At 45.7% G+C, this 141,286-nt stretch overlaps 4 protein-coding genes, 1 long non-coding RNA gene and 1 pseudogene across 16 annotated transcripts; 3 read left to right on the plus strand and 3 right to left on the minus strand.

Annotated features, from left to right (window-relative positions):
• Positions 1–580: 580 nt before the first annotated feature.
• ARL3 (ADP ribosylation factor like GTPase 3) lies at positions 581–32,805 on the minus strand. Its single transcript, XM_006064904.3, has 6 exons — positions 32,649–32,805; positions 26,738–26,881; positions 20,579–20,695; positions 11,485–11,535; positions 9,727–9,912; positions 581–850 (listed from the first exon to the last, which is right to left on the minus strand). Exons 1-6 carry the CDS (start codon positions 32,649–32,651, stop codon positions 803–805), a joined length of 549 nt encoding a protein of 182 aa, XP_006064966.1. The 5' UTR covers positions 32,652–32,805; the 3' UTR covers positions 581–802.
• LOC112581534 lies at positions 838–9,795 on the plus strand. Of its 2 annotated transcripts, XR_006547926.1 has the most exons (4): positions 838–2,441; positions 3,568–3,689; positions 8,721–8,946; positions 9,662–9,795. It is a non-coding gene; the product is annotated as an uncharacterized LOC112581534 (long non-coding RNA). The 2 variants fall into 2 exon arrangements; XR_003106099.2 differs by lacking the exons at positions 8,721–8,946; positions 9,662–9,795 and adding an exon at positions 5,385–5,517.
• Positions 32,806–32,917: 112 nt separating the features above from the next.
• On the plus strand, positions 32,918–51,501 carry SFXN2 (sideroflexin 2). 5 transcript variants are annotated; one of them, XM_044935058.2, is made up of 13 exons: positions 32,973–33,067; positions 38,822–38,986; positions 41,619–41,780; positions 41,961–42,131; positions 43,230–43,328; positions 44,036–44,111; positions 44,431–44,516; positions 45,789–45,849; positions 46,201–46,267; positions 46,851–46,900; positions 47,203–47,252; positions 49,235–49,282; positions 50,146–51,501. In XM_044935058.2, the coding sequence occupies exons 3-13, from the start codon at positions 41,620–41,622 to the stop codon at positions 50,243–50,245; spliced, it is 969 nt and encodes a 322-aa protein (XP_044790993.1). In that variant the 5' UTR covers positions 32,973–33,067; positions 38,822–38,986; position 41,619; the 3' UTR covers positions 50,246–51,501. The 5 variants fall into 5 exon arrangements, 4 of the variants coding, with proteins under 4 accessions (XP_044790994.1, XP_006064964.1, XP_044790993.1 ...); XM_044935059.2 differs by lacking the exon at positions 38,822–38,986 and having other exon boundaries at positions 32,918–33,067; positions 49,235–49,401; XM_006064902.4 differs by lacking the exon at positions 38,822–38,986 and having other exon boundaries at positions 32,918–33,067.
• Positions 51,502–57,496: 5,995 nt separating this feature from the next.
• WBP1L (WW domain binding protein 1 like) lies at positions 57,497–118,604 on the plus strand. 4 transcript variants are annotated; one of them, XM_025274156.3, is made up of 5 exons: positions 57,497–57,699; positions 78,704–78,751; positions 105,513–105,615; positions 113,755–113,916; positions 114,923–118,604. In XM_025274156.3, exons 1-5 carry the CDS (start codon positions 57,610–57,612, stop codon positions 115,669–115,671), a joined length of 1,152 nt encoding a protein of 383 aa, XP_025129941.2. In that variant the 5' UTR covers positions 57,497–57,609; the 3' UTR covers positions 115,672–118,604. The 4 variants fall into 4 exon arrangements, with proteins under 4 accessions (XP_025129941.2, XP_006064959.2, XP_006064961.2 ...); XM_006064897.4 differs by lacking the exon at positions 78,704–78,751 and having other exon boundaries at positions 57,499–57,699; XM_006064899.4 differs by lacking the exons at positions 57,497–57,699; positions 78,704–78,751 and adding an exon at positions 81,358–81,991.
• Positions 68,951–69,073, minus strand: LOC112581679 (annotated as a pseudogene).
• A 6,611-nt stretch (positions 118,605–125,215) lies between the features above and the next one.
• On the minus strand, positions 125,216–140,636 carry LOC102412624 (steroid 17-alpha-hydroxylase/17,20 lyase). 4 transcript variants are annotated; one of them, XM_044935061.2, is made up of 11 exons: positions 140,442–140,636; positions 137,505–137,601; positions 133,592–133,705; positions 130,913–131,556; positions 129,176–129,314; positions 128,741–128,970; positions 127,883–127,969; positions 127,276–127,491; positions 126,796–126,965; positions 126,173–126,276; positions 125,216–125,663 (listed from the first exon to the last, which is right to left on the minus strand). In XM_044935061.2, the coding sequence occupies exons 4-11, from the start codon at positions 131,207–131,209 to the stop codon at positions 125,377–125,379; spliced, it is 1,530 nt and encodes a 509-aa protein (XP_044790996.2). In that variant the 5' UTR covers positions 131,210–131,556; positions 133,592–133,705; positions 137,505–137,601; positions 140,442–140,636; the 3' UTR covers positions 125,216–125,376. The 4 variants fall into 4 exon arrangements, with proteins under 4 accessions (XP_044790996.2, XP_044790995.2, XP_044790997.2 ...); XM_044935060.2 differs by lacking the exon at positions 133,592–133,705; XM_044935062.2 differs by lacking the exon at positions 133,592–133,705 and having other exon boundaries at positions 130,913–131,603.
• Between the last annotated feature and the right edge of the window lie 650 nt (positions 140,637–141,286).

Consider the following 141,286-nt stretch of genomic DNA (forward strand, 5'->3'; position numbering starts at 1 on the left):
CCTCCATGTGAGGGCTTTTTAAGGACCTTGTAATTTTTCTGGAATTAAACCTCCCACCTCTCCTTACATTCCAGATGTCATTACAGTCAAAAGTGGTAAGAATTTGCTTCCCTGTGTGGCTGGCTGGGGGGTTGGGGACGGGCTATGTTTCTGTGGTGACTTGTCTGCAAGAAAGGCTTTTTTTCCCCCCTTTCCAAAGGGTGAGGATTACATAGTCTCTTACCTGCATGACAAGATGGTTTAATCATCTGCTGTTCCTCACCTCCCCCTCCTTTCCCTGGTCCCTGCAGCTTCCCACCCAGACAGGCTGCAGCCCTAGTAATGGGTGATGGTAGAAATCATTGACTAGCATGAGCAAACTATTTTGGCTTCAAAACCACGGGGGAAAGTAAGGACAGGTCAGGAAATAAATGACCACAGCCTAAGCTGTGGTCCTCTTCCTCTCTCCCCCACCGTTTTTTTTTTTTTTTTTGAAAGAAAAAAGCCCACTGGAATTGTCTAAACTGCAATGCAATCTCTTGCTCATTTAAAAGATCTCATTTTCTAATCATGTGCTTTGAGACATTTAATACTATTTCAATTATGCAGAAGAAATAATATAATTCCTTTATTTGAAAAATGATACTGAGCCTCAGAGATCAGTTAAATCTACGGCTGGAATGGGGATTCTTTTTAAATGGTGTTGCTCCTTCTCTTCATACAGCTGTAGCTGTACACAGATGGAAAAACATTTGGTCAGAAAGCAGCAAATTAGTGTTTTTCAGGACAGAATTCAGCTCCCGCATCTCCATTTGTCGAGATTTTATTTCTTCTTTGCGCTGACATTTTTGCAGACCCAGTTCATGCCGTCCTTTGAGGGAAATGGGTAGAGAGGCAGTGTTAGTTTTAAGTAAGGCACCACACACTCCAGCCCTCGAGGGGAAAGAGAGAGGATCCTGGGTCCTCCCTCCCCAGCCACGGGCTCAATGGCACTTGCCTGCCCCAGGGGCCCACCTGGGTGACCAGGGACAGTGACCTCCTAGGGAGGAGTGGGGAGGCCTCTGAGAGGTTGAAGGGAGACGGGAGGGGGAGTGTCAAGAGCCTGAACTTGAGATGGGTCCTCAGGAACTCCCTCTGAAAAAATAAACACATCTGCCTGGATCCCAGGCCTGACTGAGGAGCTATCAGGACAGATTCCAGCCATTTTTGGCTTTTTCTAAAAGCTGACCTTTGCTAGGGCATTAAATTCAATAATCAGCCACCCTTCTGGTGCCCCGGTGTGTTTACAGTGTGACAGTGTACACTTGGGCTAAATTAAATTTCTTTTTGGAAAAACAAACCGACTGCAGTGCGCTTTACTAGACACACACTGGGGCAATGTGTATTCATTTCTCTCTGTGCAGCACCAGGGAAGGTTTAAAGGGGCCTGGCCCGGTTCTTGCAGCTTTAAGCAGTACCAAGCAGAGGGACTGGGGAGAAGGTTCCCTTAAAGGCACAGTAACCTTGAACGTGTCCTCTCTTAGAAGGCTGGAGGAGGACAGAGGTAAAATCCACACAATGTCTACGTACAGCCACCTGGTAGGTGGCGTATCTTGTGGATCCCAGGCCCACCAGAGATGACCTCTTTTTCAACCCCCTTAGGAGCCATCCCTGAAAGCTCACTCTTTACCCAGAGTCTGTGTGACCCCAAGAGTTGCGCGGAATTCTCAGAAGCCCAGAATAAAACCGAAGGAGGCTCCTGCAAGGCACCCCCCCCATTTTCCCCTGCTTCTGTCACACACAGACGTCTCAGGGCATACATGACATTCACAGCCCTGCATTTCCTGTGACCAGGGAGCTAGTCGTTGAACCTGAACAGCTGAGACAGCTTAAAGTAATAAATATCAGCTGACACCCTTGGCCATTCTGAGCATTAATCCCATAAACAATACATCACGGCAAAACAACCAGCAGGCATCCTATCTCCTGGCTAATCTGACCATAACCTGAATTTACAGTGATTAAAACTCCGCCAGTTGCCATCAGAGCACTTGGTTGGGAGAAGCAGAATATCTGATGGCTGTCCCAGAGCAGACCTTAGAGGAGGCTGGCCATGGCCCACTGCACAAAACCTCACAACGGTGGACAGCACCTGGCAGCAGCAGGGACCGGGGTAGGGGGGATGGCGAGGTGAGAGAGGGTGGACTCCGATTACAACTGGGTCAGTGGCTTACTCTGAAAAGCTGAGGCCAATTTTAAGACCATTTTTATGAAAAGGACTAATTTAAAGAGAAGGATGTTTAATTTTAGGAGCTAATTGGTTTCCAGGAAAAAAAAAGATCACCTGCCAGGAGACAAAAAAGATTTTACAAATAAAAGAGAGATGAATAAGATAACCATCTTCTCTTTGCCTTCGAAGGTGAATAGCTCAGCACTTACGTGGCACTTTCCATCTGTAGGAACCCGCACAAACACCATCAAAGGTGCGTACCTCAATATTTCCTGATCTATAGAGACTTGCACTATTTTATCAAATCATCTTAGAGAAATCAAGAGCAGTGTTCCCACTGAATACTGTCTTCCCTCTTGTTTTACGGCTGATTACAGAGGGGGCTGGGCTTCTTTTATTGTATGTAACTCAACATGAATGCCCTCAAAGAGATAGGAAAAATATTTACTCAGCTGCAGGAACCCAAGGCAGAACGTGGAGGGTGAGGGGCAGCTTTCTACTAGGTATCTGTTATGGAGGCAGAGGGGATTTGAATGGGGAGCCCTGCTGAGGGGCAGTGTCCTCCAGATGTGTGTGAGAGCCCCAGTCCTGCCAGCAGAGGGCGCTCAGAGGTCGGGCCCCACCAGCTGACCTGCTGGCGGGCGGGGCGGGGCGGGGGCACGTTCCATAGCTGCTGCCTGCAACCTGGAGTGTGGGAAGCTGGGAAGACTTAACTCCGCTCTGGTTCAGGAAGGCTGCTCTGTCTAAAGTGTTTGGAGGCTGGGGGTTTGTGCCTTTCCTGTTACTGCCCAGAGGAGGACCTGAACTGGAGCTGGGAGGTGTCAGGGAGGCAACAGTCAACAAGGATATTACCTCGAAGGTGCCCACTGGCAAGGAAAGATTCCTGAGGGGAGGGTCCATGCCAGACTGGCTTGGGGTGGTGTTTACAGAACTTCGCATGATGGCTGGCCTGCCTGCCTGCTAAGTCACTTCAGTCCTGTCTGACTCTTTGCGACTCTATGGACCATAGCCTGTCAGGCTCCTCTGTCCATGGGATTCTCCAGGCAAGAATACTGGAATGGGTTGCCATGGTCCTCCTCCAGGGGATCTTCCCAACCCAGCAGCAGACACTTAATTGATCTCTTTTAATCCTTGTAACAACCCTCTGAAGTAGGTACTTAGGGATGAGGAAATAGTGGCACAGAAGAATGCGTGGCAGAGGCGGGCTGTGAACCCAGGCAATCTAGTTCCAGTGCCCGCGCGAGTGCACCACTGACCATTTCTCAATGACTGAGAGCAAGTGCCGGGGGAGGAGCTCTGCCTCAGGCTTAGGGAGAAGCTGCACTTACCCTCAAGTTGGCAGAGGGAGCAACTGCAGTTTTTTTTCTTATGACTTTCAGCTGAACACAGGGGCATGAGAAGGAACAGCCCCAGACAAGCACCCGGCGTGGCTCTGCTGCAGCTCTGAAGGTGCCAGAAGCTGTTTCTGGCCACTCACCTCTCAAGATTCCTAGGTTGCCAGGTACTGATACTTGTGGAATCCTACATTTTTATATCACAGCACGATCCCAGCATATTAACTCTCTGCAAGCCTGCCATCTCCAGCGGAATCTCTCTCTTTAGAGACAACATCATTGCAAGAGGAGGAACCTTAAATCAGCAGCCACATCACTCTGGCCTTAATTTAGCAAGGCTTTGATTTTCTTTCAAACAGATGACTGAGAAAAAGGTGATAGTTTACCTGAAGCAGGTTACTGCTCTGCTTCCAAAGAAGGAAATGAACTCGTAGGTTTGTTTAGGGGCTGAACCTTTACTGTCAACTGGTTTGACCAAATTTCTGCAAACTGGATCTTCCTCACAGGGCTGACAATCTTATAGTGTAGTCCTCCCTTTCTTCCTCCACTGCACCTCCCCCCGACCAACCTTGCTGAAACTGAATTTGAATTGATTGGCTTCAACTCAATACTAGAGACTAAGGAGAGACGCTGAACCTCAAATACTGAGCTTTCTCTGGCCTCTTGCAGAGGAAATAACTTCTACCATGTCATGGGATTATTCCCTACTAACCACTGGGAAAAATGGAAGGTGGCCCCTAACCACATGGATGGAAACCTACTTGATCACAGATCTCTCCATTTCGGGATTAAAGGCATGATGCCCTTTCTATGGGAAGAGTGCACCCCTCATACTCTGATCTCTCTGCAATGCATCCGTCACTGCTCAGTGGTAGGAAGGAAGGGAGCAGTGGCAGCCATGGTTGGGTGGGTCTGGTTGTTTAATGCCACGAGGACTACACCGTCACATTAGTAATTGCTCAGGCCCGTGCTGAGCAATGCAGCCTATTCCTTTGTGCCACTGGGCCCCCAGGGTCAAGGAGCAGCTGGAGGCAGCATACATAAAATACTGCTTGCTGTTAATACTTTTTCTGGTGACAAAAGGCACTGCCCCAGAGAGGTAGCAAAATTGCATGACCCAAGCTTGCTTTCCTCGTCTACAGAGAGGGTTGAAAATTTAAAAATAAACCTGAGGTCTGACTTGCAGATAAGCAGTTCCATACACCCTGGGAGTCAAAAATAACTGAACCAGGCCTAGAAAGAAGTTGTAAATGTTATTTTTTTTTAAAAAATATTGAAATTCTGTTGGCATATTAAAAAAAAAGTTTCCCTCGGATCAAGGAAAAAGAAACAAAAACAAGAACCTGGGCTAGTTTAGAGTTCATCTGTGAGGCACTCCGAAGGACAGCTCACACGGCAGGACTCAGATGGCTAGAGGCCGTTGCTAGAGGCCCTTTCTGTGAAGGAGAGAGCTCTGTGAGCCGGATTACGGCTCCTGCTCGGAGAAGGAAGACAGGGCATGCGGGAGCGATGTGAAAAGAAGGTATGGATGTGAGGTGGGGGCGTGGAGAGCGATACCCAGGAGAACCTTCTGCCAGCTTGAAGCTACTGGTGTAGGCCGATCTCTGTTATGACTAAGGTTAGAGCCCAGGTTGAAATTGCTGATCTCTGCTTTGAAAGGAAATTCTAAAGCAGTGTAATTTTAATTAAACACACACACACACAATGTTCTGGGGAGGCAATGTCTTCAAACACCTGAAACTACCACCGCCAGGGAGAGCTGTGGTTTGGGATTCACATTCAAGTCTGCAGGTGGAAGAGGGACTGATTTCTCTACACCTTTCTCTGACTCTCAGCCAGATCCTTTGTTCACTGTTTTCCAGACACCCAGGGAAAAGCAGAGAAGAGTCCCAGGGTTAGGTGTTGTTTACGAGAAGCCCTGGCAACCCTGGATGCAGACGGAGGCTGCCCCGTGTTTGCAAGGGGTTCTGCTGGAGGGGGCCGTGGCTTTTCCCTCCTGGACACAGTTCAGTCTCCCTTTGCCCTGCCTTCATGTGCTTGACATAACTGGGTCTCTCTGACCACTCCTCTGGATTATGGGGTTCTCTCCCTGGCAGAGTTTCCAAGACTGATGCTCTCCTTCAGCTTTTAGTGCCCCTTACCTGCCTCTGCTCTCAACAGCTTCCCCTGAAAACCTGCTTTAATTACCTGATGGGCTGCCTCCTCATCAACATCAGTCAGGCAAACAAAGACCGGTTCCCAACTCTCTAGAAACCTGCAGAAGCCAATTTCCATATCCAGAGCCAGGGACTGCCTGTCCTCCTTATAACGACTGCACATCAGTATTTGCCATCAGAATATCAGGTAAAACAAGAACCCGAAATCCACCTCAGGAATCACTAACTTCCACAATCTCGAATCATGTATTTAAGCTGCTTGGCTAAGGAGAAGTGAGTTCCCTGCCCGAGTAGTCTCCTCACCTAGCAGATCTGTTCCCCCGACTCACCCACTCCAGGGTTATTTATCAGCACAGGACAGGTTTCGCAAATGCATTTGATCAGGCATACACATAAACACAATGTAAAAAGACACTTGTTTTTAATTATCTGGAACAGCAACGGAAATTCCAGGTTTGTTTTTTTTTTGACTTCTGTATATTTTCTTTCAGGGTCATTAGGGCTGTGGTCCCATTTGCTCAACCCCTATCACGACTGAGCATTTTGGTAGCTCTCCCCATTGCTGACCAGCTTTCATGGGGGCCATGGGTGGGGAGGGAAGAATGAGAAGATGAGATAGGAAGTTAAGGAATTTTAAGTAACTTTTTCACAGAATCTCTGTCTGAAAGTAAAGTCTTTCATTTTTAGGAATACTTAAAGCCTTAATTAGTACGAGTCATTAAAAGGCCTGCTCTTGAACTAAGCAATGCAGGGAAAAGAATTCTACATAACTCTTTTTCAAATGAAAAACAAGAAATTGGCTGAGTGGGCAAGAGCTTAGGTCAAAGGTATTACCTAAGAGGGACATGGTCAATCAGTGCCTCACAGTGAATGTTGTTTCCACAGAAAACTCCACGACCTTTCTCCAGTCCCCAAAGGTTGCCATTAAAGGACAATAGACAGCAGATTCCCTTCTTAATTAACATTTTTATTAAATAACCCATTTCAAATAATGGTTAAATTCTCTAAATTTATATCATTCTATTAACCATAATCTAATCTCATTAACCTTGAAATCCCAGTCTTAACTACCCAATTCTATACACCATGGTACTATCTACTAAACTAATTAAGTGACCTTCAAACTATTTCTCCTCCATATCAGATCATTATTTTTCTTGCTCATGGTTCTTTGCTGGATCTCTCATGATCTCTCACTTCCTGTGAACCTAGTTGCTGAAGGTCCCTGATCTGGGAAGAATTTTCTAACAAAATCAAACCATACAGGACTGTCTGACTTGATTCCTGCCTGCCCCCACCCTCTGTCCAGTAGCTCAGGCCTCTTTCCCAGCCTGAAGATCCTGTGGCTTAAAGGGAACTCCCTTTCTATGGCAGATCGACAGTTGGGAGCAGGAAGTCCATTCTCATCTCTGCCTAGCCAGGGTGGGAGGGGTGTAGGCTGGGAAGACAATGACCACTGCGTCCTCCCACCTCCTCTGAGGAAGCCCCCTTGACCTGAATACAGATCCTCTAAAGACTGATTCAAGGGGACCCTAGTTCCTCCTTTTCATATCCCTAAGGCTGGCTGAAGAAACAAGAGCCTCACTGCTAGTTCCAGCTTTGCTTTTTCTTCCTTTTGACACTCTGGCCAAGGAAAAAAAGATCACACAGCTGTCAGTTCCCACTTTCTTAGGAGTATGCATACAAAATGTATTTCTTTTCTTAAGCTCCACCTTTAGAGTCCCCAAACTCAAGATCCTCTACTTTCTATATTTGGGCTCTAAACAATTTTAGAGAGGCATAGTCCTCTTGCTGAAGTGGTCTGTATAAACACAAGAAAGCTGTTTCTTTTCCTGGGCCTTTACCCTCACCAAAATAACCCTAGGCCCAATGAGCACCATCTTATGCACAATTGAGAGAAATACTTTAGGTAAAACTTGATTTTTGTTTAAAAGTAAAAAGCTAACTAAAATGATCAGAATTTACCTATGCAAAAACATCCTGGGTTGTAACAGACTTGTTGGACCAACTTGTAAATTAAGCTGAAAAATACCCAGTTAATTCAAAACCTGATCGACACATACAACCATATATATGTGACTGTAATTTTATAGGGGAGACCTAAGAAGAATAAAACTATTAATGATTGTTTCATTGCTGAGTGGGATTAGAGGAAATGAAAGAACTTTTTAGTTTTTAATTTTATGTAGTACTTTGACGGAGAAGGCAATGGCACCCCACTCCAGTACTCTTGCCTGGAAAATCCCACGGACAGAGAAGCCTGGTGGGCTGCAGTCCATGGTGTCGCTAAAAGTCGGACACGACTGAGCGACTTCACTTTCACTTTTCACTCTCATGCATTGGAGAAGGAAATGGCAACTCGTTCCAGTGTTCTTGCCTAGAGAATCCCAGGGATGGGGGAGCCTCGTGGGCTGCTGTTTATGGGGTCGCACAGAGTCAGACACAACTGAAGCGACTTAGCAGCAGCAGCAGTACTTTGATATGATTAACAATGAGAATATATTGCTGTACATATTTATTTTTGAACACACTGTGGGGCTTGTGGGATCTTAGTTCCCTGATCAGGGATCGAACCTGGGCCCCCTATACAGAGTCCTAACCACTGGACCGCCAGGTAATTCCCAAGAATATATTGCTTTATAACCACAATCTAGTAAAGAAGAAAGGAAATAGATGAGACTTAACACTTGCCGCCTCCCCAAACCTAAATCTCACAGAGACTCACAGAGCTCCAGCTTCCCTTTTGGGGACATAGCTGAAACCACCTGTGGCTACATCACACACACACACACACACACACACACACACACACACCCCCCAAGAGCTTCTGAGAGCAGGTATGGAAGGGTTTGGAGCAGGGGCGCTTGTCTTGTGCTAACTGGTCTGCCGTCAGATCCAGCGGCAAAGCACAGAGGGGCCCTGGCAGTTTGTGTAACACAAAGGGAAAAAAACAGGCAGCGCACAGATGGAACAAGTGAGATAACTCTAGGAAGTGATTATTTGCTGGAGATAAAAGCAATTACATTTGTCAAATATCTGCAGGGAAAGGGAAGAAGCGTGTTAGGAGGGAAATGGAAAGAGGCTGCCGGACAACGATGGAGGACCAAACCCAACACACCAAATCATAGAAAAGCAAACTGGCCACACCACCAGAGACACATGCCCTCCGGCAATGAGGGGAGACGCCGCCCCTCTCGGCGCTGTCCCCTCACGGCGCCCTGGGGTGGTCCTGTCCCGCTCTCACGGCGCTGTATCACCTCCCTGGCAGGTATACCAGATGTTGAAAATGAGGCGTACGGGGCATGCTGGGGGCTTCAGAATCAAGAAGTGGTCCTAGAGGGCTGACTCTAAGGGTTGACTGGCTTGAGGTTGCTTGGCAGGATGCATCAGAGCTGCAATTGTTGATCATTCTTTGAGGATACTGCCTCTCTGGTGTCTGGGTTACCATCGTGTTCTGTCCCAAGTTAATATCAAATGAAGGGGAGCCTGCTCTTCCGGTACACAGTTCCTCAGTATAAAGCGTAAGGCTTTTAGGCGGCAGAAGCCTCCCTGCGGGACACCAACACAAAGTAGCAGGAAATAGACACCAACCCTGAGGGTAGTGGAGACAGCCAACAGAAAAAAACGAAACACTTCTAGGATAAGTAGTGTGTGGTTGATGGCTCTGTTACCTTGACAGTGCCAGGTAACAGAGCACTGGTATTAGCATCCATAATAGCAGAGTCAACTCAAAACCCTCAGCCCAGTCATCAGAAAATCCTAGAGTTGGGAAAGCAGTTTTGAAATCTTCTGTTCAGAACTCCTCCCCAATGGGGCAGCTTGTTGCTTGTGTGGGGTGGTTTATCTCTGGATTTCCTGGACCAGTTAATGATATCAGATTGGTTGCTAAGTAGAAAAGAATCAGACGCCTCCAGGCCCTCCACATCCTGGAATGGTTCATCTGCCCATCAAAGGCTATTTGTTTCATATCTTTTTCTATCTAGATCCGTGCAACCAATGAGACAGGCTACCTTGGTTGCCAGGTGACCGAGCCCTCCGGTAACCTCACCTGAACGCCCTCTCCCGTGAGAGCTGAGCAAGACTGGATCTGCCAGAATCGGTCGCGGATGGTGTGCAGGTTCAGTCCTTCTGCAATTTCAGAGGCAGGGGCTGCTGTGAGCAGATCCTGCTTATTAGCAAAGATGAGCACGGGCACGCAACTTAGCTTTTCTTCCTCCAGTAATTCAGCTAGTTCCTGGATCATTTGGGGAATAGATGGGGAAGGGGGGGACGAAATCTATGATATTTAACCATGCACTTCTAATTGAAACTAAATAAAAGTTAAGCTGATCAACTAGTAACTTTCAAGGGCAGTGGTTCTCAAACTTGAGCGTGTGGAAGAATCCCCTGGCAGATTTCTGGGCCCACCCCAAAGATGCTGACTTTGGAAAGTCTAAGCCAGGGCCTAGGAATCTGCATGTACTCCTACTAATAAAGTAGTTCTGTTATAGGGGGATTCATAAATCATACTTAGAGAAACTCAAGGGAGAACAAAAGTTGTGGTTAGACATTTAAAACTTACCCAAGGTTATTATATGCAAATAACTTTCAATGCATATATATACACATATATATATGTATATATGTACAGATACATATATATTTTTTAAAAACTTTAATAAAAATGACAGTTGCTTTAGAGACTATAATTCTGGTTCATCAATCTCTATCTCCAAAACATGCATGCGCGTGCATTACATTTCCTCAAACCCACATCCTAAAGTAACTGTGTTAGTCTATCTGACAAGGTCTCTGAGTTTTAGGTGATTGTTTGGGATCTAAACTGTATGTTAATTCTGTCTGCAACAAGTCCAGGAGAAGGTATATACTTACCTAAAAGCCAGGACCCACCCCTTCCTCCCTCGACCCACACTTTGGCCACTTAAAACACTGGAGCTGTCAGAGAGAACTGGATGGTTTGACGGGCAGATCCCTGTCTGACACCTTTCAGCCCCAAGTTCATGTGTAGCGCTGGTTCACATGAGTGATGGTCCAGAAATCATCGAGGTATGGAAGGGAGAAGGGCTGTCTCCAGGCGAGTTCTCAAACTAATTTCCAGGGAAAAGGAACATGAACGTGGGGACTGCTACCTTTGGAAGGCCGTGTGTGGTAGTTTAGGTCACTGGCCAAGGGCTGTACTAAAATGTAAAAACATAAGCACGCTTCCCCAGAGACCTCCATGCTATTGCTCACTTAGTAGTCAGCCTGGGTAAAATGGTCTATATCCACTGCATCTCTATGTAAAATTGCATTTGCTAACTGTATCATGTAATCACGCTGACATGCACCCTGCCCTGGAAGCAATATTCAAAGTATACCTATCTCTTGGCTTGGGAAGAAGAGCAGCTTAGTCACGGCTTGCATATTTCTTCCCATACCTTCTAATTTGTCCAAGTTACCCTTGGATCAATTAAGTTGGTATTGAAAAAAAATGCACACAGAAATAGTAGGTGAACTGTCCTTTGGGTTCACTTCTCTGTGGCCTGGGAAGAAACCTGGAGAGCTTTTGGGCATGGTGGTAAGTTCCATTTGCTTATATCCTGTTTATTTAATTTGATTAAAACTAAAATAAACGAAAAATTGTTTAAAGAATTCTCAACTAATTTCTTTTTAGGCAAGTGGTATTTTGCCTGCTTGCCAGAATGACTGTCTTGTCTAAACTGCAGAGGTTAAACAAAAAATACTTTTCCTCATTCTTATACATTTACAAAGTTGATTAATGAATACCCAGTTGTTTGGGAAATATCTCAACAGAACAATTATTTACCTGACCTGTCTCTTCAAATCTTTTTCTGTCTGCGCTGTCAATTACATATATCTGTAAAGTGAAAGAAGAAGGTTATTTCAATGAGCAGATATGGAAAAAGACAGGGCAGTTTCCAGTGAAGGAGCAGATGATTCCTCATCGGCAGAGTTCATGTTAGCACAGCATACAGAAACTGAGCTGGTCACTCGTGTCAACAACGGACACAAAATAAACTGATTAATTCATTAAGATGCCCAGAAGATACCTCCGGCAAAGCTCCCAAGTAAGAAGGTGAGCCAAGCAGGATAAAAATAGCTGCATTTAATGGGAATTCACTAAGCATTCTTTATCCTAGATTTACGTTATTAATCCTCATTATCACTCCATGAGACAGATTTCATTTTTTTTAATATCTATTTTAATTCATTTGTCTATGCCAGGTCTACTTGTATTGTGAAATGCGGGATCTTTAGTTGCAACATGCAAACTCTTAGTTGCAGTGTTTGGGATCTAGTTCCTTGACTAGGGAATGAACCTGAGGCCCCTGCATTGGGAGCATGGAGTCTTAATTACTCAGCCAACCAGGGACGTCCCTAGATTTCATTTTTATCCCATTTTATACATAAATAAACTTAAGCCCAAAGAAGTTAAGTAACTTGGCCCAAGTCACATCTAGTACATGACAAAAAGGAGATTCAAACTCAGGCATACGTGACAGTAAAGTACCCAGTTTTTAAAAAAATTATTTATTTGGCTGTGCACATCTTAGTTGCGGAATTTTTAGTTGCAGCATGCAGCAGTGGGACCTAGCTCCCTGACCAGGGATCAAACCCCAGGCCCCTTGCATTGGGAGCATGGAGTCTTTGCGACTGGACCACCAGGGAAGTCCCCTCAGTTGTTCTTAAACACTCTGCTGTTCTGTGTCCCAAAACGGAAGGGACGGTGCTTGGAGGCATTTACAAATCCTGTAGTGCTTGAACGTCATCCTTCGGGAAGTACCATTTTGATTATGAACTGTTAGCTGTCTTCAGGTTCCAGTGATGTCCCTCCCATTCCCACCTTCAGAGGCTGGGAGGTTAAGATCAAATACTGGAAACAGCAGGTGTAGAGGCTTTGCCAGAGTAAGAGAAGTTTTGAGATTTACCGTAAATTACAAATCCCAAGCTTTCTCTCTCATCACTGTATTTTATTTATTGCATAAATAACATCGATATAACAATAAGGGAAATTAGGTAAGACCAAAAAAGAAAGAAAAATCACCTATAGTTACAGAACCCAAGAACATTCATTATTTTAATTTCCTATGAAAGTTCTCTTCTAATTCTTCTTCATATGGAAATTTAAGAAGAAAATTAGGTAGATAATTTTGTAGTCCTTTTTAAAATCAGTGTATTAAATGTTCTCCCAGTTGCTAATCTTAAAAATTATCAAAATTAGGAAGTTAGAATTGTTATTTAACGGCATAAGGGAAACATCCTTTTAAAATAACATATTCATTTAAAAACACAATGAAAAACAATCTTCAGCTCCCACCTTTAGGAGGCTTATAATTCTGTGCTACTCTGAAAACTTGCACTCTCTTGAAAGAAAAAAAAATTAAAATTCCTTTGCTTAAGTTATTGTTGTTTAGTCTCTAAGTCGTGCCCGACTCTTTGCAACCCCATGGACTGTAGCCTGCCGGGCTGCACTGCATTTAGAGTCGCTAGTGTTAAACATTATACCAGGGACCAGGTTCAGCCTTTTCTCTGAAGACTACCCCATGTTTCCAGTTGTGTTTCCTTCATGGAGAATCACAGGAAGAGGAAGGATGGATGTGTTTGGTCTCAGTACTTATTTGTAGTCTTATTATTGTTATTGTTAATATTACTCTGACTCAATGTCATTGCATACCACAGAGATACAAAATTTGATACTGTGTGATAACTCACTTTGCAGAACATGCCAGTAGCTTATTTTTCCACTGGTGTGTCTCATATTTTCAAAGTAGCACACACAGTATAAACACAGATGGAGAAAGAAGGAATGCAATGGGTGAACCTCAATACAAAAGATCTGATGAGAACTTCTTGGGAGTCTAGAGTGGATTAAAATGATATTCACTCAGGCAAGGGAAGAAGATGATGCCTAGGAGGGAGATCTGGGCTCAGATTACAAAGCAGGAAAACATGTGTTTGGGAGCAAACGGTGTGAGTAAGATGGTAACAGTAGAAGAGGCTGAGAATACAACTAAAGATACAGGTAATGGGAATTCACTGGTGGTCTAGTGGTTAGGATCCAAGGCTTTCACTGCCTGGGCCTAGGTTCAATATCTGGTCAGGGAACTGAATCTCACAAGATGTGTGGCGAGGCCAAAAAAAAAAAAAAAAAGATACAGTTAAGAAATCAGTGTTTGGAGCATCCCTGGTGGTCCAGTATCTAAGACTACACTTCCAAAGCAGGGGGTCGCGGTTCGATCCCTGGTCAGAGAACTAGATCCCACATGTTGCAACTAAGAGTTCGCATGCCAAAACTAAGACCTGATGCAGTTAAATAAATGCTGCTGCTAAGTCGCTTCAGTTGTGCCCGACTCTGTGCGACCCCATAGATGGCAGCCCACCAGGCTCCCCCATCCCTGGGATTCTCCAGGCAAGAACACTGGAGTGGGGTGCCATTGCCTTCTCCAAGTCAAATAAATAAATAAACTTAAAAAAAAAAATCAATGTTTGATAAGATTAAAAACAGATAGATGGGAGAGAATAAACAGAAACTGAAAGAGAGTTTTAACAGTAGACAAAGAAAGATGACCAGTCAAATACCAAAGAATTCAGAGGCTTAAAGTCAATAAGAAGGAAGTTTTAATTTTTAATTACTTGCTAAATTACTTGTTGGGCTTCCCTGATAGCTCAGTTGGTAAAGAATCCACCTGAAATGCAAGAGAACCCAGTTCAATTCCTGGGTTGGGAAGATTCCCTGGAGAAGGGAAAGGCTACCCATTCCAGTATTCTGGCCGGGAGAACTCCATGGACTGTATAGTTCATGGGGTTGCAAAGAGTCAGAAATGACTGAGCGACTTTCACTTTCAAATTACTTGCTATTTATGGCTTTGACATGAAATTTCACAAAAACATTTTCATTAAAAGATTCAAAAGGAGGATTTTCCTAAGCTGTACATAAATTCTCCCTATCATTTAGCATTTTTCTCACATAACTTTTATGAAATTTGAAAACTACCATACCATAATTCCAGGAGGAAGGCTATAAAACACTGCCCCATTTATTAAAAGGGCCAAGTGAAAAAGTCATAAGCACAAGCCAGTCTCTAGTGATCCCACAAATCTGTTTTTCTGTGGTGGCACATGCTTCTCCTGATAACCCCCTCCCCAGCGCCGCCCAGTTTCTTCATGCAAGTGTGTTTCTGGGCAATAGCTAAGGATAAGTGTTAGCTGTTCAGTCGTGTCCGACGCTTTGCGACCCTGTCGACAGAGGCTTCTTTGTCCCTGGGATTCTCCAGGCAAGAATACTGGAGTGGGTTGCCATTCCCTTTTCAGGGGATCTTCTCTGACCCAGGGATTGAATCCAGGTCTCCTGCACTTCAGGGAGATTCTTTACCTTCTGAGCCATCAGGGAAGCTCCCCGCTATGGTTAAGAAGAGCCTCTTTTTCTTCCTTTCTTTTTCTCATTAATAACATAGGTGTTAAAAAAAATAACATAGGTGTTAAGCTAGTCATGCAATATATATATTTAAATTTAATCCAAAAACAGATAATCAAAAAACACTCAGTATCAGAGAAAGTTAAATACAGTGCTTTTAACTGATCTTATAAAACACTATGGATCTTCAAAAATTGTCATAAACCTACTCTAAAACTTATAATCCATGGCACTCAGAATGAGAATGATGCTTTAAACAAAGCCAATTCACATCTTCATTGGCAACAACTTTGACATTTCTATTTGGTTGAGGGAAGATCACCTAGAGGAAAAGATTTTCTTCTGGATGGAAGTTCAGCCAACTCTGCATTATCTGGAGACTGATTATCCAGCATGTGCATGGAGGGCTCTGTGTTTCTCCTCTTGGTTCTGGGCCTCCTCCCTCCTGCTGCCACCTTTTGGCCAATTTATTGCTCCTAAGTATTCTTCCACCAGAGGGGTAGGCGGAGACAAGAAGAGACGACACTAAAAAGTGTGGCTTTTTTATTGATAGCCTGAGCAAAAGTCTAAAAGGAGGCTGAACCTGACTGACAAGGAAGTTTTCTGGATAATCTGCGGCTTTCAGTTATACGTGCTCTAGGAGTGCTGATGCTCAAAGTGTGAGCGCTGATATGATGGAGATAATACAAGAGACGGTTGTGGAGCTCCATCTCACCTGATGTCATTTGGATATGGAAATGATGACAAATTTTATAAACTACGTTGTGCTTAAACATAAGACTAATAATGATAAAGTAAATGGAGTTTGGTAGTAATATTAACATATACCTTGAAAAAAAGTGATGTGCTTTTAACCTATCAAAAGGCTGTTATTTCCTGGCATGAGAGAAAGGGAAGGCATCCTATACCCTCCCTTCTGTCATACCTCAGGGTTAATTTCTTAGTCGCTTCCCCCAAATTAATAAAGCTGAAGTCAGATGTTCTCAGTGTCATCATTCCTGAGAATAACTCTGTACTTTTAGGAGCTGCTCTGATTCTTTCAAACCTCTAGAGAAACATACAATGTTCGAAAGTGAGAGTTGGCACTCTTTCTGTAAGGGGTCAGGTAGTAAATATTTTCGGCTTTGTGGCCCATACAACCTTTTTCAACTATTGAACTTTGCTGTTGCAGTGCAAAAGCAACCATAAAAAGTATGTAAAAAAAAAAATGGACATGGCTGTGTTCTAAGAACTTTATTTATGGGCACTGAAATTTGAATTTCATATCATTTTCAAGTGTCATAAAATCTTATTCTTCTCTTGATTTTTTTTCCCAATAATTTAAAATGTGAAAACCATTCTTAGCTCACGAGCTATACAATAACAAGAGGCAGGCTGGATCACTTTGTCGACACCCGCTCTAAAGCAAGAATCTATTATGGCACTCTAGAAAGAATTGAAAAGAGTTAACCAGGCAACGAAATGTGTCAAGCCTCAACCCTGCTCTTCTAGGCAGCGTGGAGTCTAGGATAATAGGTCTTTTCAACCAACAGTGGAAGACTATTAAATACAGACAAACAACCAATATAACCCATCACCACTGCCACTCCAAGCTGCTACAAATCGAGCAGACAGGCTAAGAGTCACAGGGCCTTAGAATCTAACCCTGGGGACTCAGCTGCTCCTCAAGACTTGTTTAATCTCAAACAACACTGGAAAATAACAAAAGGTTTGACTCTGAATCCAAAATATTGTTGGATACAGTGCAGTATAGCTGGAGAAAGCTCCTGTAGGGTTATTCTGAACTGATTTTATGATAATTCCCAGATGCTCTCTCAGCTAATGGGGAGTGCAGAATCCAGGGTCATATCACAACTCCCTTGTAGTCCATCCTCAACGTGTTAGAATAATTTAAAGTTACCCTGACCTAGAAGTTTCTGAGACCTTTTCATGGAGCCTTACAGACATTAACGTCCTTATATACAGCTCTTATTTGGACATTTCTTTCAAAGTACCTAATGGAGCAGGTGAACAGATAGAACTGTGATTTCTCTCAATCACCTGCTGTTCCCGTACTCTTGACTCAAAAAAGCAAAAGAGAATCTATAGCTTTTTCTTCCCTCCAGTTTTGTTGTGATATTATTGGCACAGAGCACTCTTTAAGGTGTATGGTATAATGATTTGACTTGAATCTATAGCTTTTTTTTTACTAGCCTTATATCCTGCAAACTTGCTACAATCACTTAGTAGTTCCAGGAGTTTCCTTGTTGATTTTTGGGATTTGAAAGACTGAATGTTTAGTTTTTCTAACATGTAGTTTCGTATCACAATTTAAAGACTGATTTCTACATTTCAGGTATTTGTAAGTGAAATAATATGATGGCTTGTATTTGCTTTAAAATACTTAAAAAAATAAAGTGGTGGTAGGGGAGATGAAACAAGATTGTCAAAAGAGAAATTAAGGAAGCTGAATGATGGGGTTTCATTACATTACTTTTTGACCTCTACATATATTTGAAAATTTCTAAAATGATATTTCAAAGCCAGATACATTATTTGAGATTACAGAAGAAGTCTCCTTCTGTATTAAAGGGAAAATTTTTCTTTTCTCCCCAACATTTCTCTTCTGTTTTCCTAGAAGGTATATAATACATTTTGGTAGAATAGTTGGCTGAATAGATGGATAAATGGATGGATGGATATGTCTCATCTTCTTATCCATTTAAATCTTCAACTTGGCACCAGGAATATACTGGAACTTACCTTCACCACAGGCCAGAAATATGATGAGCCTTTGTGATGCCCATCTCAGTACCTCAACTGTGTCTACTGATTTGATGATAGTTCAATTTTATATTTTGGTATTATTTCCCATTTAAGAATTGTGATAAATAAATGAATTTACCATTTCTCATAAACCCTCTGTGAAGCAGATGCTCCATCCAGTTCACAGAATTAATAAGCCCCTGGACCTGACCACAATGATACAGAACCACAGAACCTGAGAGCTGAAAGGGAATTTAGAAGTTATAGACCTTCACATTCTACCTAATGTTGGAATCCATTTATAATGATGATCCATTTCATTTATTTGGTACTTTTCTAAACATTGGGGATACAACAGTTGGGGGAAAAAAAAGGCAAAGTTCCTGTCTTCATGGAGCTTACATTCCAGTGGGGGAGAAAGGTAATATATAAAGATGTGCCTGAGGTGAGGGACTATACCACAAGAAAATCTAAGGAAAAAGAATTCTACCATTGGAAACAGTGATGACAAAGGCCAGGAGGTGGGAGCATGCCTGTATTCTAGGAATGGCAAGGAGGCCAGTGTGGCTGGTGCCGGGTGAGAGGGGAAGAGAAGCCAGCAGCTGGGGGGCTTCGTGGGCCACTGCAAGAACTTTGGCTTCTACTCTGAGCTGGGAAGCATATGTTTTGATAGGATCACTACAGCTATGGTGTTGAGGAGAGACTTCGGGGAGGCAAGGCAGAACTTAAGAAACTGGTTAGAATGAAACTGCAGCAACCATTGCACGCTAGCAGTAGGGGTGGAGAGAAGTGGGCAGGTTCCAGAAACGTTCTGAAGGTAGAACTGACAGGTTTGGCTGACAGAGCAGAGGCGGGGAGTGAGAGGAGAAGGGGCCCAGGATAAGTCCAATGTTTGGGGATGAATGGGACTGCCATTCACTGAGAAGACTGGAGGAGAAGCAGGTTTGGGAACGGGTGGATGAAGATAGGAATTTGGCTTTCAACACACTGAGATTGAAGGGACTTACTAGTCACCAGTGTGCAGATGTCAAATAGTTAGCTGGCTGTATATGAAACTGAGTTGAGGGTTGGAGAGAACAGTTTGGGACTCACCAGCACGTAGGTGGTGATTCACAACTTGGAAGTGGATGAGGTCACCTAAGCTGAGACTTGGAGAAGAAAAGCACAGGCCTGAACTTGGGCGCTCCAACATTTGGAGGTTGGGAGATAAGGAGAAGACAGTGATGGGGATCGAGGAGGGGTAGCAGTGGGTGTCAGAGGATGAGATGGCTGCACGGCATCATCAATGAAATGGACGTGAACTTGGGCAAACTCCAGGAGGTGGTGAGGGACAGGGAGGCCTGGTGTGCTGCAGTCCATGGGGTCGAAAAGAGTCAGACACGACTGGGCAGCTGAACAACAACAAGAAGCCAGTGAGACGAGAAAAACCAAGACAAAATGGAATTCTGGAAGCCAAGGAAAGACAGCGCTTCAAGAAGAGCATTCCAGCTCTGTTCCATGGGCTGACAGTTCAAGTGAGATAAGTAATGAAACCTGAACGTGGGCCTCGGCACTAAGGATTCTCAGTGAGCCTGAATGGAGGGTTCCGATGCCTGCAGGGAGAGGAAGTGAAGACAGAGAGCACAGAAAACTCTTTCAAGGAGCTTGTTATAAAGAGAGGCTGAGGAATGGGACACTGTCTAGAGGGGGGATGTACAGGACGACGAGTTCTTTGTTTTAAACAAGAGCATCTACAGGATGTGTGCACGCTGATAGGAGTGAGCCGGTAGAAAGAGACCTGTTAGGAAGTAGTCTTACAGAGGGAAGCTGTCTGAGATGCAAGGCGAGTTCTATTGGCTCTGAAGATATCAATGTGTTTTGCAGCTTATTGTCCCTCATCATAATTAAATTCAAGCTTTCAGTCAGAGGTTAATGGAAATATTATGCAACATTTTTTCCTACCCAAGCTCACGAGAGGCCCTGGTTTTAGGGTATGACCATGAGAGTGAGTGGCTGAGGTGGGGTGGGTGACAAGCTCACTGGAGGGGAGCTGAAGGAGCTGAGACTGAAGTATCGGATAACTCATACATAGACAGTGAAATTTCCAAGAATCCTAAAACAGTAGTTCTAGAGAACTTGGCAGTGAGCGGGGAGCTCGACTCAGCCTCTGCCTGCGTGAATGCTGCCTGAGCTGGGAATCCCAGTGCGTGAGCAGCTTCTTCTACTTCTGGACAGTCATAATTATAGGAAATTTTGTCCTTATTCTGTGTTAAACCCTAACAATCCCCAAAGGGCTCCTTGACCGGTCCTCTAGAACTAGTCACAATGAAACTAACTGGAAACAGTTCTAAGCACTTTCTCTTCCAGGAAGGACATCTTCAGGTCTTTCAACCATTTCTCATACATCCTGGTTTCTAGGACCTTCACTATCTTGATTGCTCTCTTTGGGATATACCATGACTTACTGATTTTCTTGGAGTGACAGAGTCAGTGGCTCACTCTTCTGACTTTTCTGTTGTTCCAATCACTATGGTAATTAGTAAATACTTTATTTGCCAGGGTGGGTGTGGGCACAACACTGTTACTGAGCGACAGCAAAATAACTTACACAAAGCTCCACAATCTGTCTGCTATAAATTCATTGTGACAGAGAGCAATGTTGTGGCGATGGAATTATTGACAGGATAGATCATTACAGGGTAAATGTTAGTAAGACAGGGCAGAAGAGATTATGAACTGATGAATCTGAAGGAGTACTTACAAGAATATCAGTGTTTTCAAAATAATTCCTCCAGTATGGTCTGATTTTCCTCTGTCCGCCAATGTCCCAGACATTCAGTTTAAAACCTTGTGATTGTACACTTTTGATGTTAAAACCCTGAAACAAAAACACCAAGTTTTTTCAAAACGGAGGGGATATAGGTATACCTATGGTTGATTCATGTTGCGGTTTGACAGAAAACAACAAAATTCTGTAAAGCAATTATCCTTCAGTTACAAAAAACATACCAAGTTTTACTAGACTTCGAGATCACATTTCTGACAAAGGTACATTTACCAGCTATGTTATTTATTAATTCTGAGATACTCTGCAGGATAAGAAACAGATATTGAAAAAAGTTTGCTCTGATAGGGAATAAAAATGTATTTACACATGTTCCCATCACTCGGGGCGGAGTCGGTGCTCATGACATCATGCTGAGTGCACACACACGCATGCCACTACTGAGAATGAGAATTACTCAGATAATCAACCCAAACCACCTCCAATCCCCATCAGTCCTCAAGATGGTAACACTTAACAGGATATTACATGTAACTAACAAACAAAGCCGAATCTGCAGACTCAACAGAACAGAACTAATGCGAAATTTAAAGAGTCAAGAGCTACAGTGTGGAAGACTGGATTCTTCAAAAGCAACTCAAAATGAAAGAAATTTCCCTCATATGAACTGATCAGGAAAAGGAAGGAGCTGAACTCAGGACACGAAGGGGGAGGCTGGTTTGTAACTGGAGTAGTTACAAACTCCTCGTGCGGGTGGTGATGAAAACAAACAAAATGAACATATGAAACTGTTCTTTAATAGGTATCTCTGATGAACTTGAAAGGATTCATTTTCAGGACAGTGACGCCAGGTGGAACTTTGGAGCAGGTGAACCAATCAGGGGCAGACAGAATGGTGAGCTGGCAGTTGGGGTGCAGAGAAACAAACTAACAAGAACTTTGGGGTTTGAAGAGAAGGCATTTTATAAGCAAGAATAAAAAAAGAAAAAGAAAAAAAATCTTCTGGCAAGAACGACATAGTGAAATCAGGATTTGAAAAACCCGATCAACAGCTTGCTCCCATAGAAGTGACATTTCATCCAAAAGAGCTGGAGTTAGGTGGGTCTGGATATGCCGCCACAAACATTTGCCTCTCCTGGCAGCTTGCCAGCACCGAAGGACAAGGCACAGGCAAGGGTAGGGGAACATAGCCACCCAGTTTCCAGCAAGGATAGTCAGTCACTGGAGGACAACTGGGGATGATGCTGACTACATCGCCTTGAAAATGCCAATGACTGAGTAAATTAGAAGCTTTAGAACTCTTAAGGGAAGTGGTTTATGCTTATTGTAAAAGGTAGCTTCATTCTGACTCATTTTCAAAACCACTTTTATGCATTTAAAAATCCCACACTTAACTACGTTATTAAATGTCAGACCCAGTAACAGTGAATCCTTTCTGGAATGAGGGAATAAATAAGAGTAGATCCTGGAATTTGACCATATGTTAACTGCCTTAAAAGTCTGTAAGTCACCAAACCTAACAAATCTACTTGAAATTATTCTAAGGAAATAATAATGAATGGGTGCAAACATTTAGAGACACGTACTGTATTAGTACTGACATACAGAACAACGTAGAAAGATGTTATTATGAAGTGAAACAGATGATACAAAATAGTATACTCTTTTACTAATAGTAAAATAGTATGAGCCATTTTTCACTTTTTATTTTCAACATACCCACCATATATGGGGAAAGAAAAAGCCTAAAAGCATATAGTTTCAAATGTTAACAGTGGTTATGTCTGACTGGGCATTATAGGTGATATCTAGTTTCTTGATTTTACATATTTACATATTTTAAATTTACTACCATGAGCATCTATTATTTTTTCTAATATAAAACAAAAACACATCATAGGTGTGTTTTAGAAGACTAAATACAAAAATACATTTGTTCTAAATACAAAACCTTGGCGTAATATAGTAACAGATCAAATAGAACCTGAAAATTAGAACTGGAACTTGGGGTCCATAACTAGGACTTCATGTTCCTGCTCTCAGCGTTGACCTCCTCATTTCAGTGGTGCTCTTGAGAGAGACAGCCTCTCTCATACTTAAAAAAAATAAAAAACTTAGTTCTTCTTTTTCTGGCAGAAATCCTGACACACTAATAGGTGTTTTCAGCTTGTCTAGGCTAGACTACTGTAATTTGCTCCTCCTCAGGCTATACATTAAATTTGTTCAGAAGCTGTAAAATTGCTCATTTGGTAGCAGCTGAAATGACTTTTCTGTAAAGAGCTGCGAATCAGTAAGACTCGCTGGCCATCGAGTATACACACCAGCACAGCCATTCAAACATGACATCAAGCTCATCGCAGGACAGTGACAGAAAACGCTAAGCAACTCTGGTTTTGCTAAAACCTCTTGTTCAAACACTTCAAAGACTAAGAGGGATGTTATTAGTTAGGAAGCCCAAAGGCCTGGCCAAAGGTCAAGTGTTCTTAGGATTCCTTGTAGGAAAGGAGACCTAAAGAAGCCTACTAGGATTCTTCCAGGCAGGACTTGTCTGCAACATCCATGCTGGGAGTACCACCAGCCTTGGCTTTTGCTTGCTTAGCCTTAGGAAAGAGGAGGGTTGATGAGACTGGATTTTAAAATATGGGCAGGGACTTCCCTGGTGGTCCACTGGCTAAGATTCTGTGCTCCCAATGCAGAGGGCCTGGGTTTGTTCCCTGATCAGGGAACTAGATCCCACATAGTGCAACTAAGAACCAGAGCAGCTAAATAAATAATAAAAATAAAATAAGAAGTAAGCTTAAGAAAAGAAAACTACAGGCCAATATCACTGATGAACATAGATGCAAAAATCCTTAACAAAATTCTAGCAATCAGAATCCAACAACACATTAAAAAGATCATACACCATGACCAAGTGGGCTTTATCCCAGGGATGCAAGGATTCTTCAGTATCCGCAAATCAATCAATGTAATACACCACATTAACAAAATGAAAAATAAAAACCAAAAAAAAAAAAAAGAAAAAGAAAAAGAAAAACCATATGATTATCTCAATAGATGCAGAGAAAGCCTTTGACAAAATTCAACATCCATTTATGATAAAAACTCTCCAGAAAGCAGGAATAGAAGGAACATACCTCAACATAATAAAAGCTATATATGACAAACCCACAGCAAACATTATCCTCAATGGTGAAAAATTGAAAGCATTTCCTCTAAAGTCAGGAACAAGACAAGGGTGCCCACTTTCACCATTACTATTCAACATAGTTTTGGAAGTTTTGGCCACAGCAATCAGAGCAGAAAAAGAAATAAAAGGAATCCAAATTGGAAAAGAAGAAGTAAAACTCTCACTGTTTGCAGATGACATGATCCTTTACATAGAAAACCCTAAAGACTCCACCAGAAAATTACTAGAACTAATCAATGATTATAGTAAAGTTGCAGGATATAAAATCAACACACAGAAATCCCTTGCATTCCTAGGCACTAACAATGAGAAAACAGAAAGAGAAATTAAGGAAACAATTCCATTCACCATTGCAATGGAAAGAATAAAATACTTAGGAATATATCTACCTAAAGAAACTAAAGACCTATATATAGAAAACTATAAAACACTGGTGAAAGAAATCAAAGAGGACACTAATAGATGGAGAAATATACCATATTCATGGATCGGAAGAATCAATATAGTGAAAATGAGTATACTACCCAAAGCAATCTATAGATTCAATGCAATCCCTATCAAGCTACCAAAGGTATTCTTCACAGAGCTAGAACAAATAATTTCACAATTTGTATGGAAATACAAAAAACCTCGAATAGCCAAAGCGATCTTGAGAAAGAAGAATGGAACTGGAGGAATCAACCTACCTGACTTCAGGCTCTACTACAAAGCCACAGTCATCAAGACAGTATGGTACTGGCACAAAGACAGAAATATAGATCAATGGAACAAAATAGAAAGCCCAGAGATAAATCCACGCACATATGGACACCTTATCTTTGACAAAGGAGGCAAGAATATACAATGGATTAAAAACAATCTCTTTAACAAGTGGTGCTGGGAAAACTGGTCAACCACTTGTAAAAGAATGAAACTATAGCACTTTCTAACACCATACACAAAAATAAACTCAAAATGGATTAAAGATCTAAACGTAAGACCAGAAACTATAAAACTCCTAGAAGGAGAACATAGTTTTGCAAAACACTCTCCGACATCCATCACAGCAGGATCCTCTATGACCCACCTCCCAGAATATTGGAAATAAAAGCAAAAATAAACAAATGGGACCTAATTAAACTTAAAAGCTTCTGCACAACAAAGGAAACTATAAGCAAGGTAAAAAGACAGCCTTCAGAATGGGAGAAAATAATAGCAAATGAAGCAACTGACAAACAACTAATCTCAAAAATATACAAGCAACTCCTACAGCTCAATTACAGAAAAATAAATGACCCAATCAAAAAATGGGCCAAAGAACTAAATAGACATTTCTCCAAAGAAGACATACAGATGGCTAACAAACACATGAAAAGATGCTCAACATCACTCATTATCAGAGAAATGCAAATCAAAACCACTATGAGGTACCATTTCACACCAGTCAGAATGGCTGCGATCCAAAAGTCTACAAGCAATAAATGCTAGAGAGGGTGTGGACAAAAGGGAAACCTCTTACACTGTTGGTGGGAATGCAAACTAGTACAGCCACTATGGAGAACAGTGTGGAGATGCCTTAAAAAACTGGAAATAGAACTGCCTTATGATCCAGCAATCCCACTGCTGGGCATACACACTGAGGAAACCAGAAGGGAAAGAGACACGTGTACCCCAATGTTCATCGCAGCACTGTTTATAATAGCCAGGACATGGAAGCAACCTAGATGTCCATCAGCAGATGAATGGATAAGAAAGCTGTGGTACATATACACAATGGAGTATTACTCAGCCATTAAAAAGAATACATTTGAACCAGTACTAATAAGGTGGATGAAACTGGAGCCTATTATACAGAGTGAAGTAAGCCAGAAAGAAAAACACCAATACAGTATACTAACGCATTTATATGGAATTTAGAAAGATAGTAACAATAACCCTGTATACGAGACAGCAAAAGAGACACAGATGTATAGAACAGTCTTTTGGACTCTGTGGGAGAGGGAGAGGGTGGGATGATATGGGAGAATGGCATCGAAATACGTATAATATCATACATGAAATGAGTCACCAGTCCAGGTTTGATGCACGATACTGGACGCTTGGGGCTGGTGCACTGGGGCGACCCAGAGGGATGGTATGGGGAGGGAGGAGGGGGGAGGGTTCAGGATGGGGAACACATGTATACCTGTGGCGGATTCATTTCGATATTTGGCAAAACCAATACAATATTGTAAAGTTTAAAAATAAAATAAAATTTTAAAAAAAGAAGGAAATAAAAAAAAAAAAATTAAATTTTTTTAAAATAAAATTAAAAAATTGGGTTTTTTTCTTTTAAAAATTGACATACATTTATATTTATGAAGTCTGAAAAATATATACTAAAAGTGGTTTTTCTCAGGGTACTCTGTTTTTTTTTTTTTTTTCCCTTCATGTGCTCTCTGTATTTTCTACATGTATTGATTTCAAAATCAGAGAAGATAGGGCTATTTCTAAAAAGGAATCACTTAGATCTGAGGGAACTGATGTGTTTTGATATGTATAGAAATATACATCTAAATGATTTCTTTTCAAAAAATTGTTGTAAAATATACATAACATGAAATTTACCATTTTAACCTTTTTTAAGTTTGGTTTACTGTTGTGTAACCATCACTGCCATCCATCCATCATCTTGCAACTCTGACTCTCTATGTCCATTAGACAATAACTCCCCATCCCTCCCCATCTCCAGCTCCCTAATCACCACTGTTCTCTTTCCTGTCTCTATGAATTTGACTACTTTAACTATCTCATATAAATGGGATCTCTTGATATGTTTTTGAAATATGAGATTATTTTGAAATTGCACAGACTTTTCTCAGTAACAAAACTTACAAACGGACACAACTCTATTCCCCATTTTGTCTTTCACTTGCTATTAGCATCTTCCATGTGTCATGCAAGCATTGGGGCGAGGCAGAGCTCACCTGCGTCGGTGTGATGTGGCTGATGTCTTCAGATGCCAGCTGCTTCAGAAGAGTGGTCTTGCCAGCATTATCCAAGCCCAGGAGAAGGATTCTCACCTCCTGGTCTGGTGCACTTTTCAATTTGCGCAGAATTGAGAGTAAGCCCTTGAACAACCATGAAGAACAGAGATTATTTTGGGGGCATTGACTTTGATATTACTGGGTATCTGAACGTCTTCTCCTCGACAAGAGTTCTTGGTTGTGGAGAGCTTATTGTTACCCACTTTAACATCATTTATTCCATTTGCGTATATGTTTTTGGCAGAAGCACTTTAGTGAATTCAGCAACTTAATAAATAGCTTAGCTTATTCTTGTTGCTCTTATTAATCCAGCTTAGCAGTTACCCTAGATCTCCTGGGAGTGTGTACTTGTAACCAACTCATATTCCTGAAGCCCTTTATATACACTTAAGAGTACAGCACTCACCATGTCTGACTGTAGGAAACTGATTTTTGTATTTTTCTCCTTTATACTAGAGTGAAGTTTCTTGTGGGTAAGGACTACAGCTTTCATCTCCCACAATGCCTGGCACTTATTAGACACCATGATAGTTGCTGAACTAAACAGAATTACCCACCCAAGTTAATGCACGATTTCAAGGTACTAGTTCAAAAAGTCGCAGAAAATTGTACTTGGGCTTTTTAGAAAAAAGACTTTGTTTCAGTTCTTGTTTAAGCCTTCATCATTCAAAATACTCTATCATCTTCTAACTTTCACATGACCCTTACAGGATACCTGCACAGTACAGGTTTATCTATGTTCTTCAGATGAAGAATCGAATATTTAATACAACAGAGACATTGAGGAATTGAAAGGTCATATTGGAAGCAAAAAATATCAAAATTTAACCAGGATATTTTTGACTAGTAATCAAATATTTTCATTTCTCGTTTTTGTTATTATTCTTTTAATGGATGGAAATAAGTCATGTTGCTTTTTAGCTAAAAACATAAGGAAACTCTTATAAGATAGTTATTTGTTGTGTCTTGCAGCTGACAATCATTTTCCAGTGAGGCATAGTTACATCAAGAATCAAAGAACCCCAGAGTTTAAAGGGCATATAATCTAATCTCCCAGCCCAAGTGGAAATTCCTTCAAACTGAGTCTTAAAATGATATAAAATGGTTATGTTTTTATCCACTTTGCATCAGGAAATAACTCAAACCAGTCGGTTCACTAAGATCAAATGCTAATTCTGTGAAATAATTTTCATCAGTTGAGACTTTGGACAATGATATGCAAATATGCATAATTATAAAGAATTCCTTTCTGCTTCAGATACACTTTGTTTACCACTTCTAGTCTTGTAGTCACACTGATCACATTAATCTCTCCATGCCTCAATTTTTACCAGCAATAAAATGTAAGGTTTAGTTTAAGAGACAAATTCTATTCCACAAGATTTTGAGAATAGAGAATGAACAGATTTGAAACAAACAAAAAAAGATAAGCAAATTTTTTTTAATGGCATATTTTTTTCTTTCCATCTAATCCAGCCTTGAATTATTTGACACTATTCCTTTTTAAAACTCTATTTATGAGCAATCTCCCTAGCTTCTATTAGCTACATTGCAATCACTCATTTATAATACCACCTTTCAGAACAGTTAAAATTAGAATTCTGAGATCCTCAGGGGACTGGTGATATAAAAAGGCTAAGAACAGGGAAAATACATTGTACTATTCCTTCTGAGTTCCTGATTAGATGTCCTCATTACCCCTTCCAATAAAATTCTAAAATAGCTGGAACTTATCACATTGGTACATTAAACAACAGTATAAGAAAAGAAAGTTCTTCTCATGCATCATTTACTAGTGAAGAAATTGTGAAAAAAGGTATGTTTTCTATAAAATATTTTCAAGGTTCAAAGTGAATGTTTTATGTTTTTCCTCATGTGTCTTTTCCCAAAAAATCACTAAATACAAATACTGCTTTCTATAGGCTAAGAGCTTTTACACACTCATTATGTTTGAAATTGAATGATTAAAATAAAAATATAATTTCTATTCATCTTGAAAGGAGAGAAGCAAAGCATGGGTGAGAAAGAAAACATTCCAACTACAGCTAAGCGTTATTAATCTAATGGTATAAAAAAATAATCTCTCTACATTTCCAATGAGCAATTTTTCCTCATCAGGAGACAATAACTTCAAATGTTTCACTTTTAAATGAAATTACAGAGAAATGGAAAGTTCAGCTAATATTTTCTTCCAGCAAAATGACAAATGGCATCTCAAGAATGGTCTCAGCAAGACAAATGCAAATACAATAGGGCATCGTATTAACCCAACTCCTGAGGACAGGGGATCACAGGATTATCAGGGTTTGCTAAATAGGGAAGAGGGTATTTATAGATATCAGGGTTCTGCCTGAAAGGGACAAAGTAAGCTGATTTAAGAGATTGGACAAAAGTGCAGAATAAGTCTACTCTGTGCTTCTATTCATATATATCTATATTTTATTGTCAAACGAAAGGAAACACAGCCATTATAAGTCAATTTTATTACGGGGCTGAGTTTCGAGGTATTCAGTTCAGTCGCTCAGTCGTGTCCGACTCTGCGACCCCATGGACTGCAGCACGCCAGGCCTCCCTCTCCATTACCAACTCGAAATACAAGGAAATGAATTTTTAGTGTACTTTTGGTCAATATAATCTATTCATTCATTTATCTTAAACACCCATAATGTGCCCCAAGTGCAATGGCGAGCAACAGAGATAGGATCTCTGTGTAGGATGTGTACTCCCATGACATGAAATAAAGGCAATTTAAGAAAGAGGAACTTTAGTTAATTGGGTATTGTGGGTTATCAGCAATGTATCCACACAAGTTACCTGCACCCTGGTGGACAGAAGTGGTCTGACTCAGCCACGAAACGTTTGAACAGTTTTCTATAGGCAAATCATGAACAGATATGCTGTTGACGATGGATATTTTATCTGCCTCAGTTTAAACTCAGTGACTGGCAGAGGCCTGGTGTGCTGACCTAAAATGACACAAACTAGGTCATTCAAAGAAACTGGGATGATGGAGAGGGAGAGAGGAATGTGTTGGTACATGGAAAATATACGTGGCTGTGAGGAGCAGCTGAAACTTAAGTATTAAAATTAGTAAGCCAACTGGCAAGTACACACACTCCCCATAACTAGCTTAAATGGAACAGACTTCCATTTATTTTTACCTCACCAAAAAAACGTTGGTGCTGCCCAATGAGGCCTTGTTAATTTCGAGGAACTCCTATAGCTTTGTTAGGGAGAACTTCACCCAAATCTTATCTTCTTTCTCCTCATCTCTCTACTAAATAAATACAGTGTTCCCTGAGGAGCAAAATACTGGCATCTCCTCAGTTGGAGTGGGTTCTTACTTCATCAGAGTCTTAATGAAAAATACATTATGGGCTTTAGAGTTTCATAAACTAACATCCCGATGGGTAACCTCCAGCATAGTTTTATCTAGAAAATGGGAACAATACTTGTATCTCAAGAAAAATGCTATGAAGATTAAATCAGATGATGTATGAAGCATGCACACAGAGGGAACTCAAAACAGTTGTTGTGTTTATGTTTCTACTTTTCACCGACCATTTTTGACCAGAAAACATAATCTTGGGAACAATCTTCAAATGTCAAACATGCTTGATAAATATCACTAGCTTTATATATTCAGAAATTACTCCATAAATAATTCCTGAATGGAGGACTCATCTATTAAATAACAGTGATTAGTTATGCACAAAAATTACTGTCAATTTAGTATTTCACCAAGGACTTGGTATCCTAAGGCAGGGGTAAAACAGCTGACCTTCTAGGGGTTCAGAGAAATCAATAATGGGTTTTTGTTGCTGAATTCCAAATTTTAAAAGAATAAATATATATTAGTTATAGCTGAAGGATTAAGACAGTAAAAAAGCCTGGAACTCCTGTAGAGTTACTATGGGGACTCATGGGTATCAGATATGACATACTTAATCATACCATTGACCCTTTAAATTCCGTTTTCCACTTAGAGTTCTAAGAATAGCTCATACTTTTGGAGATAGAAAAAAAGTGTATTTTGGAAACCAGATGAAGACTCCTGAATAATTTGCCCTAATTCCTTATTGTTTATTGTAGAAAAAAAAAGAAAAAAAGAAAAACAAACTCTGTCTTGATCACTGAATACAACAGTTGTATACAATAATGTTGTATATACACTGTCAATTTGTTGTATACAGTGTCAATCTGTACCTGGAAACATAAACAGTGGTTAATATATTGTGGCTTGTAATTATAAATTAAACAATCATGAAATGACACAGTCCACTTCACTGATAAACAAACTGGGAAAAGTGAGCCAGCTCTCATGCGTTTCTCCTTTATGATGCCATCCCTTTCTCTGTTGGTTTGGCATGCCTTTTTCATTTCAATTCTAGTTATTTTCTGTGTAAATATCTTTGTTTGTACTCATTTGTTGAGAAAAACAGCCTTTAAATGGACAGCTCATGTATAAACGATTAATAAAAAGCAAACATGTAAAAATCTGTTTAGCCTGAGGTTAATAAAACTGCAGTGTAGAAAGTGTTGAAATGTGATTGGCAACTTCAGATCCAATAATGCTACTTCTTTAACAATGTGACAATGTTAAATCAATTCAAATAAATTTTTCCTATCAAAATTTACTCACTGGATAATCTAACCAAGTGTGTATGTGTTTTTTTTTCCTTCTGGACATCTAGCTTTTTCTTACTTCATAAATCAATAGAAGTGGTTCAACAGTTCTAAAAGTCAAAAAGGGATTGGAGTAGGGACAGGGAAGTAACTACAAGCTTGAGTGCTAGCTCTCTGCAGCTGGTAAATTTATCAGCCTGCTCCAAACACTCTAAAATAAATTTTTTCTTCCACTAGTTTTAAAACCACTCAATTTCATTTTAATACCCTCCAATTAAGTGCAGAGAAATCAATAAGGAACAGAGTGTCAAGCGTCAGATACGTCACATAATTTACATATTTGGGAAAGCTTTATTCTGGCCCGATAGGGAAAAGGCTAGCCCCAAATTGATGGCCACTCTCCCTTTTTAACCTACTCCAAACTGAGATTAAGGCCTTTGCTTCTGGTGTGGTCATATGCAAAGGAAGGTGGCAACAGGTCCGCAGTAAATACTAAGGATCGGGCAGCAAATCTGCCTCCAGCAACACGTATTGAACAGGAGACTGGCTATCACCAACAACCAGACCTCGCAGAACCCTCAGCAAATAAAAAACTCGGGACTGCAAAAGTACGCCCGCCACGCAGACACCGAGACGGCTTAAAATACACCAGGCATCCCTTCCAAGCGGCACCTCTTTGTGTCCGGGGATTTATACCCTTCCCCCCCAGAGGCCCTCACACCGCGAGGAACAGGAGAGCTAGGCTACCATCTCCCCTGGTACCGCCAGCGAGACCTCAAAGACAGCAGCGCTGGCCCTTCTCCCCGCTTCTAGCCGGGCACTGGTGAACCCCACTTTCCTGCGGCACTGGGAGGCCGATTCCTTGGAAAGATTTAATCCTGCGTGCAGAAGCTGCTCTCCACAGCTCCTCGGATCCGCCCTCATCCCAATCCCCAGAGTAATGATGGAGTCAGGGCTCCGTACCGCGACAACCCAACACCCTTCCAGCCCCTTCCCCTAGTTTCGGACAGGTTACAAGCTCCGCCTTCCTCCCCAGGCCCAGATTCCCTCCAGGGCCCACACTCGGGGCTCCCTGCCGCCCCCCGAAACCAATCCAGGACCCGGACATCAGGCTGAGCGCCAGTCTGTTCCCTCCTGTCTTTAAGCGCAGTGCCCTGCCTTGGGCCAGGGGAAGGGAGGCAGGTGACCGACCAGCTCCGGAGGGACCCAGGCCCCCCACACTCACCATCCTCCCGCCGAGTCCCTCCTCCTCCTCCTACTGCCTCCCCCGTTACCAGGGGCAACTGCGACGGCACCGCCCCCGACGTCCCTCGTACGCACGGCAGAGGAGCAAAGCGGCAGAACGGGGCGGGGTCCAGCTCCGCTTTCCCCAGTGTGCGCAAGCGCGCCAATGTGCCCTCCCACTGCGCAGGCGGGCTGCTGGAGCGGCCGGAGAAGGCGGCAGGCTGCAGAGACCTAGGGAATGGTGAAATCTCGCCCACGTGGCTGGCGGGGGCCACCCGGCTTGTGATTGGTCCAGAGGGAGGGCGTGAGGGCGGGGCGAGGGGAGGTTCCCGGGTTGAGGCCAGAAGGGCATCCTAGCCTGGCTGCCAAAGCGGGCTGATTTTGGAAGCGGCTGTGTTAGTCCGTTTCTCCCGGGTTCAGGTAAGGATCTTGAGAGGAGGCCTCCTGCAACATCTACCTGTGCCAGGTTTTATTTCCTACATCCCAGGAGGGAGTTTGCATTTCTGTCCTGACTCTGCCCAGGCGAGGCTGCGGCGCGGGCTGGGCTTCCACCTGCCAAAGCCACGTGGCAAGGGAAGGAACTACCTGTGGGTCTCTTTATGGCCTCCAGTACCTTCGTGTGCCAGGCTGAGGAGCGGGGGCGTCATGGGTTGCGCACCCTTCTCCACACATCCGTGTTAGAATCCGGGCTGGAGGAGTTCTGGTGGTGCGAGGCTTCTTACAGGAGGGCAAGAAGCTGCCTGAGGACTGGCCATGAGGGCTGGGATGAGCTGATGGCTTACGGGGGTGAAAGGCGATTGGGATGGATGGTTTTGCTGAACTAAGTTGGCAGGGGTCGGTGCGCCGTCTGCAGCCCTGAAGGAGGCAAAAATGGGTCTCCACTTCTAGGCAAGCAAGAGTGAAAGGGATTCTCGGTGCTATTTCCCACCCCTTCCCCGTGCAGAGGACAGGAAAGAGAGTTACCATATTTGTGCCAGGTCCTAGTCTAGACTCTGGAGACACAGCAGGGGACTAAATCTGCCCTCATGGAAATTACATCCTTCCTAGTGAGATGCTTTTCATACAAGATTTCATTTCATTCTCACAGCCCTAGAAATTGATTATTTTAAGGGTTAAGAGTGGGGACTTGAATCCAGTACTTTCTGACTCTTGAGGAATTATTATTTTTGGCCGCTCCATGCTTGGCATGTGGGGATCTTTGCTCCCCAACCAGGGATTGAACCTGTGCCCTTGCAGTGGAAGCAGAGTCTTAACCACTGGAATGCCTGGAAAGTCCCTGGGCTTGCCGCTGCTGCTAAGTCGCTTCAGTCGTGTCCAACTCTGTGCGACCCCGTAGACGGCAGCCCACTAGGCTCCCCCATCCCTGGGATTCTCCAGGCAAGAATACTGGAGTGGGTTGCCATTTCCTTCTCCAATGCATGAAAGTGAAAAGTGAAAGTGAAGTCGCTCAGTCGTGCCCGACTCTTAGCGACCCCATGGACTGCAGCCTACCAGGCTCCTCCGTCCATGGGATTTTCCAGGCAAGAGTACTGGAATGGGTTGCCATTGCCTGGGCTTAGCTATTGTTAATAGTTTCCTCCAGGTTTTGGCCTTTGCTGCTTTATGGCAACCCACTCCAGTATCTTGCCTGGAAAAGCCCATGGATGGAGGGGCCTGGTAGGCTGCAGTCCATGGGGTCGCTAGGAGTCGGACACGACTAAACCACTTCACTTTCACTTTTCACTTTCATGCATTGGAGAAGGAAATGGCAACCCACTCCAGTGTTCTTGCCTGGAGAATCCCAGGGACGGAGAGCCTAGTGGGCTGCCGTCTATGGGGTCGCACAGAGTCGGATACGACTGAAGCGACTTAGCAGCAGCAGCAGCTTTTAAGACCAGCAGGTTTTCAGCCTAGTTTAGATCGTTGGAATGAAGGCAGATTTTCCCTGAATGGTTCTTAACATTTTATGCATTCAAGTCAAGTTTCCACCTATCTCTAGCCTGGTGGTTCTTCTGTGAAAAAGGCAAAGCAGACTTCTCTTCCAAAATTGCCTGGAGCCTAACATCATGGCTGCCAGGGAGTCATTTAATTGTACATAGGCATGTATTACCAGGGCCTGCTGGTTTAATTATTAGTCTCAATCTCCAAGTTGAGCTAGGTAGCCTTGACAGCAGCCCTTGACCCATCTCAGTGGACTTTGTGTTTGAACTGCTTGAGTCTTTGACTGCCTTGATCTTCTTCTAATGGGAGTACCAGCGATGATGTTTTGTTTTTTCCCCAAGTAGGGGATTCAAATAGGAGATCTTGGGTGCTTCCCCCTCCCTTGCAAAAGGATACTCTAGAAGAGTTTGGAAAGCCTGTTTCCCAAACTCTGATACTATCTGCTTGAGAAAATCAGCTCTCCCTGGAAGGACAAGCATTGCTTAAGGAGAGGTAGTAGGTTACACAATTTTTAAAATATTTTCCCTTCTTCCCTCCTTTTCTCTCTTTCTCGAGACAAGCACCTTTTAGTGGATAAGAGGACCCGTCTAGGTGACTCTAAGCCTTGTGACTTTGTGGTCTCTCTCTCTCTTTTTTTTTTGTCCACTCTGCACTGCCCCCTCGGCAGTGAAGGGTGGAGTCCTAACCGCTGGACCGTCAAGGAATTCCTGTCTAAGCCTTATAACCTTGGGAAAATACGGCCCTAGCTGTTATCAGATTTTTGGATAAACAGGACTAGATCTGTTTCCTGCTCACATTTGTATCTGCCACAGTGCAGGACCATGTGTGCCATAAACACTCACCACGCTAGCTCAATGCATGGGAACCTCCTCGGCATCAGTTTCTTCATCTGTAAGCTGAGATGTTGGATCCCTAATGTTTTTGAGCTGTGACATTCTCTAACCCTGGAAGGAAAAGGAAAGGAAAGGGAAAGGGAAGTATTGGTTAGTCACCTGTTTGATTTCCACCTCTCCCCCATTCCCTGTAGCGGAACCCTGGATATCATAGTCACCTTTTTAGGAAGTATTAGATATGGCTTGTGTAGGAAGAGGGAGCTTAAATGCTGAAAACTCAGCAACCAGTAGGACTCAGTATAGGAGGGGTAGACAGTTTGCAGCTTCATGAAAGAAAGCCTGTTATTACTTTTGTAACCAAGGCAGGTTCTGAGTTTGACAAAAAAATGACAAGATTTCGGGGACATCCTTGATGCCCAGAGAACCCAAGAATAAGTTGGAATGCATTCCAGGCAGGCGGTAAGTGTTTTTAGAGGGCAGATGAGGACTATAGCATGCACCTTACAGTCTGTCAGGGGAGGCAGATTTTACACTAATAAACATCAAGAAAGTGACAATTACAAAAGCCCCACGTGCTGCAAACGAGAACAGGATACTATGGGATTATGTAACCGAGAGGCTTGAGTTTGCCCTGAAGGAATCACAGAACTGTCCCCTTTGGGGGCCAATGGAATGGGAAAAAATGTTAAGACATAGAATTTAGATTTTTTTCCTTTTATGTTTTACATAAGACAGGACAAGGATGTTCCCTGGTGATGAAGGCAAAGATTCTTGCATGACTTAGCAAATGATTACCCCTTCATGGTAGAAGTGCTTTCACTGTGGAAGAAAGAGGATTTTCCAATGTTGGATTGTTCAGTTGAGAGTGGAGAGGAATGGCCGAGAAGTGTGTGTGTTGTGTGGTGTGTGTGTGTGTGTGTGTTGAAGGGGAGGCATAGCACTGGGACTGTCTCCATCTGGTGCAACTGTGGGGCTCTGTAAGTCAAGGCTTACTGTTTTTCCTTCCTCTTAGAATAAAGGGAACTCTTTCCCCTTCCTGGCTTCAGCTGGGACTGGGTGAAATGCCTTTGGTCTTTGGACCAGCCCCGCTGCAGGAGCCACGTCAGCCTGTCCTTAAAGGACAGAGCCTGGAGCTTCTCCTGGGCTCTGGTAGGGTGTGAGAGGGGGCCGTCTCCCCACCTTAGCAAACAGTCTACAAGTTGATGTCTGCTCTCGCTCTACCTCATCTGTTGGCTGCTTCTGCCTGCTCCCTCTCTAGTTGTTCTCAGATTTTTGATGGGTTACCTCTTAAATATAGTGGTCTTCCTGGGTATTTCCTTGGATCACTGCTCTTCCCAGTCTGCATTTTCTCTTTGGAAAACTTCATCTTAACCCACCCCCATGTTGCTCCCTCACTGTTTTACTTCTAACCCTGATCTCCATTCTGGATTTTAAGCCTAAATATCCAATTGTCTGCTGACTGGGCCTCTTCTTTAGCAAATATGCGAATTGCTATGCTAGGCATTGAGGCAACGGTGGTGAGCCATGGGCACACTCCTGGCTTCAAGGAGCTTATGGCCTAGTGGGGGACGGTGGGCATTAATTCAGGTAAAACCACAGCGTATCACACATGGCATGGCTCTGAAGGACAAGTACAGAGCCAGGAGCTCATAGCAGTGCATGAGAGGGAGGAAGGACTCCTTCAGAGACTTCTCTGAGCAAAGGAGGTTTCAACCAAGATCTGAAGGATGGGTAGGTAGGTGCTTGTTATTAAGACTGTCTCTGCAGAGCAAAAGGCTACTTTTGGGGGAGGGCAGAGGAGTCCTTGAGATTATTTGCTAATGCACCTGCTTTTAAGGCTGCTATTTATTCTGAGGTGACTTTGCTGTAACTTCCCTTGCAGCTGTGATAACCCATGGGTCTTTACTGAGGTAATGTCTTGAGTGGAAGTTCCATTTCATTCTATTATATAATATAAAACATTTATTCTTTATTAGGTCTATGGCTTCCATCAGCCATATGTTTCCTTTCTCTAATATGAAATCCTGGCTTTGTTTGCTCGAGTCTGTGAGTACCTTGGATCTACATGATTGTATAACTCAAGAAGATAGTTTTTATTTTTTAATTATTTTCTTTTGGCCACACTGCGTGGCATGTGGGATCTTGGTTCTCCAACCAAGGATCGAACTCACACCCCCTGTAGTGGAAGTGTGAAGTCTTAAACTGAACCACCAGGGAAGTCCACCTAGCTTTTTTTTAAAAACATGTTAACCACTATCATTTTCATTTTATATACTTTGGCACTGAATTATTACAAAAATTACTTCTATATCTTAAAGTTTTCAGAATGAGAAAAACAAATGGCCAAAAACATATGAGTAGATGCTTAATCTCATTAAGAATCAAGAAAATACAATTTAGGAGCTACTCTGATGGTCCAGTGGTTTAGATTCTGTACTTCCACTGCAGGGGGCACAAATTTGGTTCCTAGTAAGGAAACTAAGATCCAACATGTTGCACAGTGCTGCCAAAAAAATTTTTTTTTAATAAATTTTAAAAAGAAATATAAATGAAAATGACAATATTGTTTCTGCCCATCATATTGGAAAGAAAGAAAATATTTATTTATCCATTTTGGTAAAAGTTTGACTACAGGAGGATTATCATATACAACTGGTTGAAAAATCAATTTGAATTATATTTATAAAGATTTCATTTAAAACATGTATGTCCTTTGATCCAGCAATTTCACTTCTAAAAATCTATCTTAAAGGAAAGGTTGTGGCACTTCCCGGATGGTCTAGTGGTTAAGACTACACCTCCAATGCAGGGGCGGAGATTTGATCCGTGGTCGGGAGCGAGCTCAGGGGTTTCCCAGGTGGCGCTAGTGGTAAAGAACCTGCCTGCCAGTGCAGGAGACATAAGAGATGTGGGTTTGATCCCTGGGTCGGGAAGACTCCCTGGAGGAGGGCATGGCAACCCACTCAGTATTCTTGCCTGGAAAATCCCACAGAGGAGCTTGGTGGGCTACAGGTCATGGGGTTGCAAAGAGTTGGACAAGACTGAAGCAACTTAGCACACACACCAGGGAACTAAGATCCCACATGATGTATAGTGCAGTCAAAAAAAAAGATATAGTTGCCATATACACAAAGTAATGTGTATAAGGATATTCTCAGCAGGGAAAAACTGAGAATAACCCAAATGTCTACCAAAGGATGAAATCAAGGCACATGGAATAGTATGTAATAATATAAAAGAGTGAGCTGGAGCTGTATATATAAAATGGAGAATTCTCTAAGATGTGAAGCAAAAAAAGTCAGTTGTGTATTAGTGCCAGTTAGTTTATTGCTCCTTAGCTCCAAATCTACCCTTCTTCATCGTGTCTTGTGATCCTGGACGTCGTAAACCTTTTTCCTTTGCCCTCTGATATGATTTTAAGCTCTACCAGTAGAGGGCGCTGGAGGAGCACCGATGAGGAACGGGTAGTCTCGGTGCCTGGGTGCTTGCCTCCTATCAAGTTTCAACAACACCCCACCTGGCAGCTTCCGGTTGAGTTCCCTCAGCATCCCGGTACGCAGCTTCCCAGAATCTCAGTGGCTTCCTGGTGAGTTTCATCAGCCCTCCGACTCAGCATTCCAGCGCATCGTTTCCTGCCTGCCAGCCCTTCAGGGGGCAGCACCTCAGCAAACTTTGAAGTAGACTGCTTTTTAAATCTTGCTCAAGGCGTGCTTGTGAACTTGTAATTCAATATATATGGAAGATTGTCAGGTGATTTTTTTTTCCCAAGAAAAAAGACAAATGACATAGTAGAAGAAGATATAGAAGTCTCAAAATTATTCCTTAAGAAAAACAAAACAAAACAAAACAGATGAGCAGGTATTATTTAGTGAAGAGGGAGAGGAAGAGCATCCTGGACCGGCATTTGCAAAGAAGCAGGAGGACTTCCCTGGTGGCTCAGACGGTAAAATGTCTGCCTACTGCGGGAGACCCGGGTTCAGTCCCTGGGTTGGGAAGATCTCTTGGAGAAGGAAATGGCCCCTTATTCCAGTATTTTGGCCTGGAAAATCCCATGGATGGAGGAGCCTGGTAGGCTACAGTCCATGGGGTTGCAGAGTTGGACACGACTGAGCGACTTCACTTTCTGAAACAGATGGCAGCCTCTTGCGTTTGAGGAAGTCTTGTAGCACTTGAAACTCAACATGAGGAAAGTCTAACTCAGTGTTTTCTCCCTTAAAGCCAGTTTTTCTGTATTCTCCGCATGTTACTGTCCCAATCAAAAACCCTGGAATCACTCCAGGTATTTGTGATGGCCAGAGGAACTCACCGGGACTCCCTCTCTGCTCTGCTTCCCATTTGAGGGGCTGCTGAGGGAGAAGTAGTCACTTTGTAACATCGACACGCCTTCTTTTGGTTATTAGACCAAATGCTGATTCACATACTGTGGCAAGGTGTCTTGCAAATGTAATTAAAGTCCCTAATTGGCTGGCTTTGAGTTAATGTGAAGGGAGATTATCCTGGGTGGCCTGACTTAATTAGATGGAATCCCTTTAAAAAAGGGCTGGGCCCCCTCCTACCTGAGGTTAGGAATTCTAAGAGGTAGGTAGACAGACAGGTAGGTAGTTCTCCTATTGATTCTGTTTCCGTGGTTGAGCTCTGACTGATAGAATTCCTGCTATACCCAGTCCTCAGATTTGGCTACTTTAAAAGCTTCTCTGCTTTTGGTCTTCCTTCCAGTTCTGATGCATCTGGGTTCACTTGAGCACCATTTCTTCTTGCCTGGATTATTGGGGGTTCCCTTCTAGCCGGTCTCTGCGTCCTCTGAGGTCTTGCCACACCCTGTTTACGTCCATGTAATTGCCTAGACTGTTCTTTCTAAACTACACATCTAATCTTATCACTCTTCCTAAAGTTTGTTAGTAGCTTCCTGAAACTTTCAGGCAGAAGTTCAAAAGCCATAGCTTTATTACATGACTCCATTTTTTTCTCCTCTCTGGCATATAGATCATACGTATTTTGAAAATTTTTTTTAGCCGTTGTCCAAAAGTTTGCCGTATATATTTACAACTAATCCAAGCCCACTTTCAAATTATACCGTCCCACATCATGGGTAGTCCGAGTACCTTAGAGTCTTCCTAGCTTCTCCATCCCATCTATTATAGCATTGTCATTCCTTCATTTTTTTTTTTTAGGTAAGGATTTATTTATTTTATTTTTGGCTGCACTGGGTCTTTATTGCTGTGCACAGGCTTTCTCTGGTTGTGACAAGCAGGGGCTACTCTCTAGCTATGGTGCGCTGACTTCTTATTGCCGTGCCATTGTGGAGCGCGGGCTGTAAGGCATGTGGGCTCAGTAAACAGCACATGGGCTTAGTTGCCCCACAGCATATGGGGTCTTCCCTTAGCAGGGATCGAACTTGTATCCTCTGCATTGGCAGGGGGACTTTTAACCACTGGACCACCAGGGGAACTCCCATTCAGTTTTTCAAAATATGCGTTTATTTATTTATTCAGCTGTACTGGGTCTTCATTGTAGCATGTGGATCTTTAGTTGCACCATGTGGGATCTTTAGTTGTGGCATTCAGGACTTTTCATTGTGAAATACAAACTCTTAGTGGCATGTGGGATCCATTTCCTGACCAGGAAACAAACACGGACTCCCTGCCTTGGGAGCACAGGAGTCTTAGTCACTGGACCACCAGGGAAGACCCCATTTCCATCTTTATCTGGGACTGTTTCTACTTTCGACGTGACCCCATGCCTCTTCTCCTGCAGATAGATCTCTCCTACCTTCTGGGGCTTCACCCACATTCCACATCTTTTGGGAAGCCCCCCCTTGATTTTTGTGATCCTGCCCCCAACTCAGCCTCCTCTCATCTTGTGTTTATCGTAGCCCTCCGTGTTACCTGCTGTTCCTCAGGTGGGCTCTTGTTCCCCAGTCAGACTCAGCTCCCCAAGGACAGACCCTGTATTGTCCCTTTCCCCTGTCTTGCCCCCAGCATGATCATGCCCTGGGCTGGCCACTGGCAGGCACTCAGGAAACATTTGGTGTCTGGTGGCCCAGATGGGTGACAGTTCACTGGGCTCTTCCTGACCTGAGTGGGATGATGCTAGCGGCTGGGGTGAGCTGTCCATCTCCTATAGTGGGAGGTGCTCAGGGCCTCTGGAGAAGGTTTTGATTCGGGGGACAGTCCTCGTTTTTCCTCTGTTCTGAAGTTCACAATTTTGTGTATGGGCAGGATGGAGGCTGACCTGTCTGACTTTAACATCGATGCCCCGCGTTGGGACCAGTGCACTTTCCTGGGGCGGGTGAAGCACTTCTTCAATATCACAGACCCCCGCACGGTCCTGGTACCAGAGCAGGAGCTAGACTGGGCCAAAGTGATGGTGGAGCAGAGCAGGTGAGCAGCTGGGGGACGGGCCGGGTGCACTGGGGCAGCATCGGTGGGTGCCCCAGGGGAGAGGTGGAAATGGAAGATGAGGGGATAGTCAGAAAGCTCAGGGAGGCAGGGGGGCCAAGAGCAGGATGACTCAGGGTGGAGGTTGGGAGGTGACACCGGCCTGTTGTCTTTGGGTGACAGGATGGGGACTGTGCCCCCGGGCACCCAGGTGGAGCAGCTTTTCTATGCTAAGAAGCTGTACGACTCGGCCTTCCACCCTGACACTGGCGACAAGATGAACGTCATTGGGCGGATGTCCTTCCAGGTCCCCGGTGGCATGATCATCACGGGCTTCATGCTCCAGTTCTACAGGTGCGACTGGGGAGCAAGGCAGCGCCAGGGGCACCACTTAGACCTGCTAGGGAGGGAGCCATAGTAGGATAATAGTAATAGCCGTCTTTATTGATTCCTTACCAGATACCAGACACAGTGTTCAATTGTTCGCATATATCACCTCATTTAATCTCAGCAGCCCTACAGAGAGGCACTGTTTTCATCTTCATTTTACAGATGAAGACCTGCAGTCCTACAGAGATTATGTAACTTGCCCAAGTGCACCAGCCAGCAAATAGTGGTGCCTGGCTACATGCACTGAGGCAGTTCTCTCTAGGACTCAATGACTGAACTCTTGTACTCCTTTAAAAAGTACTTATTCAACAATGAATTTAGTGTATTTTTATAACAATATCCAAAAAATTAAAAAATGGGAAGACACTTTCAGTCCAGTTGGAGAGAGAACACTTTCTCTGTTCCCCTTCCTCTTTTCCCTGCCCCTCTTCCCTCCCTAACACATTCAGTTAGCCAGCTGTCGACCCAGACCTTGGGCCAGATAGAAAATAAAACTGTTAGTCTCTCAGTTGTGTCTGACTCTTTGTGACCCCATGAACTGTAGCTCACCAGGCTCCTCTGTCCATAGAATTCTCAAGGCAAGAATACTGGAGTGGGTTGCCATGCCCTCTTCCAGGGGATCTTCCTAACCCAGGGATAGAACCTGGGTCTCCCACATTGCAGGCAGATTCTTTACTGTCTGAGCTACCAGGGAAGCCCACCCCTCAAGGAGGACCCAGTTTTGTTGAGATCAAGAAGGAAACAGTTAGTCTAGCTTGCCAAGTGGTAGGCTGGGGGTAGAATATGGGGTGGTGGGAGCAGACATCAAAAAATGACTGTGTCTCAGGAAGGACAGGGGAAGGGTCAGGAAGATTCCAAGGAAGAAGAGATCTCTCCAGAGAGCAGGATTCAGCCATATACCAAGAGGCTGGGGGTGTGGATGTTCCAGGCAGAGGGGCAGCCAGTGCAGAAGAGCAGGTACAGGAAACGGCATGGGAATGGCCTGGGGAGTGCAGGTTTGACTGGTGTTCCACGCCCTCCTCCCATCCTCTTCTCTGCCTCTCCTGGCCTCTCTCCTGGTAGAACGATGCCTGCAGTGATCTTCTGGCAGTGGGTGAACCAGTCCTTCAATGCCTTAGTCAACTACACCAACAGAAATGCAGCTTCCCCCACGTCTGTCAGGTAGGAGGCCTGAACCCCTGGCTGGCTGTGTGGGCCAGGAGCTGCCTTCTTGCCTTGGGGGGAACAGCCCTTCTTAAGGGGTTCCGGGGCTGTCTGTCTTCCCTGGGTGGGGCCTGCCCTGGGTGGGTGACCAGGTCTCTTTTCAGGGTTTGGAAGTATTAGGCAGACTAGGAGAGTATCTTCTTCCTAGATGAATTCAACATTCACTCATTCATTCATGCTACAAATATGTCTAGAGTGTGTATTAGGTGTTGGATAGGGTTCTAGGGGCGGGAGATACGTTTGAGTAAGACATGTGTGGTCTCTGGAGTTTAAGGTCTTTTTAGGAAAATAAGCATAATGATCTCAGTCTGTAATAGCTGCCATTAAGGAAATAAATATGACATGCTGGAGAACAGCAGAAGGGCGTCTGTACAGATAGGCCGGTCAGGAAAGTCCTTTTTGCAGAGCTGACATTTCAGCTGAGTTTTGAAAGGTAAGGATTTAGCCACGCAAGAGCCCGGGGAAAGACTCCCAGGAGAGGGGGTGGCAGCACGCAGAGGTTCTGAGCAGGCAGGCACTTGGTGTGCTTAACGTGAGTTGGAGGGAGATCCCAAGCTGAAGCCGAGGTTTTCAGGCAAGAAGCCACAATTCCAGCCTTTATCTCAAGCTTCGGTCCTGCCCTCAGCCCCCTGGAGTCCCCACTCCCAAACATCTCTCTCCACTAGGCAGATGGCTGTTTCCTACGTCACAGCCACAACCACCGCAGTGGCCACTGCTGTGGGCATGAACATGTTGACAAAGGTACGGTTTGGGGCTGCTATGGACATGGTGGTCACAAGGGGGCAGCAAAATCCTAGGGAAAACTTTTTTTCCCAGGTGTGGGTGGTTTCCCAGACTGAAGAGCTGGGTTCGCGTCAGAGCCTCGCCAAATAGTGGGAAGTTCAGCAGGGCTCTCCCACGTTGGTTTTTCTCGGGGCTTTGAGGGAATTTGGGTGCCCTGACTGGGTGTCAGGTTATGTGGCGGTAGTGAAGTCTGATTTCTTATTTTATGGTCCTAAAGCCCCTTCCACCCCCATCTTCCAGGGACCTGACCTACTCCGCTTGTCCTCTTCCCCCACAGAGAGCTCCGCCCCTGGTGGGCCGCTGGGTGCCCTTTGCCGCCGTGGCTGCAGCTAACTGTGTCAACATCCCCATGATGCGCCAGCAGTGAGTACAGGGATCCCTTTTCCTCCCTGTAAACCGCAAGGTCAGCAGGGAAAGGGCAGGAGACCGAGGCAGCGGGTGGCGTTGGTGGCTGAGGTGGGGCTGGGGAGGGCTGCACTTCCAAAGGTTCTCCGAGGACAGGCAGCTCCAGCAGTGATGGCTGCAGGAGTGGCGGGTCACCTGGGTTTCGTCTGTGAGGAATGCTGTGGGAGTCATTCTCTGAATGGGTTTGGAGGTTTAGTGTGGACCTGTGGGGTTAGGCACCAGCTCACGTCCTTTCAACTACAACTGTATTTAAGTCGTGAACTTGGCCTACTTCCAGAGCCCTGGGGATGGCTCACAGAATGAAACGCCACAGAGCAAGGTATCCAAAGATAAAACAGAACCAAGAGCCTCTGAGGGAAGCCAGAGGGGTAGATAGATGTTTTTCAGCTGCCAGGCTTTAAGCTTCACAGCAGGAAAGGGGAAAGGAGAACCCCACTGTGTCTCACAGCCTTTGTTTCTTGACTAGAGAAAGCAAAGATGTTCCCCTGCTACAAAATTTAATGATGTAATAGATGTAAAGCGCTCAAAATAGCGCCTGGAATGTAATATTAAGCGTTAGCTACTGTTGCCACAGTTGCCATCGATGCCTTCCTGGTCATCACCGATGTCGTAAGGCGCATTTTCTTAGGACTAGTAGTCAGTGGAAAGTGATCACGATCACCCTTGCAGAAAGAGCACACCATGAAGAGCCATGCATACTCTACTTGACTCCTCTTCCCCTCCCCCATCCAGTTGCTCCTTCCAACGAATGGATGAGTCCCCACCACCCACCTGGTCTTGGATGGAGTGCTGGCTTGAATATAACAGCCAGAGCAGCTCCTGTTTGTGGGTGGGTCATGGAGTCAGGCACTGGACCCAGCACTTGGCAGGCATCATCCTGTTTAATCCTCACTGAGTCCTGTGAAGGGGCGCTATGATTATCCCCATTTTGCAGATGAGGGTAACTGTGTCTTTAGAAGGACTAGGGAACTTGCTCAGGAGCATACGCTTGCTCTGCAGCTTCCAGATCTGGCCTAGGCAGCCAGGACTTGGCGCTCGCTCTCTGAACCTCTCCCCTAGATATCTGCGGTATCACTCTCTGGGGTGGGGAAGGCCACTCCAAGGGCCAGGCTGCGGGAGGTGGCTCCCTAGAGTTGGAATGCTCTAGTTCTGGTCCCCTGGTGTGTCACATCGCTGGTGGGCTTCCAACACACCCCTTTCCTGCATCCAGCACCTCCTGTCTGTGTTTAGGGAACTCATCCAGGGAATCTGTGTGAAGGACAGGAACCACAATGAGATCGGTCATTCCCGGGTGAGCAGAGGCCTGCCCTGGGGGGTGGGAGGAGGGAGTTCCCTCTCAGACCCTGTCCTGTTCTTAGTGCTCAGAGCAGGCCTGGGCTAAAAACCTTTTCCCTGGCGCCATCCTCCTCCTTCATCGATTTTCCCTCCATATCTCTGCTCATGTCATTTCTGGTCCTGAAGCCATAAGAACGTGGCTGGGTGGGAGAGGGTCAGGTACGGTCACTTAACCCCTGACAGGTCCATCCCTTTCCCTTTACCAGCTCAGACTTGACCGTGACTCTGACCCTGGCCCAGCCCTCCGGTGCAGCCTGTGGACTCCGCATAAAGTCATAACCGACAACTAACTTTTTTCTGTCCTTAGAGAGCTGCAGCCATAGGCATCACTCAAGTGGTTATTTCTCGGATCACCATGGCAGCTCCTGGCATGAGTAAGACGGGGAAGCCCTCCCCTCCTGCAGGACCCTGGCTCATGTGATGGAGACCTCAGCCACACTTGGGGTGGGGGATGGGACCCCAGCCTCTATAGGCATTCTTCTCAAACTGGTTTGCTTGAGTGTCGAGAGCCACTGGAGGGTCACACCGTAAATCCTGGAATGTCAGTTAATCGAGATTTGGTGGAGAAAGTTGTTTTCCTTGAACAAATATTCCTTAAGTTCCTTCAATGTTTTGAGGAGATAGTGGTAGAGAAAATAAGTTCCCTGCCCTGGTTTTAACTCCAGCAGGGACAGGTTACAGAGCAGGATACAAAACTTGCTTGAAAGATGGTTGGTTGTAAGAAGGGTGCTCTGGGCCCGTGGTACCATCCTCCTGTGGTTATAGGGCTGCAGGTTGACGAGTGTGGGAAGCACCTTCTTCTGGGACTTGGGGGAGAAGTGGGTGTGGCCATGCCTATACATCCTTCTCCCCAGTGAACAGTGTTTTCTGGAACTTCTGGGTGAGGAGGGGAACCACTCAGTCTGTGATCTGACTTCAGAAGGGGAGGTGTCATAGCCTTTCCTCTGCCTCTTCCAGTTCTGCTGCCGGTCCTCATGGAAAGACTGGAGAAGCTGCGCTTCGTGCAGGTGAGTGGACGCTCCTCTGCACCTTCACTGCCCGGTGGCCCCAACCACACCCGTGCTGGGGGTCCCTGACCCTCTCACCCTTCCATCTTGTTCCCATCCCTGTACCGCACTCCGGGAAGGCCTCTCCCAGTACCCTGGCTGCCCGATTCTCAGCCTTGTCTGCTAAGAGCAAGGAGACTCCCACCTCCCCTGCAGAGCCAGGGTTTCCTGCCTGTGGGTTTCTAGCTGGCTTGCCGATGTGGGGTTCCCCTCGAAGTACGTAAGTCCCACGTGGGTCTCTCTTTTGTCTTGTTTCTGCACAGAGAGTCCGGGTTCTGCACGCGCCTTTGCAGGTTCTGCTGTCTGGATGCTTGTGAGTAACGTGTTTCCTCAGTTGGCGTCTGTGGTGGGGCACCCCAGATCTGTCTTCCTGTGTCACCCATGTGGGAAGACATATACTTCTTTACCTGACTTCAGAAGCACCCAGGCTTGACCACCTGTGGCCCCTCTGACTTGTCCCATCTTTCCAGGGGCGCTGGGCTGGCCCTGTGCACACACCGAGGTGGAAAGCAGAACCCTTGGATGTCCTCCTATCCCCGGGGTCTCCCCTCCAACCTTAGGTCTGCAGTAGTTTTAGAGAAGAGACAAAAATGATAAGACCATCCCACCACAAAAGAGAAATAAGAATTATGTGAGGTGACGGAGGGGTCAGCTCACACCAGTGGTGAATTTAGGTGGCGCTGGTGGTGAAGGACTTGCCTGCCAATGCAGGAGACATAAGAGATGCAGCTTCAATCCCTGGGTCGGGAAGGTCCCCTGGAGGGGAAGGCATGGCAACCCACTCCAGTATTCTTGCCTGGAGAAGCCCATGGACAGAGGAGCCTGGTGGGCTGCAGTCCATAGGATCACAAAAAGTTGTACATGACTGAAGTGACTTAGCATGCCGCATGCACATGTCAGTTATATCTCACATCCGAATACGGTGAGACGTGAAAAATGACACAGCCTGGGCCCGTCACGTGTCCCAGGCTCGCACAGGCGGAAAGCACCATGACTGCCGGCAGCGGTCTTGGGTGCCTGCCCTGGACTGGACAAGTCCCAGCATTCATCGTGCTTTGTGAGGCCATGAGCCAATGACCACAGCCTAAGCTCATGTGTATTGGATGTCTCCTGTGTGCCCCCACTGTGCTGATGTTTCATGTCTATAATTTCACCTGATTCCCTGAGCCCTCGAGGTATACATCCTGTCAGCATCTCCTTTCCCAGATGAAGAGACTTGCCCAGGCATCTCTAGTTGGTAATTTCTGAAGCTGAGATTGGATCCTTAATAAGTCTAACATTATGCCAGACTATCTTCTTTATTTTTTTCGCTTGTGCAGGCTTTTCTCTAGTTGCAGCGAGCAGGGGCTACTCTCTAGTTGCAGTGCACGAGCTTCTCATGGCGGGGGCTCCTCCTGTTACGGAGCACGGGCTCTAGGGTGAGCGGGCTCAGTAGTTGGGACTCCCGGGCTCTAGAGCTCAGGCTCAGTAGTCAGAGGTGCCTGGGCTTAGTTGTTCCAAGGCATGTGGGATCTTCCTGGATCGAGGATCAAACCCATGTCTCCTACGTTGGCTGGCAGATTCTTTACCACTGAACCACCAGAGACGTCCCCGCCAGAGTGTCTTCTGCGAATTGATTTGCATGTCTCCCATGTGTTACCTTTTTAACCCTCGCAGTAACCCTGCCGTGTAGGCACTCTTGCTCTCCCTCCGCTGGCACAGAGAGGGCTTGCCCCAGATAGCACAGCTAAGAAGTGGCGGAGCTGGGACTCAAACCCAGGTCTGTTAGAATCCCAGATTCTGTAAAATACAGTCCTGGCCCCACATCTTCTGAGAACTTGTGAGAATAAAGATTCAAGCCCTTTCCTGGACCTACTGAATTAGCACTGCGTTTGAACAGCTCCTAGAATTCCTTGTGTGCCCCATGAAGTTCCAGAGGCTCTGCCCTCACTGTTCTCCAACAGCCTGGGGGTTCAGCAAGTACAGGAGCCTGCTGTGAGTTCACACCCCTCCTGCTTTCCCTGAACACCAGAGGGCACCTGTGGCTATGAGCGCCGCTGCTCACACTGCCTGGTGTCTCCATTCCCATCTTCATCTGTGAGAACAATGGATGGATGGGGGTGAGGGATGCAGGGGGACTGGTTTTATCCTGTGCTGGAGTGAGTCTCCAGGCGCCAAGAGACCAGGAACAGGGTTGGAGGGAGAGGAACTTCGGGTTCAGCTCCCCCATCCTTTGGGGACTCTCAGCCACGGGGTGTGGATGAGTCTGTGAGATGCCAGACACCCCCTAATGCTTTGGTTTCTCCTTTCTTCCAGTCTCATCTTCATGGTGCCAGTGGCGTGTGGGCTGTTCCCGCAGCAATGGTATCAGCTGTTCATTACCCACCTGTTTTCACTGAATTGCCTGTCCTTGCTCTTCCTGACCTGCCCACTTTCCTGAAGGAGAGGGAGCAGCAGGCAGGGCAGCATCTGTTCGGGGACAAGTATGAACTCTGTCTGTGTGAACTCTGGGCCTCTTGACTCCTGTTGAGTGGGAAACCGAAACAGAGCTCCAAGGGGCAGAGGGATGTTGCTCACTCCCAGTGGAGCACAGGCTGCCTTGGAAAGATGGTAGGGGAACAGTAAGAGACTTCCTGTCCCTGCTGGTTGAGTTGTTAGACCCATCTCCCCTGGCTGGATCTGGTCTTTGAAATCGAACAAGAGGGTAGGTACTCACTCTGGCTGATGTTTGCCGGATGGTGGATGCCTTGGACCTCTCAGCTTCCCTTGCGTGTGCTGGGAAGGGTGCAGGGGGTGGGTGAGAAGAGATGATGGCAAAGGGAAAGGGAAGCATTAGACGGGTGTCAGGGGCAGGGGGCAGGGTGGCGGAGAGGACTGACTCCAGGAGACCAGACGTAGCCTGAATGGATACAGGGAAGACGCCCGTCTCCCTTTTCCTAGTACTCTTAGCTCAGTAGTCAGCTACACCGCTCCTGTGTTCTGATCACTGTGCTTGCAATCTTTGAGAAGGTAGATGTTTGGCACTAGGGAGAATGAAGTCAGAGCCCAACAGAAATAAAAAGCAAAAAAAAGTAAAAAGCAACATACTGTGCTGTATAGAAACCATTTGTAATTCTGATGGAAAAATGGGCAAGGGCTTCTTAGAGATGGCAACTATGTTGGATTGTATCTCAGGGTAATTTGCTGTTGGTCCCGGTGGCAGGCTCATAACACTTCTCTCTTCTCAGTGAATTGCCGGTTTCCTATCTGGAACCCGAGCTCCAGGACACCATCAAGGCCAAGTACAGAGAACCTGTGCCTCATGTCTACTTCAATAAGGGCCTCTGAAGGCCTCACCCCAGCACGGACCAGTCCATACGCCAGCTTAGAGAGAACCTGTGCCTCATGTCTACTTCAACAAGGGCCTCTGAGGCCTCACCCCAGCACGGACCAGTCCATACGCCAGCTCCTCCTCAACTGCTGTGGATCCCTGTGCCTCGTTCCTCTTTGCCGACGGCCTGCAGGCCAGCGTGGATTCGGGGGGTGAGGGTGGCAGGGGGAGGATGCCTCGTGCTTCTACCCAGGTACCTGGGTTCATTGGACTCCAGGGGATAAAAGCGACCAAGGGGAGAGAGGCCAAGGCTTCTATCTGCTCTCCCTGAACCCCCATCTCCTGGAGACCAGGAGCTAAGACCCCCTCAGGGAGAAGTTGTTAGGTCCTGAGGGTGACACTCAAGTAAATCGTTTGGAAAAATTAGGAAACCTGGGATTCTGGTCCCAGCTGGGGTTGAGAAAGGACCCCCTTTCTCTTCCTCCTCATCTGTTCTCAGTCAAGGGCACCCTTCCCGCTGGGAGGGGGTGTGGTTCTGGCTCCCTCAGGAAGAGGGAGGGGAGAGGCTGGGCCACCTTGGACCTCCTCTTTGCTCTTGCCCACTCTCCTCCCCAGGGCCCCCTGGGCAGAAAGCTTCTTTGGGAGTCTTGCTAAACTTGAGAGTTTTTATCAGGCACCCAGGAGTTTTTAGTGCAAAGCGCCGTACCGCGCCCCCCCACCCCCCAAAAAAACAGGACATAGTGAGGTAGCAGAGTTCCATGGTGCTTCAAACCCTATCTGTTGACACTGGCTTTGTTCTCCTAAAATCATATCTGATTCTGCTTCTCTGTGTCTGAAAGATAAAACCACTGACTGTGAGTAAAAAGGACATAGGTAAGCATTAACTGCATGTTTTAGTGGGTATAATTTCCTGGCTGCCTCCCTTCCTCAGCCCATTGGGTTAAACACCAAAGAAAGACTGGTGTGGACTGAATAGGAAAGGGAAGTTTTATTTGGACGCCTCTGAGAGGAAACCAACCAGGACCAAAGAGCCTTAAAGGACACACAGCTAAGTGCGGCCACTCACCCTTCCCCACCAGGGTGCTCTAGGTTATTTTGGAAGCCCTTGAGGGAGAGGGGGCTGCTGTAGCCAACCTGGGGCCAATGTCTATGAGTTTTGTCTAGTAGAATTTACTGACTGATCAAAGGGTATCACTGTGAATCGAATACATTTCCTGAAAGAGCACAATGAACTGTCTGCACACTGAGTTAATAAAACCTAGATGGAAAGCAAGATCTGTTCTTACTTTGGCCTTGGCATGGAGGAGGGTATCACAACTCTAAGGGGAACCTGTCTGGTGCCCAGAGGCCATTGTTTGTCTCCCTTATTATGGAGGAAAAATCTACCTGCCTTTGCTGGAGGCTCTAGAGTGTTCCCTGGACTGGATGTGTTGCTCGAGGGCAAGAGCTGGCAAACCATGGCTTGAGGGGCCAGGTCTGCCTGTTTTTATGTTCCTGGGAACTAAGAATGGCTTTTAAATTTTTGAAAGGTTGTGAAAAAAGAAGGATGTGTGAGACCCTGTGGGGGTGGCATGCAGAACCAAAAATATTTACTATTTGGGCCTCTACACAGTGTCCCCTACTCTGGAGTAATGGTTCCGAAGAAACATGCCTGAGATTCACCTGGGGGGCTTCTCAAAACATGGATTATAGGGCACCCTCCCTAGAATTTCTAATTCTGTGGGGCTGGGATGGAGCCTGTGGATTTGTGTCTCTGGTAATTGTGATGCTGATGCTGTTGGTTTGCGGACCACTTTGAAGGAGCACTGCTCTGAAGAGAAAGGGGCTCCTCCTTGAGGTCAAAGTACTGACAGCAGTTTGATTTTTTTTTCCCCCATTAAAAAAAATTAAAATACAGTTCACCAAACATGAAATTCATCCTTTGAAAGATACAGTTCGGTGGTTTTTAGCATATTTGTAATGTCATGCAACTGTCATTACTCTCTAATTCCAGAATATTTTCGTTATTCCTGAAAGAAGCTCTGTACTCATTAGTAGTCATTCATTATATCCTCATCCCCCAGCCCCTGGCAACCTCTCATCTATCTTCTGTCACTCTGGATTAACCTATTCTGGACATTTCATATAGATGGACTCATACAGTATGTGGTCTTCTGTGTCTGACTTCTTTCACCCAGAGTATTTTCAAAGTTCAGCTATTCTGTAACATGTGCAGCTTAACTTGGGCTGATATCTGAGCAGAAAAGCCTATGTCTGTGGAGCTGGCTTCCTTGGGACAGGAGATTTGCCTTCAGCTTTGCTCAGTTCCAAAGGCAAATAGGAAAAACATTACCAGAGCTGGCCGGAACTCAGCAGCAATTCTGAGCTGAGGTTCTTTCAAGAATCTACAACCGTCTTACTTTTCCAGCTCCTTAAGCCTCCTGGCATTTCTCCTTTCTTCATAGACGATTACTCTTGGAAAAGTCGAGTAGAAAGTAACTGCCGTTTAGAGGCAGATTAAAAAGTTCATTCAAACTGCATCTCAGTTCTATCTTGTAAAAGCCTCCCATTTCTTTGAGTTGGCTCCTGTGAGGTGTGGAACGAGGTGATGAGGGTGACTAACATGCCTCAGGGTGAGAAGTTCTAGTTCAGATTGGGCACGGTGTCATGTCCCGTCCTGGAGCTCAGTTCGAGCTCAGGTAAACAGAGAAAAGGAAGTTGAGAAAGGACAGAATTCCTTTCTGTTTGTCAAATTGAAACCTTTGGAGTTGTCTAATGATAATGATGTATGGCCTTTTTTTTTTTTAATTAAAATTTTGTTGAAGTATAGTTGATTTATAGTGTTGTGTTAGTTTCAGGTGTCCGGCAAAGTCAATCAGTTATACATGTTCAGTTCAGTTCAGTCGCTCAGTCGTGTCCAACTCTTTGCAACCCCATGAATCGCAGCACGCCAGGTCTACCTGTCCATCACCAACTCCCGGAGTTCACTCAGACTCACGTCCATCGAGTCAGTGATACCATCCAGCCATCTCATCCTCTGTTATCCCCTTCTCCTCCTGCACCCAATCCCTCCCAGCATCAGAGTCTTTTCCAATGAGTCAACTCTTCACATGAGGTGGCCAAAGTACTGGAGTTTCAGCTTCAGCATCATTCCTTCCAAAGAAATCCCAGGGCTGATCTCCTTCAGAATAGACTGGATGGATCTCCTTGCAGTCCAAGGAACTCTCAAGAGTCTTCTCCAACACCACAGTTCAAAAGCATCAATTCTTCGGCACTCAGCCTTCTTCACAGTCCAACTCTCACATCCATACATGACCACAGGAAAAACCATAGCCTTGACTAGATGGACCTTTGTTGGCAAAGTAATGTCTCTGCTTTTGAATATGCTATCTAGTTTGGTCATAACTTTCCTTCCAAGGAGTAAGCATCTTTTAATTTCATGGCTGCAGTCACCATCTGCAGTGATTTTGGAGCCCCCCCAAAAATAAAGTCTGACACTGTTTCCACTGTTTCCACTGTTTCCCATCTATTTCCCATGAAGTGATGGGACCAGATGCCATGATCTTCGTTTTCTGAATGTTGAGCTTTAAGCCAACTTTTTCACTCTCCACTTTCACTTTCATCAAGAGGCTTTTTAGTTCCTCTTCACTTGCTGCCATAAGGGTGGTGTCATCTGCATATCTGAGGTTATTGCTATTTCTCCCAGCAATCTTGATTCCAGCTTGTGCTTCTTCCAGTCCAGCGTTTCTCATGAGGTACTCTGCATAGAAGTTAAATAAGCAGGGTGACAATATACAGCCTTGACGTACTCCTTTTCCTATTTGGAACCAGTCTGTTGTTCCATGTCCAGTTCTAACTGTTGCTTCCTGACCTGCATACAGATTTCTCAAGAGGCAGGTCAGGTGGTCTGGTATTCCCATCTCTTGAAGAATTTTCCACAGTTTATTGTGATCCACACCGTCAAAGGCTTTGGCATAGTCAATAAAGCAGAAATAGATGTTTTTCTGGAACTCTCTTGCTTTTTCCATGATCCAGCGGATGTTGGCAATTTGATCTCTGGTTCCTCTGCCTTTTCTAAAACCAGCTTGAACATCTGGAAGTTCACAGTTCACATATTGCTGAAGCCTGGCTTGGAGAATTTTGAGCATTACTAGCGTGTGAGATGAGTGCAATTGTGTGGTAGTTTGAGCATTCTTTGGCATTGCCTTTCTTTGGGATTGGAATGAAAACTGACCTTTTCCAGTCCTGTGGCCACTGCCGAGTTTTCCAAATTTGCTGGCATATTGAGTGCAGCACTTTCACAGCATCATCTTTCAGGATTTGCAAGAGCTCAACTGGAATTCCATCACTTCCACTAGCTTTGTTCGTAGTGATGCTTTCTAAGGCCCACTTGACTTCACATTCCAGAATGTCTGGCTCTAGATGAGTGATCACACCATCGTGATTATCTGGGTTGTGAAGATCTTTTTTGTACAGTTCTTCTGTGTATTCTTGCCATCTCTTCTTAATATCTTCTGCTTCTGTTAGGTCCGTACTATTTCTGTCCTTTATCGAGCCCATCTTTGCTTGAATATCCCCTTGGAATCTCTAATTTTCTTGAAGAGAGCTCTAGTCTTTCCCATTCTGTTGTTTTCCTCTATTTCTTTGCATTGATTGCTGAGGAAGGCTTTCTTATCTCTTCTTGCTATTCTTTGTAACTCTGCATTCAGATGCTTATATCTTTCCTTTTCTCCTTTGCTTTTCTCTTCTCTTCTTTTCACAGCTATTTGTAAGGCCTCCCCAGACAGCCATTTTGCTTTTTTGCATTTCTTTTCCATGGGGATGTATCTACTCTTTTTTAAGTTTCTTTTTCCATATAGGCCATCACAGAGTTTTGAGTCAAGTTCCCTCTGCTATACAGTAGGTCCTTATTAGTTATCTGTTTTATATATACTAGTGTGTATATGTCAATCCCAATCCCCCAATTTATCCCTTCCCTTGAATATTCCCTATTGATCGTAAGTTTGTTTTCTGCATCTGTGACTCTACTTCGGTTTTGTAAATGAGTTCATTTGGACCCTTCTTCTTCTTTTTTTTTTTTTTTTTAAGATTCTACTATAAGTGATATCATGGTATTTGTCTTCTGTGTCTGACTTATTTCACTGAATATGACAATCTCCCGATCCATCCATGTTGCTGCAAGTGGCATTATTTTGTTCTAGTTTTTGAAGGAACCTTCATGTTGTTCTCCATAACAGCTGTAGAAATTTACATTCCCACCAACAGTGTAGGAGGGTTCCCTTTACTCCATATCCTCTCCATCATTTTTTGTTTGTAGATTTTTTTTTTTTTTTGGATGATTATTCTGACTGGTGTGAGGGAATACCTCATTGTAGTTTTGGTTTGCATTTCTCTAACAATTAGTGATGTCAGGCATCTTTTTGTGTGCTTTTTGGCCACCTGGGATAACTGACTTTTTTGTGGAGGACTTAAAACTCCTTGAGGCTGGGATTGAGACTCTGCGCTAAGAGAATAATATGGCCCCTGCCTGTTATTCAATCTTTTCTTCTCCTCTAGGGAGTTTGATTGTGGAATGGATGCATTTCTAAGAAATTTAAGATTGGCAAAAATACTTGTCACTCTTTGCAGCACTTGGGAAAGTAGGATCAACATAGAGACAGAACCAATTTCTTCACTTACTTGTTTCCTACTTTGCCACCATTTAAGCCAAGAACAAACTCCCTTGGGCTCAGCTGTGGCTACACCCGGCCAGGCTCTAAAATGCTTTGGCAGGCTTTTGAGAGGAAATTGTCAGCTAAAGGAAGCTGGCTTGTCTGCTCTGAGTCTTCATTTGTTTATTTTCCCAATATTGATGGAGCTCATGGTTGGGCCCTGTACATGGTTGTAGGGATTTCTTTTTTAAAAAAGAAAAATGAGTAAGACGTGGTATGGCCATACAAAAAGCTATAAATCTAGTGGGAAGGGTCAGGCAGGTAGAAACTAGATACACTGTGTGGTGTTTTGTGAATTCAGAAGAAAAAAGAGGGCAGGAGCTGGGAATTTATAAAGGGGAAACTGTATGTGTATTTGGGCTTCCCTGGTGGCTCAGATGGTAAAGAATGAGCCCACAACACAGGAGACCTGGCTTCCATCCCTGGGTTGGGAAGATGCCCTGGAGGAAGGCATGGCAACCCAGTCCAGTATTCTTGCTTGGAGAATCCTCATGGACAAAAGAGCCTAGCGGGCTACAGTCCATGGGGTCCCAAAGAGGGGGACACGACTGAGCTAATAAGCACAGCATAATGTGTAAATGAAGTTGTGTGCTGTCTAGCATAGTACGCTGAGGATCTCTTAACTGTGGGGAATGAGCAGAGCGTGCAGAAAACGTAGTGGCAGCAGGTGAGATAAAGAAGTATGCAGGGGCCAGGACACAGAAAGGACCGTACTGATAAGGTCAGATGATAAATTCTGTAGGTAGTTGAAGTATTTTGAGAGGGGAAGTCCTGAGACAATGATATTTGCTTTTAGGTAGTAGAGCACCCGTGTTCTGACCTGTGAAATAAATTCAAGAGGGAAGAATTAGCAACCGGCTGGGCAACAGGAAGCCTGTCTGTATTTAGCCAGAAAATGAGAAAACAGGTTGAAACACTGGAGCTATTTCTGAGGTACAGTCAATAGAATTTCCTCCCTCGAGTACTTGGGTTGACAAAGCACTGTGCCTTAGGTAAAGATACTATCTGACATGGAATTCAAATTGACCCAAGCTGCTGCTTGAGCAATTTGAGACCAAGAGAGGGACCGACCTGGTACTGGGGCTGTGTTTAAAGACAAAAAACATCAAGAGATTTTTAGATTATAGTAGCCTTTTTCTTTGAGAGCGCCCGGTTACTTTCTAAAAGTAACTTATTTTCCAACACCTTTTAGAATTACCAAACCTCTTCTCTTTGCTAAACCGTGGAAATCTAGTAGTTCCGCCACACTCAAGATGGTAAACACCAGACTTAGACTTTTCAACCCACGTTTTGGATGGTCCCGCCCCCCGTCGGAGGTACTTCCGCCACTCTCTGCGCAGCGAACGCATTTATACCGCCTCCCTGCTCTCAAGATGGCCCGGCTTCCTCCTACTTTCCATTGGCTGAATTTCTCCGATTTTCCGTCCTCATAAGGAGGCGGAACTTCGATTTGATCGACAGCTTTTTAAACCAATGGACGAAGGGCAAGGGCCAATGAAGCGTAGGAACTGGAGAACCACCCCAGTGTCTGGGAGGGCGTTTGGGCTGGGGCGGGGTGAAGCGGAGCCGGAAACGGGAGGGGAGAGTGAAACAGGAAAAGAAGGGAAGAAGGAAGAACAGGGAAGAGGAGGAGAGGGAGGAGGAGGAGGGAGGTGGCGGCGCCGTGGCGGAGGAGCAGGAGCAGGAGGGGGATGGCGAGGAGAAGGCTCCTGGGTGGCATGGCGCTCCTGCTCCTCCAGGCGCTGCCCAGCCCCGTGTCAGTCAGGGCTGAACCCCCGCAGGTAAGGGGGAGGGTCGTGTGGCGGCCTGAGGGGCCAGGCTGGGGGCCTCGGGGTCGCTGAGGCGTGGCTGGAGAGGGCCTGAAGGAACGTTGTTACCAAGAGTTGCGGGCTCCTGAGACGGTCACCCATGCTTGAGTGGACAGGATCTGAGGGGGCGTCGATGTCTAGCCGAGGGACACCTGTGACGGTTTTGGTATCAGGGAGGAGGCAGAGGCATGCTGCCAAGTGAGTTGAGGGGCGTTTGAGGCGGCAGTTCAGTCAGGTGGGCCGGGAATGATTGTGAGTGGATAGTGGTATCAGGCGGGGCGTGTGTGGGGTGCGCATTCGTGTCCTCCAGTGGAGCAGGTCTGTGAGGCAGCGGTGCCGCGTGTCCGTCGGTGCGGGTAGGGGTACGTGGGTTATTGAGCCGGGCTGAGAGGGCGGACGGGCTGAGAGGATACCTATTTCCAGCTGGATCGGGGTATGTTCTAGGGGCCTCTTACCCCATTTTAAGTGGTGTTGGAGGCGGGACTCTCGGAAGGCAGGTGGGATGAAGTAGCCTGGGACCCCTCAGCAGCAGCGCACACCTGAGCTGTAACAAGTTCTTACTATTAGGTTGACTGGCCTGGGGAAGCCAGTGACTGATGCTATTCTGGGCCAGCTCAGAGTTTTGAGCAAAGGATGGTGCTGATGCCAATATGGTCAACAAATGGAGCACCCTAGCTTTTCTTGCTAGGTGGCTTGTTCAGATTTCAGCCGCTGCTGGCATTTCGAAACTCTTAATGGGAGCGTTACCCTTGGTGCCAAGTTGGGTGGGGTGCAGTGGGGGGAATCACCCTCCTTCCCTTCTTTGCATTTGGCAAGGCTTTACCTTTCTGTTTTCTCTGTCTCTTCAGAAAGGCCTACACACACAGACACACACAGAGCAAGATGACAGAATCTATATAGTATAGCTTAGCACTTGAACTTGGTGTGGTCAAGAGTAGAAGCAGAATGCCAGCGAAAATGCTTACCGTTTTTCCTAGGAATTTATGACCATCATGTTATGCCCATTAGTATCCTCTATTTAAAACATTAATTTTTTTTAAGTGAGGTAAAATTTATAAAACATAAATCATTTAAAACCATTTGACCATTTTACAGTGAACAATTCAGTGGTGTTTAGTCCATTCACAGTGTGGAGCAACCGCTGCCTCGATCTAGTCCCAGAATATTTTCATCACCTGGGAAGAAAACCCACTATCATTAAGCAGTTCCTCCCTGTTTCGCCTCCCCACAGCCCCTGGCAAACATCAGTCTACTTTCTGTGTCCATAGATTTATCTATTCAGCATATTCCATGTAAATGGAATCTTACAATATATGACCTTTTGTATCTGGCTTATTTCCCTTAGCATAAAGTTTTCAAGGATTATTCACATTGTAGCATGTATTTCTTTCCTTTTTTATGGGTGAATAATATTCCAGTGTGTGGCTCTTCCAGAATTTGCTGTTTCATCTGTCTGTGGAAGTATCACCTGCTCTTCTCAAAGACTATATTTATGTATATTAGAAATTACATGTGAAAGGAGCAGAGCTCATTTTCTAGCCCAGCACATTCCCTTTTCTTGGGCTGGGACTCTTCTGTTCTAGCCTTTGTTGGGGTTCTTTCTTTTCTTAGTTAAAATCATAAACTGGCAGGAGAAATAAGTTTTCTTTATTAGAAAAGTTACTGCCCTTAGGACTGGTCAAGCTAAGAAGTGTAGATATTGAGTAAAATATAGAACAAAATGTTGCTTTTCCTTTACACCTGCACTTAAATATCTCTAAAGACTGTTCCCAATAACCAGTAATTAGCATTACTAGGGGGTTGATTTAGGAACAGTGCAGGCTTTGGAGCTGGGTTCCCTGGGCCTGTGGACTGCATCTCCCTAGTGGAGAGCAGTGATTGTCGTCTGGTGGGAACCAGATCCATTTCTTTAACTGAATGGAAAATGGCGGTTCCTTCCCAGGTCATGGAAGCCTAGGAGGTGGAGAGAAGATGTGGAAGGGATCCTCAGTGTAATGCCCTAGTTGCCATTTGTGGATCATAGGCTGTTTGCTTATCATCTCTCTGGCACTTCCGATACTTACTTGGGGGACAGGGCGGCTTTTGTACTTTGTTCCGTTTGGATGGATGCTAACACTGGATGGCAGCTATTAGGTTGTTACAGGTTCTGCAGAGAAGGGAAAGTTTCTGAAATGAGTAGTCTATCCCCCTGACCCTTTCCCCCGAACACTCCTGCCTTCATCTTATAGACTCTCTTTCTCAGTTATCTATGGTGAGAATTGTTTTGTGAATTTTAACCTTTGAAATGGAAGTTACTCTATAATAATTAACTCTGAATCCCCCACAATTTAGTCAATTTAGTTTTTGGTTTTTGTTGATTTTTTTTTTTTTTTGGTTTACAGAAATCAGTGAAGAAAAAAAAAAATTAGAGACCACTTGGTATAGGATGTACTTCAGGTACTCGCTGTCCTTGTTTCAACAAGTAGCTTCTGGCTAGCTCTGAATTGAGGACTCTCTGTACTCTTTCCGTATTGAAAGTGGTATGGGTACCTCATTGCATTTTTTTTCTCTTGACATGGCTCTATCAGATACAATCTTTTTAATTGAAGTCCATTCTAAAGGAGATCAGTCCTATGTGTTGGAAGGACTGATGCTAAAGCTGAAACTCCAATACTTGGGCCACCTCATGCGAAGAGTTGACTCATTGGAAAAGACTCTGATGCTGGGAGGGATTGGCGGCAGGAGAAGGGGATAACAGAGGATGAGATGGCTGGATGGCATCACCGACTCCATCGATGGACATGAGTTTGAGTGAACTCCAGGAGTTGGTGATGGAGAGGGAGGCCTGGCGTGCTGCGATTCATGGGGTCGCAAAGAGTTGGACACGACTGAGCAACTGAACTGAACTGAATTTATTTACAATGTTGTGTTAGTTTCTGGTGTACAGCAAAGTGATTCAGTTATGTATATATGTGTGTGTATCTCAGCTCCCTGGTTGCTCAGACAGTAAAGAATCTGCCTGCAATGCAGAAGACCCAAGTCCCTGGATCAGAAAGATCCCTGGAGAAGGAAATGGCCACCCACTCCAGTATTCTTGCCTGGAGAATTCCATGGACAGAGGAGCCTGGTGGGCTACAGTTCATAGGATCGCAAAGAGTCAGACAAGACTGAGTGATTAACACACACACGTGTGTGTACATTTGTGTGTACACATGTGTATATACATACGTGTCTATAAACACACACATGCATATATGTATATACAGATAAATTCTTTTTCATAATACAATCTCTTTTAAAAACCTGCATTTCATATCAGATAATATTGGGCAGCTTTCTTTCTCTGGTTCCAGTTCTGCACTAGAACAATTATTTCCTGCCATCCTGGCCCAGATAAGTTCATCAGTTTAATTCCCTCTGTGATTAGGAACTTAGACTTAATTCTCCTGTAGATCCTTGCAACTCAGATGTGATTCTGTGAATCTATAAAGAATAAAAAAAGCTGTGGCGTCTCCAAACAGGAAGGCCTTGACATTTGCCTCTTTCTGAATTATGATGGAGATACAGAGTTTCTTTCTTTCTCTTGTTGGTTAGATTCAACTGGAAAAATCTGACTGTAGTATTTAAAGCTTTAGTAGAAATGTCTTTTTCCATAAAGTGATCCAACCGATAGGTTGGGCGCAAATCTGTAGGGATGTGGTCCTTACCTTCCCTCTGCCATGCTTCAAACTTTGAGTTGGACAGGGGCCCTAGCTCATGGTTTGTTTTTTCCCACCATACCCCCAATAGTGTATCCCTTCCCCCCACCATTACTTGTTTCTGCTGCCCTAGTTCTCAGTCCAGAAGCCCTGCTCCACTCTTCTTTCCTAGCTACAGCATTATAGTGCGACCACCCTCATTCCTTCTCGTAGAATAGTGAGTTATGAGACTTTCAAATTCTTATCCTCTTTCTTTCTCTTTCTTAGCCTATTTTATACACCAAAGTGAGCAGTTGTCTAAAATCAACACCATGAGTTGCTTATGTAAATCCTTTCAGTAGACTCCAGCAAACATTTACTTAAACGTTCGTTCTTTGCAGCAGGCCATTGTTATTCCTAGGCACTGCTGCTGCTGCTGCTAAATCGCTTCAGTCATGTCTGACTCTGTGCGACCCCATGGACAGCAGCCTACCAGGCTCCCCCGTCCCTGGGATTCTCCAGGCAAGAGTACTGGAGTGGGGTGCCATTTCCTTCTCCAATGCATGAAAGTGAAAAGTGAAAATGAAGTCACTCAGTCATGTCTGACTCTTAGCGACCCCATGGACTGCAGCCTACCAGGCTCCTCCGCCCATGGGATTTTCCAGGCAAGAGTACTAGAGTGGGGTGCCATTAGGCACTGGGAACCCTCAAATGAGTAACCAGCTCCCGGTTCTCAAGGAGATGATAATCTTGTGAGAAAGACAGATAACAAACACTGATTAGTAATCTGGAGGGATCAGTGCTGTAGTGGTTGTTCAGTTGCTCAGTCATATCTGACTCTGCGACCCCATGGACTGCAGCATGCTAGGCTTCCTTGTCCTTCGCTATCTCCCAGAGTTTGCTCCAACTCATGTCCATTGAGTCAGTGATGCCATCCAACCATCTCATCCTCTGTCGTCCCCTTCTCTTCCTGCCTTCAGTTTTTCCCAGCATCAGCATTCTTTTCCAATGAATCAGCTCTTTGCATCAGGTGGCCAAAGTATTGGAGCTTCAGCATCAGTCCTTCTGGTGACTATTCAGGACTGATTTCCTTTAGGGTCAACTGGTTTGATCTCCTTGCTGTCCAAGGGTCTTAAGGATTGTAACGAGTCCCTATAATGGGAGTGCATGCAAAGGACTATGGGAACCATGGCTAGGACTGGGGGAAGGTGGGGATTTAGGGAATGCTTCATAGAGGAAGGACAGGGCTTTCTAGGTTGATAAGATTAAGTAGGATGTCTGTGGACCAGCAAGTGGGGGTTGGAGGTGGTTATTCCAGTATGAAAGAGTGGGAATGGAGTTTTTGGAAGAGGCACACAGTCTGTGGTGGAAGCTTTGCCTGTGGGTGTGCAGAGCACTGTGAGAGTAGGTTGAGACTTGAAAGGTGGGCTGCAGTTAGATGGTAAGGAGGCCTTCTATCCATTGTTGAAGCAGTGCTGTCCAGTAGAACTTATATGATGTTGGAAATCATCTGTATCTGTCCTGTCCATGTGTGGCTACTAAACACTTAAAATGTGACTAGGATAACTGAGAAACTGAATTTTTAATGACATTTAATTTTTTCATATCAACTTTATTGAAGATAATTCACTGGGCAAAGAATTCATGCTTTTAAAGTGTACAGAAAATATATTTTTTCAGTAAGTCACAGGGTTGTGTAAGCATCTCTACTATGTAATTTTAGAATATTTTCATCGCTCCACACAGAAACTGCATAACCATTAGCAGGCCTTCCCCATTATACCCCTTCCTCCTCCGGCCCCTGCAACTACTAATCTACCTTCTGTCTCTTTGGATTTGCCCATTGTGGACATTCTGTATAAATAGAGTCATATACCATGTGGTCTTTTGTAACTGGCTTCTTTCACTTAGCATCATGTTTTCAAGTTTCTTCCATGTTGATGTATTGGTATTTATTTGCATGTATCAGCATTTCATTCCCTTTTTTATGGCCAATATTCAGTTGTATGAATGTACCATATTTTATTTATCCATTCATCAGTTGATGGACATTTGGGCTGTTTCCCCTTTTGGGCTATTATGAATAATGCTGCTGTGTACATGCATGTACATGTTTTTATGTAGATATGTTTTCATTTCTCTTGGGTATGTACCTAATAGTGAAATTGCTGGGTCTAATAAGTCTTTGTGTAACCTTTTGAGGAACTGCCAGACTGTTTTCCAGAAGTCTGGAATGATATGGTATGATATTGTGGCTGCTGCTGCTGCTAAGTTGCTTCAGTCGTGTCCAACTCTATGCGACCCCATAGACGGCAACCCACCAGGCTCCCCCGTCCCTGGGATTTTCCAGGCAAGAACACTGGAGTGGGTTTCCATTTCCTTCTCCAATGCATGAAAGTGAAAAGTGAAAGTGAAGTCGCTCAGTCGTGTCCAACCCTCAGCGACCTCATGGACTGCAGCCTTCCAGGCTCCTCCGTCCACGGGATTTTCCAGGGAAGAGTACTGGAGTGGGGTGCCATTGCTTTCTCCGGATATTGTGGCTACTGACCACCTATTAGATAATGCAGATCTAACAGTTTTCCAGTGTGGAGCTGGAATATGGTCTAATGTAGTGGTGGAGTCATGGGCTGTGGGGGCAGACTATGTGAGTTCCAAACTTGATTCTTCCACTTACTATCCTTGAGCAAAGTATTTAACTTTTTTGTGCCTCAGTTTCCTCATCTGTAAAATGGGGATAGTAATAGCATGTACCTTATAGATTTGTTGGGAGGTGAAAAGACATACTGTATGTAAAGCTTTTGGAGTATACTTAATGGTTATTAAATATAATAATACTTATCCCATGGACAGAGGACCCTGGTAGGCTACAGTCCATGGGGTTGCAAAGAGTTGGACACGACTGAGTGACTTCACTTCACCACTACTATTATTTTTGAGGGTCCTCAGAGTTCATTGTGACTGGTAAGTTGGTGTTACCTCTCAAACGAGGTTCAGAAACTGAGATTTGGGGAGTTTCAAGTGACTTCCTTGATCCTGTTTTATATCTGAGTTTAAGTTCGATTCTGATCTTTTACTTGTGTAGGTAACTTTTCATGGTGAACCTATGTAGAGTGGTATTCTCAATTGGAAACAATTTTTCCTGAGGACATTTGTCAGTGTCTGGAATCTTTTTTTTTTTTTTTAAGTATTTATTTTTGGCTGCATCGAGCTCTAGTTGTAGCACTCTGGCTTTCTTGTTGAAGTACTCAGGCTCAGTTATTGTGGTGTGTGGGCTTGCTCCAGGGCATGTGGGATCTTAGTTCCCTGACCAGGAATGGAACCCACATACCCAGCATTGCATGAGAGTTTCTTAACCACTGAACCACCAGGAAAGTCCCTGGAAACATGTGATTGTCATAACTCAGGAGCGCTACTGGCGTCTGTTGTGTGAAGGCCAGGGGTGCTGCTAAACGTTGAGTGTAGTCCCCCCACAACAGAGAATTGTCTGGCCCAAAATGTCAGTAGTGCCAAGGTGGAGGAACCCTTGTGTGGTACCTGCTTTCCCCTCACCGGCTCCTGTTTGGCATCTTGGGATTTGAGGTCAGCTTTCCTATGAAGAGATGTGTGTGAGATAACCTCTGACAACAAATTTCAGGTGGGACAGTTTAAAGCTTTGATGTTCTGAATCCTGATTAGTCTCTGTCGTGTTGATGTGCGTTACCAATCAGCTTCGCTTTGTCAGCCAACATCAACAGTTTTGACAAAAGCACATTTTTTTCAGTCTGTGGTTCAGTAAGCAGGTGAGCCTCCCTCAGTCACCCCATCTTGAACTTTCTTTCCTCTCACTTTGGTCTACCCTTGTGGTTTCACTTTAAGAACATGTTTGTTTTCGCCCCAGTGAAAGCGGGATGGCCAGTCACTTCCTTTTCTGTGTCCTCCATGGTCCCATAATCAGTCTGAACTGAGTCATGTTCTTAGAACTTTTTCCTTTGCTCATTCCAAGTCTTCACTCTCCTCTCATTTTTGGCCTCACAAATGTTAGTTCTCACACACGCTCAGCCTGTAGAAACCATTAGATGTCCTCCGGTCGCCACGATGGAAGCTCACGGTCCTGGACCTCAGCGGGACTGTGTCTGGAGGAGAGTCCTTTTGCCAGGCCCCAGGACGCAGCTCATCTGTGGATACCGGGCACAGGCTCACTACTCTGTGGGTGCTGTGGGGAACTTAGATGGCTTTGGATTTAAAATTCCAATTGCTGTAGAATGCCTGGCCAAGTCACGCACCTGAGGGCCTCTTTCTTTCTTGCCTAAGTAGCTGGACTGATGTTTGAGGGACCATGAAGACCAGGTAGTCCAGTGACGCGGGTTCATTCTTTGCCCTGCAGCCTCAATGGTAGTCTTTGTTGGGGCCACTGAGCCTACTCTGACCACACAGTGTGGCCACTGGGTGACAAGGAGTGTGGTGACAGTGGGTCTGGGTGACCTGTCTGCTCAGCAGCACACAACAGAGCCGTGGGCACTGCCCTTTTGGCCCATCCTTTACAGATCCACTAGGTGGAGCAAAGTCTGGCCAAAAACCCACATGCAATGTGGAAACCACAAACAAATACAAATAAATCCAGAATACTGCAACCTGGGAGGTAAGGAAAAGGGAAACAAATCGCATTCTATTGAATTCTGCAGCTTGTTGATACAATTATGGGCTTTCCCAGTGTGGGAATTAAAGTCCGTCATCCTCTCATACTTGTGAGTCTTGCCCGGATGGGGTTTTTTTGGATCCTCTCACTCACTCAGCTACATTCCCATAGCCGGATTTATTTACTTTTGGTTTTCATCTTTCCATACTTGCTTCTGTGGGACAGCAGATGAGCTGTGTATCTTCTATTCCTGGTGCCACAGGAATGAGATGTGAGGGTGATCTCATAGTGTCACAGCTCAGTTTTGATTCACAATCTTAGGTGTTTTAAAGAATTTAAATTTGTTTTGGAAGAGATGAGAGTGAATGTAAGATGTTGTAAGAATATTTGTGGCTTGGAATTCTGGATCTTAGAGTGAAGTTATAAAAGAATATCTGTTTTGATTTTTAAATATGGAGCAAGACAGATTATGTTGTAACACTATTTTATTATACATTCTTATAGATCAGAAGCATGCCGTTCATGGAGAAAATAATCATATTTTTCATAACTGTTCTTTGTTCCCCATTTAAAAATTATATTCCTCATGTAAGATTTCACCTGGCAATTTCACTCTGGTTGTGTTAAAAACCAATCAAACACAGAATGAAAGCACCATAGCTTAGTTTATCGATTGGATTTACATATTTGTGGTTTATTTGGGAGAGAAAGTTAATATTTGGCTTTCTGCACTGGGATGTTGGAGCACTGTAGCTCTTTGGGACTTGAATATAGAGTTGAATAGTGTAAGAAGTTCATCCTGTGTACTTCTTTCTATTTTCTTGAGCCCCTTGTTTTCAAATATGCAAATCCTCTTGCTGCTGCTGCTGCGGTGGATGGGGGCGAGGAGCAGAAAACCTGCTCTGGCCTGATTCAGCAGAAGGTCCACTCTGGCTGTCTCTCCCTTGCCTTTTTTAGACCTGATTGCTGCTTTTCTTTGGTCTTTAAGTTACGTTTTCATATCAGTTTTTAGTTACACAAAAATAATAATGGCTCATAACAATGGTAAGTAACAGAGAAATACAAAAATACTTAGAGGAAAAATTGAAAGTTTGTGGTTTGGTGTGTATTTTTGGTGGTTTTTCTGCTTATGCTGCATATTTATAGATACAGTAATATAACTCCTATGTATAAACTTATATACACATAAAATACATGAAATTGTTGGTATGGGTAGCATTCTTTGTTTTCTTTCATTTATTTTTTAAATTTTATTGGAGTATGTAATTTTATTGAATTTATACTATTGTGTTTCAGGTGTATAGCAGACCAAATCAGTTATACATATACACATATCCACTATTTTTTAGACTCTTTTCCCATGTGAGCCATTAGAGTATTGAATAGAATCTTTCATTTGTTTTTGAAACAAAAATGGATACTTTACATGTAGGATTTTAACAATATGCACTTCTTTTAAACCTTCATATATTGTAGATTTCTTTTCATATGGCGTGTATGCCTCATGATTTTTTTTTTTAATGCCTGTATGTTACTGCTTGAGATCATAAGTTATTTAACCACCTCTCCATTAATGAACATACATTGTGTCCAAGGTTCTGCATTTTCACACTGTGCTGTAGTGACCATTGTTGCACTTATTTCTGTCTGCAATTTGCTAGATTCCTAGAAGTGGAATTGGGGGTTATGGGATTATAACGTGTGGACATTTGGAATTCGGGGCCAAGAGTGCCAAGTTGCTTCCCAACACGGTTGTATCAGTTCACATTCCCATTAGTAGGGCTTACTTCCCCACACACATGAGTAACATTTCTTCACTGGCACCTTCTGCTTATCCTTGAAGATGTGTCTTCTGATTCTTAACACAGGCTTCTAGAGAACATTTCGGTTTACTTCCTCAAAGGCCTAGAGGTTTCCTCCCTGTCTGCAAACTGGTTGCTCCCTTTGCTGTGGAGCAGGATTCACCCAAGGGCAGTGGGCCTGTAGCCAGAGGAGGGTAGAAATGCCTGCTCATCTGCCAAAAGAAGTGGTTTGTGTTCCCCTCGAGAATGTCAGGCAGGTGGCCTGGAGCTGTTGGCCAGTTGCTGTGAGGCACACGAGTTTAATTTCAAGCCCAAACTACCACCCTTCAATGGTAGTATCCCAGAAGAAGAGATGCTTGAAACTGGCATTGTTGAGGAGTGCAGACTCTAGAGCCAGATTACTTCCATATAACCTTGGGCTAGTTAGTTAACTCAGTATCCTCATCTGTAAAATGGGATAATAGCACCTAGCCTATAGGCAGTACCTGCCACATAGTAATTACTGGGCAAATGTTAACCTTTGTTGCTGTTATTATTAATTATCTTAGCTCTGGTGAACATTAAGGCTTCCCCATTCCCTTACTGACACAAGATTTATTTTTGGTGGAGCGATTTAAGAATACATTTTGGTTTACTCCTTGTCCAAACTGAACATGAATCGCTTTACATACCATCCCCCTTGGCAATCAGGTGAGAGGTGTTTTTTCGCCATTTTATTTTGGACAGGAAAGTAGGACTTACTGGTGGGTATGAATAAGGAGGAGACAGCACCATGGCTCTCACGAGTGCAGGGGCTGCCATTTGTTCAGGGGGCCATGATTAGGGATGTATTTGACCCCACAGCCATCTGGGGTGAGCCGCTCTTCTGTGCCCATGTTTTCATCCTCATTAAACTTAGTGAATCCCCACTTCTTGAAGATGTGGATCTTCTGATGGCCAGGGAGCTTGAACTTGGCCCCGAGGAGGGCTTCGGTCATATGCTCCTTTTTCTGCTGCTTGGTGCGGATAGACATTATAATTTGGCCAACGTGGACCCTGACCACTGTGCCCTTTGGAAGGCCACTGGCCACTGAGGCCTTCCAAAGACACTGAGCCTACCTGTCTGGAACCTTGACTAGGGACAGCATGCCAGTCTTGAAGGTCCTGGAAAGGGCTGTCTCCAGGATCCCTTTGAGCAATCTTTTAGCACAGGCAACAGGCTGCATACACTACCGAGGAGGCTGCTGTTTGCAGCCTTTGCACCAGGCCCCCATGATCAGCTTAATTGGCTGCAAAACAATTGGTTTCTAATAGTAAAGTGTGAGATTATTTATTCTTAGAGAAGGTAAGTTAGGATATATGCTATTATTCTGATATACGTACCATTGTACCCTCTTGAGCAAGGAAAAGAGTGGGGGGTTTTGGATCATCGTTCATTCTGTCCCCAGCACTGCCACTTGCAGATCTGGCTGCTCTCAGCTCACAATGTACTGTACTGAGCTGAGGGGCTCCCTGAGGCTTCTTGACACCAGTCCCCAACCTCCATTTGGTACTTCCTGTTCTGAGTTGAGAGTGCTTTCTGAGGCTTGCTTTTATTTTATTTTTGAAATACAGCTTTTGTTGTTGAGTCACTCAGTCGCATCCAACTCTTTACGACCCTATGGACTGCAGGATGCCAGACCTAATACGGCTTTATTGAGATGTAATTCACATGCCATACAATTCACTCTTTTGGAATATACGATTCAGTGAGTTCTAGTATATTCACAAGTTTGGGCCACCATCACCACTATCTAATTTCAGAACATTTTCATCAATCACAAAAGAAGCGCTGTTATCAGCAGTCATTCCCACCCCTCCTTCCAAGATCCCCCAAATCCCTGGCAACCACTAATTGACTTTCTGTCTCTGTGGACTTGTCCATTCTGATCAATTCAGGTAAATGGAATCATACACCATGTGCTGTTTTATGACTGGCTTCTTTCACTTAGCATCGTGTTTTCAAGGTTCATCCATGTTGTAATGTGTCAGTAAGCCACTCCTTTTTAAAAAATTTTCATTGGAGTATAGTTGATTTACAATGTTGTGTTTCTCCGTGCATGTGTGCTTATTTGCTCAGTTGTGTCTGTCTGTGACCCCATTGACTGCCAGGCTCCTCTGTCTATGGCATTTTTTCTAGGCAAGAATACTGGAGTGGGTTGCCATTTCCTCCTGCAGGGGCACTTCCCGATCCAGGGATTGAACCCATGTCTCCTGCATTGCAGATGGATTCTTTACTGCTGAGCCATCAGGGAAGCTGGTGTTCATTTCTGCTGTACAGCAAAGTAAATCAGTTATCAGTTCAGTTCAGTCGTTCAGTCGTGTCTGACTCTTTGCAACCCCATGAATCGCAGCACGCCAGGCCTCCCTGTCCATCACCAACTCCCGGAGTTCACTCAGACTCACGTCTATCGAGTCAGTGATGCCATCCAGCCATCTCATCCTCTGGCGTCCCCTTCTCCTCCTGCCCCCAATCCCTCCCAGCATCATAGTCTTTTCCAGTGAGTCAGCTCTTCACATGAGGTGGCCAAAGCACTGGCGTTTCAGCTTTAGCATCAGTCCTTCCAAAGAGTACATATACCTATATCCACTCCTTTTTTAGATTTTTTTCCCCATGTAGGTCATTACAGAATGTTGAGACAATTTCCTTGTACTATACAGTAGGTCCTTATTAGTTATCTATTTTATATATAGCAGTGTGTATTTGGCAATCCTAATCTGTAACCATAAGTTTGTTTTCTGCATCTGTGACTATTTCTGTTTTGCAAATAAGTTCATTTGTACCAATTTTTTAGATTCCGCATATAAGTGATATATGATATTTGTCTCTGACTTCACTCAGTATGACGATCTTTAGGTCCATCCATGTTGCTGCCATATGTCATTCCTTTTTTATGGCCAATTAGTATTCCATTGTATGTATGTAACACATTTAGTTCTTAACCGATGGACATTTGGGCTCTTTCCACTTTGGTTTATTATGAATAATGCTGCTTTGAACATGAATATACAAGTTTTGAGTGGACATATGTTTTCTTTCTCTTGGTTATATACCTAGAAGTGGAATTGCTAAGTCATATGATCACTCTGTTTAACTTTTGAGGAACTGTTTTTCATAGTGGCTGCACCATTATATATCCCTACTACCAATTTGTTAGGATTTTAGCTTCTCCACATACTGTTTAACACTGTTGCCTTTTTTTTTTTTTCCAATAATCATAACCATCCTGGTGGGTGCATCCCATTGTGGTTCTGTGAAGAAGGCTGAGCGCCGAAGAATTGATGCTTTTGAACTGTGGTGTTGGAGAAGACTCTTGAGAGTCCCTTGGACTGCAAGGAGATCCAACCAGCCTATTCTGAAGGAGATCAGCCCTGGGATTTCTTTGGAGGGAATGATGCTGAAGCTGAAACTCCAGTACTTTGGCCACCTCATGTGAAGAGTTGACTCATTGGAAAAGACTCTGATGCTGGGAGGGATTGGGGGCAGGAGGAGCGTGCTGTGATTCATGGGGTCGCAAAGAGTTGGACACGACTGAGTGACTGAACTGAATAACTAGTGATGCTGAGCGTCTGTTTGTGTTCTTATTGGTCATTTGCTTATATTCTTGGGAGAAATGCCTGTTCAATCCTTGGCTTATTTTAAAATAAGCAGTCTTATCTGACTGAAGGGACAGCAGCCTTCCCATGGAATCCCAGTGAGTGAGTGCTCAAGGAGAGATTTTCCTTTAAAACCAGACTTTGTTAGGGTTCTGGCACTCTACACCTAGCCATGCTACCTCTGATTCTCATGACCCGGGGCCAATTATTTGAGCTGGCTTAGAGGTGGCTCTGAGACAGTAATTTCTGCTGTAAGAGGCCCACAGAGTCTGCCTTCTCTTGGCCAGAGTCTTCTACCATCTCTTGTGGAGATTCATGATACATGTGTTCTACAGTTAAGCCTCTGAAGAATCCCACAGTTAATACTTATCAGATATCATTATCTAATGTCTTATCAGATAAATGGTTTGCAAATATTTTTTCCCTGTTCTCTGTTGATTTTTTCCCACTTTGTTGATGGTGTCCTTTAAAATACAGCTGTTTTTAATTTTGATCAATGTCACTTTATGTTCTTTTGTTACTCAAGCTTTTGGTGTTCCCTAGTTCTTTTAGGGCTTTCTAAACTTAATATTATTTAGGGTAAAAAATGGACATTATTCAGAATAAGATCCTTTATTTATTTTACTATGGAGCATTTTAAACATTTGCAAAAATAACACTAAAGAGAATGATATAATACAATGAAGTACCTACGTACCTACCTCCTAACTTCAGCAATTTAGCATTTTGGCCAGTCTTGTTTTTACCTATATCTACTTTCACTTCCATTCATTCCCCACTGCAATTATTTTGAAGCAAGTTGCAGACTTCTATCATCTCAACCATAAATAGTTCCGTTTGAATCTCTAAAAGATAAAAGGCCTTTGTTCCAGAACATAACCGCTCTCCCATACCACACCCTAAAAACTTGACAATAATTCCTTAACATTACAGGAGAGGATCTTGCATGTGAAAATTTAATTTGGATCTAGAGGTAAAAATCTAATGAGAAAATTCAGCTAATTATGACAGTTCTTCTGTTTTCATAAGGAATTATCCAGAAGAGTTACACCACTTTAAAAAAGTTATACTACCCAGCGACACCCTTCAGTCCTATGAGTATCAAAAAGTGCTCTTCCAACCACAGGTCTTTCTTTTTTTACTTAAACAGCTCTAGTGGTGAAGTTTTAATCATGGCAGTCCTCTCCTTTATCCCTCTGGAATCTTTGTCTTTTTTTTTAGGGGGTGGGGGACACATGCATCCATTTCTAGTCTGTGCCCAGTATATAAAGTGAAAGATAAACTTCTGATTGTGTAGGGAGAGGTTTTGGAAAAATCCTGTTCTTATCAGAGATTGCACAGAGGTTCAGAGAAACACGGGGAATAGAGGAGACCAGCCCGCATGGCTTGTCTTTCAGCTGTCCAGAGCACAGTGTCCCCCATCCAGAGCCTGACTGACTATGCCTGCCCTCAGGGTACAGTATGTGGGTGGGGGGGGCAGTTCACGACTGATGAGCAGAGATGGAAAACAGAATTTGGAGGCTGAAAGACGCGATAAGATAATGATTCTATGAACAAATGTTCAGTAAGAAAGGCTGTGCTGTTTGAAGTGTAGGAGGCTTAGGGTTAAAGAAGCTGCTTAACCGTGGGACCCTTCGGAGGCTTAACTGTAAAGCACATGCACCGTGAATCTCTAAAAGAGACTGTAAACTTCTTCAACCATGTGAGCATCTTATCACAGAAATAGCTGCCTTGGAGCGGCCTCTGGGTGATGCTGATAGAAGTAGTGCAGGCTCAGAGAGGTGAAGTAACTGGCCCAGGGTCATGAGAAGGAGTGGTAGAGTGCCAGAGCCCTGACAGAGTCTAGCTTGCAGGGAAGTCTGCCTGTAGGCGGTCACTCACTGGGATTCTACGGGAAGACCTCTGCCCCTTCAGTTAGAAACCGTCGGTCTAGCCCTAGGTCACCTAGCATTCTCAGACCTTTGGTGTACTGTCCGGCAAGTGGGAGTGGTGGTAACTGCCTGGCCCCATCATCAGCTGATGTAAGGAACAACGAAAAGAGATGTGAAAGTAGTTTATAAACCTTGAATTCTTCACAAGAATGATGCTTTATTGTGTCTCTCGGTGGTCAGTGCCTCCTTTTCTATAATACTGAGCGCACCTTGCCAAGGATATGCATCTTGAGCAAAGTGAAGGACTTCGGAACGGTGAATATAAAATAGGATATTGGTACGTGCTGCCTTTTTTCCCGAGAGGTAGAGTAGCCTGCACTGACTTCTTGCTGTGATGGGATGCTTTCTCAGAGGCCCTTCCAGCATTTTCTGCCCTAGACGTTAGGCATACAGAGTAGGGTCTGCCTGCCCACCTTTGCTTTGCTCTCATGCTTTCTTCATGATTTGGACCCATGGTCAAAGTGTCTTTGAAGTTGGTTTACATACTGCTGTCATCCTGTGGCCTGGGAATCCACAGGGTTCAGGTGTGGCCTTGGTTGGCCATAATGTGATGAAAGGTCCAGCATCCTTGGCATCTGGTGTGATTCCCTCTCCAGTTTCACCACCTCAGTCATCATCTTACTTGGGCTATGGATGTGCATGTTCCAGAAGTTTCCACACTCCCTACATCTTCTGGGAAGGATAAGTTGTCTTAAAGTTTTCTGCTGGTGTTTTTGACCATGAAATCTTAGACCTGAAGAAAGTTTGGTTACCAAATACCCTAAGGAAGGAGGAGGTAATATTTGATTTACATAAGATCTAGGAAATGAGAAAAGGCTTGGTGCCAGGAGCTGTGTTTCCAGCTAGGCCTTATTAAGTCTCATAGTCCTTTAAGCAGAAAAGGAAACTTCCTGGTGTTGCTAATGGAATTTCTGGTGAATGGGAGACAAAACCAGGACCCGCTTCATCCCATTCCCCATAACTGAAAAACTGTTACTGGGGTGTTCAGTCATGTCCCAGCTGTACCTTGAGGAAGGGAGTTTGGCTTTTGAGATGGCTTAAGTGCTTTAAATTCCTCAGCTGAGAAAATTGGAGGTGGATAACCAGAGGGTTTCCCAATCCCTTCATCAAGCCTTATGAGCTCAGAGTACCATCCAGGTGCTCCCCTTATCGCTCAGCTGTTTTTCAGGTTTCTGTGACCAGGAAAAAGTCACCTGCCCTAATGTTTCGGGTTTAGCTGTATTAACTTCATTTTTACCATTTTCTCTGTAGTTGTCAATTCCCTCATCCATGTGACTGTCTTTTCTTGAAGGCCTGCTTTGTGCGATGCATTGCTTGGTACTGTGAGCAACACAGAAATGAAAGTTATGTACCTTGCCCTTAGTTGTTTATACTATACAAGAGGAGATAAGCCTGAGAATAAATGACTTTGCTGACACATAGACAAGGAGCGGATCTTCTTATAAAGCACAACCAAGATCTTACATTGGAGAGTCTGCACACTTGCTCTTATGACTTTGCACCCGGAGAGCCCAGAGCTGCTTGCAGGTCCTCAGAGTTGAGGTATGTTGAATAAAATGACATGATGTTGGCCCTTCCAGGGGCCTGCCACCATTTCACCAAAAGTGGGTTGAGTCTCTCTCTGTCCTGTCCCTAAGTAGAAGCTGAAATCAGATTTAGTGGAGGCCTTGAAGTCTAATTTCCCTAAACGGAGTTCTCTTTCCAGGTCACGTGTGTGTGTATCATGTATTTGGTGTGACCTAGGTCCCCCCTTTTTTCTTATTCCGATTTTTGGTTTAGAGAGCAGTTTGTGAGGAGACATGAAATCTTTCTGGGGACAGCCTTAGTTGTAGCTTGCTGATTTTCCTGTAGTTCTTGGCTACTTGCCAGTTTGGTTGAGGTTGAACTGTTTTCAGGGCAGGAAGAATGAACCTAGCATTTTGGTATAAAAACAAACAAGGCTGCTGTTGTGCTTGATAAAGCTAAAACTGTAGACCCAGCAGCAGCTCATTAACCATCAGTGACAGCTCCTGGTTAGTGGTAAGTTTCAGAGACCCCTAGACTTTCCAGAGAAGACAGTAAATATTTATCCACTAAGGTAATAAATACCAACAGAGTGATTGATTGTCAACAGAAAAGGATTTTCTTGTTAAGGGGCAGATAAGCAGGAGGCAGAAACCTTAGGAAGCTGTTGTAAACCAGTTTCAGCTTCTGCTACTTTGACTTCTCTCTCTATTTAAAAGATGAAGGCTGTACCATTGCATGGAGAAGGCAATGGCACCCCACTGCAGTACTCTTGCCTGGAAAATCCCATGGATGGAGGGGCCTGGTAGGCTGCAGTCCTTGGGGTCGCTAAGAGTCAGACACGACTGAGCAACTTCACTTTCACTTTTCACTTTCATGCATTGGAGAAGGAAATGGCAACCCACTCCAGTGTTCTTGCCTGGAGAATCTCAGGGACGGGGGAGCCTGGTGGGCTGCCGTCTATGGGGTCGCACAGAGTCGGACACGACTGAAACGACTTAGCAGCAGTAGCAGCATTGCATGGATGTCTTCCTTGCACCTCCCACATCCCCCCCACAAAATCAGATTCAAGATTTATCATATTTTAGGAGTAAATGTAATTAAACAGCAAGAGAACCAAGATACTTAACTTACTTAACAAAATAGGAATTCCTGCCCTTGACATTTATAGTGCTGCCATAGTCATCAGAAAGAAAAATTGTACCACTTACAGGTGCTCAGTAAACAGACATATGTGCTGGCCTCTGCACTGTCCCACCAGCTGATCTTTGCTTCATCTTCTTCGGCCTTTCTTGAATGCCCTGTGTGCCCTTGTTTTCATGCTTTTGGTCATGCTTGGCCTTGCTTAGTGTTTCACCTTCTCCCCCAAACCCTACTTTTTTTTTTAGTTAGCCGTCTCACGGTGACACTTTCTTTGGCCAGTCTGTCCCTCAACAGCTTCCTTTCTTCAAGCTCTTCTTACACTTCTGGCTCTCCTCCTTTCCTCACTTTTATTATAGGGTGCCATTTGTTTCTGTCTGAGGTCTTTTCTCCCGCACTGTGTAATTGCGTAAGTCACTCCTTCAGGGCAAGGCCAGTTCATCCAGTAGTGATCTTTCCCATCCCCGTGGTCTATCCTGGTGGCTGGACGTGACTGTGACTATCATGTCACAGAAGAAGGGGAAGTGACGGGTGTAATATCAAAACACTGTGTCCATGCGTGTTCAAGCCATTTTGTCCAACCACACAGGTCTGGCTGAAATGCCGGCTCCAAGTGCCTACTAGGTGTGTGTTTTTGAAAGAGTTACCTGACTACACTGAAGCGCATGTTTGTCATCTGTAAAATATGAGATAGCAACATAGGTTCAGGTTCTCCCTCTCTGAAATATATCATCTGATGTTTAACAAGTGATTGTGTCCTGCAGTCGTGGGCTATTTACCCAGCCAACTTCTGGGAAAACTCAGGAAAGCAGTAGGAGAGCATCCCCGGGTTTTCACGGAGGCCTTGTAGAAGAAACAAGCCCTGTGCCTTGTAGAACTCCTTGTCCCTCTCGGAACCCAGGAGAGGTGTGTTACCTTGCCTCGGCAGGCTTGCTCCTTGTCTGCCTTTGTCCAGCCCCAGGACACAGATAAGTTAGTATTCCTGATTTCTGGCAGCTGAGCAGTCCTTAACATTTCTACTTGGCAAGCTTCTGCAAATCTTTGTTCTGGGCTTGGAATTCTTCTTATGGCATTCCCCAAAATAATTACTTCAGGATCCTTTTATTGATGCCCAGCCTTGCATTCATGACATGATGTCTTGGTTTGACTTTGATTGTGGCGCTCCTGTCAATCTGGGGTTTGGGTAAGTATTCATTTCTGCATTTTTTGAGTCAGAACTCGAAGACATTTAAATGTGCTTGTAGACAGCCTGAGAGTGATAAGAAAGGTATTTTATTTTTATCTTAGATATTCTGTGTCTGCATCACAGCCTCTACTCAAAGCGTCTGGAAATAAAAGGCTTTAGGTCTGGAGATTAACTCCTGCCCTGGAAGCTGGCAGTTGCTATCTTGTTCTGACAAAACCCTCTTTCTTCAGATTCCTTGATTGCGAAATGAGAAACTCAGAGCCTTCAGCCCTAGGCTCCTTTAGCCTCTGCTGGCCAATGAACATTTCACCAGGTTACCTGAGATCCAAGGCATGGAAGACCTTCCATGCCACCTTGCTCCTTGTGTGGGGACCGGTTGCATGTTGGGAACTTTTGAGAACTTTAGGATTGTCCTAGTCTTTTACCTCATGGAGCTCAGGCCCCAGTCGGTCTGAATGCGAGGCCCTGACCCTATCCTTGGGAACACCACTGTCAGATCCAGTGGTAAGTGACAATCTTACAGAGGGTTCTAGAGCGCTGAATGGGGACATGAGTGTCTGCTTAGCGTTTAGCTGACCCTCAGTTCTGGTTTTTGCTTTACTGGTCACTTCTGGTCTAATATCATGACTCCTGTATTACTGTAAAGGAAAGAGTCTTTGGAGCCAGAGACGTCATTCAGATCCTTGCTCTTACTCTGCCTGCTATGTGACCTTGGGCAGGTCTCCATATGCCTCAGTTTCTACAGCTGAGCAGTAAGGATATTAATACCTACATGATGAGATCATGAGATGTTGGTTAAATGAAAGTTCTTAACATAAAGGCTGGTTTCATTGTCAGTACTAGCAAATAACTTATCTCTCCCTGCCTCTTTCCCAGAATTTTTTTTTAATATGTATTTTTAAAGTTTTATTTATTTAGTTTTAGCCGTGCTGGGTCTTGGTTGCTGTGCAGGCATTCTCTAGTTGCAGTGAGCAGGGGCTGCTCTCTAGCTGCAGTACATGAGCTTCTCATTGAGGTAACTTCTCTTGTTGATGAGCACAAGCTTTTAGCATGCAGACCTCAGTAGTTGCAGCTCATGGGTTCAGTGTTTGTGGCTCCCAGGCTCTAGAGCACAGGCTCAGTAGTTGTGGTGCACAGGCTTAGTTGCCCCTTGGCATGTGGGATCTTCCTGGAGCGGGGATCGAACCTGTGTCTCCTGCATCCACAGGTGGATTCTTTACCACTGAACAACCAGGGAAGCCCTTTCTCAGAATTTAAGGATGATAAATGCATAGGCTGCCTAGGAAAATGTTGCCAAAAGATTCTTAAATCAACTATAGTGAAGGAATGAATTTCACTAGCTATGAATATATATTATGTTGCAATGAGTGAGTGAGTGAGAGTCGCTCAGTCGTGTCCAACTCTTTGTGACCCCATGGACTATACAGTACATGGAATTCTCCGGGCCAGAATACTGGAGTGGGTAGCTATTCCCTTCCCCAGGGTATCTTCCCAACCCAGGGATTGAACTCAGATCTCCCACATTGCAGGTGGATTCTTCACCAGCTGAGCCACAAGGGAAGCCAAAGAATACTGGAGTGAGTAGCCTATTCCTTCTCCAGCGGATCTTCCCGACCCATGACTCGAACCAGGGTCTCCTGCATTGCAGGCGGATTCTTGACCGACTGAGCTATCAGAGAAGTATAGCTGTTGCAGTATGTCGTCTTTAATAAATTAATGCAAAGGGTTTCAGCATTACTATCTTTGTCACTACTCAGGGCCATAAACAGTTATTAAACTAGAACATTTTGACAGCATAATGCTGGTCAGTTCTGGTTTAGTGTGACTTGCAGCGTGTAGGATCTTAGTTCCCTGACCAGGGATGGAACCCGTACCCCTTGGCAGTGGAAGCACAGAATCCTAACCACTGGACCACCAGAGAATTCCCCCTCCCTCCCATTTTTTAAGTTGGTGAATTCAGCATTGAATCAAATTCTACATTGTGTCAGGGAACTGACTAAAATGGTTTGAAGATGGATTTGACTTAGCTTTGGTCCACCATGTATGAACCTGGATCACTTATATAAAAGAATCTTTTTTCAGACTAGTAGAAACTACTGATTATCATTTTGCTTCTTAAATCCCCAAATTGACTACTTTGTCCCTGGGTTGTGGTAATATTTGTAAGTCATGGCAAAATGTGAACTTGCCTTCCTGGGAATGCCTGCATTTGCCATTTCAGCTGTTCTTTCTCCTCATCCCCCAAATTTTAGAGCTCAGTGAGGGTTGGTCAAGGACTAGGGGCAAGGAAAAGTAGATCAATGAGGAAGATGCCATTCTCAGTGGTCACTTTGTTAGAGTATGTGATGTTGTTTTCGGTTTAATGCTGCCTTGTACGCAGAATCTTATAATCTTGTAAAAAGAAAAAAGTTGACAAATGCTAATTAGAAACACTGTCTTGAGTAGCATCCTTAAAAGAATGATTTATTAGGTTGCAAGGAAATTGGGAAGCCTGTGTTGCAATTTTGATCATTTAGATTGAACTTTGACAAAATTATTTTTTAATTTCTAGTAATCTTGTTGCAGTTCCATTTAATCAGAGATGACTGCTGATAAATATTATTTAGAAATGTGGAAAGTTCCCTTTGTCCATTAGAGCAAGGATTCTTGACTGTCTTGCTCACAGAGGTACCTCCAGCTCCTACACCAGTGCCTGGCTGTGGGCGTTCAGTAGGTGTGGAATGAATGAATGAATAGTACGCTTACGCCATGTACTCTTTCCATAGAGCTGTGGGTGTCATGCTGTCTTGTCAGGTAGGTTCAGAGCAGAGTTGCCCAGGAGGGGTTGAGGATGCCTTTTCCAGTAGTTTTATTGTCAAAGTTAATAATGCTGGGTGTGTTTGAGGATGGTCTATATTTGAGGAAATGAAAAGAGGGCATGGAAAGCTGTCTCTTCTCTCTTCGCCAGAGGGATGTGTCTGAGTGTCCAGGCCTGCCTGGCTGGCTGTTCATCCTGTGTGTGAGGGTAGAAACAAGGCATGGGCTAGACTAGATGACCGCATCTTGAGGGTACATATTCGCTGAAGAATGGCTTCCTACTCCCCAAACACCTGCAGTGGCAGAAGCCACTTCACCCCTCTTCCCTTCTCCATAGCAATGAGGCTGCTGGTCATTTCTTTGTGAGACTCCAGGAAATGGCCCAGCTGGCTTGGCTTATTCATTTCCTTGTCAGGAAAGTCGATGTGACCTTGACCGTCAGTGGGAGACCTGCAGCAAGTACATTGTGTGTCTGGCTGGTTTCACTAATGATTGAAAAGTACTTTTGGCAAGTCACCTTGCTGTAAGTGTTATGTACTGCTAATTTATTGTCCTCAGTAGAAATGAAAGATAATAGAGGTGAAAAATAATTTGCAAGAATCATTTTTTATTTACCTGGGTCTGCCCAGCACAGTGCCAGTCCCACGGGGGCCTTTGCTGAGTATCACTGAAAGAAAACTGTTGCAGAAAATAAAAAGATGAGATATACTTGCTTTGAGTGATGGAAATATCATTAATCTGCAGCCTAGAAAGTTATTAGAAAGTAACTTTGGGTTTACAACGTTCCTCTGAAGATTGTTCTCCTTGTGCGTCGTTTCTGCAAGTCCAAATCCAAACACAGACCCTTGCTACTGTTGTCTTTGCTAAAGGTTTCACGGCTGGAGGGAGGGAGTGTGACCTGCTGTTTAGGGAACGCTAGCCAGTCAAGAGCTGGCTTACACTGCTGACTGGGAAAAGTCAGGTGAGGACGCCAACCCCGGGGCCTTTGCTTCCTGTACAAAAGCTTGCCTGTAGAGAGCCATTTCTCCATAAACTGCACTTAGAGAAGAAAGTCTGACAAACCTGAGGTAGTGAACTTTTCAGAAGCAAGAGTCAGTTTAAATATAGAGATCTGCTTCACTGGCAACTTGGAGGCTGCGGTGGGACTTGTTGTACCTTTTGTAAGACAAGTGAGGAAAGATGTTGGCACCTGTACATGCAGTCTGTTTATGAAACATAAACTCTCCTGTCAGAGCGAGGGCTCGAGAGGTCAGCACCCAAGGTAACATGTCCTACCTTCGCTGGGAAAGAGGTGCCTCTCCCAGCCCTCTCTGAATTGCATCCATCTCTTGAGAAAGTTGGAACAGCCAGGCACGGTGCACTGTTGAGCACGGGTTCTGGCAGAGGTGGGGTGGGGAAATTTCTGTGAAACTGACAGCTCCTGGGCCCTGTTTTCTTAACCAAGGAGGAGAAACAATTCCCTGGGAGCTCTTAGAATCCCGTCATTATTCAGAGAAATGTAGCTCTTTGCAGCGTTAAAACCTTGATTTATGTACAGTCCAGCCTGCTCAGAGCCGAGGGGAGCAAAGGGGAGGGGGCAGCAGCCTTGTCCCCCCTCACTGTCGGCTCCAGCCCTAGGTGGGTCCAGAGCTGGACTTCGTGGGTTTGCAGCACATCCTTCTCAGTATTCTACAGCAGCTGTCTGGAGTTTTTTCTGCCGTGCCTGAACTGATGTCATTTCCCCCTTGGCAGACAGCTTCAGCTTTGCTGCGTCTGAGATATGTCACGAGAAGGTGGGGGTGGGTCGGAGCCAGGCGGGGGGAGCAGCCAGGAGAGCAGGAGGAAGAGTGCCCGCTTGGTCCCAGGACTCTGTTTACTTTTTCTTCTTTGCTAAGGAAGGCCGGGTAACCGGGAACGCTGAGCACCAGACCCGCCAGGGAAAATGCTCCTTCCAAGACCTTAACTTTTCAAAAGCCCTTTGTTCCCAACGTTAGTGTGGACGATGCTCTTGCAGGATGCCTTTCCTTTTGGGTCTTAGACAGGTAATGAAACGGGTGGTCTGGGGATTGGGTTCGGAAAGGGAAGAGGGTGGGAGCTTACTTTTCGCACTACTGCTTTGGGTGGAGGGAGCCTTTTAGAAAATGTCTCGCAGTTATAGCAGGCCAGCTCCCTTACAGAATTTTCCAGGCTTTTCTTCCTGCTTTCTAGTTGCTTCTTACTCTCCTGGCCACCGGGTTCTTAACCCCCATGTATCCCTGAGCTCTTGCTGGATTATCTGTTCTGATTTTCCATGAGACACAGTAAAACCATTGCCAAAGCCTTAGTGAGGAAACAGTTGAGGGGTGAGGCTGGGAGGGGGAGAGGCGGAACAGGATTCCTGATCAAAACCCCTTTTATTCCTTCTCCATTTTGATTGGGTTAGTGAGCAGAGTTCTCTTCACAGTTTTCTGCTTCTGAAGAGATTCTGAGTTGGGGTGGGGGGCCTTCTTTTAAAGGGAAGGGCTCCTTTTAGAGACTTTCTCCTTTTAAGCCTGTGGTCAGGGCTGTGGGTCCGAGGGACGTCCTGAATGTCTCAGAGGGGTGGGGGTGGGACTGACCACACTCTGGTCTTCCTGATGGATTTTTCCAAGTCAGCAGACCCCTGTGGCAGAGACTTGAGTACTTTGCGAGCCGCCGTTTGAAGTAGGGGCACTTGAGTTATAGCCGGTAACCTAGTGTGGAATGAGAAAACAGTAGCGACCAACTGCGGTCTTCTGAGAACACAGCTGTTGCCAACCACTTGTTCCAGGGCTTCTGAGATCAGGCCACCCCCGCCCCCTCTTTGGTCTGAGAGGCATGTCTGTATCGGAATGTGTAGCTGTAATCAGCAGCGGCTGTAAGCGGGGGTGGGGACAGACAGACACCCTTCTGCTGCCTGTTCCTGGGTGAGAAAAAGCCACAGATGTGATCAAACCAGAGTCTTACAAAAGAAATATATATGCTTCTAGGGACTGCTGTTTAACCTCACACTTAGAAAAGGGCTAGAGTGTCCCTTGGGTGGCCGGAAATTCTCCTAAAAGTAAGCTTTTCTGAAAAGCTCCACATGTTCTATTACTGCTTTTGTTACTGTTCAGAGTTCCTTTGATGCAGAGACAGGCAGAGAGCGTGGGGACCCGATTGGAGCACTTCCTCTGTCCCTCAGGAAGGGCTGTCCTTTTGACTTGTGGGCAGAGTAAGCCCTGGCGAGGATTTTGAGCAGTGTTGGAAATAGGAAGCATCTCATGCTATGTCAGCAGGTGGGGAATAGCAGCTGGAAACTGCCTGGTACAGTGGAAAGAGTAGGCCTGGGGAGCCAGAAAGACCTGCCTCTGTATCTTGGCTCCTCCGCAGGGTCTCAGAGGCTGCATAACTGCTCTGAACCTCGTCTTGAAAATAATAAAACCTACTGGAAGAGTTATTGGGAGAATTTGACGGAAGAATGTATTTAAAACACCAGCACTTTGGCTAACTGAGAATAGGCATTTAGTAAAAACATAAGGAAACTAGAAGCTAGAGGACTGCTAGCAGAGGTGGAGGATATGATGGCAGGAGCTCTTGCCCTGGGATTTGGACATTGTTTGTTGACTGCGACTTAGGAGGCCGTTGCTTCCTGTAATCCGTACTGTAGTAATTACTATAATCTGTGCCATGTCCAGTAACCTCCGCACAGTTGAGTGAGAGGATGCAGAGCTGGGTGGCATGGCATGAAGGACTGGTTTGGTTGTGGGGAGCGTCTCAGAGGCTGCACAGCAGGGGTGAATCTGCGTTCTTGTTTCTGAATGGGTTCCTGGTAGAGGGCTGGACTTGAGGACCTCCTGAGGCCCTTTCTACCCCAGCCTTCTGTGATTCAAACTTGGCCTGTGAAAACCCTGAGTATTTTTGGTAACATAATTTTGTATATTTCCAGTATTTCTGTGTCTGACAGTGAAGCTGTGTTCTTTATTGGAGCTATTTGTAAATGCCAGCCTTCTAAAAATTACTTGGTGATAATTCTGTTTTTAAGAAAATGACACAAAACATATACGCTGTTAGTCTTTATCATACATTATATGTGTGTGTGTGTGTGTGTGTGTGTATATATATATATATATATATATATGGAGAAGGCAATGGCACCCCACTCCAGTGCTCTTGCCTGGAAAATCCCATGGGCGGAGGAGCCTGTTAGGCTGTAGTCCATGGGGTCGCTAGGAGTCGGACACGACTGAGCAACTTCACTTGCACTTTTCACTTTCATGCATTGGAGAAGGAAATGGCAACCCACTCCAGTGTTCTTGCCTGGAGAATCCCAGGGACGGCGGAGCCTGGTGGGCTGCCGTCTATGGGGTCGCACAGAGTCGGACACGACTGAAGCGACTTAGCATAGCATATATATATATATATGCTGCTGCTGCTAAGTCGCTTCAGTATATATATATATGCTGCTGCTGCTAAGTCGCTTCAGTATATATATATATATGCTGCTGCTGCTAAGTCGCTTCAGTCGTGTCCGACTCCTAGCGACCCCATGGACTACAGCCTAACAGGCTCCTCCGCCCATGGGATTTTCCAGGCAAGAGCACTGGAGTAGGGTGCCATTGCCTTCTCCGAGAAGAGAGAGAGAGACACACACACACACACACACATATGCTTTCATATATTATTTCCCTCCTAATACACGTAACACACCTATCTTATGTGGATTGTGATTCTGTTTCTCTGGTAGTTGTGCTGAGGCTTACAGAGGTAAGCCACTTGTCCAAGGTTGATCAGCTAGCTAGGGAAACTAGCTAGGTCATTAACGTTTATTTGTTTTTGGCTTTTTTTGTTTGTTTGGTTGATTGGTTTGTTTTGTTTTAAAATATTCAAACCCCCAGGCATTTTGATTCCAAAGCCTGGTGTTTTCCTTGCTATCTACCAGTGTCTATGAAAGTGGAGTTGGATTAATGCATTGCTCCCACCGGGGCATGTTTTCTGAAGTTTATTTCTAGGTGGCCCAGGTACCAAATGAGACGCGTGTCTCTGGGTCCCCTTTTGCTTTTTACTCTGTGGAAGATTCTCATGCACATCGCATCTACTGAATAATGCCACTGCACTTAATGAATGTGGATCTGGCACAGAGGATAAATAAAGCACCGGGCTTATTCCTAGAAATCACACTCTAGTGCAGTAGTTCTCAAATGCATAAAAATCACCTAGGAGTGGGGTGATTAGAATATAGATTCAGTAGGTGTGGGGCCAGGGCCCAGGAATCTTCATTTCTATTAAGTTCCCCAGGTGGTTCAGACCTGGTAATATCTGGCCACACTTGGAGAGATTCCACCTCAACTTGGCCCACACCCCTCACCCCCTTCCCTGCACTTTAGTAGCTTGGATATAATGATAAGACAGTGTGCTAAGCCTGAAACAGAGGACCGCCAGGGACTAGGACAGCAGAGGGTGGGAAAGCATCAGGCTTGGGGAGCAGGATGGGCACGGAAGGCTTTCCTGAGAAGGTGATACTTGACCTGAGTCTCGAAGGATGAGTAGGAGTTTACCAGACCTATGAGCCGGGGAAGGAGCATTCCAGACAGATCAGGTTGGGAGTGTTGTTTTTGTTTTCTCCTGCAGATGAGAAAGGACACTGTCATCGATGAGTCTTGGTATTAGGTATTCCTGAGATAAGACCAGGACCTTGCTTCAGCAAGTACTGGTGTCCTTTATGACACAGAGAAGGAAGGAAAGCATGAGGGGCCTCAATCCAATAATGAGCGTGGCATGAATTCAGTGTCTATAAAGGGCAGCTAGGCCTTGTTGTTGTTTAGTTGCTAAGTTTTATCCTGCACCTCTGACTCTTGCAGCCCTAATGGACTGTGGCCCACTAGGCTCCTCTATCCATGGGATTTCCCAGGTGAGAATACTGGAGTGGGTATCCATTCCCTTCTGCAGGGGATCTTCCCAACCCAGGGACTGAACCCATGTCTCCTGCATGGCAAGTGGATTCTTGACCACTGAGCCCCCAGGGAAGCCTTAGGCTGTGTTCGTTCTCCAGTTAAAGGACAGCTAAGACAACCCCCTGGAAGCTACAGGGTTGACTAGAGAACAGTGTTTGTGCTTATTGGGGCTGAAGTTCTGAAGAGAATCACCTGCTGTACTTTTGGGCTGTGGCACCACATGGTGCATTTTAGGTAGAACATGTAGTTGAGCATGCCGTCCCTTCCTTATCTGGCAAGATCAGAAAATGAGTTTTCTGGTTAAGAGGGAATCTATCCTGTATACCTAGCAGATGGATTACTGATTTTCAAAGAACAAGATTACAACAGAATGTTCTTGGTCTGCTGATTTGAATGAGTTCTATTTCATGTTTAATTCAGAAGGTATTGATTTTATAATGCTGGAAGTTCTTGTGACCAACATCTCTATCTGAAAAGTATTGAGCACCTGTTCTACTCAAAGCATGTTGTGGATACAAAGGGGTAGAAACTTTATCCCCGTGCTCACAGGTAGGGGGCATAGAGCGAGCTCACGGATGGTGGAGCTTTACGCAGGTGGCGGCGCGTGACGTTAGGAGCGGAGCGGCACGGTTCCCGGGTGGAAAGGTAGCTTTTGCAGGTGGTCCTTTCCCCAGTCCAGTGGTCTCGGTTGTTGCACAGCAGGTGTGTGGAAGGACCAGTGCGAGTTCTAATTGCTGGAATGCAGCCTGGATCCATCAAGACGATAATTTATATTCTGCACCTCGAATGTTGCCTTTCTCTCGGAAAATTATCCCCTGAGATGTCCTCACTGAGGAAGTGTGATGATCCCTGGTAGTGAAATAAGTCGTCCCCAGCGAAGCTGTGGTGGGTCTGGGCCCTTTCAGGCAGTGTGCCCTTCCCAGGTTGGAACGTATGGGGTAGAGGCACAGGGGGCTGTTTACTTTTTTTTTTTTTTTTTAATTTATTTGTTTCTTAGCCGCACTGGGTCTTCGTTGCTGCGCGGGCTTTGTCCAGTGGGGCTGAGCAGGGGCTACTCTTCGTTGTGGTGCGTGGCTTTCTAGAGCACAGGCTCAGTAGCGGTGGTGCAGGGACTTAGCTGCCCCGCATCTTGTGAGATCTTCCTGGAACAGGGGTCAAACCCATGTCTCCTGCACTGGCAGGTGGATTCTTAACCACTAGACCACCAGGGAAGTTTTGTGTTAGGCCCTTGCATGGCCTGATGCTGAATATGACAGAGTAGCCAGAGTGCTGAACCCTAGTTACTCCCTGGACACAGTCAGAAATCTTCGGGACTCCCTAGGACAACGCTGAAAGTGCTGTGAGGGAGCCGCAAGTGGCGAGGGCATGCCCAGGGAGAGGGCTGAGGGAATTTGCTAACTTCTAATTTAACCCCTACACTGCCGGCCATGATACTTCGATTATTTCATCATGACAGCCACCCATGAGGTAGGAGTTCTTATCAACTTTCTCGTATGAGGCAACTGAAACTACGAAGTTAACTCTTGGAGATCACAGAGCTCCGGTGCGGCGGTGGCAACTCTGGAGGCGGACGTCCTCAGTGTCGTCTCTTCTCTTGCATGTCATAGGAGGAGTCTCTGCAGCAAATCTGCTGTCAGCCTGCCTCCCCACGGCCCTGTTCCTCGTCTGGGATTGAGTTCCTAGTCACCATTACCCTCCTGTGTGGGCTTTTTATCCTTGAAAGTTATGACCAACCTAGATAGCATATTAAAAAGCAGAGATATTACTTTGCCAACAAAGGTCCATCTAGTCAAGGCTATGGTTTTTCCAGTGGTCATGTATGGATGTGAGAGTTGGACTGTGAAGAAAGCTGAGTGCCAAAGAATTGATGCTTTTGAACTGTGGTGTTGGAGAAGACAGTTGAGAGTCCCTTGAACTGCAAGGAGATCCAACCAGTCCATCCTAAAGGAGATCAGTCCTTCGTGTTCATTGGAAGGACTGATGCTAAAGCTGAAACTCCAATACTTTTGCCACCTCATGGGAAGAGTTGACTCATTGGAAAAGACCCTGATGCTGGGAAGGATTGGGGGCAGGAGGAGAAGGGGATGACAGAGGATGAGATGGCTGGATGGCATCACCGACTCGATGGACGTGAGTTTGAGTGAACTCCAGGAGTTGGTGATGGACAGGGAGGCCTGGCGTGCTGCGATTCATGGGGTCACAAAGAGTCGGACACAACTGACCAGCTGAATTGAACTGAACCAGGTTTAGGACATAGTAAGCGAGACCCTGCTTGAGGGAACTGGCTTTAAATACAGCAGCAGATACCAGGGTAGCACTTGTTTGTACTACCAGAGGTGGAAGCTAAAATTCGTATTGGAACTGATTTGTAAAAATCTGTGACTACTACAAGCGAGAGCTCCATAAACACCTCAATTCCCTCCTGTCACCTAACAGAAAGGGTGGTTCTCATCTAAGCCTTTCAGGTGACTTTTTTAAACACCCGCTCCCCACCCCCCACCACCAACCGTCTCTGTTGCAAGAAGCTGCTTTTTTAGAGGAATGTGCTTGTTTTTCATCACATTTCTGTTATCAAAGCAAAGAGAAACCAGCAGACTGGACAAGTAACTCAGTGGAAAAGAAGACTGTATCTGCTGATTTTGAAACTTTTATCCAGAATGGCGCCAAAGAAAACATTCACTTCCTCCAGTAATATCCCATGAGTTTGATCCACCCCCTCCCACCCCTTTTCCTTGAAGAGGTAAATTTTAGTCTAGGAAAAGAGTAATATAAGGCTACTTGGGGGGAATAAAAACCAAACTGCTATAAAGTTTCTTTCCCTGCCCTGACTCCCTAACACCTGGATGACAGTTCCTCCTTGGCACTAATCTTAATTCTATTTATTGATTTGTAGTAACAGTGAGTTGAAACGCCCTGCAAATTTGACCTGGTTTAGCCATTTCTGCGCTTGCTCTGTAGCCATTGCTCCTCTGGGAAGGGCTCAACTGGACTTGAACCTGGACCTACCTCAGGAGAAGCATCTGTTGCGAAAATGGAGATTCAATGCAATGTCACTTGCTTGACCTGTCTTGTTCTTTTAACTAAAAGAGATAGGAGGGGCAGTGGCAGAAAATACACACTCAGGAGAGAGGGAGATAGGCATTGAAGACCGGCAGCTGGAGTGTGGCACAGTGACTTCTTTACCTGAAAGTGGTGAATTGTTTGCTGGGACTGAGTTGCATAGAAGACATTGGATCCCTTGGGCATTGAATAAAGAGATTCAGAGTATTCTTTATTGTTTGGTTCTCTTGCTTAACACACATGTTCTCAGGAGCTTCCACTGAACTGTGACACATGGTCTCATTCTTGGTTTCAAATATTGCACAGCCTATCCTATGGTTTTCTTCAAGGGTTTGGAAATCCTTGGGTTCCCCCCCACCCCAGGCAGTAGTGTGAATACCTATGACCTCCCACTCCTTGGGGTGTGGTTCTGGAGTGTGGTGAGGCAGCCTCGGATAGGCTGGAATGGGCTGCCCACAAAAATAGAACGTGCAATCATTTCCCTGCCTTGGGAGTAAGTTTCTGGGTTGATGAACCAGGCTCAGACTGTGCTGGGTTCCTATAAGCCCAGGGAGCCATAGGTCGGTCTCAAAGGTCTGTCTCAAGTCATCATGTGAAATTTTGTTGCCACAGCCCTGACCTAACCCTTGGAGGATCCCTTCACGCGGCTGCTTGTACAGTGTAGCTAAGAGGCATGGGGAACATGGGGGAGGAACAGCCTGTGGGGTTACTTCATCGTCAAGTCACCAGGATGAGTACTTCCTGAAGGTTTTGTGTGTCTAATCCTTCGCTGGGTAGGTGCACTTGTGAGATTGACTTCATCCTTCTCTTAGGGAATTTACAGAGTGGTCGGGGAGCCCAAAGGACAATCAGGTGACAAAGACTGGATGCCACACGATTCTGCACTGAGTTGTGTGGTTCAGTTTGGCTGGAATGGTGGTTCTGAACTAAGGGCAATTTGTCCCCTCCCCAGGGGACTTTTACCAGTGTTTGGACATTGTTGATTGTCGCAACAAGTAGCCAGGGGTGGAGTGGGGTGTTGATACTGGCATCTAGTGGATAGTGGCCAGGGATGCTGCTGAACATCCTATAATGCACAGGAGGGTCGCTGCAGCAAAGAATTCAGTTCAGTTCAGTTCAGTTGCTCAGTTGTGTCCGACTCTTTGTGACCCCATGAGCTGCAGCACACCAGGCCTCCCTGTCGAACACCAACTCCTGGACCTCACCCAAACTCATGTCCATTGCGTTGGTGATGCCATCCAACCATCTCATCCTCTGTCGTCCCCGAATTATCTGACTTCAAATGTCAGTACAGTTGTCCCTCAGTATTCACGAGAGTTTGGTTCCACAAGCCCGGCAGATAACCAATATCTGAGGCTGCTCAAGGCCTCCATGTAAAATAACTGTGTGCACTTGGCTTTCAGCATACATAGGTTCTGCATCTGTGGATTCGGCTCTCTGGGATTCATCCTGCGGGTACCAAGGGCTGATGAGCCAAGGTGGAGACAGGATGGGCGGAAAACTACTGCTGCTTGGTGCGTGGCACTCTGCTCAGGAGGCAGTCACAAGCCACAGGCCTCAGCATGGGTGAACTGAGATGTTCTAATAAAGAGGAAGGAAATAGGGGTACTTTTTCCTGCTGCTTTCTAAGCAATATACATTATCTGCCCACAAGTTGAGAATCTTAACATCTTGGTTGCCCCAATCAGCAGGAACTATGCCTTCTCAAGGACAGGTTTAGAGTTCAGTTTTTATGGCCAGTAGATAAAATCAAACCCTTTTGGAACTGATACTTTATCTCTGAAAAATCTGAACAACCACCCCCAGAAGGGTAGACTCTCAGAATCGCCCAAATATCAATAACTTTATACAGCTTAAAGAACAATTGTTGTTTAGTCACTCAGTCATGTCCAACTGTTGTGACCCCACTAACTATAACCCATCAGTCTCCTCTGTCCATGTGATTTTCCAGGCAAGAATACTGGTATGGGTTGCCATTTCCTTCTCCAGAAGATCTTCCCACCCCCGGGATGGAACCTGCATCTCCTGCTTGACAGGCAGATTCTTTACCATTGAGCCTCCTGGGGAGCCCTAAAGAACCATTAGGCTACAGTTATTTTAATAACAATCCATATTTCAAGCTGGATGCCTATTGCTGTGGCCCTTGTTGTTGTTGTTCAGTCGCTCAGTTGTGTCCGACTCTTTGTGAACCCATGAACTGCAGCTCCGCAGGCTTCCCTGTCCTTCACCCTCTCCCAGAGTTTACTCAAACTCTGTCCATTGCCTCCATTGAGTCGGTGATGCCATCTAACCTCACTCATTCTCTGTTGTCCCCTTCTCCTCCTGCCTTCAATCTTTCCCAGCATCAGGGTCTTTTCAAATGAGTCAGCTCTTCCCATCAGGTGGCCAAAGTATTGGAGCTTCAGCTTCAGCATCAGTCCTTCCAATGAATATTCAGGATTGATTTCCTTAGGATTGACTGGTTGGATCTCTTTGCAGTCCAGGGGACTCTCAAGAGTCTCCTCCAGCATCACAGTTCGAAGGCATCAATTCTTCAGCACTCATCCTTTTTAATTGTCCAGCTCTCATATCCATACATGACTACTGGTAAAACCATAGCTTTGACCTTTGTAAGCAAAGTAATGTCTCTGCTTTTTAATATGCTGTCCAGGTTTGTCATTGCTTTTCTTCCAAGGAGCAAGTGTCTTTTAATTTCATGGCTGCAGTCACCATTCACAGTGATTTTGGAGCTCAAGAAAATAAAATCTGTCACTGTTTCCATTGTCTCCCCATCTGTTTGTCATGAAGGAATGGGACTGGATGCCATGATCTTGGTTTTTTGAATGTTGAGTTTTAAGCCAACTTTTTCACTCTCCTCTTTCACCTTCTTCAAGAGACTTTTTAGTTCCTCTTCACTTCCTCTTCACTTTTCTGCCGTTTGGGTGGTGTCATCTGTATATCTGAGGTTGTTGATATTTCTCCCAGCACTCTTGGTTCCAGCTTGTGCTTCATCCGGGAGGGCATTTCGCATGATGTACTCTGCTTAGAAGTTAAATAAGTAGGGTGACAATATTCAGCCTTGATGTACTCCTTTCCCAATTTTGAACTAGTCCATTGTTCCATGTCCAGTTCTAATTATTGCTTCTTGACCTGCATTATAATCTATCTTTGATAACAGAAAAGGGGGATGCTAAATTCCCCTTCTTCTAAATCATCTGGTGTCTCTCTTAATCTTTAGATGTCAGGTCTTAAAATTCAGAAAGTTCTTTAAGGTTATTCAATCTTTTGAAGACAGCCTCTGGATTCTGACGATTTTAAGAAGTCTTGTATCTGTTCACTCAGGGGTAACATTTTTAATGTAACCCTTTGTTGAGGTAGAAGCCAGTGGTTTCCTTGAACTTTCTACTGGCAATAAATCTCTGGTACTGGTCTCTAGTGGAGGAGGGCACGGTAACCTACTCCAGTATTCTTGCCTGGAGAATCCCATGGACAGAGAGCCGCAGGCTACAGTCCATAGGGTTGCAAAGGGTCAGACGTGACTGAGCACTGGTCTTTAGACAGTCAGGCACACAAGACAAGTCCCATTATTATTAATATTTCTTTTGCCCCCAACAAAAGCTTGGTGCAGTGATATGGAACTACTGAGGAAAAAACAAGGTTACATTTAGAATTTTGCTTAAAGTGAAGAAGGGCTCTGAGACCCCACATGTCCTTCACTGTCCAGTGAAACTGTAGTGAATCTTTCTCAAATTACATCAGCAACAAGTTAACATGTACCTTCAATATTTCATATCCCCTTGAAAACTGCACCTCTTTTTGGGCAAAGTGATCATTTGATTTGATCAAGACATGTTCAAGGTAAAGCAAAGACTTTGATGAGCTAGGGCCCAGTCATAGAAAGAATACTGAACCGAAAGTCAGGAGATCCGAGTTATGACAGTCTCAATTCTGTCATCTGCAGCCTTAGGCTAGGTGTCAGTTCCTCCTTTGTAAGATAAGGGTGGTAGCACTTCTGATCTCTTGTTGGGTGTTGGCTGGCAGGCTCAAAGGTGAGGCTGACTGTTCAAGAAATTTGAAAAGCTTTTGAGTCCTGTAAAAATGCGTATTATATAAACTGACTAGGTATGTGTGTGTTGTGTATATAACCATCATTGCTTCAAATTATGACTCTGAGGCTTTGCCACATTATTGGGGGTGGGGGGCGGAAAGGGAATGAATTCTGTTGATTGGACTGTATTTGAGGCACAAAATGAACCTGAATATTTTAGGAAGATTTTCAGCAATAAGAACTGAAACAGAAGCTTTTTTTTTTTTTTAACCTAACAGTTTAATAATTACAACGTTCCTCAAAGGCAAAGTCCATGTCTTATCTTTCATTTTTGTGCCTGTCAGCATCCAGCATGAAAGTTTAGGATAACTGCTAATCATTCAGGTTTTGTTCCCACTAAAATTCAGGCTTTAGATCCAGAAAACTTGTTCTAACTGTGTGATCACTCTGAATCTCGGTTTCCTGGTTTCCTGTAAAAAGAGAGGAATATTTAACTTGGATAAAAACGCCCAGCCAGATGCTTGATAAACACAGGCACTGGGCAGAACTTGGTTCTCTGTCTCATTTCCTGAGTGTTGTGGCTGGAGGTTTTCCTGACTGGCTAGAGATCGTCTCCTGAGTCCGAGAAGAGGGACCCTCCTCTTTGTCTAGGTACCTGTTTTGTGTGGCACTTGTAAGATGTAGCTGGAGCCTCGGTCTAGAGAGTTCAGATGTCTGCCATTCATATTTGGGCCTCTGAGCAGGCCTTAGCCTCAGAGTGAGAGGATGAATGGGGTATTACTGAGCTTGAGAGCAGATGGAGCTCATCAGATGCCCACAGGGGCTAGGCAGTGACGTGCTTGAGTCAAGCAGATGCGGTTTCTGGACAGTAGGGATTTTTGGACAGTAGGGGTTTTGGGGAGGCCGAGGTGGAGCTAGAGGCCATGTACATCTGTAACCCTATCTACTATGGCCCCGGGATTTTCAGAAGCTGGAAATCAGAATTTCTGTATGAATCCTTTTCATTTTAAGATGTTGAGAGTTAATTTCATTTTCCTTTTTTATTGTAAAACAAAGGTACCACGTGGACGTAGAACTCAGTAGTGGCCCTTTGTGGCCCATGGGTGAGCAGTTTGCTATCCCTGCTTTCAAACAGGAGGGGCAGTGATACAGCTAATATAGAACGCAAGGACTTGCCCTCCTGACCAGCTGTGGAGACATTATAGTAGAATTGCCTTCCTGTTCTCTGAGTACCGCTTGCTTTGTACATGCTCTCTCCTATTTTGTCCCTCAGCTTTGCACCAGCCCTTGCTGAAGAAGGCATACTTCTCGGTGCATTTATTCTATGGCAGAAGAAGCCATTGATGAGGGATTGCCAGGATACCTCAAGGGAGAACTGTTTTTCCTCGTAAGTGTCCAGGGGTGAGAGAGTGGCAGGTTAACCCAGTGTCCTGAGCTGCTACCACCGGCCAGACCCCACAGGCCTGCATGCACTGGGACATCAACAAGTAGCCTTTAATAAAACCATGGTCTATGTTGCAACTTCCGATCTTTGCTCTGGGATTTTCCTACCAGGATCAAGTGGCTTTTTCTGAGTTTGTTATTCAGGTTCCTAACAGCAACACAGGAAATGGGTTTTTATTTCTTTGCTGGCTGCTCTGTTTGGGGGCTGTTTAATGAGTCTCCAGTTGTAGTGCAGCTTTGGTCGCAGCAGGACTGGTGTGGATAGCAGCTTACCTGACCTTTCACCTTTTTAAAAAATTATGATTATGATCTGTTTGTATTTTTTTATGAAATCAGGCAGGAGAGCATAAGTAATTTTATGTGCTATGTTTCTAAGTGACAACTCTTGAGGGTAACTGTTGGGATGTGTTTATGATTATAGAAAGAGATATAGTGGAAGTCTATCTCTTCCACTTTTAGAGGTAAAGAAATGTGTATGCTGTACGTTTGTTATAAATTTAGGACAATGGTTGTTGAATTTAAATATATGTGAGCATAACCAGGGGAGTGTGCTTTTTTTTTTAAAACTTTTTATTGTGTAGTATATTGTAGCTGATTAACAATGTTGGGAGTTTCAGGTGGACTGCAAAGCTGTACATATACATGTATACACTCAGGAGAGTGTATTTTAAAAGGCAAATCTTCAGCCTCTACCCCCAGAGGTTCTCAGTCTACATTCTTAACAAATATCCTGAGTGATTTGGGGCCTGTGGACCATACTTTGGGAAATGCGTCTCTATTTTGTTGCCTTTGTTGTCTAAATATGTTCATGGCCACTTGAGGACAGATTCACTTATTTGTGAGATGCCCTGGTTTGTTCTCATTCACTGTGTTGTGCTACCTCAGATTCTTGGAGAGAGTCAGTCTCTTGAGAGTCCTACAGAGAATTGTTTAGGAGACCCTCACAGGTTGACATACAGGGACCAAGTCCCTACTGCAACAGGGGTCCCAGAAACTCCTTCAGCAGCACACACTGCTGCCAAATCTTGAAGCAGCTCCCCACATTGGTTGTAGGCTTTTTCCAAGTGTGTCACTAGCTCCAGGGTTTAGCTTTACCCTTTAAAGTACTTTACAACCAGCGTATGGGAGACTGGGTGCTCCTAGCCAGGAAGCTGGAGCTTTGAGCCCTTAAGGGGTAAAGCACACTATCAAATCTGAGGGCTGAGGTTGAATCTTACCAGATTAGATTTATTGGCTTGATTAGAGAAGCATGCCCAGGCTGTTTGTCCTTCCGGAAAATGACTGAGCTCAACAAAATAGCATAAAAATCCATTCCTAGTACCCTAGTGCATACAAAACAGAATCTTGGTTCACATCTTAGCAGGGGCTTGCCCCTTATTAGAAAGGAAGAAACCATAGCTAGCAAAGCTTAAAGGAGTAATTGTCATGTGTAATATACCTTGGGAAGAATACAAAAGGAGAATGTGACAGTCCCTACTGTCAAAGGGAGACTAGAGAAACACCTGGGAAACAATGGGCCAGGACTCCTGTAGAATCATCCCTCTGCCTCACTTTACTTTCCTTCATCCCCAGCTCTTCTGAAATGTCCTCCCACCCTTGGGGACTTCCCTGGTGGTCCATTGATTTAGACTGTGCTTCCAGTGCAGGGGGCATGGGTTCCATCCCTGGTTGGGGAACTAAGATCCTGCATGCTGCACAGAGCAGCTGGGAAAAAAAAGGAGGGGGGGGATCTTTGAGCAGTTCCTGTTTCCTTCAGCTCTTCAAACAGCCTTAAAACTATTAGTAGGAGAAAAGTGATTTTAACTAACTTATTATAAAAATAGAGGTAAATTCACAAAACTTTATACAGAGTGTATTTATGTTTTATGACCACTTGCAAAGGACGTGAAAGTGTTTCGTTTTTAGAATTTAGCGATTCTGTCTCGACGTGCAAGTGTGTTCAGTCACTTCAACTCTTTGTGACCCCATGGACTGTAGCCTGTCAGTGTCCATCCATGGAATTCTCTGGGCAAGAATACTGGAGTGGGTTGCCATGCCCTCCAAGAGTCTGTCTAGGATAGAACAAAAATAGCTGATTCTGAGTTAAAGGTACTTGTCTGTTGTACAAGGCATATGAGGTCTGGCCTCATTCTGAATTCTCAGTACTTTCTTTCACACTACTCTTCCTTAGATTCACTGTGCTCAGCCATGCTAGCCTTCTGTCTTTTCCTAGAGCACACCAGTTTCATTCTTGCATTGGTGTCTTGGCATGTACTTTACATTCTCTCTGCCTAGAACACATTTCCCACAGATCTGCTTAAGCTGGCTCCTTCTCATCATTCAGGGCTCAACTCAGACATCACCTTCTTAAGGAGGCATTTCCTGACTGCCTCATCTAAAGCCCTTTGTCCTATTATCCTGTTTTAATATCTTAATGAAGCTTATTAGTACTTTAAATTCTAATTTCACTTGTTAATTTTCAGTCTTCCCTCACTGGAATATATTTAAGATCTTTTTTGTCTTGGTTGTTCTCCACTTTCAAACAATATGCCCAGATATGAGTTTATTATTGTCTGAAAATTCCATCTTTAATCAGTTGTCTCTTTAAATATTGACTCCATTTTCTTCTTTCCTTCTTTAGTGTCTTATTTCTTATTTTCCATTTTTGTGTTTTCTCTTAATTGGTAGAAGCTGGTTGCTGGTAATTTTCTCAGATCTGCTTTCCAGTCTACTGATTCTCTCTTTACCATGGTCTAATCTCTGTGTAAACCATCTGTTGAATTTTAATTTTAATAACTATTTTTCTACAAGTTGTATTTTTTCCTGAAATCCATTTGGTCATTGTTTCTTTTTTAGTATGTTCTTTTCTCATGTTTTTCATTTTTTATTTTTGGCTTTAATCATTTGAAATATGTATATGTATTACAGTTTATCTGATCATTCTATTAAGGTTTTTTTGGAGAGTCTTACCCTGCTATTAATTGAATTTCCCACATCTTGTTTGTATTTTTACATAGTTTTTACATTTTGCTTGCGCTCATCTTCAGCAGAGAGCTTTATTCGTGGGCATCTTTCGTGCTGTGATTGAGGGTAGGTCTCTTGCCGGGAGCCGGCATATTGCATATTGAGTGCATATTGCATATTGAGTGCAGCACTTTCCACAGCATCATCTTTCAGGATCTGGAATAGCTCAACTGGAATTCTATCACTGCCGGGGAGCCAGCGTGAGGAACTCCCCCCATGACAAAGGTCATGAGGAAGGAGGCTCGGCATACGCAAAGGCGGGATCGAGCCTCAGGAGTCCCCCTGGAAATTCTCAAGCATCTACCCCCTAAACCAGAGTCTGACTACTTTCTGCTTTGTGCTTTCACCTACACCTCTGACTTTACGGGGGGCTGTCCCCCACTACCTCTCTCTGAAAAAAAGAGTTAGCTTACAGCTCCAGTTAATAATTCCTGGGTGTGACAGTGTTTAACCTACAAACTCCTTTGGAAATCCTCTAGCCTGCCTGAATAGGTTTTTCCAGCCACATGTGATTGTTCAGAGCCTCCCAACTGTGAGAGGCAGGAGATGTTCTAAACTGCCTAAGCACAGATTCCTTTGAGTAGTTAAAAGATTGATTAGAAATTGTATTGGTGAAGGGTTTTTCACTTGTTGGGCCAATGTTTGCTGCTAAGTCTCCATACTCCTTACCTACTGTGTCCTTGGCAGTGTATTGATTGATATAATGGGTGTATAGAAATGTAAAATGCAGCTTTGTCCAATGCTTTTTTGGAGGCTGGTGCCTGACTTTGGAATAATCACCTTTAGGGAAAGATAAGTTTCTTAAAATGTTAACAGGCCTCCTGGCCAGAAGATGATGTAATTCACCTGAACTTTTGCATATGATAAGTTTGAAAGCCTGGCTTCGATTAGGACCAGGAACTGCTGTCCTTGCATGACTCCACCCCTTCCCCCATTATCCTCTATACACAACTTAAGGTATAAAAACTACTTTGGAAAATAAAGTGCGGGCCTTGTTCACTGAAACTTGGTCTCCCCATGTCGCTCTCTCTTTCAAATTCTGGCTGAGTCTCCATCTGGAGCGCGGAACCCACCATGCTTGCTAATTATGCCTGGGCTTCTAAGATCCGACCGGGGAGGCCTCAGTGTCTCCTCTCCTTCGGGAGAACGGAAGGACGCCTGCGGCCTACGTAAGTGGTGCAAACTTCTTGTCTTGAAGTTTTATTGGTCTCCCGCGTAAACCAAGCTACTCAGCCTCTTTTTTCCACTGAATTTTCCTACTGAGCTATCCTCATTCTATTACTCTTTATATCTTTAATTAATATCTAATTGAAGCTATTGTATCCTTACCCTCGCCGACGCCGTCCCCGCTTCGAATACCCTGGACCAGCCGGGGCTGGACCCCGGCAGTCTCTTTAGAATTTTACATTTCTTCTGCCAGATGTCTCATTCTGGGACTGCTTTTTTGTGTTAAACTTCTGGCCTGGAGATTCTCAGACTATGTAGTTCAACTGAGTTCAGTCCCTCAGTCGTGTCTGACTCTTTGCAATCCCATGGACTGCAGCACTCCAGGCTTCCCTGTCCATCACCAGCTCCTGGAGTTTGCTTAAACTCATGTCCATTGCATCGGTGATGCCATCCAACCATCTCATCCTCTGATGTTGTCCCCTTCTCCCGCCTTCGATCTTTTCCAGCATCAGGTTCTTTTCCAGTGAGTCAGTTCTTCATATCAGGTGGCCAAAGGATTGGAGTTTCAGCTTCAGCATCAGTCCTTCCAGTGAATATTAAGGACTGATTTCCTTTAGGATTGACTGGTTGGATCTCCTTGCAATTCAAGGGACTCTGAAAAGAGTCTTCTCCAACACCACAGTTCAAAAGCATCAATTCTTTGGCACTCAGCTCTCAATAGTTCAGATCTCAATAGCCTGTGGAAAGGCTTGTAGTTACAGATTACTAGAAGAGATACTTTTTTCCTTTCAATTTAGACCTTTCTTATTGTTGCTGTGTGCCAGTGGGCTCTTTTTTCTAGTCTGCTTTCTCTCTTTGAGGGTCTTCACCTTACATTGGAACTCAGGTTCAAGTGCCTGTTTTAGGTGGGCTCAAGAAAATAAAACAGCTCCTTTCCACAGCCACTGGAAAGGCTTGATCTCATTTATCACTGTAGTTTCTAGTTCCCCACCCCCAACATTTTTGGCCCTGGGGTTCTTCCTTGCTTTCAGCTATATAATTAAAATAATATTATGATATTTTTAAAGTTACCTACTCAGCCATATCATCAGAAGCAAGATCTTTCCCCCTAGATTCTCTTGCTCAGTGCAGTAGCTGTAGCATCTAACACAATGCCCGGCTTGTGAAGAAAGTGATATCAATACATATTTGTTATTCAGTTTTAGAAATGGGTGTTTCCATTAGGAAACCATTCCTCTTCCCTGAGGAGAAGGCCAGAGATGGTGCTCCAAATTCACTAGTATCCAACAGCCAAGAGATTTAGCGTTTGTGATTTAGCAACTTGTGAAGGATTTCAGTTTTCCTATTTTTCACTATTAAACGTTAATGCTTTCCTAAGGGCATGAAGATGCTGTTGCCAGTTGCTAGCAGGGTTTTCCAGCCCCATAAATCGGCAAATTAAAACCATCCCTGGGGAACTATTATTGCCCAGTGTCTCTTTTTATGCTGGCATTTTGGAAGTTCTTACACTGATTAAATTGACCTTTACAGTGGCTCAGCTAAGAATAGCAACTCAAAGACATGGAAACTCTTAAGGAAAATGATGTTAGTCCCATAGTTTATGCTGCCGCCAAAGAGATGAGATAATTTTTTGCATATGTGCAAAGACATACTATTCATCCTTTTCCATTGTGAAAATGTTCTTTCCAGTTCAGTGTTGGTCTAGCTCACTGGTTCTTCCTGCCTGTGCTTTTTGTTTGGTGACCATATATGCCCTGTTTCTTAGAGCAGCTGGTCACTGTGCTACCAGAAATCACACCTATAACAAATGAGAATTTTGAGGGTCATCACCACAGTTATTCTGAGGTGAAAGGCCTCAGCATAAGAGCATGTGTTATTCACTCAAAGTTCCTTTTTGACAAGTCTACATTTCTTGTATTTTGGGGCCAGGAGTTTGTGCAAATGAAACGTTGCTGAGAAGTATCTTTAAAATGCGAATCTCATCTTACCCCCACTCACCTAACTCCCTACCTACTTTTTCAAGCATCTCCAGCTGAAGGACTTTCCTTGTACTGTTTCCTTTGTTCTTCCCACCCCTCTTCCTTGGCTACTAACTTTCTAACCATCCTGGCAGTCTCAGTTCAGGCTTACCTTCCTCACAGCTGTCTGGACCTCCTTAACTAGTTTCTGTTGTAAACTATTACCAAATGAGGTGTTTTTCCTTCCTACTTGCAGTTTTATGTGTATGATTACTTTATCATCTTTTGTTAGACTTTAAGCTCCATGAGGGTAAAGACCTTTATTTATTTATATATTTTTAAGCTTGTTTTATTTTATTTTAACATTTTATTTATTTCTTTTTGCCTGGGCTGGGTCTTCATTGCTGCGTGCAGGCTTTCTCTAGTTGTAGCAAGTTGGGCTACTCTCTAGTGGTACGCAGACTTCTCATTGCAGTGGCTTCTCTTGTTTCAGAGCACGGGCTTGGGGGTGCTCAGATTTAAGTAGTTGCAGCAGGCAGGCTCAGTAGTTGTGGCTCATAGGCTCTAGAGTGTAGACTCAGTAGTTGTAGTGCATGGGCTCAGTTGCCCCACAGCATGTGAAATCCTCGGACCAAGGATTGAACCCGTGTCTCCTGCATTGGGAGGTGGATTATTAACCACTTGTCCACCAGGGAAGTCACACGTTTCACCTTTTATTTACCCATTGTGTTCCCCACTGCTATTTCAGTGCTGGTGCAGGGTAGGTACTCAATAAATGTTGAAGGAACGGGTGAAGGCCCCATGTTCCACAATGGGATGAAACACCATTTAACTTTTCAGAAAATTCGTGTGTGAAAATAATGACCTTTCAAGCAAAGAAGGGTGGAGCCCCAAGTGTGTTGCCCCTCCTCACTGCCAAGTAGAAAATGTTCCCAAAGTCAAAGAGCTCCTTAAGGGCAGGGACCTTATCTTTTCCATCAAAGACAAAATGTTGATTGTTTGGGGATTTTAGTGGATTTATTTAAGCATCTAAAGTGTTAATAGCAAGTGAAGAAGAATAACTTAAACCAAGGATGTTCTAGTTTATTAGTTAAAAGCTCAGGATCTGGAGTCAGATGAATTAGCTAGCTGCATGGCCTCAGGCAAGTTACTTAGCCTCTCTTGACTTCAGTTCTCTTTTACTACCCACGTCATCCTCTTGTAAGGAATTTAGAACAGTGCCTAGCACATAGCAGGTACTCAGTATTATTCACCCCAGCTCATTCTGCCTTCATGGAGGCTGCATAGCCATTGTTTCATTCACCAAACCTTTGTGTGCCCAGCACTGTGCCCATTCTTGGAGTTGGGGATGGGGATTAAGGAGACAGAGCTCTTGCCCATAGGAAGGGCACAGTTTTTTCTCTCATTCACTCTTGAGGAGGGGAGGGGAGGGGTGGGATATTAACTTCCCACTTGAGACTTAGCCTAAACAATGTAATTTGTGTATAGTCCTTGGAGATGCTTGGAAGAAAAGCAAAGGATACTCATGAAGAGTGCTGAGAATTTTTCATATTTGAACTTTCCATTGCATTCTGTCCAGTTCCTTTTTCTATTCTTTATGTCTGAAGCAGCCCACATTGCCAGTGAGCTTTACTGTTCTGAGAAATAGTTCTAAGTGAATGCACAGTGCTCTTTATTGAATGCTCTCTCATTGAATGCAAAGTGCTCCTTATTGAATGGGCTTTCATGCCCAGCAATAATGACTCAGAGAATAACATTGATATTAAGAGCTCAGAGGGGCTCAGTTACTACCGAAGTTACCACAGTTAATAAACATAGTGTGAGAGCCAAACTTTGAACCCAGATCTGACTGAATCTTGACCATTTGGATCTTGAGCTGCCTGGAGATCCCTGAGAGCCCTCTGGGTGACTTCCTCCTACAGGGAAGGGTAGAAGAGCAGCAAGCAACATTTGCACACCTCTATTCTTTGCTTTGACTGAGAGGAGACACAGGTTACAGGAACTTTTGCATTGGCTGCTGCCAAAAGGCACCCCACTCTGGAAAATCCCGTGGACAGAGGAGCCTGGTAGGCTGCAGTCCATGGGGTCTCTAAGAGTCGGACACAACTGAGCGACTTCGCTTTCACTTTTCACTTTCATGCATTGGAGAAGGAAATGGCAACCCACTCCAGTGTTCTTGCCTGGAGAATCCCAGGGACGGGGGAGCCTAGTGGGCTGCCGTCTATGGGGTCGCACAGAGTCCGACACGACTGAAGCGACTTAGCAGCAGCAGCAGCTGCTGAAAGGAATGGGAGGTGGGTAGGCTGGTAGACTCTTCAGGATGAAGGAGACATGAGTGAGCATCTTAACTAGCTCTTGGGCCGCTGAGTGAGTGACTTCCCCAGAGTCCTGTTCCTCGGTAATGGCGGAGCTAGGACCAAACCCAAGGCTTCTGGATTTTCTTCTCCTAGCAGTAGGTCTTTCTCTGGAGGAGCTCATCATGCTCACATCTCACTACTCTCTTAATCCATCATTTCTTCCTTGTAAAGGTCCGTGAGTCCATGTCTCTTCTTCTTTAACTGCCCACCTATTTCCCTTCCTCCTGTAGCAGAAAATGACAGTTCCCATAACCAAGACCATCCTAGACAACTTGGGGACTCTATTTGAGGAGAGGAGAACAGGGGATGAGATATCCTAGGTTAAAATGTATTTGGGAAACTGAGTTAAATGATGCTGTCACAGTCCGCTGTCCTGGGGAAAGTGGAAGGAGAGCAGGGAAAAGAGCAGGGTTCTGTTTATACCAGGCTTCCTGTCTCGGTGAATGGGAAAGCCAAGAAAAAACCTGACACCAGTAGGTCATTAAGATGCCACATGTTTAGATTTCAAACACATTCCATTTCTTGCCTCACAGAGGACCAGTTGACCACCCTGTGTTCCAAGCCTGGACCTCATCTGATAAAATTTTTTGAGGCAGAAGTGTCACTGGATTCTTTCATGTCTTGAGGTGTAGGCAACACAGCCTCTTTTCGAAACTATGTGGACAGTTTGAACTGTGCTCTTGTGAGTCAGGCCAGAAGAATGGCATTTCAGGGACTGGTAAACTTGGGAGAAACTTTTTCATGTCCTTAGGAAAGCAGTGTTTTGCTCTGAAGTCAGGGGAGGTGTGTTCTGGCAAAAGCATCGAGCGCAGATCTGCTTTCTCCACATGCGTCAGCCTCAGAGGAGGCATCCTAGCGGACAGCCACCTTCTAGGTGCGCCATTTTCCTTACGGTGGACGTGGGGAGGCAACAGTAGGGTTCTGTGTGCAGCGCTGTCACAAAACTGTCGTCAGAATCAACAGATGTCGTGCCCATGTTTCCTTCTTCCTAAACCCCTTTGCACCAGGGTGTAAGACTCTTAAAGACCAGGAAACACCTGAGGATGTGGTGGAAACACGCTCTGAGCCAGGGATCTGAGTTTTAGCCATGCCTTTTCTTTTGTCTTCGCCCTGTGGCTTCAGGTCCCCAGCCTCTAGCCCTGTAGACAGTCTCTGGATTGCTTTGTTTATATCCTTGGCCAAGTAGACAGTGTAGTAGAGCAGGGCCCAGAGAACAGGAACCAACTATGTGGCTTGAATTTCCACTGGCAGGCGTCCGCCCGGATGTACACTGTGGGCAGGGTCAGCCTGAGTAGCAGCAAATACAATACTGTGGTTTTGGTTTCTTTGCTGAGCAGGGTTTTTTCCCTTCCTAACTGTGCTCCTTGAGGTTAGGGACAGTGTCTTATTCATCTTCATGTCTCTCATACCCAGCCCAGTGTCCGGCACAGAGACGGTGTCCAGTCAATGACTGTGTTGCTTCTTTAGGATAAAGAAATGTTGAAAGCCACATCTTAATAGGTCTCATGCACTGTGGCCCAGAGGACATTTGAGGCTGAAGTTTATTTAAGTTATTATAAACTTATTTATAAATAAGTTATAAAGCTTATATATAAACTTACTGAAGTTTATTTAAGTTTCATATCTTAACTGTGAAATATAAAATAAACCCTTCCACCTCTATTCCCATTCACCAGTGCTGTGAATAGAATTTGGCAAAATGCTAGATGGTTACTCAGCAGTGCCCTTTCTATAGCTGTCCCTGACAAGGGACAGTGTGAATCCTAGATCCAGTCAAGATTATTAAGGGATCATCTGATAAGCAAAAAAAGATCTAGCAAATTGAAACTGCATTAGGTCACCTAAGCAAGTCACTCTTAAGACTGAAGAATTTTAATAAATAGCAGGTTTTTTAGCCTTCTTTTGAATCACGCTGTAATTAACCTTGGAAATCAAGTGTTTTAAAGGGAGGATGGACTGGCTGACCAGATGCTAATCCTAGAATACGTACTGCCTTAATTATTCCAGGAACTTTCACAGAGAAGCTGGTTTTATTTAAAATGTACAGCCAGTTACAGGAGAATCATGACCGTCTTATGGGCTAAATTAGCATCAGAACATGGAGTGCTTCAGCTTGGACATAAAGCAAGGAGGACTCTGCTCTGTTTTTCTCTCTGAGAACTCTGCTCTTTACCACTTGGCTTTGTGTACTGAATCTTCTTCCCTCTTTAATAAGCCATATTATTTTTCTTAAATCTGCTGTTGTTGCGTGGGTCTTCTTTTTTTTTTTTTCTCAATGGAGTAAATATTGGTACAGACTGTTTGGTGGAGGATGGATAGGTGACCAGAAAGAGGGGGATAAGAAGAAAGTGTTAGTCGCTCAGTCGTGTCTGACTCTTTGTGACTCCATGGACTGTAGCCCGCCAGGCTCCTCTGTGCATGGAATTCTCCAGGCAAAAATACTGGAGTGGGTTGACATTTCCTTCTCCAAGGGATCTTCCTGACCTAGGGATTGAACCCGGGTCTCCTGCATTGTAGGCAGATTCTTTACCAACTGAGCCACCAAGGAAGCCCTATGAGAAGAAAAGTGGTATTTAAAAGCTATAATTCAATGTGCTAAAATTTTAAATTTCTTTCAGGATAAGGAAACCTGCGTGGGTACCAACAATCAAAGCTACATCTGTGACACAGGACACTGCTGTGGACAGTCTCAGTGCTGCAACTACTACTATGAACTCTGGTGTAAGTCCTTGCCTGGGGGCTTCTTGATGTCCAGCCGCCTCAGTTCACCTCCTCTGCTTATTGGGAAACTGAAAGCTGGTCAGCCTTGTTCCTACTCTGTCGGTGGCAGTGTTGGCGAGCAGACTCTGCTAGGTTCTGGAAGCAATCCCTCTGTAGAGGAGGAGCACTCCGGTGCTCTTTGGACACCATGAGCTAAAGACTGGAAAATATGGTCTGAGCCCTCCTAAGAGGCCATGGTTAGCACATCTGCTGCAGAAGCTTCTGAGTGGGATTCTCTTGGATGCCCTCTCCAGGGTGTGCCAAGCAGTGATGACAGCTTATGCCCTCTCACAGGCCAGGCTGCCCAGACTCCCCATCTTTGCAAAGAGAGGTTTGCAGCAGCCAAGCTGCTGTGGATGCCGGGCTGCTGTCTGGATAGCTGTAATGCCATTTTCTTGTTAAAAAAAAACAAAACACCAGGACTTCCCAATTCCCCACAGATCCTCAAGGAGCCGCCTCTGTTTCTGAGGGTCCCTCTCAGTGGGATCTTTCCTTAGGTCGTAGCTAACAGAGCCCTCCTGGAGAGGAGGAATAGAGGTTCAGCCCCCTTTGTTCCTTCCCCAGATTGCAAACTGAACTGTCTGGAGGCTTCTCAGTCCACCTAACCTGTTACCATCAACCCAAAGACATTTTGAGTTGTCAGCTCCACCACCTTGTCACTGGCTCGGTGGAGGCCAGGACCACTTGCACCTTCTTGAGTTGTACAAGGATGGGGACAATGCCCTGGGCTTCAGGGAGTGACCTACACTCAGAGAGTTCACTGAAGCACTTTGTACTCTGATCTTCCTGAAACTCAGATGAGACACTGGGGATACTGAACAAAGAAGGGGGGAGGATGGGAGAGTCCTGAGGGCAGAGCGTTGCCAGGTGACCAGCACTACAGTGGTTCTCAAGCTGTCCGTTGATAGAGGAGGCAGTAGATTGTTTTCCCAGAGAATTATAAGCCCCCATCACTCCCTCCATGTGAAGACAACCTTTGCTGCTTGCTTCACATCCTTGCCATCACCTCCACCTCTGCCCTTTTCCCCCTTCTCCTTTCTGATCTCCCCATTCACCCCACATCAGGTATATGTCAGAAAGCAGCTAGAAAGGCTGTTGTTTAAAATGGAAAGGAAATTAGACTCTTGGCTGGGAAGCTTCTCCTTCTGAATGCAAACGAGCTTGTAGCCAGTGGGAGTGGTTCCTACAAAAAAGACCTCTCCTCACCCTCGTACTTCCCTTTTGATGATTGGCTTTTCTGCCTCTCTGAGGAATTCCAGGGATGATTAAGGGCAGACTCCTTCCCAAGGAGAGAACAGGGTCCAAAATGTCCCCATCAGTCCTCCAAGTACATAAGCAGCAGCAGCACAGGCAGGCCTGGAGTTGTCGGTGCTATTTTAGAAGGGGTGGGGCTGAGAGACTCACTGGAGAAACACAAAGTGCCAGGCAGGTGGACAGACTGTTTAAATGTTTTAAAATGCAGATAACCACAGGGTTCAAATTCTCCCTTTCACCCCTTATTAAAACAAAAGTCAAAGCTGGGCTGCCAAAAAGCCACAGAGCTGCGGTTTGTTTTTCTGGGGCCCGGCCCAGGCGGCATCAGTTGCGGAAAGGATGGAGTTGCCGATGGCCCCCATCTCAGATTGACAGAGTCTCCTGAGGTGTTGGCGGAACAGACTCAGTAGCCACCAGAATTGGGTCATGAATGCCAAGGCTAGAGTTGGGGTGATGGGGACAGGGAGATGCAAGACACAGGTGTCAGGGAGGCAGGTGGTCTGGGAACCAGGCACTTCACTCCACGGGCCTAAAGAAAGCCAGGGGAAGAGCTGCACAGTGACTAATCACTTCTCCAGTCGTGGTTAGCTGGGGAAAGAAGGAGGCCAGACAGAGACCAGTCTGGCCGGGGAGGAAAGACTCACCCCTCTACAAGATGGCCCGTGCCTGCCAAGTTCTCAAGAGAGACTAAAAGCCCAACTTCCTCTTTGTGCCCAGAAATGGCTTTTTGGTCAGAAGATGCCCAGTAAGCGTTGTGCCTCTCTCCAGAATTCTTTGGTTTTTCTCCTTCTTGAGGGCCTGGCCTCGGCCTGATGTGGAGAGGAGGGAGGTCAAGTGTAGGAATGAGCGCTTTCAGTTCTCATGGGAACTGTGCTTCTGGTCACTCTGAACCCTGTTCTCTCTAATTGCCTTTGAACTCTGCCTGAAAATAATGGGCTTTGGGTTATTCTTTTTTCTTTTTCCTTTGGAAGGAAAAGATCTCAGCCAGGAAACCCTTGGCAGAGTTTTTGTCAGAGTACCTTTTTAACCATAGTTGCCTACTGGGAAGGCCTCAGGGAAAAATAAATGCCATTTCCATCAACCCTCATACCACTGCTAAGCCAGATTTTCCTGTGTGCTGAGGACTGGCACACACACACATGCAGAGCCCACTTTGCATAGACACACAAGCACATCATAAACACACAGAGACCTAAAACTTCAACCAGCACCCTTTCTCCACGGTCGTTTTAATCTCTTGTAACATAGGCCATTGTCATTAGTGGGTCTGCATCAGTTCAGGAATGAAAGTCCTGTTTTACCACCGCCATGGTTGAGGCTTTAAGACCTGGCCTTATCATCCCATGCATTTTTATGGCTCTTGTACTTTCAATCATCATTCAATCATTTATTCAGCAAACTCTTATTCCAGTGGTTTCAGACTTTGGCAAGCGTCTGCATTTCCTGGAGGGCTTATTAAAGCATGGATTTCTGGGCCCAAGTCCTAGAGTTTTTGATTCAATAGATCTGAGGTGGATCTGAGAGTTTGCAATTCTAACCAAGTTTCTACTGGATGAGGTGGCCTCTTCTGTGTTAAAGCATGTGGGGAGACAGAATCCTTTCCATCAAGAAGGGAGTCTCTAAGCAGAGAGAGGAGATAATACAACATGCCTCACTAGTAATGCAAAGTAGAAAGTGGAGTGTGTGTGCCAGGACCGCTGCATATGTGCTAGGAGAATTTGCTTTCGCTGGACAGGATTCAGGCAGGCTGCATGGAGGTGGTGGCATTTGAAGCAGGCCTTAAAGAAAGGGTGGATAAGATTTAAACACATGGAGAAGGATAGGATGACTTCTCAGGCAGAGGAACGCCAAACACCATAGGTCAAGGCTCCATGGGAAAGAAGAGATCATGCATCACATTAACCTTTTCCCTGGGATCGTGGGGTTCACTCAGGGGCGATGAGAGTGCTGGTGTGCATAAAACTCTGCTGTGGGCTGGGCACCCAGTAAAGTCTGCACACATGTCAGCTCAACCTGCTCTAAGGACAACCCTGCCAGATATGCATAGCCCATTTCTCAGGACCTAGGGTGTTCAGTCACCAGTCAGTCAGTTGTAGTTGAGTCGTGGGGTCAGTGTGCCTCACACAAAGCTACCCTCTTCCAGAACTCTTAAGTGCCAGGCCAGAGGGTGGTGGGCCCAGATTGTGGAGGGTCTCGAATGTGCAGGTTTGAGAACTCTGCGTGTGGACATTAACTCAATTATCCTCACAATGACCAAGTAGGTAGAAACTGTTATTCTCCCCATTTTACAGATGAGGGAAGTCAAGGCAAAATGACCAGGGTCACAAAGCTAGAATATGAAACTTGTCCAGACTTGCTGATGAAGTTGCAAGTCCTCTGAAGCCTTCATTTCCCAAATTCAGGCCTTTTCCACAGTGGAAAAGGATCTCCTGCTAAGAGCTGTCGAGGGCTAAGGGGGATACCCACCATCGTATGGGGTAGGAGGAGAGCTAGTGGACAGTATACTTTGGCTTCCTAATGAGGAATTTCCTGCCAGTTGGGGAGTGGTGTTTTCCCAAGTTTATAGTGAACTCCAGGGCACATGACTCAGTTCCTACATTGGACTGTGATTGTTTTTAAAAACATGTTTTCCATTTTGCTTAGCATGACAAGTGTGCCCCACAGTGAGGTCACAGCTTTCAGAGGTCACTGGGGAATGTAATCTGTGGGTAGATGTATGTTTGGGGAGGAGGGCATGCTTCTGTCTTTCTCTATGTGGCTCTTTCTTTTAGGGTTTCCTTTTAAAAACTTTCCTCCTTGTTTGTGAAAACTAGTGAAAAGATCAAAAGTTTGCACAACTCCGTAGGGACTAGTCTAGATGGTCCCCCTTTTAAAGATGTGGGGACATGGCTTTGCCTAGAATCCAGTAGGATCTGTTGTGTGAGGGTCAGACAAGAATGCCTTCTGTCTTCCCACATTAACTCCATCAAGTGGGACCAGTCCTTAGGGGGCTCTTCTGGACCTGTGCTAATGCCCCATTACTCCACTTGGCCCCTTCTGCTCCCACATCAGCTTTCCCCTAGTTTTGATGTATACTATCACTTTGTGATACTGTATTAGAAATGCAGAAATTGGAGCTCAGTTTGAGACTTCATGTAATATCATACAAATGGTACATAGTAGAGAGAGTTTTTCTACCCATGCTACCACATGAAAAGAAGCAACTAATGGAATTTCAGTAGACATGTGAGTTTTCTGGTGCTGTTAGATATGACTGCGGTAACCCTGCCAAAGGTATGCCTTCTACTTGTCTCATTTCTTCCCCCAGTCTCCTTCCACCCTGCTTCATTTTTCCTTTAAAAAAAAAAAAGAAAAGACCTCTTTTTCTATTAGACTTCTAGTTCAGTGGAACTTAGGCTTTTTCTGGAACAAGGATTCTCTTAAGAATCTGATGAACATTTGCAATCTTCTCCTCCAGAAGAGCCTATAAAGGCTTAGTCTGGATAGGCTAGAGGTTATGCTCAGTAATAAACAAGTCCAAACTCCTGGAGGTCCTAAAACAACAAGTTTATTGCTCACACTCTGTGTCCATCACAGATTGGATGGTAGCTTTGTTCCTACTTCTTTATCCTCTGGGGCCAGACTGACCCTGAACTCAGTCTAGAATGTTATGACTTGCTGTAGCAGAAGGGAATCTAACAGAGGATCTCACATTAGCAAGAAATGTTCTGGCCTCTTAGTGACATCTGTCACTTCCAGTCTCAATTTGTTAAGTTTGAAGTAGCCCCAAAATGTCACCTAATCATAAGGGGGCCAGGAAATTCAAGCCTGCCCACATGCCAGGAAGGGGGAGAACCAGAAATATTTGGCCAACATGAAAACCATGAAAAAAATCTCTGCTGTAAGAGCTAAGAAGTTTTGCTTTAGATCATATATAGTGCAGCATGAAGGTTTCAAGTTAATTTACCTTTAGGTAAGAAACAATTAGAAAAGTGACAGGAGGCAAAAAGTAGAGTTAGGTGCTGATTATGCCATGGGAGAATGTACTTTTAAAATTATGAGGTAACACAGAAGCATAAAGGATTGTGATATGATGCTGGGCAAGTTAATGTAGGTAATATAAAAAAGTGGTTAGCCCAGAATCTTTTAGGCTTGACTCTAAAATATTCCCTGGTGGCTCAGAGGGTAAAGCGTCTGCCTGCAATGTGGGAGACCCGGGTTCAATCCCTGGATTGGGAAGATCCCCTGAAGAAGGAAATGGCAACTCACTCTAATATTCTTCCCTGGAGAATCCCACGGACGGAGGAACCTGGTAAGCTACAGTCCACGGGGTCGCAAAGAGTCAGACACGACTGAGCAACTTCACTTTCTTTCTTTCTTTTTCTAAAATGTTCTCAGAGACAGGCTCTTCAGCAGAGTGCATTTTGCTTGCTTATGCCGCCTCCCTTGGGTGTGACCTAACCCTGCAAGGCTGGGAGCTGACCAGACCGTAGAGGCAGGAGATGTTACAGGGCAGCAGTGGGAAGCCAGTTCACTCCCAGAGCTCCTTTCCGGCCTCAAAACCCCTCCCTGAGGGCTCCACTAACAGTCCGGTCAGCCAGTATTGAAAGGAGAGAAGTGTAAGTTAAATTATTTAAGCAAATGTCCGCTGTGACTCTGGGAAGGACCACAAGGGAGACTTCGGACTTAAACTTACGTCTGTGTTCTCTGGTTAGGAATGGGGTTTTTCTGTCTGCTGATGGGAAAAGGGGAAAAGATCCTCTCCTCATTGTCCTCCGCCTGTTCTGTCACCAGACCTCGGCAGAAGTTTCTGTGGAACTGTGACATGTGCTAAAAGCAGCAAGGTGCAGCAAGTGGTGTTGCCAGCCTGCCAGGGCTGGAAGGCACTACTGCTGTCCTGTCTTACCCCATAGGGGTGGTTCTGTGGGTAGATTCAGAGAGGACACCCCTGGGGGACAGAAAGAAACACCCTGGCTGTTGCCAGAGGCCACACCCTAAATTTCAGTGGGCTCTTTCAAAATATTGTGTCTGGTACAAACAGAAAAAATCAGGGATTTATTCATTTGTAATTGTTTACCAGGAAAAAGAAGCTTTTTTTTTTTTAATATTCATTCTGATAAGAGTTATAGAAATACTTAACATATTCTAAACACAAACTTATAGTTGCAGAGCAGATGATTAAAAATAATATATAACATTTGTAATGGAAAAAATTGAAGTTCCTCAGAAATAGGGAGCAAATGAAAAATAATGTAATATAGTCTCATTTAATAAAAACTCACCTTAAAATTATTCCTCAGATTTATTTTAATTGAGAAAAAGTATTTTTTTCCCAAAGAAGTAAATGTTCATCTTAGAAAATGCAGGAATTGCAGATAAACAAAACATAAGAACTGGTAACAGAAAATCCTGTTGTCCAGGAATAATCTCATGATTAACTTCCTGATCATCCCTGTGGATATTTATACTTTTTTTAAAGCAAAAGTCGGGGTCATATTTTATGCTGTTTTGTAATTGCTTTTTTTTTTCATTTAGTATTTGAAACATATTATTATGTCAAAAATAGTATTCTGTGGATAATTTTTTTAATGATTCATATCATTTCATTTTATGAAGACATTCCCAGAGGAATTTTTAAGCCTATTCAGAAATGTATTAATTATTTTTTAAGCCAGAAAAAATAAAATTTAGTCACAGATATTTTTAAGTTTTAACTTACTTTGTTTCTAGTTTTATAATTTGAAAGAAGAAAATAAAAATTAGGGTAAGCAATTAAAATTTCTTCTCATAATCCCACAACTTAAAGATGTCACTATTTTTGTGTTTTTCTTTGCAATCTTTTTTTCCCCTCTAATCTTTATTTATTTTTTAAAGCAAAATTGCTCATTTATTAAACAAATTAGAAGCCTTTTCTGTATACATGTGAAGATTGGAGAGGGGTTCTTATATTAGGGTTTGCAGGGATTCTCTAAATATGATCAAAGAGGACATCAGTGGGAAATGAGAAGAAACAGTCCACCTGGGGAAAAGAGAGCTGTGGGCTTCTCCCCTGCTCCTTTGCTCCTCTCTGGAGCCAGGTGGAAGAAAGGGAGACCACTGATGCTTCCCAGTCTAAGCCAGCTGCAGGCAGAGCGAGGTGGGGGAGTTGATTATTTGTGATGATGTGAGATGGAATTGTACCAGCTCATATCAAGAGCAGAGGAAGTTGTTTATACTCTCCAGGGAAGTAATGGGCTGAGGCAATTAGAATTTTTCCACCTCTAACTTCCGTGACTCCTGTATGATGGAGGCAAAGTGGTAGAGGAAAAAACTTTTATCAGGCAGTCCCTCTGGGGTCCTCTGCAACTGCTTGTCTGCTGACTTGTGGAGATTCTGAGGGGCTCTTCATTCTTGGTGGGGAGCCTGGGAGCCATCCTTGTGGGCCAGGGCTGGTGAGGGGAGATGGGCACCAAGAGGGGCTGAAGCATTTTCTCAGATCTCTTAAGAGAGGAAGGGCACATTGTCCTGAAAGGTAAGCATACTTAATGCCCACCAGACCTAAAATATAGGAGAACCTGGGGTGCTAGACCAGCATCTCAGCACTCCTCCCCTCTCCCAAGAGCCTGGAGGCACCCCGGAGTGAGTAACCTCTTTTAGGGTCACTTTTCTTAACATTCCTGCCCTCTTCCGTCCCACATATCTTTCACTCTCGATTTATGAAAATTGAATATCGGTTCTGAATGTAACTGCCAGGCAAGGCTCAACAGTGCTAGCTTCGGCTAGGTGCACACCGTCCCAGTCTCCTTGTGCTGCGAGGGGCCCCTTCAGCTGGTGTCCCACTGGCATTCATGGTGTGCCTGCCCCTCTCTGTCTCTCCTTCCCTCCCAGGGTTCTGGCTCGTGTGGACCATCATCATCATCCTGAGCTGCTGCTGCGTCTGCCACCACCGCCGAGCCAAGCATCGCCTTCAGGCCCAGCAGCGGCAGCATGAGATCAACCTGATCGCCTACCGGGAAGCCCACAATTACTCAGCGCTGCCATTTTATTTCAGTACGTACTCCAGAAGCCACCAAACCCGCTCTCAGAGGGAGTGGGGGGTGGGGGCGGGCGTGACACACAGACTGTGGGCCTCAGGGCTTGGCCTCTTTATGCCTAGAGCAGGGTCTCAGAAGTGGGAACAAGAGGCTGTGCACCTTGAGCACCGAGAGGCCAGGGCTGTGGATGTAGCCCCTGGGCCGTTCCATTCCACACTGGCTGGGTTCTCACTGCATCTCTGCTCCTTTAGATTTTTGTTAGACGTGTTGTTGAATGGTGTATGATATGAATGAATTGAGATTTTGAGGTCAGTGGCCTTGAAATCTCTCCATTTTGCTTCCTGCCATGTGATATGCCTAAGCAGAGGCTGCCATAAAAAGGGCAGGAGTGGGAGGTGATAGTGGGATTTCCTGAGAACCAAGAAACTCAATGATTCACTGAAGGGCACACTCACCTGACTTCCCTGGAGTTCCTTCCACTGATCTCTCAAAGGATTGGTGGAGGCCCAGTGGTGCAGCCTGTCCAAAGGCATTCTGCAGTGTGTTCTACAGAATAAAATAGTCGTAAATTTGGAATTCCTCATCTAGAAGAGTTAAGTGCTTTGCACAGTGGCCAGTGTATAGTAAGTGCTCAATAAATGCTTGTAATCACTGTTATAATTAGATCATCTGTGTCTCAAAGCAGAGGATGACTCACCTGCCATGTTCCTAATAAGCCTTGATGACAGGTCCCTCATCCTGCATTGGTAAGCCACCTGCTCTTGGTCTGAAGCAGGATGAGGTTTAGTATGTCTTTCCAGCCATACTAGGGTGAGAGGCAACACAGCTTTCCAGCCTCCCAGAGAAAGGCTGTCTTCACGATATACATCTGGAAAGTCGCTCACAGCCCTTTGTCCTGCCTGCACCTGAGAGTTGTCACTTGATGGGTATGCTGGGGGTGGGATGAGATACCTGTGAGCCTGCAGTCTGTCCTGTAACAATTGCCAGTGCAGTAATTTCTCCTTCCTACCTCCCCGTTTTAGGGTTTTTGCCAAACTATTTACTACCTCCTTATGAGGAAGTGGTGAACCGACCTCCAACTCCTCCCCCACCATACAGTGCCTTCCAGCTCCAGCAGCAGCAGCAGCAGCAGCTACCTGCACAGTGTGGCTCTGCAGGCAGCAGCCCCCCAGGCACCGACCCCACCAGGGGCTCCCAGGGGGCTCAGAGCAGCCCCTTGTCCGGGCCCAGCAGAAGTAGCACGCGACCCCCAAGTGTCACTGACCCTGAGCCCTCCGACGTGCCAGCAGACCCAGCAGCCACCAAAACCTCTGGCATGGAGCCCGGCGGCTCTGTGGCTGGCCTGGGGGAGGTGGACCCCACGGCCTTCCTGGACAAGGATTCCGAATGTAAGGAGGAGCTTCTGAAAGAGTACAGCTCTGAGCAGGGCAGCGCCCTCCCTGACAACAAAGACAAGACACCTGGCAGACATCGCCGCTTCACGGGTGACTCAGGCATCGAGGTGTGTGTGTGCAACCGGGGCCACCATGACGATGACCTCAAAGAGTTCAATGCGCTCATCGACGATGCTCTGGATGGGCCCTTGGACTTCTGCGACAGCTGCAGTGTTCAGCCACCTGGCGACGAGGAGGAAGGTCTCTGCCAGCCCTCCGAGGAGCAGGCCCGGGAGTCCGGGCATCCACACCTGCCAAGGCCGCCTGCCTGCCTGCTGCTGAACACCATCAACGAGCAGGACTCCCCAAACTCCCAGAGCAGCAGCTCCCCCAGCTAGAGCAGGTCCTGGCTATACCTGAGATCTTGGCGATGCAACCAGGGTAGGGGAAAACCATGCGAGAAGCATTAAGTAACTGTGTTCCTTCCCCCGCACCCCCTGCTCCTGCATTTTCCTGCATCTCCAGGTACAGTTTGGGGTGTGGGTGGCTTGCCCCCCCACAGAAACACAGTGCCATGGAGGGCTGAGAAGTTATCCTGTGACTCATTCCTCATACCCCACCCCATTCCCCTTTACCTCTTTTAAAGTCACATCTCACTACCTGCTTGGGTCAGAGAGAGGTGTGTTCAAAAGCCCCCAAGGAGGGAATGAGACCGTGCCCTGAGGTGACTCTTGGTGATGGAATGGATGTGCTTTCCGGTGTTAGTTTATGAGAACCTCGCTGCATCTCTGTCCAGAGGAGGTGGCTGGTCTCAGCTCTGGATGAAGAAGGAAGCTCACAGAGGCCCAGGGATTGTCTCCCCTTGCTACCAGCATCTGTGGAGCCAGAATTGTGTTCTGCTATGGTGGGGAGGAGAGTTGACTAGCAGTTGTGTGGTGGATTGGTAAGGGACTTGTGCTCTCAAATTCCAGCTGACGAGCTCGTGGTGCCAGGGTGTCCTGGAGGGGCCCCTCCCTTCTCAGCAGGATCTGGCTGGCTGCAGGCTGGTTCCAGGCTGGAAGATTATATACCTGCCCTTTGTTTTGTTTTGTTTTTTAAAGAAAAAAACAACAACAAAAGCAAGCTGAAAACAAGAACTTGACCAGTGGGCAGGCAAGAATTCTGTTTTGGAAAAGGGAAGTTGGTGTCTTTTTCTCAACTTGGCCTTCAAAGAGCCTGGCTATAGTTGAGCCAGGAGATACATAATGTGCAGGCTTGGGTGGGGGCTGTCTCTGGAACTCCTGTGGATGAGCAGGAGGCCCAGCAGTGTGGCAGCGGATGGAGGTGCAACTTCCCGTTGTCTCTGCCCTTTGATCTGCACCCATGGGTGACCAGTGCCCTCCCCCCGTCCCAGACACACGTCTGCCGGCCTTCACGTCTCACTGTTCTCTACGAACAAATGAGGCTGTGGGTCCTGCGGAAGGGCAGGCCCACAGTCTGGCTCTCACACAGTATTTTCTCTTGATTCTGAATAAGTTGTTTTGTTTATTTGTTTATTTTTTCAAACTGACCACTTGGAAAAAGAATGCCTTGGTTATCTGTGGTTTTCATGCCCTTTGCCTGCTCCGCACCACCCTGAGTGGGGTATCTGATTTTTGTAGCCTATGTAAAGAGTCTCAGTGGCCCAGATAGGAGGGTGTAGGCAGCTCTCCTGAAGGACCACAGGATCCTTAATTCCTGTAGTTTTGCTTCAGAAACCAGGTGAGCTTTGATAGGAATAATCTGAATGGAGAAAGCAAACTGCCGAAACTAACATTCCCTGCCCAGCCCTGTTCACATGAAGAGCTTGGTTCTTCCCCCACTCTTGAATGATGATATTCAGAGTAGGCGTTGACGTTTTGGTTAAGAAAGGAAGGTATATATCTGTATATATATGAATACACACGTATCTATGTGTATGTGTATATATATATATGTATATAAACACATACACACAAAATAGACAAATCTGAGGCTGTGAGGTGAACAAGTGTCTGCATTTGGAGTCCACAAAACCAAAATCCATGTTGAACAAGTGCAGTCTGTACACGATGACTTTTCCAGTAACCTGTGTGTGTCTGTCCATTGTGTGTGAGCCCCCAGCCCTGTTTTCCTGTGAATATACTTTGAACGGCAGCCACTCTGTTCACATTACCCATGCGTTCGGAGCAGGCGCAGCCCTCTCAAGGTAATTTATTTTACGCATTTACTGTTTACTGAGCAAATGTCTGACTGTGCACTTGGGTGTACTCAGCAGTGCTGTTGACGGCAGTCCCCACGTTTGCCAGAGATACTGTGCTCCAAGTAGAGGTTTTACTCTACCCCTCACTGCAATTTGCACATTGCTCCATGGACACGCGGAGGCCTGTGTCCTATTCCCTGTAAGTGGAAAGTGCTCTGAACCTGTCCGCTTTCCCCAGCTGCTCCCAGCCCTTGGCATCAGCCCCCAGGAGGGTCCAAACCCCCTCAGGACAGAGGGCCAAGGTGGAACCTCAGACAGAAGCTTGACTGGATCTTCCGAGTCAAGCTCAGACTGGCTTTGGCCCAGGCATTGGCCCTACCCAGAATTGCCAGGAGGCTTTGATGGCCACCACAGTGCCATAGGGCTTACCTCCCTCTGCTGAGGTCCAGCACGTGGCCGACGTGTGGCCAGAGCAGGCAGGAGTGTGCCTGCAGCCCCCCTCAGACGCCTTTCCTGATGCCTTTTTTTTTTAATCTCAAACAACTCACTAAAGTGTCTCAAAGACTATTCAGTTTTACCAAAATGAACCCTGTTTGAGTTAACTGGTTAAAGGGGTGGATTCTGGCCCTCTGAAGATTCCTTTTCCAGTCAGAGTGGGGAACTGGTCTGCAGGTTTACTGCTGGGTTCACTGCAGTGTCTGACCCTAAAGGCACGAGAAGAAAATGAAAATGCGGTGGGTGGAGCTGGACTCGAGTCCAGTGTCACCGCCTGGCCCCTGCTACATGAGGCTGCCCTGCACATGGAGGCACAGAAGTAGGGAGCTGAAGGACGCTTGAGGGGCCGGGGAGATTTGAGGGAGCCTGGTGTTCCAGGCAAATGAGAAGAAAGGGATGGGTCAAGGGTTTGGTGCTACAGTCGGAAGATTTGCAATTGCTAACACATTCCTGTGTGAGGCACATCACCCTTTGTCAGTTATTGTGAATATGTGTATTTTAAGCAATAAGATTCAGCTGGTCAGACTTTTCTGGGCAGTCTTGGTGACGCATTTCCTGTGCTGTGATTGTTCTGAAGACAGAGTGGCTCTAACCACTGTGAGAAGCCCAAATAAAAAATCCATCCCCAAAACCTGATTACGGTTTTTCCTTGCAATGCTTGTTCCTTTTTCCTCCTTCCCTTGAGATTCCTCATCTTCTCCACATAGAGGCCAAGAGACATCACAGCCGTCAGGACAGGCACTTGGGCTGAGGGCAAGCTGAGGGCACTTTCTGTCCTGAGGACTTCCCCCCAAACCCCTTGCTCTGCCAATGGGATATTTCTGAGTTCTTCATAAAGTCCCACAAACAGGTTAAAAGCAGATCCCCCCACCAAAAGCAGAAACACATTTTGTTAGAGACTCCGTAGCTAAGACATTTAAAGGAAGCGAGCCGTTCTGGGGAACTCTTGTATTGGTACGGTAGAGTTGTGGGTGGGTGCTTGGCCTTGGAATTTAATACACAAACTGCAGCATGGAGCCCCTATTTTGTGCTCAGCGCTGTGCTGGGTCCTGAGGAGAATGTGAAACAAATGTGTAAGACAAGGCCCCTCCTTCTGGAAGTTCAGTTACAGCGGAGAGGACGAAGCAAACTCACGTGAAATAGCTAACCAACAATGTGAGGGCGGTTGAGAGGAAGTGGGCACTACAGATTCAGAGAAACTTGAGGAGCGTGAGGGGTAGTGTAGGGCTTGCATTCCAGGCAGGGACCACAGAACTGATTTTCAGGCGGCTTGGAGCCACTGGTGTGCCAACATCTGCCATCATGGGCCAATAGACTTATTGTCACTTTACCTTCTGCTTAAGACTGTCCTCTTAGCACTTTGAGTCAATAGTATTAAAGTCCCTTCTCCCAGACTGGGAAGGAACAGCATCTGCCTCTACCCAGATGGGCGGAACACCCCGACCCAGCGAGACTTCTCTGGGCCACATGCAGGTGGGCAAAGCAGGATGATGAGTACCCACAGAACCCTCCTGTGAGGCCTTGCCTCCCCAGGAGGAGTAATGGGCCAGTAGGGTATGCTGGCAGAGAGCGTTGTCCTCTTTAGCCCCTGGGTTTGCCCAGCAGTCAGCCCTGTGGTTTCTGAGAGTCCAGTAAAGCCAGGCATGCTCCCGGCCCCATCTGACCCTGGACCAGAGGTTGCTGCCCTGGCCTTTCAGTAACTCTGGTGGGATGGTTGCCGCCTAGTTCCTTCTAAACTGCTGGGCTCCTCTAGGTAACCCCAGGGGAGCCATTTAGCATCTGGGGACAGTTACGTTCTGAAGGCACAGGAAGGAACTGGCGGAGCACATCATTCTTAGCTGCTTAAGCTAAGGTCTGAATGGCACAAAAACAAAACGGTACAGCTATTGCAGGTTGCATACCAGAGGCTGTTTGTGTACTCTTACTGCCCAGGTCGTTAGTGACCCCCTCACAGCACCCCAGGCTCCTGGGTCACTGAGTTCCTCATTTCTCAAATGAGGTGCAGCATTTGCTGTCTTTACCACCCCTGGTGACCAAGTTCAGGTGGAGACCATACCAGTCCCTTGAAAGCACAAAACAGATTTGATGAACAAGAATTTCAAGAAACACCCTCTATTGTCCAATTTCCTATATTTTCAGCCGGGGGCAAAAATCAAGGTTTAGCTCAGGAGAAGGAGCAGGAAGTGGGTTTGGCTGACTGTTGAAACCTGCTGGAAACCTGGTTTTCATTGGAAAGGGCTGTGGGTCTTGGGAGATATTTGGGATACAGTTCCCAGCTGGGACAGGCGACTGGCCTTGCTTAAGAGCTGAGCACTTACGAGCACCTATCATGTGCTAGGCATTGGGGATGCAAGTATGCCTTAGACCTGGCCCCTCTTTAGAAGAGCTAATAATAGTCTATCAAGGGAGAAAGGCACATGAACAGTTTCAGTAGTACATGGTAAGTACCAGGAAGCATGTGTACACAGGATGCTGTAGAGAATGTAGCCCACCTGAGGGTTCAGGGCAGCCTTCCTGGATCCGGGACCTCTAAACTGACTTGCCAGGTGAAGAAAGGTGTAAGGGCAATTCCAGGCAATCAGTCTGCATATTATTGAACGCCTACTGTATGCCAGGTGCTGAAAAGCACAAAAAAAGTGTGGGAAACCTAAAACAGGAGAATGTAGTGTCGTGTCTAAAACTGAGCAGTTTCATCCCTCTAGGTAATTGCCTTCTGGAAAGTGACAGGAGATGAAACTGGAGAGGTAAGCTGGTAATAAAAAGATTTTAGTATGTCCTTATTTATTGACTTTATTAACACCAGGTCTTTAGTATAAGCATCTTACCTATATTTTCTATTTTAGCCTCAAAGCAGCCCTCTGAAGTATGGACTGTTAATTATTCCTGCTTTATTAATGGGGATGAAGCATTCAGAGGAGTTAATTAACTAGTCCAAGATCACACAGCTGGTGGAGTTGGGGTAGAGCCAGGATTAAAGCTCACATCTATTGATTGCCAAACTACTGCTTAACTAGTTGGCCAGAGAGTGGAGAGTTGTATCCTTTGGGCTCACAAGCCACGTGAAGAACTTTTTCTTTTCAAAGGTGATAGGGAACCAGAGAAGGGTGTGTTGAGCAGGGGAGTAACGTGGTAGCAATTGAATCAGAAACGGCTTCCTCTGGAGCTACTTTATTCCCTCTTCTTCTCCCCTTGCCTAGTTATGAGCCCCCACAGAGGCCCCACACCCAGCCAGTTTTCACCTATCAGAGCCCCTCAGTTTTGAGATGGCAGGTGGTATCTGCTTCAGTAACCCCTTGGAAACACTGTAAAAGATTCAAGAATTATTTGGACCTTCTTTGTATCTCTTACTTGCAAGAGTGTTTTGCTCTTCCTCGGAGATTAAAAAAAAAAAAGCTTTTGTGGCAGTTGAGAAGAGGATTTTTGTTTGAGCTAAAATTTCTCCTCTTTCTGTATTAGGCTGCTCCTCGCCACAACTTAATCTTCCATTGTGCATCTTCTCACTAAGGAGTCTCAAGAAACCTAATCCCACTGGAAAATGTTACAGAACACGCTGGTTTTGGAACTGTGAAAAGTTGTCTTTGGGGTCTCCACCCACTTACCAGCTGCCAGCCTGCCCTGGCTCCAGCAGGAAAGGGGGCAGTGGGCAAGGCCATCTGGAGCTGCAAGAGGGGGGCCTCCTGTGGTCCTGTCCTGCATCAGACCCATCTGAATACCTGCTCCCCTCCCTGACGAAGCTGGTAGCCTTTGGGAGGTTTGTGTAAAACCCTTAGAGAGGTCTGATTTGGTGGGTCTGGACATAGGCACTGATAATAAACCCAGAATCTATTAAGGCACTGAACAGGAAATGCAGATTCATATTTGGTCCTTAGCAACCCTCTGAGGTAAGTGGTGCTATTTCTACACACCCATATTACAGATGAGAACACAGAGATTCAGGAAGGCCTAGTCAGTGGCCTATGCTTACTGGTCCGTAAATGACTACTCTGAGAGAACTTGCTCCTGCAGCCTGACCTCTTATCTTTTGTAACTTGCAACAGTGTGGACCTTTCTTACACAGCCCTTTCTGCTTTTCTTCCTCACCAGAACCTCCGATAATGGCAGCCCAGGTGTTAAGTTACCCCACTTTCCCAACGAGAAGCCAACAGTGAGCCTAAGAGTCAGAGCCTGAGACCCCTGGGGACCAGAACCTGGGGCCTCCTCCTGCAGGCCTCCCCCCAGCCCTCTAGAGCCTCTGTGATTAGATTCCTGTCCTGAGATGGGTGTTTGTCCCCATGAGCGTCCCTGGAGAGAGGGCTCTTTATATGCTGCAGGTTTAGTGGCCACCAGAGGCCGACCAGAACATTCACACACTCACCCACCCACACCCCACAGCTAGGTCACCAGCGAGGGGCTCTTCTCCTCCCCTCAGAACGGGGACTTGGGGGAACCACTCTTCTGAAGGACAGGGACAACCTGTTTCTCCTGCGAAGGCCAGCTTTTACAACGCCTAAGAACTGATCGTTAAATTTTCAGGAGTTTATGAGCTATTTAATCAGAAAACTTATATAAGCTTGCAATTGAGTAAATTATATGTAAAACAAAGGTAATAAATACACAAAACTGATCATTTTCTAATTATTTTACTACATTGCTATTATCAATGCCCTTGAGGTTTATGTCTATGTAGGGTGGGAATACTGTATAATGGTATTAACTGTAATATAATGGCAAATAGTATGTTTTGCTGCTGTGAGTCTCTTCCCCAGCTCCTGTGTGATATTATATTGGTGGCTGGAAATTGGTCATGATGGCAATGTTCACACCACAGTGATCAGCAAACACTACAAATCAGGGCTGTTCCCTCCCACCAGCACCAAATAACTTGTGTTGTTTAATGTTTATTTGCTATCACACCACTACCCTGGTTAAGGGCAGTCTGAGGCTGAAAAGGTGGCTGTAGGGTCTTGATGAAGACCTTCGAGCTTTGCCAAAGATCTGGATTTCCTTCTGCATAAGGAGTTAGGGTTCTTTTATCACCAGACCAATTAGTTGAGTGATGTAGAGCATCTGCTTCATTTCTCTTGTGTGTCTAACCTTCTGCTTGTCAGGTTGTCATTCAGCCAAAAGAACACAAGAGGGCTCAGTCTTGAATTCCAGAGATGCTGGGGCAGACAGTGTCCCTGGAGGTCTCCACACCCATTTGCAGCCCAGGCAGGTGCTCAGATGCACATGTGATTCCACACCAAGGAACAAAAGTTGAGCACTAAAAGGATTTAGGTCGGTAGGAAAAGGCCTTCCAGGCAGGGGAAGGGCAGTTTGGGCAGGTGTCAGAGGTCACTTCCTGAAAGGACACTCAACTCTACCCTCTCTCCCCAGCCAGACAGCCAAGCCCTTCTGCACAGATGCAGAAGACCTGTGGGGAGAGCGTGCTGGCTTCTCATTCCACATCACTGAAATATCCTGGGTTCTTGCCCCAGCCCTGCTGCTGAGTCGCTGGGTGATTTAGGGCACGTCATCCCCACATGCCTGCCCCCCTGGCCCTCAGGTTTCTTCTCTTCACCTCTCATTTCACGGCCAGTCAATGGTCTGAATCAGTAGTTGGGGAGTGGTTGATTCCATCCCAGTTACACTCGCCCACCTCTTTTAAAGGGGATGTTGTTCACCTGTTCCTTTCAGAGTCTGAGCAGATTGGAGCACTTCCCTCCTCCAGCTGGGACGCTCTCCACTTTCTGAGCCAAGGGTTGCTCAGCTCTGGATCAGCGACCGGCTGATGGGGTCAAGGGACCCGTGAGAAGGAGGGGGCCACCTCCAGTTTAACCTCTTTCTCATCAGCTCACGGGTGGTGTCATCTCTCTCGGCTGCATGTGCTGGGGGCTGAGTCAGCCACAGCTGCCCACCGTCTCTGGGCTCTTTAGCAAGGCCTCAGGGTCATGGGCCAGGGAAGGCTAGGACTGAGTTGGGGGACAGGAGTCAGGTACCCCTGGATTAGCAAAGCTCTCTGAAGGAAGAAGATGCTGCTGTGATGGAAAACTTTGACCCTCCCTCCTTGTGGGGCTCCCTTGATTTTGTCTGTCTGGAACTTGGCCAGGAGGGTCTCAGTCTTGCCCTGCCAGCTGGTCCAGAGCCCTTCTCCAGTCGGAAGGATTGGGTCACTGATGATCTGACCCTGGTCTGGCTGGCGCCAAGGAGCTGTGGTTGGGGCCTTTGTCTAGGCTAAAAAGCAAGGGCCAGTTTCTCCCAGGGCATCTCAGGACATCGTTTGCTTGCAGACTGGTGAGCAGCCAAGGTTTAAAGATGCTGGTTTTAAGGTTTGAAGAAGGTTCTGTTTTCTAGTAAGACGTTTACAGACTTCCTGGGGTTTGGGGGTGGGGAATGGGGACAGAGCCTTGGTGCTTCAGCAGAAGGCTGCTGTGGAAGCCCTTCCCTGGTCATGGTTACTCCAGTACAGAACAAGGAAAAGGAGACCTACCAGTCTTTGGGGAACAAGACAAGAGGGATGGGTAGTGGTGGGTTGAGTTTGTGGATTACAGACACCTCCCCCAAAGACAAACCTTTGAGGTACACACAGCAATCTCTGGATCAAAGACAACATGACCTGCTGCTCTACTTTCAAAGTGTAAACTCAATCCCACTACTTCTTGCCATCTCCAACGCCATCCCCAGGGTGTAAGCCACCATCGTTTTGCTCTCAGGGACCAGCACAACCTCCTCCCGCAGCCCCACTCTCATCTCTCTGCAGACCAGTTTCCACTTGGATGATTTTTTAAAAATATGAACCAGACATTTCCACCTAAATGTATAAACCCTCCTATGACTTCCTCTCATATCTGGACTAGAAACCAGAACTCCTTCCTCCTACTTAGAAACATTCCATGGGACCTGGCCCTGCCTGCAGTCTGACTTCATCAGGGACCATTCTTCCCCTCATTGGCTCGAGCATTGGCCTCTCCTACCTTGAGAGCCTCTTCCCTGCTGCTCCCTCAGCGGTGGGCACCTCCCCCCAGTCTTCATGCCTCCCCCACCCTTTCATTCACAGCGGCCTCCCCCACCTCGGCCATTCCACTTGCATCATCAGCACTGAATATAACTGACTCCAAATTGACTCCAAAGCACTTATGAGTCTCTGGAATGTTCATTTGTCAGCCCTCACTAGAATTTTAAGTTTCATGAAACCAAGGAGCCTGAGGGTCCAAGGACAGTGAGTGAGTGGCAAGTAGTAGGTGGTCCATAAAATACTTGTTGAAAGAAATGAGTGAACAAATGAATAAGCTGCTCAGATGCCTTTGGAGAAAGAAACTGTTTTATGCACATCACTGCCAGGGCTGCAGGGTGGGAAAGAAGGCAGAGTGGGCGGGGAGGAAGAAGGAATGGTGGGAGAGGGTGGGGGAGCTCCTCTAATTCTGTGGGATGGGGGCCACATAGGGTGGAGTCATGAGATGCTACCCTCAGCCTGGGCTTCCTTCCAGGCCTGGCGCACCTCGATCTTCACCTTGAAAGGTTTGATCTGCAAGACGAGACTGGCATTGCCCTCCAGAGAGGGTAGCTTCCCATCATCCGGGATCTCCAGGTTGAACCTCTGCAGCAGCCGGGACATGAAGAGGAAGAGCTCCTGGCGGGCTAGCATCTCACCTACGCAGGAGCGGGGTCCTGCTCCAAAGGGCAAGTAGCTTAACGATGGCGAGATGAGTTGCGTCCCCGTGGGGTCCAAGAAGCGCTCTGCGGACACGGGGAGGCGTCAGCCAGGGGCAGGGTCAGTGTCAGTAGAGGAGTAGGGGGAGGACAAGGCCCTGCCTGGGGAGCCCCAGTCTGAGAAGGTGGACAGCCTTATTTGTGTTTGGGGGTGGGGGGCAGCAATCTTTGGAGAGATAAATGCCCTGCTCTCAGGTAGCCCTTAATCACACAGAGAAGATGGAATATTCAGGAAGGATGAAAAGGTGTATTAAACATGAAAATGGCCCCATCCAGCAGGAGAGGGGGCTGACTTCACAGGAGACATATGCCTACGGGCCTTCTCAGAAGAGGAGGCTGCAGTTGGTGGAAGGAGAGTGGGAACCCAGCTGTGAAGAATCTGGGTAGGTGTAGGGTAGGCTAGGGGTGTCAACAGGTCCATGTAGTGGGAGTCAGGAGTCTTCTAGTAGGAAGCTTGGCAGAAGGGAAGCAATGCTGGAGAGGTGGGCACAGAGGGGGCTGTGTGGCCGGTGGGGCAGGACAGAACAGGGACTCACCGGGCATGAACAGGTCGGGCTGCTGCCACTCCTTCTCATTGTGATGCAGTGCCCACAGGTTGACCACAACGTCTGTGCCCTTGTCAATGGTAAGGTCACCAATGCTGCCCCAGAGAGGGAGAGGAAAAGAGGGTCTGGAGTATCGTCCTTCCCCACCTTCTCTGCCCCAAATCTCTGTGGTCCCTACCCTGAGAAAAGAGTCCTTTGCTCCCTCATGCCCACTCCCTCAGGCCCACTCCTGCATCTTCTCCTCAGCTTCTGCCAGATTGAATATGAATCCAGCCCTCTCTTCCTGAGTAGCACTTAGGATCAACACTTGTGGGTCTGTTAGGGCCTGTGGGTGTGCATATTGAGCTGGTGCATGTGTGCATGAGTGCGTGTGTGTGTGTGTTGCGGCTTTTGGATTGGGTAGCAGCACGTGTCTCCCAGGCAGCAGGCAGCTTCTGAGGGAGGTCAGGCCGATGGGTCAGTGGGTGTCAGTGGGTAGGAGACACACTGGTCAGTAGGTCGTGGGTAGGATGATCGGTTGTCAGTGATTGACTGTAGGTTGACCAGCCAGCTGGACGGGTCAGATGCTGGGGAGGGACCAGGAGGGCTGGATGTTCCTGGGAGGGAAGGCACACCTGGAGTCAATGACAGCCTTGTGGGGGATCAGCGTAGGGGCCACAGGCCGGATTCGGAGCACCTCTCGGATGGTCGCCTCCAGCAGGACAAGGCGGTTCCGGTCACTGATGGTTGGGGTGCGATTGAAACCTATAATCTGGTCAATGTCATCCTGGATCCTCTTCTTCAACTGAGGGCCAGAACAGGGTGGGTGTTACCAGGGTGTATCAGCCCAGGAGGAGCAAGGGCTTAGAAGAACCTACACTCACACCCAGAAGGGCAAGACCCTTCCCAGTGGCGGCTCTACAACCCCGGCTTTGCTTGCAGAAGATGGGGCAGCTCCACCCAAAGGCCAGAGCCAACCTCTGCTTGGGCAAACGGTGCAGCCCAGTCATCCTGTGAAGAACTCCCGAGGTACTGACTCTCCCTTTCTCTGGAGCAGAGGTGAGTGTGCCTGGGGTCAGGAGTGCTTGGGAAGGCTCGGGTAGAGAGCAACTCACCGAAGGATGGTGTAGCAGGTAGGCCACGATCCACTTTATCACAGACGTGGTGGTCTCCACACCAGCCCCGAAGATGTCCCCTATGGTAGCGAGCATGTGTCTATTTGAAAGCAGCTTTGAATCCTGGTCTGGGCCAGCATTGTTATTGTCTGCATTCACCTTGGCTTGGATCAGTATGTGCAGCAAGTTAGTGATGGAATCGCTGCTGAAGTTCTCCTGGTTGGGTGAGATTGGGAGACGATGAAGAGAAAGCAGCCCCATCTGCAACCCCTGCCATACTCTCACCCAGACTGTAGACACAAAGGCTTCTCCCACCTGGAAATGAGGGAGTGGAGTGAGGCTAGTCAGGACCCATGAACTGGTGGAAGTGGAGAAAACACTGGGCCCTCTTTAAATTTGCAGGGTGGACAGGTCCCTTCAGGGTCCTCTGCAGTCCTTCCTCACTTTTCTACTCCTATTTATTAGTTAAGTCAGGTTTTATTGAGCACCGACTATATGGCAGGCTCTCGGCTAGGTGCTGGAGCTCCTACACTGTCCAAAATGGAGCTTTCCATGTTCTCCTGCCACTTTCCACCTGACTCGTCATCTCTTCTGCTCCATCACCTACCTGACATTTTTCAAGGATTTCATTCAGCAATTCATTTCGCGTTTGAACACAACCCTTCATCTTTTCCATGGCTTTGCTGGGGAATATCTGCAAAGTGGAAATGTTAGATTCTATCTGGCCATCCCTAGCGAGTTCCCACTCTAACCCCCACCTTCAGCCAGAATGGAAAGCAGGATAGGGACCCAGAATGGGACCAATGGTGACAACCAGGACAATTCCAAACAAGAGAGAAAGGAGTCACCTCCACTTCCCCCTTCAATCAAACATCTAGCACTGACTGAGACTACTCAGTTAACACAGACTTGAGTCTCACGGCGTGATTAAGTTCCTTCACTTTTTGAAGCCTGTATTTTCATCTGCATGGGGATAATAAACCCACTTCCAAAGGGAATGCATGATTAATGCATGTGGAGCTTTGGGACTGGCACATGGCATTTCCCAGGTGCTCAGTGGGTAAAGACTCTGCCTGCAATGCAGGAGACGTGGGTTCAATCCCTAGGTTGGGAAGGTACCCTGAAGAAGGAAATGACAACCCACTCCAGTATTCTTGCTTTGCAAATCCCATGGACAGAGGAGTTGGGTGGGTAACAGTTCGTGGAGTCGCAAGAGTCAGACACGACTGAGTGACTAAACAACACCACCACCAACATTATCATGAGTATTAAAATGCATAATTTAAAAGCTAAACCTATTTCTGTAGAGAAGCAGCAAGATTTTGAAGAGTCAGAGGAGGTAGAGGTCACTGTAATTGAGGTAGTCAGAAAAAAATGCAGTCTGGAGTGAACGGTAAGAGGAAAGAACTGGGGATACGATCAGGGTCTGCTGAGGTCTGCCCACAGGGCCTGGCCCCATCCTCACCTTCAGCACAGGGAATATGTCTAACAGAACTTCCTTGCTCAGAACCTCCAGGATGCCATCATTGACATTTTGTATGGCCTTCAGGGCAGGATCCTCATTCTTGAAGGAGAAGTTGAAGCAGATAAAGCTGATTATGTTGGTCACCGCCAGAGAGAGAGGCTCGGACAGATCTATGGCCTCTCCATGCTGGGTGGCCAGGAAATCACAGAGCACATTGGCTTCCTGATTAACTGGGGAGAGAGAGGGGTGTGAGGGCGGGAGTTGAGCCATCCCTTCACCGCCACCTCGACCAGTTCCATCTGAATCGAAGACAGAGAGCAGATGTCCAGCAGATGGCAGTGGTGGCCAAGAAAATGTGGGATGGAGGCACCCAGAACCCACTCCCTCCCCAACCCTCTGCAGGCTCCTTCAGCCCAGGGCCAGCCAGGCACTCACTGATCTTCTCTAACTTCAGGTTGCCATCCTTGAACAGGGCAAAGGCATTCAGTGCCAGCTTCCGATGCAGCTGCCAGTGGGCACCATGGTCGGCAAAGGCAATGCCCTTTTGGTTGTCTGACAGGATGTCTAGAGTGGCCTTTGGAAAGCAGGAAAGGACACAGGACTCAGACACCATCCACCTACCCTCCCCGAGGGCAATGAGGCTGGTAACTGTCGCACAGCCTCCTTATAGAGCTCCCTGCTTCACTCCACCCTGACCGCAAGGCCTTGGCAGGACAGAACCTATGGCCTGACACTCCCAGCTCCAACAGAGAGACAGAGTAAGGCAAAAGAAAGAACCCTGAATTAGATTGTTCAGATCAATGACAGGGTGAGGCAGCTGTGATGGGATGGACTCTCTAAACTTGTAGGAGCAGAGATTGAGGACACACCAGGCCCCTACCCTTCCCTGGGTCCTCTGGGGATGGGGGCAGCTAAAGGCACAGCAGCTGACCCCCTTTAGTTCTCCCTTCCATTGCCAGCCATGTGCCCAATACAGGGCCACATCAGGAGAGTCACATGTCTTGTCCACCCAGCTTGGACATGGGCCAAGCTGCTTCTGCCCAGAAGACCCCCAAAACTATACAGGTTCCCCCAGACCTTCTGTCTTCTATCCCCGGATCTGCAGGCCCCATCAGACTAGCTGCCTCCTTCCTCTTTGCCCTGGAGAGAAGAAGCCCAGCAGAGATGGGAGAGGGTAGTTGGCCCACAGACCAGGCCGACTGGCCCAAGCGAAGAAGAGTCAAGCCTTGGTCTGATCAAAGATGAGCAGCCAGGGGGCCTTGCCCAGGACATTCAGGGGAGTACCCTGCAGCCAGGTGCTGTGTTGGAGGCTGGCAGTGTTCCTGGTTGACTAGCTCCTACTCCCTTCTGCCCTCAGGAGCAAACAGAAAGCTTGACAGGTTGAATCTTCAGCGTCCTCCCCAAAAGTGCTTGCATAGGTCAATTCCCCAGGGCTGGAGCAGCTTGAGGAAGCCCCAGGGAAATAGTGATCCCAGCCCTCCAAGAATCAGGGTACTTCCCCCTCACAACTTTTTGCAGAGGACGGGAATCACTAACCCGTTTTCCATGTGAACAGTGTTCATCAAAGCTAGTTATTGAGAACTTCCAGCACTGGGCTAAATGCTTTACAGATACTCTTTCAGTGAATCATGAGAGCTCAGATTTCAGGCTTAGAGAGCTAGACTCTTGGGCTTCCCAAGTGGCTTAGATGGTAAAGAACTTTGCTGCAATGGGTGAGACCTGTGTTTGATTGCCGGGTCAGGAGGATACCCCAGAGTAGGAAATGGCAACCCACTCTAGGATGCTTGCCTGGAGAAATCTGTGGAGAGAGGAGTGTGGTGGGCTAGTCCATGGGGTTGCAAGGAGTCGGTCAAGACTGAGCGGCTCACACTTTCAGTTTTTCAGCTGGGACAGATGATGTTGTAAGGGCTCCCTGACCCCCTCAAACCACGAGTCCCACCCTGTCCCACCTCCAGAAAAAGCCAGAAAATAAAGTCTTCCTTTAATTCTTCCTGCCTAGTTTAGAAGCTGGGTGAGGTCTGAGGGGTCGCTCCCCACCCACAGCCCCACCAGTCTGTTATTGGAAGAATCACAGGTTGCTGGAACTAGAAGGGGCATTGCAGGCATGGTCTTGGCTAAAGAACTCAACATGCCCAGGGGCTGGTGAGGGGAGGGATGAGAGGCATTGCTTACCACTTTGGGACGCCCAGAGAATTCCTTGCCCTTCTTGAGAAGCACCTCCCTGGCCAACTGGTGGTGTCCAATCATCACAGTAGTCTTGGAACCCAAACGAAAGGAATAGATGGGGCCATATTTTTCCTGCAGCTTGAAGAAGTTCTTGTGCTGCTGGCCACGTCTGGGGAGGAACGGCAGGCTGCCCACCAGGGGCAGGGACGGGAGGCTCCTGGGGTACTTGGCACCAGAGTGCTTGGTCTTGGGCCAAAATAAATAGGCGAGGGTGAGCAGAAAGACAGCCAGGAGTACCCACATTGTGTCCGGGTGGCAGCAGTCAGGACAAAGAGCTGTGGAGTGGCTTCAGCCACCTTAGGGTGCAAGAAGGCCTTTTTAAGGGCTCCCCTGACCTTCTCCTTGACTTGATGTTAATGTTCGCCTTGTGGAAGTTTATCCTGCAGCACAGCCAGGAGTCCTCTTCCAGAATGGGGAGGGGAGAGGAGGCTTCTTTCAAGAGCTGGCTCCACACCAGGGCAAACCCCTCGGGGAGGGGCTAGGTAAGGGCACAGACAGCTAGTCCCTGTCCCTTGCTCACTGTCCATCAACGTCTCCAGAGTGGGCAGAAGCAAATGATATCTGGATCAGGAATCACGGCTCGGGACTCTCTGTATTACGAAATCACAATCAACAGACAGCTATCCAATTTTATCATCTGAGGAAAGAGAGGCCTCCCAGGGTAAGGCTTATATAAAGTCACACAGATAGTGATGCATTGAATGCAGTTCTCTTCATTCCACGTTTTCTGCTTTTGCCCAGGGGAGTGAAAGCCTTGGTTTGAGAGCAGGGGCCCTATTGTCAGACGGGTTTAGCCTCAAATTCTAGCTTAGCCGCTTTCTTGCTATATGACTTTAAAAGGTTTAGTATGTTAAAGTACACATAGCATGAAGTTTACCATTTTGAGTGTACAATTCAGTAGCATTGAATATACTTCACAGTGCTGTACAGCCGTCACCACTGTCTGCTTCCAAAACTGTTTTCTTAACGCCAAACTGAAAGTATATCCAGGAAGCAATAACTCCCCCTTCCCCTCCCCCAGGCCCTGGTAAACTCTAATCTGTCTCTGTGAATATGCCTATTTCACTTAAGTGGAATCATATAACATTTGGTCTTTTGTGACTGGCTTGTTTCACTAGGCGTAATGTTTTCAAGGTTCATCTACTTTGTAGCATACGTCAGAACTTCATTCATTTCCCAAATATTTGTTTATTTGGTTGTGCTGGGAGTTGGCTGCAGTACTCAAGACCTTCAGTCTTCATTGCAGCATGTGGGTTCTAGTTCCCTGGCCAGGGATTGAACCTGAGCCCCCTGCATTAGAAATGTAGAATCTTAGCCACCGGACTACAAGGGAAGGCCCCTCCACTCCTTTTTATGACTGAACAATATTCTAGTAAGCGGGTATGCCACCTTTTGTTTGTTCATTCCTCAGTTGATGGACACTTAGGTTGTTTCCACTTTCGGCTACTGTGAATAATGCTGGTATGGACAGGGGTGTACATGTCCACAGCATGTACATAGTATCTATTGGGTCCCTGTTTTCAATTTTGGGGGTGGTAAATACCTAGAAGTGGAATCGCTGGGTCATATAGTAACTCTATGGTTACTTAAGCTGTTTTACGGAGAAGGAAATGGCACCCCACTCCAGTATTCTTGCCTGGAAAATCCCATGGGCGGAGGAGCTTGGTAGGCTGCAGTCCACGCTAAAGGTCGGACAGGACTGAGCGACTTCGCTTTCACTTTTCACTTTCATGCATTGGAGAAGGAAATGGCAACCCACTCCAATGTTCTTGCCTGGAGAATCCCAGGGACGGGGCAGCCTGGTGGGCTGCCGTCTCTGGGCTCGCACAGAGTCGGACATGACCTAAGGGATTTAGCAGCAACCTGTTTTAAAATTCAGTTTCCTCTCTATAATGGGAATAACAGTGGAATGTACTTCTTTTTTTTAAAAAAAGTTTAATGTTCATTTATTTATTTATTAATTTATTAACTATTGGCTTCCAAGACCATAACTTTTCAAAAGCCCTTTGTTCCCAACGTTAGTGTGGATGACGCTCTTGGATGATGCCTTTCCTTTTGGGTCTTAGACAGGTAATGGAACAGGTGGTCTGGGGATTGGGTTCGGAAAGGGAAGAGGGTGGGAGCTTACTTTTCGCACTACTGCTTTGGGTGGAGGGAGCCTTTTAGAAAATGTCTCGCAGTTATAGCAGGCCAGCTCCCTTACAGAATTTTCCAGGCTTTTCTTCCTGCTTTCTAGTTGCTCCTTACTCCCTTGGCCACCGGGTTCTTAACCCCTATGTATCCCTGAGCTCTTGCTGGATTATCTGTTCTGATTTTCCATGAGACACCGTAAAACCATTGCCAAAGCCTTAGTGAGGAAACAGTTGAGGGGTGAGGCTGGGAGGGGGAGAGGCGGAGCAGGATTCCTGATCAAAACCCCTTTTATTCCTTTTTCATTTTGATTGGGTTAGTGAGCAGAGATTTCTTCACAGTTCTCTGCTTCTGAAGAGATTCTGAGTTGGGGTGGGGGGCCTTCTTTTAAAGGGAAGGGCTCCTTTTAGAGACTTTCTCCTTTTAAGCCTGTGGTCAGGGCTGTGGGTCCGAGGGACGTCCTGAATGTCTCAGAGGGGTGGGGGTGGGACTGACCACACTCTGGTCTTCCTGATGGATTTTTCCAAGTCAGCAGACCCCTGTGGCAGAGACTTGAGTACTTTGCGAGCTGCCGTTTGAAGTAGGGGCACTTGAGTTATAGCCGGTAACCTAGTGTGGAATGAGAAAACAGTAGCGACCAACTGCGGTCTTCTGAGAACACAGCTGTTGCCAACCACTTGTTCCAGGGCTTCTGAGATCAGGCCACCCCCGCCCCCTCTTTGGTCTGAGAGGCATGTCTGTATCGGAATGTGTAGCTGTAATCAGCAGCGGCTGTAAGCGGGGGTGGGGACAGACACACACCCTTCTGCTGCCTGTTCCTGGGTGAGAAAAAGCCATAGATGTGATCAAACCAGAGTCTTACAAAAGAAATATATATGCTTCTAGGGACTGCTGTTTAACCTCACGCTTAGAACAGGGCTAGAGTGTCCCTTGGGTGGCCTGAAATTCTCCTAAAAGTAAGCTTTTCTGAAAAGCTCCACATGTTCTATTACTGCTTTTGTTACTGTTCAGAGTTCCTTTGATGCAGAGACAGGCAGAGAGAGTGGGGACCCGATTGGAGCACTTCCTCTGTCCCTCAGGAAGGGCTGTCCTTTTGACTTGTGGGCAGAGTAAGCCCTGGCGAGGATTTTGAGCAGTGTTGGAAATAGGAAGCATCTCATGCTATGTCAGCAGGTGGGGAATAGCAGCTGGAAACTGCCTGGTACAGTGGAAAGAGTAGGCCTGGGGAGCCAGAAAGACCTGCCTCTGTATCTTGGCTCCCCCGCAGGGTCTCAGAGGCTGCATAACTGCTCTGAACCTCGTCTTGAAAATAATAAAACCTACTGGAAGAGTTATTGGGAGAATTTGACGGAAGAATGTATTTAAAACACCAGCACTTTGGCTAACTGAGAATAGGCATTTAGTAAAAACATAAGGAAACTAGAAGCTAGAGGACTGCTAGCAGAGGTGGAGGATATGATGGCAGGAGCTCTTGCCCTGGGATTTGGACATTGTTTGTTGACTGCGACTTAGGAGGCCGTTGCTTCCTGTAATCCGTACTGTAGTAATTACTATAATCTGTGCCATGTCCAGTAACCTCCGCACAGTTGAGTGAGAGGATGCAGAGCTGGGTGGGATGGCATGAAGGACTGGGTTGGTTGTGGGGAGCGTCTCAGAGGCTGCACAGCAGGGGTGAATCTGCGTTCTTGTTTCTGAATGGGTTCCTGGTAGAGGGCTGGACTTGAGGACCTCCTGAGGCCCTTTCTACCCCAGCCTTCTGTGATTCAAACTTGGCCTGTGAAAACCCTGAGTATCTTTGGTAACATAATTTTGTATATTTCCAGTATTTCTGTGTCTGACAGTGAAGCTGTGTTCTTTATTGGAGGTATTTGTAAACGCCAGCCTTCTAAAAATTACTTGGTGATAATTCTGTTTTTAAGAAAATGACACAAAACATATACGCTGTTAGTCTTTATCGTACATTATATGTGTGTGTGTGTGTGTATATATATATATATATATATATATATATATATATATGGAGAAGGCAATGGCACCCCACTCCAGTGCTCTTGCCTGGAAAATCCCATGGATGGAGGAGCCTGGTAGGCTGCAGTCCATGGGGTCGCTAGGAGTCGGACACGACTGAGCAACTTCACTTGCACTTTTCACTTTCATGCATTGGAGAAGGAAATGGCAACCCACTCCAGTGTTCTTGCCTGGAGAATCCCAGGGACGGCGGAGCCTGGTGGGCTGCCGTCTATGGGGTCGCACAGAGTCGAGTCGGACACGACTGAAGCGACTTAGCATAGCGCATATATATATATGCTGCTGCTGCTAAGTCGCTTCAGTATATATATATATGCTGCTGCTGCTGCTGCTAAGTCGCTTCAGTATATATATATATGCTGCTGCTGCTAAGTCGCTTCAGTCGTGTCCGACTCTGTGCGACCCCATGGACTACAGCCTAACAGGCTCCTCCGCCCATGGGATTTTCCAGGCAAGAGCACTGGAGTGGGGTGCCATTGCCTTCTCCAAGAGAGAGAGAGATACACACACACACACACACACACATATATGCTTTCATATATTATTTCCCTCCTAATACACGTAACACACCTATCTTATGTGGATTGTGATTCTGTTTCTCTGGTAGTTGTGCTGAGGCTTACAGAGGTAAGCCACTTGTCCAAGGTTGATCAGCTAGCTAGGGAAACTAGCTAGGCCATTAACGTTTATTTGTTTTTGGCTTTTTTTGTTTGTTTGGTTGATTGGTTTGTTTTGTAATCAGCAGCGGCTGTAAGCGGGGGTGGGGACAGACACACACCCTTCTGCTGCCTGTTCCTGGGTGAGAAAAAGCCATAGATGTGATCAAACCAGAAGTCTTACAAAAGAAATATATATGCTTCTAGGAATTGCTGTTTAACCTCACGCTTAGAACAGGACTAGAGTGTCCCTTGGGTGGCCTGAAATTCTTCTAAAAGTAAGCTTTTCTGAAAAGCTCCACACATTCTATTACTGCTTTTGTTATCGTTCAGAGTTCTTTTGATGCAGAGATAGGCAGAGAGAGTGGGGACCCTATTGGAGCACCTCCTCTGTCCCTCAGGAAAGGCTGTCCTTTTGACTTGTGGGCAGAGTAAGCCCTGGCGAGGATTTTGAGCAGTGTTGGAAATAGGAAGCATCTCATGCTATGTCAGCAGGTGGGGAATGCTGCTGCTGCTGCTGCTGCTGCTAAGTCGCTTTAGTCGTGTCCGACTCTATGCGACCCCTGAGACGGCAGCCCACCAGGCTCCCCCGGCCCTGAGATTTTCCAGGCAAGAACACTGGAGTGGGTTGCCATTTCCTTCTCCAAGGCATGAAAGTGAAAAATGAAAGTGAAGTTGCTCAGTCGTGTCCGACTCTTAGCGACCCCATGGACTGCAGCCTATCAGGCTCCTCCATCCATGGGATTTTCCAGGCAAGAGCACTGGAGTGGGGTAACATTGCCTTCTCCGAGATATATATATCTCGGAGAAGGCAATGTTTTATATATATATATATATATATATATACACACACACACACACACACATATATGCTTTCATATATTATTTCCCTCTTAATACATGTAACACGCCTATCTTATGTGGATTGTGATTCTGTTTCTCTGGTAGTTGTGCTGAGGCTTACAGAAGGTAAGCCACTTGTCTAAGGTTGATCAGCTAGCTAGGGAAACTAGGCCATTAACGTTTTTTTGTTTTTGGCTTTTTTTGTTTGGTTGGTTGATTGGTTTGTTTTGTTTTAAAATTTTCAAACCCAGGCATTTTGATTCCAAAGCCTGGTGTTTTCCTTGCTATCTACCGGTGTCTATGAAAGTGGAGTTGGATTAATGCATTGCTCCCGCCGGGGCATGTTTTCTGAAGTTTATTTCTAGGTGGCCCAGGTACCAAATGAGACGCGTGTCTCTGGGTCCCCTTTTGTTTTTTACTCTGTGGAAGATTCTCATGCACATCGCATCTACTGAATAATGCCACTGCACTTAATGAATGTGGACCTGGCACAGAGGATAAATAAAGCACCGTGCTTATTCTTAGAAATCACACTCTAGTGCAGTAGTTCTCAAATGCATAAAAATCACCTAGGAGTGGGGTGATTAGAATATAGATTCAGTAGGTGTGGGGCCAGGGCCCAGGAATCTTCATTTCTATTAAGTTCCCCAGGTGGTTCAGACCTGGTAATATCTGGCCACACTTGGAGAGATTCCACCTCAACTTGGCCCACACCCCTCACCCCCTTCCCTGCACTTTAGTAGCTTGGATATAATTATAAGACAGTGTGCTAAGCCTGAAACAGAGGACCGCCAGGGACTAGGACAGCAGAGGGTGGGAAAGCATCAGGCTTGGGGAGCAGGATGGGCACGGAAGGCTTTCCTGAGAAGGTGATACTTGACCTGAGTCTCGAAGGATGAGTAGGAGTTTACCAGACCTATGAGCCGGGGAAGGAGCATTCCAGACAGATCAGGTTGGGAGTGTTGTTTTTGTTTTCTCCTGCAGATGAGAAAGGACACTGTCATCGATGAGTCTTGGTATTAGGTATTCCTGAGATAAGACCAGGACCTTGCTTCAGCAAGTACTGGTGTCCTTTATGACACAGAGAAGGAAGGAAAGCATGAGGGGCCTCAATCCAATAATGAGCGTGGCATGAATTCAGTGTCTATAAAGGGCAGCTAGGCCTTGTTGTTGTTTAGTTGCTAAGTTTTATCCTGCACCTCTGACTCTTGCAGCCCTAATGGACTGTGGCCCACTAGGCTCCTCTATCCATGGGATTTCCCAGGTGAGAATACTGGAGTGGGTATCCATTCCCTTCTGCAGGGGATCTTCCCAACCCAGGGACTGAACCCATGTCTCCTGCATGGCAAGTGGATTCTTGACCACTGAGCCCCCAGGGAAGCCTTAGGCTGTGTTCGTTCTCCAGTTAAAGGACAGCTAAGACAACCCCCTGGAAGCTACAGGGTTGACTAGAGAACAGTGTTTGTGCTTATTGGGGCTGAAGTTCTGAAGAGAATCACCTGCTGTACTTTGGGCTGTGGCACCACATGGTGCATTTTAGGTAGAACATGTAGTTGAGCATGCCGTCCCTTCCTTATCTGGCAAGATCAGAAAATGAGTTTTCTGGTTAAGAGGGAATCTATCCTGTATACCTAGCAGATGGATTACTGATTTTCAAAGAACAAGATTACAACAGAATGTTCTTGGTCTGCTGATTTGAATGAGTTCTATTTCATGTTTAATTCAGAAGGTATTGATTTTATAATGCTGGAAGTTCTTGTGACCAACATCTCTATCTGAAAAGTATTGAGCACCTGTTCTACTCAAAGCATGTTGTGGATACAAAGGGGTAGAAACTTTATCTCCGTGCTCACAGGTAGGGGGCGTAGAGCGAGCTCACGGATGGTGGAGCTTTACGCAGGTGGCGGCGCGTGACATAAGGAGCGGAGCGGCACGGTTCCCGGGTGGAAAGGTGGCTTTTGCAGGTGGTCCTTTCCCCAGTCCAGTGGTCTCGGTTGTTGCACAGCAGGTGTGTGGAAGGACCAGTGCGAGTTCTAATTGCTGGAATGCAGCCTGGATCCATCAAGACGATAATTTATATTCTGCACCTCGAATGTTGCCTTTCTCTCGGAAAATTATCCCCTGAGATGTCCTCACTGAGGAAGTGTGATGATCCCTGGTAGTGAAATAAGTCGTCCCCAGCGAAGCTGTGGTGGGTCTGGGCCCTTTCAGGCAGTGTGCCCTTCCCAGGTTGGAACGTATGGGGTAGAGGCACAGGGGGCTGTTTACTTTTTTTTTTTTTTTTTAATTTATTTGTTTCTTAGCCGCACTGGGTCTTCGTTGCTGCGCGGGCTTTGTCCAGTGGGGCTGAGCAGGGGCTACTCTTCGTTGTGGTGCGTGGCTTTCTAGAGCACAGGCTCAGTAGCGGTGGTGCAGGGACTTAGCTGCCCCGCATCTTGTGAGATCTTCCTGGAACAGGGGTCAAACCCATGTCTCCTGCACTGGCAGGTGGATTCTTAACCACTAGACCACCAGGGAAGTTTTGTGTTAGGCCCTTGCATGGCCTGATGCTGAGTATGACAGAGTAGCCAGAGTGCTGAACCCTAGTTACTCCCTGGACACAGAAATCTTCGGGACTCCCTAGGACAACGCTGAAAGTGCTGTGAGGGAGCCGCAAGTGGCGAGGGCATGCCCAGGGAGAGGGCTGAGGGGATTTGCTAACTTCTAATTTAACCCCTACACTGCCGGCCATGATACTTCGATTATTTCATCATGACAGCCACCCATGAGGTAGGAGTTCTTATCTCCTTTCTCGTATGAGGCAACTGAAACTACGAAGTTAACTCATGGAGATCACAGAGCTCCGGTGCGGCGGTGGCAACTCTGGAGCTAGACGTCCTCAGTGTCATCCCGCTCTTGCATGTCATAGGAGGAGCAGATTTGCTCCTATTTGCTGCAGCAAATCTGCTGTCAGCCCGCCTCCCCACGGCCCTGTTCCTCGTCTGGGATTGAGTTCCCAGTCACCATTACCCTCCTGTGTGGGCTTTTTATCCTTGATACCAGATTTAGGTATAGTAAAGCGAGACCCTGCTGGAAGTGAACTGGCTTTATATAATGCAGCAGACACCAGGGTAGCACTTGTTTGTACTACCAGAGGTGGAAGCTAAAATTCGTATTGGAACCGATTTGTAAAAATCTGTGACTACTAAATGCGAGAGCTCCATAAAACCTCAGTTCCCTCCTGTCACCTAACAGAAAGGGTGGCTCTCATCCAAGCCTTTCAGGTGACTTTTTAAAACACCCGCTCCCCACCCCCCCACCAACCGTCTCTTTTGCAAGAAGCTGCTTTTTTAGAGAAATGGTTTTTTGTTGTTGTTGTTGTTGTTTTTATCACATTCCTATTATCAAAGCAAAGAGAAACCAGCAGACTGGACAGTTCCTCAGTGGAAAAGAAGACTGTATCTGCTGATTTTGAAACTTTTATCCAGAAAGGGGCCAAAGAAAACATTCATTTCCTCCATAATATCCCATGAGTTTGATCCACCCCCTCCCACCGTTTTTCCTTGAAGAGGTAAATTTTAGTCTAGGAAAAGAGAAATATGGGGCTACTTGGGGGGAATAAAAACCAAACTGTGCTATAAAATTTCTTCCCCTGCCCTGACTCCTTAACACCTGGATGACAGTTCCTCCTTGGCACTAATCTTGATTCTGTTTGTTGATTTGTAGCAACAGGGAGTTGAAACGCCCTGCAAATTTGACCTGGTTTAGCCATTTCTGCGCTTCTTCTGTAGCCATTGCTCCTCTGGGAAGGGCTCAACTGGACTTAAACCTGGACTTACCTCAGGAGAATCGTCTGTTGCCGAAAATGGAGATTCAGTCTGAAGTCACTTGCTTGACCTGTCTTGTTCTTTTAACTGAAAGAGATAGGAGGGGCAGTGGCAGAAAATACACATCTCAGGAGAGAGGGAGACAGGCTTTGAAGACCAGCAGCTGGAGTGTGGCACAGTGACTTCTTTTCTTGCAAATGGTGAATTGTTTGCTGGGACTGAGTTGCATAGAAGACATTGGTTCCCTCAGGCATTGCCATTGCGTCAGGGATTCAGAATATTCTTTATTGTTTGGTTCTTGGCTAACACACATGTTCTCAGGAGAGTCTACTGAACTGTGACCCATGGTCTCATTCTTGGTTCCAATTATTGCGTAGTGTATCCTGTGGTTTTCTTCAAGGGTTTGGAAATTCTTGGGTCACACCCCAGGCAGTGGTGTGAATACCTATGCCCTCCCACTCCTTGGGGTGTGGTTTTGGAGTGTGGTGAGGAAGCCTTGGATAGGCTGGGATGGGCTGCCCACAAAAATAGAACGTGCAATCATTTCCCTGCCTTGGGAGTAAGATTCCAGGTTGATGGCCAGGCCCAGATTGTGCTGGGTTACTGTAAGCCCAGAGAGCCATGGATTGGTCTCCAGTCATCATGTGAAATTATGTTGCCACAGCCCTGGCCTAACCCTTGGAGGATCCCTTCACGCGGCTGCTTGTACAGCGTAACTAAGAGGCGTGGGGAACATGGGGGAGGAACAGCCTGTGGGGTTACTTCATCGTCAAGTCACCAGGATGAGTACTTCCTGAAGGTTTTTGTGTGTCTAATCCTTCGCTGGGTAGGTGCACTTGTGAGATTGACTTCATCCT

Source organism: Bubalus bubalis, chromosome 23 (assembly GCF_019923935.1).
Source record: "Bubalus bubalis isolate 160015118507 breed Murrah chromosome 23, NDDB_SH_1, whole genome shotgun sequence".
Taxonomy (NCBI): domain Eukaryota; kingdom Metazoa; phylum Chordata; class Mammalia; order Artiodactyla; family Bovidae; genus Bubalus; species Bubalus bubalis.

Coding starts and splice junctions, on each gene's coding strand:
- ARL3 (XM_006064904.3), bottom strand. Junction 11,536..20,578: donor TTGAAAACACTGATATTCTT/GTAAGTACTCCT, acceptor TTCACTTTACAG/ATATATGTAATTGACAGCGC. Junction 9,913..11,484: donor GATTTGAAGAGACAGGTCAG/GTAAATAATTGT, acceptor CAAATGATCCAG/GAACTAGCTGAATTACTGGA.
- SFXN2 (XM_006064900.4), top strand. CDS start 41,611: ATGGGCAGGATGGAGGCTGACCTGTCTGACTTTAACATCGATGCCCCG. Junction 41,781..41,960: donor GTGATGGTGGAGCAGAGCAG/GTGAGCAGCTGG, acceptor TTTGGGTGACAG/GATGGGGACTGTGCCCCCGG. Junction 49,283..50,145: donor GGGCTGTTCCCGCAGCAATG/GTATCAGCTGTT, acceptor CTCTCTTCTCAG/TGAATTGCCGGTTTCCTATC.
- WBP1L (XM_025274156.3), top strand. CDS start 57,610: ATGGCGAGGAGAAGGCTCCTGGGTGGCATGGCGCTCCTGCTCCTCCAG. Junction 57,700..78,703: donor TCAGGGCTGAACCCCCGCAG/GTAAGGGGGAGG, acceptor CCCACATTGCAG/GTGGATTCTTCACCAGCTGA. Junction 105,616..113,754: donor CTACTACTATGAACTCTGGT/GTAAGTCCTTGC, acceptor CTTCCCTCCCAG/GGTTCTGGCTCGTGTGGACC.
- LOC102412624 (XM_044935060.2), bottom strand. CDS start 131,209: ATGTGGGTACTCCTGGCTGTCTTTCTGCTCACCCTCGCCTATTTATTT. Junction 127,970..128,740: donor ACATATTCCCTGTGCTGAAG/GTGAGGATGGGG, acceptor TCCACTTTGCAG/ATATTCCCCAGCAAAGCCAT. Junction 126,277..126,795: donor AAGGCTGTCATTGACTCCAG/GTGTGCCTTCCC, acceptor TCTCTGGGGCAG/CATTGGTGACCTTACCATTG.